Source organism: Vicia villosa, linkage group LG3 (assembly GCF_029867415.1).
Source record: "Vicia villosa cultivar HV-30 ecotype Madison, WI linkage group LG3, Vvil1.0, whole genome shotgun sequence".
In the NCBI taxonomy this organism is placed as follows: Eukaryota; Viridiplantae; Streptophyta; class Magnoliopsida; order Fabales; family Fabaceae; genus Vicia; species Vicia villosa.
The window spans coordinates 55,285,701-55,424,497 of NC_081182.1; the positions used below are offsets into that span (position 1 = coordinate 55,285,701).

Below are 138,797 nucleotides of genomic sequence, written 5' to 3' on the forward strand. Positions count from 1 at the left end.
TGTTGCCTTTACATGGGAATCATGCAGATACTCAAGAGTAAAGACGTTGTTGTGAGTGGAAGTTAGCTCCCGGAGCTATTTCTTTTAGTTCATTCGTTTTAACTTTGGTTATGCTCTAATATGTAACACTAGGGAGCGAATAATTTGTTTTATGTTGAGATTTTCTAAGAGACAATGTATGCTCTTGTATTTGCTTTATGTTTTGGTGTGATAGCACTTGGAGAAGGCTGTTAGTGCTTTAGATTTTGCTATGAAAACTATTATGAGATTTTGAATTGGTTTATTTTAATCATGATTCTACTGCGAAGATATCAGATGAGTTGGATGTCGTGTATACATACAGGTATAAATCAGATGAGTTAGATGACGTATAAACATCATAAGTATAAACGTATGCATTAAAATATTGTGCTGCATGTTGTTTAAATTAAGTATTACATGATCAGTAGGTGTGTGTTTGTATATGTGTTAGATCCTATGTGCAAATGTTTGTGAAAAATCTTTGATTTAATTATACTTATGCATATGGGAAATAGGGTGTTACACTTATTCCCAACTTAAAGACAAATTTTACCCCCTGGCTATGCTATCGAATCAAACAGAGATTTATGGTTGATCTCTTTAACCAAAACAAAACTTTTTCTGGCAAAGCTTAATAAACCAATATCAGAAATTTATGGTTGATCTCAAGAACCAAAACTCAATCTCTTAAAGGTATCGAACCCTTAAGAATAAAAACGACCAGCACGACCTTTTACAAAAATATTTTCCTCACAAATAAAGCTTCACTGAAGAATACTTAGGCAACTAGAAGTGAAATATGAATTTATTTAGAAAGAGGAAGAAAGATAAATTTCAAAAAAATATGAAATTGATGGAAAGTAACATGATTTGAAGGGAGGTAGACCTCCCTTTATATAGTAGTTGGAATCACCAAGAAATTAAATAATCTATGAGCCGAATTGATTATCTAATTGATTGGTCTAATCAATTATATTATTCAAATATAATCAATAATGATGTCGAAATAGGAAAATTTTGATATATAGTCATTTCAAGACTTAAATGTGATATCTTTGATGATTTCACAATCGTTTACCGGCCTTCTAATTGATTATGCAAGTGGCACAATCAATTAGATTTATGAAATCCTTGTTAATCGAGGGATACATTTACTTATTCGATTAGGCAAATTAAAAAAGGTTTGAGATAGCTTTTTAATCTCTTGTATTTGGCATAGAAAAGTCATTTTTAAGATAGAAAAAATTGTGTGTGTGTGTGTGTGTGTGTGTGTGTGTGTGTGTGTGTGTGTGTGTGTGTGTGAGTGAGTTGCATTAGTACTTTTAAGCTACTACCTTATATTTACAATACTCAGTTCACTCTGATTGACAAACAAACATGACTTGGTGAGCTTTCATACTTTTCATGAAGGAAGATTCAAGGCTTTGCTGGGTATTATCTTATTATAAAGGCACTTGGTCTTGAGTCCTTTTAAGATGTTATTGTTTAATATTAGTGTTGCAGTAGACTTGTCATCATGTGTTGTCTTCATAAAAACTCCAAATGATGATCTTTACTACCCATAACCACATAAATCCACATGCTTTCTAGCTCGAAGCTTTAAGAGAAATATCAATAGAGTTCTTCTAAGAAAGAGTATATTTCTAAGTATACAACATTTATGAAGTCTCTGATCCAAGGATGAACAATGATGGCAAATATCAATTGTTGTGATCAAAACAAATTGTTTGAGAATATCTCAAAGTTTATGATCTTTAGTGATCCGCTAAATGAACATGCCTTTAGTGGACTTGTTCATTTGTTTATATCAACTCTCGCATTCAACAATGTGTTGAGAAGGGTACACCATATTATATTAGGTGTTTCCCTTTAAGGGAAGTATTTATCAAGATTTCTTGATAAAAGAGGTCTACATTATTTTAAGGTTGAAATAATCTAAAAACTATGATTAAACCCTTAAAATAATGAATTTAATTTTTTGCTCATCTCTTTAAATTATTTCTCCAACTCAAAAGATGAGTATTCTAGTGTTTTATAGCAAATGAGTGCAAATAATGATAAATGAGGGTGCAAATAATGACAACTGATTAGAAGAGCTTGGCACACAAATTTTCAGATCAAAGTCAATATTGTGCCTCAAGCAAATCAAGTCCCAACATTAATAAAGATCACATAAAATTCTGAAAATTTTGGCTAGCTAATCGATTGGATCCCTTAGCCAATCGATTAGCATACTTAATCTGGAAAGATTTTGATTTGATTTTCAATCAGCACAATCTACATTAAATGCTTTCCATGAATACATGATCGAACCATCAGATGGAACACTGTAAATACGTATGATCCATCATTACTTCTTGCATCTCGAAACTCATCTGTCTAGCTTTCTTTTCTTGTGTGAGTTCTTTTTCTTGATATATGTATCATCATGGCTTCCTCAAGCCAAAAATCCAGAATACCACTAAGATCATAGAACCAAGGTTTATGGACGAAACCTTCATGAGAGTTTATAAACCGTATTCTCACATTTGTCAAACCTTATTAAGATCATTCTTAACAAAAGGACCCGACATAATCTTTTGAGATATCGTACAAGAATTCTACACAAACCTGAATGTTTTTGGAAGACCTCTGACATTATCACTAAAAATAGCAATCCACAAAGAATACTTTGGGACAATGTTTGAAATACCCTTCATATGAACATCCTACAAATATGAGAGACCCTTAGGACTCATAAACTTCAAACCAAATTTATCCTTAAACACTTTTGTCACTAACCACATGGAGAAAAGAATATTTCCTTTTAGAACAACCCTCTTAAAACTAAAAGTTCAAATCTTTTACTATCATATAACAAGAATCTTGCTCCCAAGAAATATCAATAACGACTATGTTATCAAACATGATATTATCCCTCTTTGGATTCTTACACAAAACATTCCAACTAACTGGGTAGATGAGACATATCACAACATGTCCCACTCAAAAGAAAAACCTTCAACAGATCTTCCATATGGAGAAACGATCACAAGAATCTTAAGCACCTTCAACATTGATACTCTAAGGGACAAATCGGTATCAGCCAACAATAAAATTGACTTTACCAGCCTCAGAAACATTAAGATCAACTTAAATTATGAAGAACTGAGGGACGACTGGACAATTGAAGAAGAAGATACAGAAGAAACATAAGACATAAATCTAAAACAAGTTTGTGAAATTTGCCAAATCATGGCAAAGGATATAAAGGAGATGAAGAAAATGATATCAAGAGAATGGTGATACTTATGGAAATAAACAGACTCACTTATGTGACCAACTGTGTTTTTATACTTTCTCATCTTGTCCTTCTTGCATTTTAAATTCCACAAACTTTCCCTTTGTAATTTGAATTCCTAAGTATTTTTTAAGTGAACGATGTTTTCCTTTATATGTCCTAATTACCTATGTTTGCATATTTATTTTTTGCAATGCATCTTTATCCACTGTTTGATTTCGACAAAGGGGAAGTAGAGTATACTCTATATTTAACTCAGGGGGAGTTTAATTACTCTAAACATATTTGTGTTTTTTCTTTTACCAAATCTCCTGAGAGATGTGTTGTCACCATCAAAAAGGGGGGAATGTGGAACCTTGTTTTACAGGTGATATGTTTTTAACAAGGACACCAACTTTTGATGATGACAACTAATCACTACTAGAAAATTTGCTTTTTGTGACCGAATTAGAGACCGAAAAAGCTTAAAAATCAGTCACTAAAATGTTTAGCGACCATTATTTTTGGGTTGAAAAAGTGCTAGTCGCCAAGCTTTTGCAACGAATTTAGTGATCGAAATTTAGTGACCGAACTTAGTGACTGATTTAGTAGTCTTTTTCATAAAATAAAAAGTTATAATACCTAAGAATCGAACCTGTAACCTCTGTGTATTTTAATAAGAACTTGCCACTACACCACTTAACATCTATTGTTATATTTTATATTTAAACATATATAAATATAGTTTTATATGAATATATTATATGTTAAAACCATTAAAAATATGAAAATTTTAGTAAAAATTAAAAATTGAAAGAGAATTAAATTCTTTTAAAAAATGGAAAGGAAATAGTAACATAGTAAAGAGGATTAAAAATAAAAAAAGAAAACAAAAAACATTAGTGACCGAAATATCGGTCTCTAATTTATATATGTAAATTAAATTGTATATACAAATATTTTTTGTGACTGATTTAGTGACCTCTTAAAATTGGCTTATGAATATCAAATTTTGGTGGCTAATACGATCACTACAATGACCGAAATTTCGGTCACAAAATTTTGGTCTCTAAATCGGTGACTGATTTATTTTAGTGGTCAATTTAGTGACCTCTTAAATTTTTCTCATGAATATCAAATTTTGGTGGCTAATTCGGCCACTAAATCGGTCATGAAAAGCGAATTTTCTAGTAGTGAATGGAAAGTCAAGCATGAGAGATTAAGTGGATAAAGATGCAAACTTAAGTATTAGGGTTTGATGGACTTGACTATTAGATGATGGAAATAAAATAGAATACAACTCAAGCCTCATCTCAAGAGAACTTAAGCAAGTGTCTATAAAAGAAACTATTCGACAAAGTCTTGAAGTGCAAAAAAGTCATACCTTAATTAGTCTGAGTGAATACTTTGTAAAGCATAAGGGGGTGCAATCTTAAAAGTGCATGGATAAACCACACACACATTAAAACATCTTTTCAAACTGATTTGCTCAAGAAAATATCTTCAAAAATGTCTTGAAGTTGTGTTAGATGAATTAGGAGCTGTTAGAATAGCTCTAGGAAAAGTTTAGCATGTGCTAATCGATTGACACATTAACCTAATCGATTGACTATGTTCAAAATTAAGATCTAAGTGATTAGGATAACATCTTAATGATGTGCAACAACTATATATATATTTTCTTTCCTATTTTGAATTTACAATCGACTTATTTAGGGTATCTAATCGTTTGACATTAAGTGTTAATTGATTAGGAAGTTTTAAAAAGCATTCAAATCAATTTCCTCTTTGAGCCAACCTCTAGTATATAAATAATGGTCCTTTCTCTTATTTCAAATCATACGGAATTGTGTTTTGACACTTCTCACTCTCACACACTCTCTCTAAACTTTTCTTTTACTTTGTGTCACTAATATTTTAGCCAAAGTGCTTATTCGAGAAAGTTCTTTTGTGAGTGAGGATAAGTTGTAATTCTGGAAGGGAAGGATTGTAAAATTCAACAAGGGAATTTTTGTTTACACCTTAGTTGAATATTATCCATTTATGGATCTTTTGTGGGTTCTAAGCTAAACCTGTAAAAAGCTTTGGTATGGAGATTATGTGATTCAGTCTCCGTTTATGTTCGAAAGTTCAACCTGTATAAAAGCTTCCATCATGTCTTGATTAGCCCGTGGTAAAACCAAGGTTAGGTTCAAGCTCAACCCAATGTTAAAAACTTGGTAGGTTCGATATTAGCTTGTGGTAAAATCTCCCAGGTTCTTGGATAGCCAATGGTAAAACCAAGGTTAGGTTTGTGAGTAAAGCCCGGTATTAAAAGCTCTACAAGATTCAAGATCAGCCCGTGGTAAAATCTCTATTTATTTATAAGCTTTTAGACTAATAGCTAAAAGGTTCTTGTTTGTGGAAATAGGACTAACAGGTTCAATCCACCTTTTAGGAGAAAAGACGTAAACGCTTAATTCCTTGTCTTATCATTTGGTTGGAAGTTAACCATAAACTTCATTTTCCCGGTATAAGGGGTTAGTGAGTATTACCTACTAAAAGCTCTCAAGTTTAGAAGATACTCTCAAGATCAAGTCTTGGAGAAAGGAGTAGTTCTTTTATTTATTTGATCAAACCTCTATAATTTCTGATGTTCTCTCTCTTTTATAAAACTCTTTAATTTTTGCACTTTATATTTTGAAATTTTATTTTTCCGCTGCTTAATTATAAAATTTTTATAAAATGTTTTTAAAATCTGATTTTAATTTGCAAATTTTTTCAAAATCACACAATTCACCCCACCCCCCTCTTGTGTGTGAAATCATGTGTCCGATAAAAAATACCATAAAACTCAAAGGATTTGAAGCTTACCAAAAATGGTTTTTTTCTCTTTCTGAGAGCGGGCTTTTATCAACAACTGGATGTCAATAAGACACTTTAAATGTTTCTTATCAACCTCAGTCACTGGGGTAGCTCCTCATATATATCCCATATTGTTGACAAACTTCACCAACCAGCCTTTTTAATATTGAGCCTCTTTAGAGAGATCCTTTTCAATATATACAAAAATGTTATTCCCTAGTAGAAAGTGACGCTCAATCCAATACTTGGAAAACAGGTTGGCACATCTGCCCCCCACTCCATCATTGACATCACAAATTACAACATGAGCTTCAGGGCTGACGGGGTTATGTAAAATAACTAGTCTTTAAAAGGAGGGAGCTCATAAGAGGTTCGAACTCATGAATATTTGAAGAGGCGAAAAAAGAGGAACACACAGGGTTTTCCTTTCACACACTCACACCAATACTGGTAGAATCTCGTATATATCCAAAATAAAGGGTGAAGTTGATAAGGTGTCGGGCTAGATGTTTCATAACCTCTATCTCTAAAGCCGTGAAAGGGAGATGGAGTCCGTGATGAAAAAATCCCATTCATAAAAATGAATGATGCAAGTACCATACTTGTCGCATATTCTTTCGCCCTCAGAAGGACTCACAGTTCCCTAGTCAAAAGATAAACCAACTTCTATAAAAGCATCGTCAATACCACCTGGTTTGGAAAAAAAAGTAGTGGAAAAATAAACAAGGTATGTCCAAGAACATGGAGTGTCCTTTTGAGACTTGCAAATACTTTTATGTGATTTCTTGTTAGTAGTGCACTAACTTTGTAGTTGTAGGAAATGAAATGTAGAAGAGCGAAATAGTTAAACTATTAAACTGGAAAAACAAATATTCTAAAAAGGGAAGAGGATAATTATACCCTTAAAAGAAAACCATGTTCAGGAAGGCAAAAAGGCTTCACCAAACACGTCTAATCACTCACACATAACACTCAAAGAGTTTCTGTTTCCAAAAACCGAAATGATGATATCTATGAAAAGACGTTTGAAGTATAGTGCATTAAATATTTGGTTTCATAAAGAACTAAAACAATTCTTATTCATATGTCTTAAAAATAATCAAAAGGTAGGTCGGCATCTGGGGTATTAATGTCAAGCCCTCGCCTACCTACACACCAACAAAGGCTTAAGGGATAACTATTCTGAGCCAACTAGATCGACCCCGAATGGATTTTGTTGAAAAAGAATTACAAGTGTGAGTAGCGTAGGAAAGTCCCACATTGGTTAGGAATGTGGACATTTGAGCATTTATAAGTGGAAGAACCCACACTCCTATATCGCCTTAAGGTTTTGGGTGAGTATGTGGTGTGTCTCTCACAAAGGTATATTACTCAAAAGGAAATTCCCCTAAGTGTATAAATGCTCCCTCATGTTGACTCCCTGAATTGCCCCAAAAAAATGGTATCATTAGCCTTTAGTTATAGTGAAGGGTCCGGCTTACTTGCATCGAAATGCTTGTAAGAGGTGTCCTGTTAAAAAGTGTCAACAAAGATACAAGTGTATATGGATAAACGAGCTTCCATTTGAGGGGGAACGTTGTGGATAGACTCACACTTGAGGGGGAGTGTTGAAAAAGAATTACAAGTGTGAGTAGTGTGGAGAAATCCCACATTGGTTAGGAATGTGGAGACTTGAACACTTATAAGTGGGAGAATCCTCACACCTATCACCTTAAGATTTTGGGTGAGGGTATGGTGTGTCTCTCACAAAAGTGTTTTGCTAAAAAAAATAGGCTTAATTTTGGTCCCTGTAAGTTGGCGTGTTTTTGGTTTTCGTCCTTGTATTTTATTTTTCTTGGAAATGATCCCTGAATGTTAAAATCCTTTTGGTTTTAGTCCCTAAAATTAAAATCTGTAGGAAAATCTGCAGGTTTCTTGCGGATTTTCCTTTAAAATTTCCTGTGGATTTTAATTTTAGAGACTAAAACCAAAAGGATTTTAACATTCAGGGATCATTTCCAAGAAAAATAGGATACAAGGACGAAAATAAAAAAACACGTCAACTTACAGGGACCAAAAGACTATTTAAGCCAAAAAATATATGCTCCAAAGTATTTAAATGCTCCCTCGTGTTGAGCCCTCGAGTTTCCCCAACAGATTTAAGCCGATCATAGTGATTCGGTTAATAGTCAAATAAAGATCCCACTCCTTATATCATCTTCCTAATACGTGAAGATTATCATTTTTGTGATCATAAAAGATCTCAACTGCAAACACATCCAACGACTCTCCACAATTCACTCCTAACTAATAGTTATTTTAAGTTGATTTTTTTTCAATACTTATCTTTGATTTTAAGTTTTTATCAAATATTTTAAGTATTTTAAGGATTTATATTGACAAAAAATGAATACTAAATTTATATTATAATAATGTATAATGAATTATAATTTTGACAATTATATGAATTAATCTCATATATAAAGATATATTTTAATGAAAAGGAAAATACATACTTATAAATTGAGGGTGACATATGTAATTTAACTTTGCAAACTTAAATAACTATGAAGTAATTTTTTATTTTGTTTTGATTATCTTGTTTTTTGAGTACTTATCTATTTTTAGTGTAAAAAAAAATTAAAAATTTATTTTAATTATTATCAAATATTTTTTTTTAATAATTTTATAAAATTTATGGTTATTTTATCAAACTTTAATTATCGCATGAACAAAAGACTGAAAATACTAGTTTCTATATTAACTAATTTTTTTATGTGTCAAACAAATGAAAAATATAATACTATGCTACAATTTTTTCGTCAAAACCGCACCGCAAACACTTTTAGTTTGGTCTAATTGCTAGACCAGATATGCTATTGAACCGATGAGAACCGGTTAAAATAAAAAATCGGTGAACCAATGGTTTTAGAAAATCAGTGGTTAAATGCATACTTTTTTTCCGCACAAAAACGACGTCGTTTTCATGATTTTTTTTTAAAAAAATATAATTACTTTATTTAAACCTTATTTGGAACAACTTTTTTCATGTTTGCAATTAGATTTGGTTTAAAATTTATTTAAATTTATATTTTGTATTATTTTGTTGTGAGTGATGATTATATTTAGAATTTGAGTGTAAAAAATAAACATGTGAAATTATGATACTTTAAAATTGTAAAATTTTGTAGGCGCTGTGATATTTTTTAGAGACCAAGTCATCTAATTTGATCGATTTAATAAATATATAATATTGCAATAGAGACCGTTTTATTCACCCAAATTTGTAGGCGTTTTTTTTAACTCAATGATTAAAAAAAAATCAATAACACATTATCTTCACCTGAATGTCACATTAAAAGAACGTGGTACATTACTATAGATAGTACTAGGAGACGTATATGCGCACTAGGCACACAAATCAGAGTGCTTGGCAAGAAAGTAGGCAGAAGCGAATGGGAATGAATAACCGCATTGCGAGGAACCAGCCATCCATGTTTGCTCCCCGGACCCTGTTATCAGGAATGTTTGCTGGTGTTCGTGGATGCAGCAGAGGTATGGTTACAAACCTACTATAAGTCTGATGTTATGCCACCCACTAGCATACTTGGATTACGCACTTTGCATGGAATATTTCAAATTCTAGAATTATGTTTTTGAATGAAAATAAAAAAGATTGTTATTACAAAAATAATAACCAATGTTTTTTTTAGTGTTCAATTATAATTTATAAACTGAAGTAAAAAAGAATTTGAATTAAAAAGTGGAGAATAAGATATCGTAAATTGGATAAACTACTTACCAAAAAAGAGAAAATTCAATCATCAGCCCTTCTCACTCTATTAGAGCATGGAGAGAAAAATGCAATCCTATTTTAAAAATTTACATTGAACTCACGATAGAGACTGATGTTCACCATTGGGCATTGAATGACATCCAACCATCTCCTACATTTATGTCAATATGGTAGAGAATATATATAATCGTTATATATATATAACGGTTGTTTATATTATTTCAAATCCATAACTTACTCTACTATTAGTTTCCTTAATGTTTAAATGCTAATTTTACACGTTCATCCCAAAATCGTCCATAACGGTTTTACCGAATCAAAGCACTATTTCACTATTTCATCAAATTTTCTAATTTCTATATCCAAAAACAAATTATAGTAAACAAGACCAACGTATATCCGATATGCACCAAATACTAATATTTAGGGTATTTTTGAATTAATATTTTAATAATTTGCTCTTATTTTTTTTAATTTAAAAAGAATATTTTATGGGATATTTATAAGATATTGCATGTGATATATCATAATAGGTGAGATAAGATTGAAAGAATTTCAAATAGATGTTAATTTTTGTTTAAATAGTTTCTTTATCAATAAATAAATTATATATAAAATAACGAATAAGTATTCATAAGATTAATATTTTTTTTTGAAATAAATGCATTGTCTCTTGATGAATACAATGTAAAATCATGTTATTTTAAATGATGATATGTTACGAGAGAGAACAGGTCATTTTGGTTTTAAACCCAATTTTAGATTCAATGTGTTAGAGTTCTTTTAATGGATTTCCTAGCATTCTAATAAAGGGATGAAAACTATATATATTTCATAATGTGTTTATATAAAATGTCCACACTGTTGTATTTTATGTTAATTTCTTTGTTTTTGGAAAAATAGACTTTAGTAGAACATTTGTTAATCAAACTTTAAAGTATTTTTAAATGCGTTTGATTTGTTAAAAAATAAGTGATTAAATAAAACATGTATCAAAACAAAAACAATTTTTGTCCATCTACAAATTAAGAGACAATTTTTTGTCCAAATATAAATTATTAAAAACTATTAAAATATCATCTATACTAAACATTCTTGTGCATGGATAAAGTTTACTAGAGGCCAAAGAGACAACTATACTAAACATTCATTATTTATAACAACTTTAACTTTTCTTATTATTATTATTATTATTATTATTATTATTATTATTATTATTATTATTATTATTATTATTATTATTATTATTATTATTATTATATAAAATATAGGCTTAAATGTAGTTTTGGTCCCCCAAATTTTTCAATTGTTTGATTTTGGTCCTTCATGTTTTAATTGCTTGATTTTGATCCCCAAGTTTTGTAATCACTTAATTTTGGTCCCCCGAGTTTCAATTATTTGATTTTGACCCCTCAAATTTGTTCTATTTTGCATTTGATAGTCCCCCTAATAATATATAGACTAAAATTTTTTTTGCTTTTTCTTTTTCTTTTTTAATTTTCTTCTCTGCAATTTTATTTTTCTTCTTTCTTAAATGTTAAACTTTGAATTTAATATTTAAAAAATCTGAAATATTTTATTCAACTTATGCGTAATGAAAAATTATTTTAACAAAATAAAATAGACCACTACCTAATTAAAATAATAAATTCTTTGGCCAATAACTTCCTCATAATTAAGCATAAAGTCCTAAAGTCTAGCAATCCTATTAGTCATATAGAATTTCAATGTTTTATAAGGCATATTGCATGCTTGTCCGTATATTCTAAGTTGAATGGAATATTTAAGATTTTCAAAATATTACATTCAAAACTTAACTATTAAAAAAAAGAAAAAAAATAGAATTGTAAAGAAAAGAATTATAAAAAAAAACAATAAAAAAGGTGAAATTTAGTCTACATATCATTAGGAGACTATCAAATATAAAAGGGACAAACTTGAAAGGGCCAAAATTAAACAATTAAAAAATTTGGGGATCATAATCAAGCAATTGAAATATGGGGGTGCTAAAATTAAACAATTGAGAAATTTGGGCGGTCAAAACTGCATTTAAGCCTAAAATATATTATAAAGTTTATAAATAAGAAAAAAATGTTAATTACAAATTTATGTAAATAAAAAAAATGCATTTGGTAATTTAAAAATGAATTTATATTTAAAAATAAAAATCTTGTTAAATGAAATTTTATACTTAGTTAGTGTATACTACTACTAGTTAGTGTATGATACTCCTAATAGTTATAAACATGATTAGAGATATAAGTTAGATTCTGTCTCGGGTATCATCAATGGTACTTGGAGAATGAGTGGTCGCGTGATACAGGACCACAAACCAAAATCATGTGTCTGTTGCTGTTGGTCACTGGCAATTGGCAAATGGTTTTGCCGTCTTCCCCTACGTGTTGACTAGGAAAGTAAGTAGATGTAGAACTATATAATTATGAATAAAATTTACTTATTGTACTTTACTACTTTAGGACCTTTCTTAAAAACTTTTATGGCTATGTCCAATTTTAATTTTTTATCAAAAGATATGCTTTTACACTCGTTCAGTTTCTAAAAACAACACTCCTATGAAATAATCTTACATGATCATTTGGCATTGTGGGTGTGAATTGTCCTCACCCTTGTTTTCACACTCTACCAATTTGATGATAAACTTTGACAACACGCTAATTGAAAATCCATCCGTCAATTGCAACGTCAATTTTCGAGGAACCACTTAAAAATGTTAGAAATTGGAACTATAAGGAAACTTTAAATGTAGACGGTAAGAGAGGATTAGAAAGAGATATACTTCGGGTAGGAATCAAAATTCATTTATTATTATTGGATAATAAGTATATCTTTAAGATATCTATACAAATGATTGTGTTACTAAAATGTCGGGTCTGTAACTGGTTACTCAAAACATAAGCATAAAAGTAAAATGTAACTGGTTACTCAAAACATAAGTATAAAAGTAAAATGTCGGGTCTGTAACTGGTTATTCAAAACCTGTAATAATTAGTTACAACTGCTAAAACTAAAACAATAATAAACATTGGTAGTCAGTTACACAAAACTTATAACCGATTACAATTTCTAAAACTAAAACAATAACTAGCGATAACTGATTACTGCGAATACATAATCGATTACGCCTGCAACTTATTTGACTTATTTTGATATTTGTAACCGATTACGCCTTCGTGTTAACAGGTTACAACACTTGAATTATTGTTTTTCACATAACACATCATCTTAATTCAAGTGCTCCAAGTTTTCCATATACATGTTCATCTTCAACCTTTTGAACACTTCTATTGTGCCCCCTTGGTCAGCAAACCAGCCACTTGGTCTTCACTTTTACAATATCTCAATCTCAACTTTCATTCACTAACAAGTTTCCTCAAGTAGTGAAACCTCATCTTAATATGCTTGTTTCTCCCATGTGGAATTGGGTTATTAGCAAGATTAATAGCAAAAACGTTATCAACCAAGAGCGTAACAGTCTCACCCCATTGTTGCACATCTACTTCAATAGATTCATCAGCCTTATGGCTTAGCACACACACAACGTAGCGACAATATACTCGGCCTTACAAGACAAGGGTGCTACCAACGGTTCTTTCTTCGAACACCATGAAATTGGTGTTCCACTTAACATAATGATGTATCCAGCTAAAGACTTATGATAATCTTTATCTCCGCACCATTTGGAATCGGTGAAACCGAACAAATTTTATTTTCTACAGCCAATAGAACCTTTGACATATCTTAGGATTCTTTTGGCTGCTGTCAAGTGAGACACCTTCAGTCTCTCCATGAATTTACTTGCAGTACCGACACTAAACACAAAGTCTGGTCACGTATTGCACAAATAGCGCAAGGATCCAATCAACCTTCTATATTGAGTTGGATCAACGTCCTGCTCCTCTTCATTCTTTGATAGTTGCAACATTGGTTCTGTTGGTGCAATGACATCATTACAATGCTCCATTTCACACTTCTTCAATATCTCAAGAGCATATCTCTGTGAGTGAACTTTCCCATTAAAAATATTTTGCATGATGTCAAAACTAAGACAACTTTAACATTTTTTTTATATTGGACGATATTCTCTAAGTTTGGATGTGCATCTTAGTATTAGGAAGCTTATAATGTGTTTAGAAAAGGTTTTATGCATTAAAAATAATATTTTATGTGAAAAACAGGTATATGTGTCGACACATACGTGCTATGAGTCGACACATGTGGATGCTTTTTAAAGCCTGTGGCTCATGTTTGCATGAGTCGACACATAAAACTTTTCAGGTTGACACATAGAAGAAGAAAAATTCTTCGATGAGTCGTCACATATATCGTATGAGTCGACACATACGAATGCATTTTAAAGCCTGTAGCTTCTATTTGCATCAGTCGTCACATACATCGTATGAGTCATCACATCCTGATGGTTTTTCAAGCTTGTGGATTATGTTTGCAAGATTCGACTTATAAGTCTCTTCAGGTCGACACATAGCAGAAAATTTCCTACTATGAGTTGACTCATGACTTACATGTGTCGACACATGTGTCAATTTTTTTGAAATTTTGCATTCTTTTCTAAACTTCTAGTTTTCTTTTTGCCTCCAACTTGCACACATATATATATACCTCATACATGCATCATTTCCAACTTGATGAAACCATAAACATACAAAGAAAGTTCTCTTCATCTTCAATCTCTCATCTATGTATACACACAACAATTACACATAATTATTCTTGTTGGCTGCCATCTAGATTCAGAGTTTATAACATCCAATTTAGGTTGTTGAATTGTAAATTGGGTTGAGAATCTTTGAGGGGTTTCATTGGAAAAAATCAGTTAGGGTTTGTCCTCCAAGATCAAAGTGTTGATTTGAGGGGTTTTGCACAAGATTTCGGAATTCAGATTCACCCAGGTGAAAGCTTCTAAGAAGGTGGTTCTGTCGAAGGAGTAACGGTAACCAGAGGATCGTTTAGAAATCTTGGGTCGCGATAATTTGCAATTGGATTCTGTCTAGTGAAAACTTTGAAGAACAATGGATGATTCAAAGAAGTAGTGGTAACTGGTGGATCAATTGGTATTATCGGGTTGCTTGATCGAGCTTAAGATCAAGGGAAGAAAAAGAATAAGAATCAACATCGAACATTGGGTTTGTAGGGTTGTATTGCTAATTTTCTCTTGTAAACAAACTTTTGCAAAGTAAGATTGATATCTCAATTCCATTTGGAATTGGGGGTAGACGTAGCCATAGCAAGGATGATTGGATAAGTGCCTAAACAAATCCTTGTGTCCTCTATCTCTCTATCTCTCTCATTTACTTTCAATTGCAAATTGTTAAATTCGCTGACTGTGCAATCGACACGTTTAGATAAACTTTTGTAAATTCAAAACTATTTTGTTGAGTTGATTACAATCCATAAGATTGTAATTGGTTTTGAAAGAAACAAAACAATAAGAAAAATCTGACCAACATTTTCTTCTTTGTGTTTGGTGTTTTATATTTCATTGAAAACACATTACTATTGTGATTACATTCAAACATATTGTTTATGGAAATATATTTTCTTTGTAGCTTATCATTATCATTGCATATAACATTGGTTTAACGCATATCCGAGCTTTTTGATAACAGTGTGGATTAGACGATAATTGATCTGGGTGTTTTCCGCTTGCCAAAACTCATAAATTTTTAAAAACATAATTTTTACAAGTTTATTTTAATTTGTGATCTATTCACGCCCCCTCTAGATAAGTTTCCTTGATCTAACAATCTCCTTTGATGCATAAGCAATCCCTTTTTGGACTTGTGGAACTCAATGCCAAGGAAATAAGTTAATAGACCAAGGTCTTCCATCTCGAGTTCTTTCATAAGTTCACTCTTGAATTTAGAAATACACTTTTCTTTTCTGCCAGTGATCAACAAATTGTCTACGTATAGACAAAGAATGATCACCCATTCACATGTATCCATCTTTACATAAACACCATATTCGAATACACACTTCTTGAAGCCAGTGTTCTTTAGAAAGCCAGTTATCCTTTTGTTTAAAGCTTTTGGAGCTTGCTTCTAACCATATACCATTTTTCTCAACTTGTAGAACCTTTCTTCATGGTTTTTCACAACAAAACCAGGGGGTTGTTCTTCATACACTTCCTTTTCAAGTGGTCCATTCAAAAACACAAATTTCACGTTCATTTGATAAATGGACCAATTGTTGTTATTCAGAATACCAACTACTAGCCTTATGGTTTCAATTAAAGCAAATGGTGCAAATACCTCTTCAAAGTATATGTCTTCTCTTTGCAAAAATTCCTTTACAACTATAGAGCCTTATGGATTAATAGAGCCAAATGGTGAAAATACCTCCTTCATAGCACAAATGCACTTTGTATTATTAAAGGCATCTTCCATATTAACGGATTTAGATTCAGTCATAAGTGCGAAATGGACAAAATCATCATCATCATTGACTTCATTGTATTAGAGCATCTCACAATCTTGGAGTCTTTGAGGCAAACCTTTTTTCCTTGTTGATTTTCTAACATTCTCTTCATTTGTAGATTTGATATGTGGCATTTATGCACTTCCCAGTTCTGCAGAATCTGAAATTTTGAAGGTGTAACCGCTTACATCATTTTTGGTAATCGGCTAAAGATTGCATGTAACTGATTAACGACTGTCTGTAACCCGTTACAGGCTGCTCCAATTGCTTAACTCATCAACAACTGCATCTCAATTGGTCACAATCCTCATGTTTGCAGCATCATACAATTTGTAACCTCTAGTGGAGTGATACCCAACAAGTATCATTAATTCACCCTTATCGTCCAACTTCTTTCTAAGCTATCTTGAAACATGTCGATATGCTAAGGAACCAGAAACTCTTAAATAGTTTAGATTAGGTTTGAATCCAGACCAAGTCTCTTCCAATGTTATCTTCTCAAACTTCTTTGTTGGACACCTATTCAACAAATATGCAGTTGTGGATATCATTTCTCCCCATAACTCTTTTGACAAGTTCTTCCCTTTCAACACGCTTCTCACCATGTTCATAGTTGATCGATTCTTCCTTTCGACAACACCATTTTGCAGAGGTATATAAGGTGGTACTACCTCATGTACGATTCCTTATTGATCACAAAACTTTCCAAAATCATTTGAGACATATTCACCCCCATCATTAGTTTTAAGAACTTTGAGCTTGTGACCCTTTGTCGCTCAACCATGGACTTGAACTTCTTAAACACTTTGAATACCTCATTATTTCTCTTGATTAGGGATGTCGATAGCTTTATACTATAATCGTCGATAAATGTGATAAAATATCTATTACCACCAATCAAATTGACTTGCATCGGCCCACACACATAGAAATACCTCCCTCAAGGTGATGCTTGGTTCTACAACCTACATCCTTGCTGAATTTATCCTTGTGTTGCTTCACTCGCACACACTCTTCACAAATTTCAGCCGGTATGTCGATGGATGGCAACCCGCTTACCATTTCGTTCTTTTGCAATGCACTGAGATCTCGAAAATTGAGATGCCCAAGACGGTAGTGCCATATCAACTCTTCTCGACTAGATGTTGTACCAAAAAACCTATGCTTCATAACCTAGAGCTCTACCTTGAAAGTTCTATTGGTAGCCATAGGAGCTTTAAGGATCAAAACCTTATTTGCATCCATAACGCGTAGCACCTTGTTTTCCATGTAAGTCTTGTAACCCTTCTCAAGAAATTGGCCAATAAATAGAAGGTTACATTTGATTCCAAGAATGAGTAATACATATTTGATCAAGGAATGTCCAACATCCCTCTTCGTGATCAAAACATCACTGGTACCATTGGTCGCTAAAGTGGTGTCATCCGTGAAATTCACTTTATTCTTCATGGATTGATTGATTTTGACATACTAATCCTTCCTCCACGTCATATAACTTGAACAAACTAAGTCCGAGTACCATTCGTTGTTGCTTTGAAATCCATATTTCGCACTCATCATAATGTTTTTTGCTGCCTGTAACTGATTGTTGCCTTTACAGAACCGATTGCGACACATTTCTACAGAGTTCCCGAAACTGTTGCTGCTGTCTTGTAGTCTACTATTGTTGCATTCCCCTTCCATGATCATGACCAAGAGTGTGTTATCATTATCAAAATCTTGTCTTGCAACATTGGATTCATCCGCTTGAGGTTCTTTCTTGTTCGCATTGCAATCTCTTGCATAATGACCGAACTTTTGACAATTGTAGCATTGCATCTTGCTATTATTAAACTTTCCCCTTTCACCTCTAAATTTGCCTTGGCCACACCCTTTTGACAAGTCAAGTTCTTTGAATTTTGAGATTCTCTTGCACCAAAATTCAAAAAATTATCTTTATTCTTCATGAGCCATTTTCCTTTCGAATTATTGTTCTTCTCATGGAGCCGAGCTTACAAAGCAATATCCGCCTTTGCCTTGTCGTTATTTCTCTCCTACATCATTTGATTATTACCTCAAGAGAGCATTTAAGCTCCTCTTTTCTCAACGTCGCAAAATATTTCGATTCCTCAATCGCCACTACAATGTTGTCAAATCTTGTCGTCAAAGAATGCAATAACTTTGATACAACATTATGCTCAGTAACAGTTTCTCCACATGCCTTAATTTGGTTCACCAGTCGAGTAATTCTCATCATGTAATTATTGATTATATCATTGTCCTCCATTGGAATCAATTCAAGTAGACGTTTGTGAGTTTTAACCTCACCACCTTTGCTTTGTCAGCTCCATCATACGCCTTTTCCATGATTTCCCATGCTTGCTTCGAAGATTCCCAATCACCAACCTTTTCGAAGTTGTCACCTTCCACACATTGACGGAGTAGGAACATCGCCCTGAAGTCTTTCTTCTTCTCTTCGTTATGTGTTGCTTGTTGTGCTTCTGTTGCATGTTTGACAAGGGGATTCACCCAATTCTTGATCACTTCAAGAACATCTTGGTAGCCAAACAATACCTTCATTTGCTTGCACTATTTGTTGTAGTTTTCACATCCAGGACATGTAGGTTTGTAGGGATTATTTCATTGGAGACAGAATTCATGTTGTACACTAGGTATTTGATAGATAGAACCAGACTCTTGATGCCAAATGTTAGAAATTGGAACTACAAGATTGGTAAGTAATGGAGGGAAACTTTGAATGTACATGATTAGATAGGGGGTTAGGTGAGGGTGGGAATCAAAATTTCATTCATTATTTGATGAGTATGCCTCCAAGGCATTTATACAAATGATTGAGATACAAAAAAAAAGTCACATAAGCATCAAAGCAAAATGTCGGGCCTGTAACCGGTTTCACAAAACCTGTAATCGGTCAGAGTGGCTAAAACTAAAACAATAACAAACAGAGGTAATTGGTTACTGCGAATGTGTAACTGATTACGCCAACTTCAAAATCACTTTTCTATAGCTTATTTGACTTATTTTGATACCTGTAACCGGTTACACCCCTGTCTTTACCGATCACAACAGTTGAATTATTGTTTTTCACATAAAAAATCATTTATAAATAATTAGAACTTATCCAGAAGCAGAAAAATTGCATGAGATAGACAGGCTGAAATGGTAAGAAGGAATACAATGTGGTGGGCTGATTAGAAGATGTTATGTCATCATAACCTAAAACCCTTGAGCACGGTCTCTCTAGATCCATAACCACATCGTGAAAAAGAGGGACATTTAACTGGTTATACAATTTCCTCACCATCACAAGCACCCTCAAGTAGTTCTACAAGTCTTGGGATAACTTGTCCATCAATACCTCAACAACAGACAAAGTGGGCAGCACCCATGTCATTATAAATGGGGCTCTCAAATCCCAGGAAAACAACATGCTACTATCTAAAAAGAAAGCTGGAGGAAATAATTACTTTAAGGGATGACCAATGGTCATAGTTTAATAAAATGAAAGACCCATTATGGAGATTATCAACGGGGTACCAAACCATCATGCCCCCTTAGTGGTGAAGTTCGTTATGTCAAGTTTCGAGGTCTTTCATGTCTTGGTAGACTAAATGAGTTTGTGTGAGATTATGTACATCGAGCTATTCAATACCATGTAAATCCCTCGATACCTATGACCCGCCATGGATGACACCTCTAGGGGTTTGACGACTCTAATGCTAAGCTTTGGGTGCGTAGAGCTATTGATCAAGCTCGAAAAACTTAAGACTGAAAACACTGTAAAAGTTGGATTTTTGGTAATCAACAACAAATCCCTATACAACTGCATAGTCGGATGGATTACACAAGCCCTTGGGACAAGTGACGTGTATAGTACTGTTATCTCCTATTATTCATATGAGAATCAGTCGTACCATAACTCCTTGGAAAATAGGTATTCAACACTCCCTTAGTCACGAGGGAGCGATTACTGCCTCTAAGAGCTTCGTAAACCCTAGACTCAAAAAACCCCAATATATGTTTCTCCCCTAACGGAAGAAAGGACAGACCATAACTTACATGCTTATATCTAAGCAATACGCTGATAAAATGAGTTTATCACCTCACGTGAGCAAGTCCTCCAAAATCACTGTAAAACCATTATACTGAGCTTCTTACCATCGTGGACAAGCCCTAACCATTATCAATTGTTATAAACCTACTAAGGCGTGTGAGTATCCCCTACCCATGTAGGGATACCATGCACACCCGTTATTTTTTACCACTACAGTGGCGCTTACCGTGGGGCTCTGATAAAACTAACCTAGACCACACATTTCTTCATCTCAATCACCATACTCATTGTCACCTTCTTCTCCTATACTTAGCCTTTCCCAACCAAGGTTAATAGGAGGACTTTATCCTTTACGCTGGAGGATACTAGTGATAGCGGTGATGCCAACGCCATGACCAAGAGGCGCGCCGCCATGGAAGAACTACGCCGTCAGAGTCAAACATTGGAGGACAATGTCCACAACATCAGACAACTCCAGCAAAAGTCAAATCCCATAAAAGAGATGGAAGTGCTAGATCCTTTAACCACATACGAGATATAGGAAACGTTTGTCCCTGAAGGATTCAAACATCCATATATAGCCAAGTTTGATGTGCACAATGATCCCTACAAACATATCGCCTCCATCAACACAAAGGTGGCCCTTATTAGAGCACCCAACTCGTTAAAATGCAAATTGTTGTGTGGAACCTTCAGGGCCGCCACCATGCGATCGTATATGGGTATACGTTGAGCCTCCAGCGCCAGCCATCAAGATTTGGTACAAAAACTTGTGCATCACTTTGCCTCCAACTCCCACAGGAAGATGTCCACCACCAATCTGTTCAACATACAACAAAGTCCATCAGAGTCACGAGGGATTATCTCGCCCGACTTAATGAAGCCACCATCAGATTGTTCCCCAACACTAAGAAATGTTTCTGAGGGCGTTCCAAAATGGATTCAGAGCGGGACACTTCAACGAGTCTCTCGCTCAAAATCCAGGCCTTAAGGGAAAGAGGAACATAGAACATATTTTGGCTTCCATCCCGACCTACACTTTGTTAGGTAAGAAGGAAAGGAGGAATAGTGAAGATATCAACATTGTCGCCCTTAAGCGCTTCGCCCTTTGGGGCCTCACGCTTTAGGGATTGTGTGCATCCCAAATATATGACGGTTAGGATGACAATACTCTTAAGCGCTTCGCCTCTTCAAGCCTCGCGCTTGGGGGTGTGTACATCTCGAATATTGTATCCCGAGTATTAGTGGTCAGATGACATTACCCTTAAATGCTTCACTCCTTCGAGCCTTATGCTAGATGGACTGTGAACATTCCATATATTATATCTCATATGTTGGTAGTTAAAAAGACATTACCCCAAGCGTTTCGCCCCTTCGGATCCCACGCTTGGAAGGCTATGTACGTCTTGAGTATGCATCTCGGATGTTGGCAGGATAGTGTAGGAATAGGTAACCTGATCTAGAAAAAGGATTAGGAGAAGTCATATAAGCCGCACAAGGTCGAGATACTCCAGACATGCCTTTATGAGCATTTATCGCATGATATCAATATGTCTAAACATATCTTTCGAGCCCCATAACGAACGAATATCTATGTTTTTTACCATTGATTAACATTCATATGTCTCAGCCTACCTTACTCCCTATCAGGCTAAGGGAATCACTATATAAGCGAATTCACTTCAAATTAGAAGAGACATCGAAATCATGCGAAATCAGTATGCAGAAAAGTCACTCGTTGTGACTCTCTTGTGCCTCTTCCTGGCCAACTTCAGTAGAAAAATCAAATTAATGTTCACAACATGAACATAAAAAAATGGTGCATTCAACTTTTAAATTTACTTTTAGATTCTCTCATTGTTCTCTCTGAATTTAATATACCACTCAATCTTTCAGGGAGGACAAACAGGTGATTGATTTGGTTTTCATCATTTCACATTTCTCCCACAAGTAACCTAATGTATCCTTTGCTTTAGAATGACTTGGTAAGAATTTTTCCCTCAGAGTTTTAGCTTAGTGCCCTGCAAGCTTCCCTCGGAATAAAATAAATAAATTGCTGGACAATAAAATGCAAAAAAAAAAAACAAAACTTGTAGACTATTTAAGCCCTGGAAATTGAAAATTTGAACTTCAATCATACTCTGCATAACATTGACACATTCCAAAATAAAAAAATTTAAAAAAAAACAAAACTGTATATTCCAAAAGAAAATACATTACTTGTGTACAAAAATAATTCAAATCATTCTTTTCTAATAATGATTGAGTCACTTTTTGAGCATGCCAAAATAATTTTTGTACCTCTGTGCTAACCCAAACATGCCCAACGTGCCTCCAGTGTGAAGCATCACCACTTCAGCTCCTTCTTCATCCTCTTTAGAGAGAAGCATTGCTCTTTCCCAAGCAGCTAATGTGTAAACAGGATCCACTAGAATCCCAGTTTGCTGCGCAATTTGCTGACATACAACCATTTCGCTGTCCAAAATATTACCAAATCTAGAATGCCAAACAGATAAGTGAAAGGGAATAAAACAAGAGTTAGAAACCAACTACAATGTTCCTTCCTATAGTTTCTTACAACTACTATGTTAATATAAAGAGGTTTCTTACTTTCTTGGACGATAACGTTCCACCCAATGCACAATCCCAGCATCTTCTTTGTTTACGTCGTGGTCACTAAACTCAACATTGAAATGCTTACTGAATTCAGAAATCAAGTGTTTTTCCTGTTTTCGGTACCCATCAATTTTATCTGCAAGCATAACCGCATGTACCTCCCACGGAAGTCTGCAAGGAAACAACAAATAGCATTAGCATTACTGAGATTTAATGTAGCCTTTCTATTATGATTCAAAAAGCAACGGGAATAGTTTCAAGAAAACAATTCGAAAATACTTTTAACTAAATTAGCATTAATCAAACCAGTCCGCACCCTAAAAAAATGGCTGCAAGTCCTATACCAATAGCCGTTGTGCCAGTACCAGCATCCACGACAAATTTCACGGCCTTTTGTTTTCCAAGTAAATGATTTTGTGATAAGTATTGCACTAACCGAATAATACCTATACAAAGAAACAACATTTTCATAAAGTTCTATCCACAACAAATCATTAAAGTTAAAGAATATGCATTGTTCAGAGAAAATGATCCCAAAAGATATATGGATTGTTGTTTTTCAAACTTCAACTTCGTATTACCTAGTAGAGCAACAGAATCACCAGCCCCTTCGTTGACAACTAAAATCTTTTGAGGAAGGTTTCCCTCACTTCTACTTGCGTCCATTTGCATAAAATTTGGAGAAGTAGACAATTCGGCTGTTGAGGAAGCTTGAATGATATCACTGAACCATAAGACAGAACCACTGTTTCCGGCCACTGACGTAGCATAGTTCTTTAGCATGTCTTCCCTGTTGGCGTAAATAGTTCTTGGAACATATGTGACATTTCCGTATATTGTAGACATCAAGTTATAGCCAGTCAAAATTTCAGGCTGTTCTCCTCGTAGAAGCAGATGTGACGTAATTCCTCTCTCAGCACACAGAACAGCTGCAAAATAAGCAAATAATGATATGGAAAGTAGCATTAATTATTAAGAATTGAACATGATATCCACCAAAAGTACACTTCCCTCCTGAAAAAAAACATAATGCTCAGCATAAACCAGAAAGTTACCTACCAATAGCAGCTGTGTGAGCACTCTGACAACCTCCACAGGTAACCTAGAAAATGTTGTTGAATGTTATTCGATCTTGGAAAACCTAAAATAGTTCATCGTGTAACAGAAAAAATCATAACGAGTATGATAAGGAACAAATTAAAAGACATTGGGTAGTAGTACCCCCTTCCCTTTGTGACTGCAGGAAACAAACATCTAATCAACATGCAGAGAAACATCCACAATCTGAGTTTGAGATATATAACCTTTAAACTTTAAGCTTCTACGATATGTATATATACATATTGTTCACTAACGGTAAAATCTGATATCATGATCAGTACAGTTATTTAAGGCAATATTTTTTCAAGTAAATTCTGAAGTTAGCAATGTATTGTATTGAGTAATGTAGTCTCCAATAAAAGTTTACTCTTTTTTATCGTTTAACCAGTGGACACCAATTAGCAGCAGAGTATTCATTTCCGGATAGCAGCGCGAAGCACCGCAAAAGTGGGATACCGGGATACCTTATAGCGGGATGACCACTCTATTTGATACTTTTTGGACAAATTACATATAATAATTATAAACATATATTTAATGTAAAATGAAACAAATAACTCAATTCATAAAATATTCATAAATCAAAGCACAAGTAACTCTTGAAGTGCATAAACGATTACGAAGGAAGGTTAAGGTTGAGTGTCAACTCAAATTTGATTGAAAAACCCACAATTACCATTAAAACATCATAAATTTAGGGGGTAATTTTGGTTTTTTAAGGGGAAAAGGATAATGGGCCAAGAACCGCTATCCCGTTATTTATTCTATTGCGGCCGCCGCTATAGTGTTTTGCACCGCCAAGACTCTTCCCATAATGGTCAGTCGGCCTCCACTCCGCTATAGCGGGATAGCGCTGCTATTGGCAGCTATTGACTATTGGTTAGCCAGAGTCAATATTTCTATATAATAGGAATTACTATAAGAAAGAAAACTTTGAAACCAAGATTCTGAGACTAATATTATGCTTGAAAGGAACCCTGATTTTACTGATAACCCTTTTGATTGATACAACAAATTCAAGGCTTGAATTTTGGGACCAAGGATATGAAATCAAGCAAGAAAATGTTACAAGCTAACATAGACCAGTAACCAAAGAAAGATTAAAAGAAAAACTAAACATTGTTGTAACGAATTGAAGGATAAGTTACCACATCAGTCACTGAATAATCTTGAAGCAAGGGAAGCAATCCATCCAATTTTCTTGCTTTATTTCCATTAATTAGCGGATGCAACAAATCATCCCGCACGACATAAAAGCTCTTCCTTTGTTTAACATTGCGGTCACCAAAATCGGGACTGGTGTTCAATTGGAAGAAATTAGTACCATCCAATCTATCTCTGTGAATTACTTGATGAATTTTAGTCTCAGGAGTTGACAATGTCCATCTTCTGTTGAGTAACTTTTTCATAGACTCCTCACATAGGAGTTTAGGTTTTGAAATTACCTATCAAAAGGAAAGGCTTTAATTCTAGATACAACACTCATTGTTACTTGGCATAGCATAGCAAGAAAAAAGAGAAATATAGAGAAACAATTTATGCATTTATGACCTAAGTAATCACATTGTAATCTGAACATGTAGTATGATTATTATGAATTGGAAATTGAAATGAGATGAAACTAAGGATAAAGGAAAATGTAAAAAAGTAGACCTGGAAAGTGTTTGAACAAATATTGTTTCTCATGTGAAACTAGTTGAAAACTTTTGCAAGTATGCTGTCTCATGTACCTCTCGTTTCACCGCCTTCAATTGAAGTGGGTTTATCTTATAGAGAAAAGAGACTCTCTTTTTCTTGGTGTATAATAAAGAGAACTTTAGAATTTGAATTCCGATATTAACTAGTACTTAAGTTTTTTTTAACGCAAAACTGCTTTAAGTTAAGAGTCATGTTTCACTTATGGCATCTTTATTGGGGTTGAATAATAAGAAATTAAATTAGGTTAGTTAAATTATTTTCTAGGATCAAATTGGGATTTAAAGAATTTTTAATTAATATAATTTATTTTTATTTAAATAATGATTGTTTATAAATAATTTAAATTTGATCCTACATATTTATATTTATTTATAATTAATATTAATGTAAATTATAGAGACATAATGAGATGATGTGATGTTATAAAACCGCACCACCTTCTGACCCATGCGGGGTTGTTGCTTTTAATTTCGCCGTCGATGGTGTGTTTCTTTTTATGATGATTTTTGCTCTCCAGTGACCGGGGTGTTCAAGGTTATGTCGTGGTAGCACGTTGATGATTATCTGAGACTTTCATCTTGTTTGATTTTGGTCTGTTAGGGTCGAAATGACTGTTATTGTTTACTTTTGTAGAGTAAGTTGTTGGTTAGTGGTTATGATTCCGTGTTGGTGGTCAGATTCATTCTCCGATTTCCAGGTGGTCAGATCGACTCCTTTGGTGAGTTGGTTCTCATTCAGTCTTATAATGGAATGTTGTTCTGTTTTCTAGATCAATTAGTTTGGAGTTGTTTTGTGTGATGGAGTCTTCTTCATCCTCAAATTTGTGTCTCGGTTTGATTGGTCATAAATGATTTGATTGCTTGTTGCAGCTACTTCCTCAGTAAGTTTTTTTGGCTAATGTATTTGTTATTGTGTTGGCAGTCAAGTTCATTAACCATTTCTACAGTTTGAAATTTAGTGCTAGTCAGCGCACACATTATATTTTTTGCAATTTAGTTTCGTTCTCGTATACTAATTTGTTGGATTGTGCACATCATGTATGTTTTCTATCTATCATTGGATTTAGATTTGTTTTATTTAAAATTTACTTTATTTTAGATTGTATTTGTTATGTATATTTTAGTTTTATTGGATTCGATCATATTTTTCCCCAATTTTCGATACTATTTTTGTACTTTATATATTTATGGCGTTGATTAAAAAAATTAATTAAAATTTAATATTAATTTAACTATTCTGATTAACATGTATAAAATTATTAATGATTAAAGTTGCACAAGAGTTATTTTAATATTATAAAACAATAATACATAAAAGTATATTTTAATTCAAAATAAAAAATAACACAAAGATTCTTTCAATATTTTTATGACCAAACTTCTCCAATCAAATATGTTCTACCATATCTTCTTGAAGTTGACGATAGTTTTGCAAAATAGTCTCACACTACTCATAAATCCCAATTGTTGATTTATTAAAATTATTTGATTTTTATTTTAATTCTTATTAAAGTAAGTAATCCATTTGAGTAAAGTGGATTAAGGAGGGAGACTCTAATAGCGGTTTTTTCCATAAGGTGATGAAACAAAGGAGAAGGATTAATCATTTAGGTCCTCTTGTCACTCCGGAGGGTTTGGTGGATTCGGTTGAAGATGTTAAAGAGGCGGTTTTCAATTTTTTTGAGAACAAATTCCTTGAAACCGAAGAGAGTAGGCCGGTGTTGGATGGAATTCAATTTAATTCCATCAATTCATTGGAAGCGGCGGATATGGAGAGGCCTTTCTTAGAAGCCGAAATTAAGGAGGCGGTGTGGGAGTGTGGGGGAGACAAAAGTCCGGGTCCGGATGGTTATTCTTTTCTTTTCATAAAGAATTGTTGGTCTTTTATTAAAGAAGATTTTTTTCGTTATTTCAAGTACTTTTTTGATGGAATCTCCATATCGAAAGCGATCACTTCTTCTTTTTTGACTTTGATTCCCAAGAAATCCAATCCGATAGTTTTGGGGGATTACCGACCCATTTGCTTGGTAGGTTGCATGTATAAAGTGGTTTCAAAGCTTTTGGCGGGGAGATTGAAAAAGGTGTTATCTTCGATTATTTCTAAGTGCCAAAGTGCTTTTGTTCCCGGTAGACAATTGTTGGACGGTGTCTTGGTGGCGAATGAGGTGGTCGATTATGCTAGAAAGGAAGGTAAAAATTGCATTCTTTTTAAAGTTGACTTTGAGAAAGCTTATGACAAAGTTAGTTGGAATTTCTTGAGATACATGATGAAAAGAATGGGATTTGGTCAAAGATGGTTGAAGTGGATGGAGCTATTGGTATTTAATAGCAATATATCGATTCTTGTCAATGGGAGTCCAACAAAAGAGTTTGCGGTTACTAGAGGTTTGAGACAAGGTGATCCTCTCTCACCTTTTCTTTTTGTTTTGGTTGCCGAAGGCTTATCGGCTTTGGTGAAAAGGTCTATGGAGAATGGGGATTATGCTAGATTTGACATTAAGAGATCGTGTGGGGTGGATATTCTTCAATTTGCGGATGATACTCTACTAGTGGGGGAAGGTAGTTGGAAGCAAATTAGGGCTATTAAGGTGGTGCTCCGTGCGTTTGAGGTGGTTTCGGGTCTCGGAATTAATTACCAAAAAAACAAGCTTATTGGAATTAATTCTAATCCCCATTTCTTGGATGCGGCCTCCCATGTCCTTTCTTGCAAAATGGAAGAGAGCAATTTTTACTTCCTCGGTATTCCTATCGGCTTTAATCCTAGGAAGGAAAATACTTGGAACCCGCTTGTGTTGAAGATGAAGAATCGCTTGGAAGGGTGGACGAACCGGTTTCTTAATTTGGGAGGTAGAATCACTCTTCTTAAATCTGTTCTTAGTTCTTTAGCCATTTTCACTATGTCCTTTTACAAAGTCCCTCCGAAAGTGATAAGAAAGCTTACCACCATTCAAAGTAATTTTCTATGGGGGGGAGTGGAGAATAAAAAGAAGATTCATTGGGTGAAGTGGGCGGATGTAAATCTCTCTTTTGATAAGGGAGGTTTGGGAGTTAAAAATATTGCTTTGTTTAATTTGGCCCTTTTTTTCAAATGGAGGTGGAAGATTCTTCAAGGCACCGATTCCCTTTGGTTCTCTATTTTGAAAGCTCGCTATGGTGATCTTTATTACAAGATGTTGAGTGGGGATAAGGGGTCGTCTCCTTCTTTGAGTAGTTCTTTTTGGTGGAGGGATCTCATTAATATTTCCCATGGTAGGTATTGTGACCCGATTGTAGAATGTTGTAGTTTTTCCATTAACAATGGTTTTAATACCCCTTTTTGGTTTGCTAAGTGGTGGGGAGGAGCTCCTTTGAAAGTCCTTTTTCCGGACCTATTCGAAGCATCTAAATTAAAAATTGTTTCCGTGGCGGCAATGGGAGGGTGGAGTTGTGACGGATGGAAATGGGGAGATTTCGGTTTAGAGGCGGATACTCATGGAGGGGAGGGGGCGGTTTTGAGGAGTTACTTGGACGGTGCGGAAGGCCGGAATGAGGGGAGAGATGAAGTGGAGTGGTGCAACAACGAGGATCTTGAGTTTTCGGTAGCTTCTTGTTATTCTTTTCTTTTGAAGAGTTTAACTCCTTTTGGCCCTCCTAGTAAAAGCTATGAAGCTTTTGGGATTTTGTGGAAGTTGGAAGTACCGTTCAAGATCAAGGCGTTCGGTTGGAGATTATTTCACAATAGACTTCCTACAAAGGATTTATTGTTGATTAGAGGTATCTCTCTCCCCTTAGATAATTTATTTTGTTCTTTTTGTGGTGTGGATGTAGAAAAGGCTAGGCATACTTTTTTTGTTTGTTGGGTGGTAAAAAGGATTTGGAATGACATAGCATTATGGGTTGGTATAGGAGATAGAATGGAGGATGAATGTTTACCTAGTTTTATGGAGTGGCATTCATTCTTTAAACTCATGAAAGTTAAGAAGTGTAAATTGGGAATGGTTTGGTTAGCGGTTACTTGGTGTCTTTGGATTGCTAGAAATGGCGTTTGTTTCCGGAATGATGGTTGGAGCGTAAATAATATTGTTTGGAATATAAAGCTTACGGTGTGGCGTTGGTCCTTTTGTGGGAATATTACTAATTCCAATTACAACTTCTACGATTTTTGTAAGGACCCTTTGGGCTTCCGTTCGTAAGTGTAATTGGCTTGTAATTTTCTTTTTGTCGGGTGTTCCCGTTGATCTATGTAATCGGGTTAAGAACCCCTAGTTCTCTTTTAATATAATCCCTTGCTTATGAAAAAAAAAAGTAATCCATTTGAATTGTGATGATGCACTCATGATGTAATTTTTTTTTACCTTTTTTACGCTGACAGTGTATACTAATTAATCTCTATAAACAAATATATTATGAATTATATTAGTTTTTTTAAATAACTAAAAATTTCATTAAAAGAAAAAGAAAATACAAGCAAAAGAGGAAATATATGGAGATGTAAACATGAAAATTCTTTGTGGAGGTAATATCCAAAAACACTCTTCTTCCTCTTTTTGGTGGCGTGATATTCTTAAGATTGGTTCTTTTTCTTCTTCTACATCTTCTTTAGATCCAATTGTTTCGAATTGTTGTTTTAAAATTGGCAATGGATTTAGTATACCTTTTTGAGAATTCTGTTGGTTGGATGGCAATATTTTGATGGATGATTTTCCGGAACTTTATTGCATTTCTTCATTGAAAAAAGTTTCGGTAGCGGGGATGGGCGGATGGAACGGAGGGGTTTGGAGATGGGGTGATTTGGGTATTTCGGATTTGGTGGTTGTGGAGGCGGGTTTGGAGACAAAGCTAGCGGTTTTACGAAACCGGTTAGTAGCGTTTGGGGGAGTGCATAATGCGAAGGATTCCGTCTTTTGGTCGCTTGATTTGGTGAAGGGGTATTCGGTTTCTCCGTGTTACTCTTGTTATGCCTCATCTCGTATTCCGTACGGTCCGCCTAATAAATTTGATGAGGCGTTGGAATTGATTTGGAGGTTGGAAATTCCTTTTAAGATAAAAGCTTTTGCTTGGAGGCTTTTCGTGAATAGGTTACCCACCAAAGATCTTTTGGTGTATAGAGGTATTAATTTAACTTCTACTAACTTAAATTGTGTTTTTTGTGACTTGCATTTCGAAGATAGTGACCATATTTTCTTCAAGTGCAAAGTAATTAAGATTATTTGGAAGGAAATTGCTTCGTGGGTGGGTTTCCCAGAAGGTACAACGGAAGGGTGTATTCCGTCCTTTATGGAATGGCATTCTTTGGGCCGTGTAAAAAGGATTAAGGTTGGTAAATTGGGGGTGTTTTGGTTAGCCACTTCTTGGATTATTTGGTTGACCAGGAATGGTTTTTGTTTTAGCCTAAAGGATTGGAATATTAACAATATGGTTTGGAATATCAAGATTTTGGTTTGGAGGTGGTCTTTTTTTGACGATATTGCACAATCCAATTGTAATTTTTACGAGTTTAGCAAAGACCCTTTGTCTTTTATGTCGTAATTTTAATTGGTCTGTAATACCGTAGGTTGGCGGCCTTGAACCGTTTGTTGTGTATCAAGGTTGGAGAACCCTTAGTTCTCCCGTTTATTAATATCTTGCTTACACAAAAAAAAAACCTAAGAGGAAATCAACCTAAGTTTGGAAAAACCAAACTTGTTGAACAAAAATTCCTCCCTAGCTTCTATGACAACATAGTTGTACCACTTGAAGTATCTAAAATTATACTCTAAGTTAGGAATGACATCCGCACAAAAATTTCCTTCCCTATAGATGTGAGTTAACAGAAATCCTATATGCCTGAAATTAAAGAGACATTGTTCCATCTGTTTCTAATACTCCAAGGAACCAAGTTAACATTGTGGACCGCCCTAGCAACGGCGGTCGAGTCAGTTTCAATCTAGAGATTCTGCCACTTCTTATCAATGGCTATCTCAATAGCCATGATCACACCCAAGAATTCTGCCAACAGAGCATTACATATACCAATAAAGTATGAGAATGATCCAACGTGATCTCCTAAAAAGTTTCTGAAAATGGCTCCACAAGTACAAGATTTTGGAGTTTCTGAAAATGGCTCCACAAGTACAAGATTTTGGATTGCCGATAGCTACACCATCTGTATTGGCCTTTATCCACCCAGGGAAAGGAGGATTTATTTATGTATTATTACTTTAATTCATATATATTTATTCATCTTTAATACATTACTTAAATATTAATTAATGTATGAAATATTAATAAATATTAATGTATTATGTATTATGAAATAATACTTATTTATGTATCATGAATTAATGTATTAAATAATATATTTGTTCATACTATTACCTTAATTCATATATATTTGTTTATATTATCATACTTATTATATTTATTCATATTATATATTTATTCATATTAATGTATAAAAATAATTTATGTATTATGAATTAATGAAATAAAAAATAAAAAATTAATTAATTAATAATATATTCATTCATATAATTACATTAATTCATATATATTTATTCATCTTATTATATTAATTCGTTTTTCTTTTATTTTTATCTTTTCTTATAATGAACTGAACAAATATATGGTGGTCAGTACACAAAGCTTTGTAATACACGTGTGATGAATGGAGGTAGCTTCCATAATACACATCTTATGCGTTTGTTTACGTTAACTTAACCTATAGAATTACTCTTCTATAGCTACAAAGAATCAGTGGCGGATCTTGCCTAAAATAGTAGGGGGTGCCGTCATAAATAAATAAAAAATATTATAATTAAAATTTATAAAAGTCATTTATAATTTATAATTATAATTTTATGTTTTATCTTTAAAAAATGACAACTATTAATAAAATTAAAATCTAAAATTTTATATCTTTTAGCCAACGCTAATAAAATTAATAAATAATTAATCATAATTAAACAAAATTTAAATTAATAAACTTCATTAATTTTATTGTGTTTAATCTCAAATATAGAGAAACCGAATTTTGTGCTGATTTTTTGGCTAATCCTAGTTTAATTTATAAGTCTTATAGTTTTTTAATTGATAAATATAGATATTATTTAAATTTAAAAATTAAAATAAACTATGAAGTTAACTTTTAGGATTAAAAAGAATATTACACTTATCATTTAATAATTAATATATTAAAAGACATAAAAAAAGAAAAATAGTAATTGTTTTCTAAAATATGAGAATGTACTTTAAATACAAAAAATTCGTATCAAAATTTAAATTAACCTTTTTACCCCTAATTCATTATTTAATTTGATTAACTAGATTAATTTATCTAACGTTTCATTTAAATTATTTTTAATAAGAAAATATTGTTCTCTCTCACACCTTTAAAACTTTCACATAATTTCTTCTTATCCTTTAACATCCACACTCTATAACTAATCATAATAGTGAACATGTTAACTTTTTATTTGTCACTATCTAAGTTTGTCGGTCCCACCACATTAAATTAAACTAAACAAAAGATCCAATTCATTTTTCAAAAAATATTCAATTTCCTCCAAAATTATTCTATACTCTCCACCGATACAAACTACCAATGTCCATCCTATTATCTTGACTTTACTTTTTCTCTCAGTATATTTTAAAAAATGAAAAAAATGAGGGGTGCCACTGCACCCTTGGGCTCCTCTAAAGATCCGCCACTGCAAAGAATAACTTCCGCATTATTCCAAGCTAGGGCCGAGTTTGTGGCTCGTCCCCAAACTATATAAAAGTATTCATTGATATAATTAAGGGCAAATCTTCACTCTTTTTAAAAACACAATACGGGTGGGTTTCAGAAAATGAAACAAAACATCATAGCATCTCATAAATAAATAATTATGTAAGCTAACTGTCACTTAACTGAAACAACAAAATACAGTGAACCAGGAAAGAAACGCGTGTTAAGAATAAAAATGACAACATAATAGCACACGAGTACCAAAACCTTTTTCACACTTTGTTATGTAAATACTATAAAAAGAGAAGAGTGTCAACCTGGAAACAATACTCGTAATACTGATTATCATCAAAAATCAACAAGTGAGAGTGAGTAAACAATCCATATAATATTTATTAGAATAAAACAGAAGGGAAATAACACATGGTTCTGAATTCAGAAAGAAAAGGGGGCAAAAAAAACTCAAAAGCAGCCAACACCTAGGTTGTTCTAGGGGCGGCCCATTCAAGTCTCAGAATGAGATTATCGTAGCCATATCCGTTGAGTTTGTTAATAGCCCTCTGAGCATCTTCCCTGCTGCGAAAGTTAACAAAGCCAAAGCCTCTACTCATGCCAGTCTTTTGATCTATAGCAACATAGACCCTGATCACATCACCAAAAGGCCTGAAAAGCTCAAACAAATCAGGCTCCCTTGTGTCCTCCGAGAGGTTGGTTACCCGAACAGAATTCTCATCGTTCCTCCGCCTCATGTTTGAATCAATAGTCCTGTCAATATCAGGTCTCAGGCGAGGAGGTACATATATATCCTTAGTCTCATCTGTTGGAGTTTTATCAACAACGCTTTCATCAGACTTATATGGACACCTTGCAGTCCAATGATCACCCTTCTTCCCACAAGTCCTGCATACCATAAGAACAGCACCTGGGTCACTATTCTTTGCATCCTCCTTGCTGGAACCTGTAAATATTAATTACATATATCATGAGATTGATACAAAAGTCTTCCAACATATATTAGGGTTTACAACACACCAATCATGGTTAAATATATTACTATTAGGGTTTACAACACATGAATCATGGTTCTCCTACATATATTAGGGTTTACAACACATGAATCATGGTTCTCCTACATATATTAGGGTTTACAACACATGAATCATGGTTCTCCTACATATATTAGGGTTTACAACACATGAATCATGGTTCTCCTCTCCTACATATATTAGGGTTTACAACACATCAATCATGGTTCTCCTCTCCTACATATATTAGGGTTTACAACACATCAATCATGGTTCCCCTACATATATTAGGGTTTACAACACATCAATCATGGTAAAATATGGCAGTACACAACATTAAAAACACAGATTAAACTGAAAGATTCAAATTAATAGTGAGGAGTTCGAGAAAAGAACCAAGAGATTTGGGGCGTTCGAGAACGATTTCTTCCGTGGAAACCATAGTGAGGCGTGCACCAACATCTTCACGAACGGCATCTCCAAACTTGGGCCACGAACGGCGTTCGACGGCGTATTTGTTTAGACGCGCGTTGGCGAGTTTTCGGATGCGAGTGGTTGTGGTGATCTTAACCTTATTATAATCATCATCGAACCGGTACTCAACAACCCTCTTGATTCCATTTTCGTCAGGACCTATGACCTGACGTGCAGGCAACAGAAGATAATCAAGATCTTCACCGTCGTCTTCTTCCAATTCTCCCCACCTTACATTCGCCATTTTTTCTGGTTTTATTTTTATTTTGTATAACCTAGTTCTCTTGCTTTGTTAACTAATAACGGTATTTTGGAAATGCTCTGCTACTAGGAAGATTGTGTATTTGGGCTTAATATCTGGCCCATTGTTACCTTATTAATAACTTAAGGGCTAACTAATTTTCCATACTGCCATTAAATATTTTATTTCTATGTTAAATCTAGACTTTATTATGTAAAGATATGAATGAGATTTGTATAGAAGAGTGAGTATTTACATTTATCAGGAAGTTCGGCTGGCCCCCCTTTCCTTATGTTCTCTCACCATCAATTTAATACCATTTAATATTTAATTAATATTTTCATCAATTATCTATCCGTTACAATTGAATATATGCAAACACCTTATAACACCTTATAATACCTTTTTGCATTTTTAAAAATATACATTAAAAATAATAATAATAATTAATTAAAGATATATTTATATCCACGTGGCCAATCATCATTACATTATCCTACATTAAATTTTGAAGATTTTCTTGATTTGATTAATATTTAAAAATCATCAATATTAACATTTGTTTAAAGTTTAAACAAATATATTCATTAAGTTATTAATGCTAAAATAATATATAAATATTAAAAATTTTATATTATATAATATGATTTTAAGAAAATATTTTAATAATATTTTAAAGAAATATTAATAAAAATAAGTGAATATAATATAAGAAAATATGAGGGTATGAAATTAAAATTATTTCATACAAAAAATATATATAATTATTTCATACAAAAATACATACAATTATTTATGAAAAATTACATTTGTTAAATAAAATATTACATATCACATATTTATAAGAAATATTTGTTAAAAATATATTATTTTCTTGATTTGGTAAATAATTGTTACACCTCCTCTCTCTTTTTGGTATACTAGATTTTCTCTCTTTTAAGATATGACATGCTTAAAATAATTTATATTTCATCTCTTTTATTTGAGTCTAAACTTACTTCACAAATAAGATAGAAGTCATTGGTTGACTCGATTCATTATTTTTGTGAAAGTCGCCACCGCGTTTGTTTCTAAAGAAAATGGGAAAAGAGCGAAGTAAACCCAAAAGAAGTTTTTGAAACAAAAACAACAAAAAGAGATCTTAGGTATGGGTGTTGATTATACAAGGGGTAGATTTTAAGCACCCCTCATATCTGTGGTACTCCACAAGAACCTTTTTGAAAATTTGTGTTTTATAAAAGATATTGTGTGCAATAAGAAAAAGTTTGTTTAATTTTTAAAATAAGCTCGGCAAGATATTATATCTTGTGCCTACATACCTCCTTGGTGCAATGGAGAAGTCAGAGTTAATGTAGTTCCACTTAAAAAGGAATATTTTTAAAAGGAATAAACACTTTATCATCATCGGAGAGAATAGTCAGCCATTGATCTTAAACAGGAGAACAGATGGATCATTTGCTTCACAAATGAAAGAAGGGCTCCAACTTGTATAAAATCAACAAGTATGCCACTAGCTCTCTCAAGTGGAAAAGATATCAATCAATATCAAGATCGTGGGGTATCACAATTCACCACAATAATTAATTGTTTCTAAACTTTGAAAGAAAAAGCCAACAAGGGTAAGAAATATTTTTAAATTAATTTGCAAACATAAGAAGATTTTGGAAAAAAAAGAGAGGAGATTTTGAAAATCTAAGAAGTGTGAGGAGATGAAGAGACTATCCTAGAGCGTAAAATAATAGTTAAGGGAAAGAACGATATGAACAAATAAGAAGCCAACGCTTGACATTAGGAGTCAAGGTAGATTTCTCATCCTTTGGATTACCAACACTAAACCAACACATTACCACTTGGGGCCCAGATAAACTTGACTATCTTTAGCACAACTTGCACTAAGTCTTTGAATCACATTACAAATTCCTAACGAAAATCGGGCAGAGTAACGGTTGTGTATAGGTGAATTCTCTATCATGACGCCTTGGAATTAACCATCAAGGGCTGAACAGATCTGTAAATAGAGTCTAAAATAAAACTGCAAGTGCACAACCTATCAAAGTAATATATAAGATTATCGAACCACAGAGACCAATCGTCAATCTATCAACTCTATTGTTAAGGTGCTTATCTAAGGCGGATGAGAATAGTTGATATGAGTGCAGTGCAAGAAAATAAAGGAATAAAGTAAATAACAGATAAAAGCAACAGGTTCGAATGTAATTCACGTATATCAGACAGCGTTCCAGTTACACATGGATAGAATTACTTACGAGGCAATATTTTCTACTTATAGAAAGAAACAATTTAACGGGAACTTGTCGCTTTCGTGTACTAAGAACCGGGTTTACTCTTTAAGTCTACCCATTCATTTGTCACATATGAACAGTGTGCATTGCGTTAAAGTAGTGAACCTATTTTTAAGAAATCAATTACTTGTCTTAGTAGAAAAGTGATTTTAACTTGGAAAATTTAACTTAAAGGGATTCTTGGCTTTTGGCCAAGAATCAGATTTCAAATCCATAAACGCGTCCGAAAATAGTTTCAAAATCGTTTTCTAAAAATGTGTCAAAGATCCCTAATTAACCAAACAAACTGCTTTCGCCCTTTTTATTTAGTTAAAAACTAATCAAGCTTGATCTTAAGTATGGACGGCTTTCGATCTTACCCATAAACATTTAAACACAGTAAACTTGAATTAAAGGTCAAAACATCCCTAGTAGTATTTCTATTAATATAACATTTGGAACACGATCGTGATAACGATCCTTGCATTCTAACCCTTATAAATTTAGCCAGACATGGAAATAAAAGCGAGCCTATAAAAACGTGTAGGCATGGTAAGAGCGAGAAATAAATAAAGTAAAATCAAGACAGTAAAATAAAGTAATTAGGCGAACCTATACAAACGTGTAGGCATGGTAAGAGAAAGAAGTAAATAAAGTAAAGCAAGACAATAAAATACTAGAATGGCAGCCCCCCATTCCACTCATGAATTGTAGTCAAATCCATAAAATACTAGAGGTATGTCACGTCCATGTAGGTTGCACTTTTGTCCCCAAAGAGGGACGTGCCAACCAAGAATATGAACCAACACCGCAAAGCACAATCGCGATGGTACTCAACAAAAACCTCATCACCCTCATCCTCGGTCCCAGCTACCGCCACCAAGTGGTGCTCATAAATCTCTTTCAGGGTGGAGAACATGACATGCGCCCCATTCGTTGTTTTACACTCATACTCGACCGCAAATGGATCCATACCCAGATAATCTATCATCCGCTCAATCGCCTCAACTCTTTGTATCCGGGAATGGTTGAGTAACCTCCCTCTGATAGGAAGGTGGAGCATACAAATCACGTCATAGAGGGTGATCGTCAACTCCCCAACAGGAAAGTGGAAAGATGACATCTCCTTGTGTCAGTTTTCGGCAAATGCCCCCTTGCATGTCGTGGCTTATGGTTACATAACCGGTACAACATAATCCTCCAAGTCCAGATCCAGCAACAACATCATTAAACCACTCACCCTGTAGTTTAAATAAATCAAAGATTTTCTGCGAATGGTTCACGGATTTAATGGGTAACTGTTCCTGTAACAAAAATAAATAGCAACCTCAATGTTAGTTGTTAAACCCATATTTGTAAGTAAATTGTTTAAATAAAAAAACGCAAAAAAAACCTTGACATCCCAAATATGTCGAGCGGCATGGTCATGATAGTATATCAAGAATGAAGTGTCAGACGGTCCCCCCGGGTAGCTTCGATTCGCCCCCTTCATTGTTGCGTCAAACCGGGCAGCATGTATCATGAACATCCTCCTGACCACCCTCGTCGTGCTCTGGGTGAACCTCCTCATCCCGAGCAAACTCAACATGCTCACGGGCAATAGAGGATGACGCCCGAGACAAGCAACTCTCCGGTGCAGATGAAGACCCTGTAGACGCATCCTCCTGGCGGACTCGACCGCGTCCCCAAGTCATTCCTTGTTGTGCGGCTCTTTCGCGCCGAGCAGGGGGTGTCTGGGTTGGCCTCCCTTGTCTTAGTCGATCGGTCGGTGCTTGGTTGTCAGCCGTTTTCCTGAAACAAGCAATTTAAAAAATTTGAAAATAGTTTTAAAAAAAATTCTGGGAAGATTTTGGAAGTGCATATCCGAAACTAGTTAGACGGGATTTCGGATATGCACTTTTGAAACCACATGCGAACAACCATATTCCATAGCTTCTACTTCTTGCCCTAACTCATCCAAAATCTATTTTTTTTAACATCCAAACACCAAAATTTTACTACTATAACATCAACCTATATAGTTTTATTGATTATAACTAACTTAAAATCAATTTTAGTAATGAAATGCGAATTTTAAAAACTTACACAATGTTGGAGTTTTGAAGGGGTTCTGAAGATGACTTGAAATGAGTTGAGGATTCTTCAAAGGAGCTTTTGTATCTTCAATCAGTGAAATATTACTTCAAATAAGGTAAAATGCAATTTTTTAGAAGAAATGCGCTTTTGGGTGTTTTTGAATACAAATGAAGAGTGGGAGAAGGGTCTGTTGGCGTTGGATTAAAAGGAGTGACATCGGAGATGCATCTCCGAAGTATAGGGATATTTTTGGGTTTTCACCAGAGGTCCCTAAGAAGGTGTATAGGTGCACAAAGAGATTCTCCAAGAGATTTAGACAAACTTCTGACTTTGGACTATGCGGGTGAAATGATGAAAATGCAAATGAATCAAAAAAATCAGGACGAAATCAGGGTGTGATAATATATCAATAAAAAATAATAATATCATGCTTTACAGGTTCTCGTTTTGTTTCTTCATCTTCAAGAATCACAAATAAAGCATCACAATTCTTTTTCAAGTCCCACAAAGTTCTGTGTCTTGAGTGTCATATAAATCTATCACTTTCTTTTCACAACTTGAACTTGTTGAGCCACATGTGATTTTCAATTTGAGAAGACTTGTTCCTAACATTGAAGGAGAGAGCAAGAATTCAGTATCTAATGTTCCCACAAGTCCTACATACCATAAGAATAACACCTTTATTGAAAGGAGCCGGTGGGTCACTAGTCTTTGCATCCTCCTTGCCGCAACCTGTAAATATTACATAAATCATAAGATTGATACATAAAGTAAGGAATTTCATGCAAATAATAGCATCAACAAAAGCAAATTTAAATGCAAAGTAAGACATTAAAATAATTCTTTTTATTGACAAGCCCAATGCAATCATTTTTGTGTGTTTGAATTAACTCCTGCTTTTGTTTACAACACATCAATCATGGTTAAATATGTTAGGGTTTACAAGACATCAATCATGGTTCTCCTACATATACTCGGGTTTACAACACTTCTATCATGGTTAAATATAGCATTACACATTAAAAACACATATTAAACTGAAAGATATGAAATCTCAAACTTTTCAAATTAATATTAGACTAAGAAATGGAAAGAGAAAAGAACCAAAAGGTTTGGGACATTCGAGAACGGTTTCTTCCGTGGAAACCATAGTGAGACATGCACCAACATCTTCTTGAACGGCATCTCCAAACTTCGACCACGAACAGTGTTTGATGGCGCATTTGTTGAGATGCGCATTGGCAAATTTTTCAGGTGAGTGGTTGTCATGATCTTAACCTCATTACCATCAACATCGAACTCTCCAAACTTCGACCACGAACAGTGTTCGATGGCGCATTGGCAAGTTTTTCAGGTGAGTGGTTGTCATGATCTTAACCTCATTACCATCAACATTGAACTCATACTTAATAACCCTCTTGCATTTGTTGAGATGCACATTGGCAAGTTTTTCAGGTGAGTGGTTGTCATGATCTTAACCTCATTACCATCAACATCGAACTCATACTTATTAACCCTCTTGATTCCATTTTCCAATCTTCGACCACGAACAGTGTTCGATGGCGCATTTGTTGAGATGCGCATTGGCAAGTTTTTCAGGTGAGTGGTTGTCATGATCTTAACCTCATTACCATCAACATCAACCTCATACTTAATAACCCTCTTGATTCCATTTTAGTCAGGACCTATGACCTTACGTGGAGGATATTTCGATCCAAAAAAAATTCATATAGATATATAAGGCTAATTGTAGGGATACAAAATAAAATTTTCTTATTTTTAAGTCAAAAATACACGAGCTAGACACATGATCTTTTATATTCATATGGGTTAATAGTAATTCACCCCCTGTACCCTGTAATGTTAGCGAATTTTGCTTTTTCCCCTTCCCTATCTTTTGGCAACGGTTTTTTCAAAAAAACTATCGCCAAAACCTGCCTTTAGCAACAGTGGAAAATAAATCAAAACACGCTCATATTACTGGGAAGGTAAACTACTATTAACCCTATTTATATAATGCTATGCGAAACAAGTTATATAAGAGATTCTATATGAATTAATCTCATAGACAATGCAAATATCTTTATATACCGTTGATCAATCATGACCCTTCAATTAAAATCATTCAATCGTTAAAATTTATTTATTTAATATTTAATTTAAAAGTCATGCAAAATGATATAAAATTTATTGATAGTATAAAAAGTTGAATATTGCATCAGAACTTCTTAGTGCGTAAAATCTTGTTGAAATCTATAAAATAAGAAATTATCAAATTATAAGAAACTTCTCTATCATTAAAATCTAGCTCAAAAATGTTGAATGGAGAGGTGCATTTTTAACGAGACATAAGTATGAAGAAATTGTAAATTCACATAGGTTGATTTCAATTCTTTCTCCAAAATTGCGAAAATTAGTGACAAATTGCCTAAATTGCGCAGCTAGAAGAAATTTCTAAGACGGAAACACTATCTGGAAAAATATTTTTATATAACTTACAACCTACATCCAAATTGACATATAGTAAAGGCCATAAAGGAAAACCAGAACTCAGTAGGATACAGTGTCTTCGGAACATGAAGGCAAATCACAACCTTGTCCAAATATATTAGGGATTTCATCCCAATTGTTTTTTTCTCTTGCCTCCCAATAACCACCCATGTATCGGTAAGAACCATCCTCATCCTTCTTAAACCATCTTGGCTGCCATCCTCTTTCTTGCATCTTTCTTGCCTGAGTTTTGAATATCAATCACCGATAAGTTACACTGATTTTCGATAAAGAAAAACATAATGCACAAAGTAGCATAATGCTTATTCTGAGAGCAGATTGCAGACAATAGTAAAGCAAATAAGCAAGCAGAAGGGTAAGAAATTGAATGAAAGCATGTCCAAACACATTAGATTTGAAGGATAGAACTGAGTTGTAGGTGAATTACCTGTCTCTGCAACTGTTCAAGCCTTAGTTTCTCGGCATTTGCAAATTCATAGTCTCCATTTTCTAAATGTCTTTGATCTGGTCTCAGCCTTGAGTCGGTTGGAGGCAACTTTTCCAATAAACCGGGCATTATTTCATTCAAGGAAATTGCAAAGGGAGAGAGGTTATATCTCGTCTTGGGGACATAGTTGTCCCTTTCCCACAATAATGCAGCTTCCGTCATTGGATCATAACCTTTGGGCTTTGTAGTTGGATCCCCAAGTACATAGTACATTGCTTCGTCCCACTTTCCAATTAGCATTGCTACCTTCTCTCCAGTTCTGTTGTCTTGAACAAACCCATGGACCTGAGGAGAGTAGATAGATTAACCTAAGTAACTTACCTCAGTTGTTAAGTTCATAACAATTGAGACGGGGCCAAACTAACAGGACTATAAAATAAGGTGTCATAAACTTCCATAATAAATGGATCAATCATAAGTAGCCTTACCTTACAAATACCATAAAAGGAATATAATTTCTAGCTATGAAATTTTTTTGAGATTTTCATTTCATGTTTTCATTGCATTCAAATATTGAAGCACGTGAAACAAAGGGAAAACATTGGGACAAGTCTGTGATTAATAATGAAAACAGAAAACAATTTTCAAAAAAACAAGCCCCGAGTGTTGTGCTACAGCTGATAGCTTACACGACACTACTTTATTTGCCACTTTGTTAAAACTAGAACATTGGTAGTCAACTTAGAGCCTGATTGGATAAACACCTTATTTAGAGCTTATAGGACAAGTGCTTATCAAAATAAGTTGATAAGCACTTATGAAAAAGCTTGCATAAGCTATTTTTTTTAACAAAAGATGAAATAAATTTAAATTACTTGTATATGTGCCATAAATTGTTTTCATAAGTTATCTTTGAGAACTTATAAAAAAATAAGCACAAAAAAGTTTATGAATAATACTATAAGCTGTTTTAATAAGCTCTTCCAAACAGTGTCACAAAACTTATGGCATAAGATAAGCTCAAATAATCCAATCCAAATAGACCTTTAGTTGGGAGATAAAGTAGGGGAGAAATAAAAGAAGAAAGATGTTTTGACAAAGATAATATAAACAGGAAAGAACAGTATATCTAATCAAAATAAAGTTTTTTATGATCAAAGGGATAGTGCAGTAATACACATATTCTACCTGATGTGGATTCCGGTCAATAATTGATTGCTCTTTAAACTTCAGTTTGCAAGAGTAGTTTCCGCTGCCCTTGATGTGCATCGTACCATAGTGGTCACAATAAATTTTACCCAGTATAATATTGTAAATGGAAGTGGTGACCTTGCTCCACTGAAATGTTTCACCGTCTTCAAACTGAAGAGTGAGAACACCCACAGGATCTAACTGGATAGAACGCCCCCAGAACTTTCCTTTTAAATTGGAGTCTGCCCAAAACTTCCACCCTCTTCCCTCACAGTGACAAGCAACAACCATTGGATGATGACTAACCTGCAGCAAGCTTCTTGTTAGATGATATCAGCAGCAGCATAAGATAGACATATTACAGCTATTTTCAGGTTCAATGGATAGTCAATAATGAAACACTACATTTATAACTTCCCTTGTTGCTATGTTTTCCTCTAAATTTGACTCATTCCCAAAAATCTAAGTTGAAGAAAAATTTGGTTACCTTCTCAGAAAAAAATTTAACTCCTTTATCAGGATAGTCAGCTTCGTAAGTCTCCCCAAGTAGCGGATTGAAGGGTTTACACTGTCGACCTTCAGTGGACGCATAGCCAGACACAGCAAATGCTGCAATATTTAGAATTCTCATCAATTCATTTCCCTGCACCATACAAAACCTGGATTAAAGTCATAACCTTCAAACAAGTTAAGCATATAAACATGAAACATATCAAGCATCTACTTTTATTTTCCTTCCTCAACTTTTACTTTTATAGGAAATCAAATATGCACTTTCTTTTGAAAAAGCATAAACCATGGTTCAAAAAGCATTCAAGTTGAAAACTATGCATGTTAATATAGTTTTTCATTTTTTTTTCCTCTCTTCTTTTTAAAGTAATTTTCCTCAAAGGCTAACCAAAATAGATATTTCCTTTTTCAGCATAAAAATCATTTTTTAACAAAATGATATTTGAGAAAAGCTTGCACACAAACACAACTAAAACATCAAAAATGATTCTTCAAAAATCTTAAACAAGTGGCCCCTAAATCATAAAGGCCCTAGCAAAAAAATACTACTTTATAAGGACTCACAATCCTATAAAAAGCAGTATAAGAGCCTATCTAGAACAACGTCTACTCAAGCCTCTAAAGAACGATGACGGACATCTATCTTAAGAAATATACTCATAGACATCTATCTTTAAAAAACTCAACTACAGTTAAGGCTTTGAGAGCGGTAAAAACTACAAAAATTTACAAAGTTAAATGTAGTATAAGAGCCTATCTAGAACAACGTCTACTCAAGCCTCTAAAGATCGATGACGGACATCTATCTTAAGAAATATACTCATAGACATCTATCTTTAAAAAACTCAACTACAATTAAGGCTTTGAGAGCGGTAAAAACTAAAAAAATTTACAAAGTTAAATGTACATCCTCTGTCCCACAATGGATGACTCTTATTTTGAGACAAATTTATCTTGCAAATCTGTCGCTCATTTTGGGACAGACGGAGTTATATTTTAGTCTATGGTTGAAATTTGTTGAAATTTTCCAAAGTGTCACTTCTAATTCCAGATTGACATTGATATTGAAAAAACTTGAATATTACATTCAATCCAGTCACTTTCAATCTGTTAGACCTTTAGTAAATATTACTAGGCAGTTATATGTTACTAGTGGTAGTAATTCATAATAACATGTTATTAGGAGATGTTATCTTAATTAGGTATGTGTATGTAACTATACATAGTTTGTTATTAGAATTAAGTATGAAATTTATTAGGCGGTACAGGTTGGTTAAGGGAGAGGGGTAGACTCTCAATTTCCTGTCAGGTTTGTTATTCGCTTATTGTGTAACTGCTTCTACCGAATTTGTTATTCACTTGTTGTGTAACTGCTTCTACAGAAACTGCTCATGTCAATTCCGTTCAAGGCAGATTGTTTATCAGTAATTGGGTAATCCTTTCATTGTTTCAAGAGTAATTCATCAATTAATACCATTATATTCTATTCATTTAGATACCAGTTCTAACACAATCCTATAGTAGAAATCAGGATAAATTCAAGATTTTTCAATTATAGTATCTATAAACTGGCAAATCTTGGCAATGGTATAGCAAATCCTTAGAGAGAGAAAGGAGGGAGAGAGGAAGATTTAGAAACACAAGAGACAAAAGTGGAAAATATTCAAAGAATAGTTTGGTAAAAATATAGCATAGATTTGATGAGCCTAAATAGTAAATTACCAGAACAATACATACAACATGTTCAACAACGGAAATTATCATGCTAAAATCTAAATGAAATACTGAAATTTTTTAAGATTTTTTTTAAATTTAACCAAACATATCATCTACCTTGACAAAATGAACCTAGGAGATCATGCTTTTAAAACAGCTTTGTGACAAAAGAAAGCACAGCTGAGGACCTGACCTGCTTTCCCCACTCACATGCTCTATCAACCAGGTTTGAGTACTCCAGGTCTTCAAAACATTTTTGCAATGAAGAGAGTGGTTCATTAAAATAAACAGGGAGACAAACTCCAGAAAGATCCTTCCCAATATTGTCTTTAATAATTGACCACAAGCCAACAGGTTTCTCTTTCTCTTTTGGTTCTGGCAGATTATCCCTTCTTTTGACACAAGGATAACTTATATCTTTGATTGGCCTCTCAAACCCATGCAAACTATCATGGTGAACATAATCTCTATCAGATATACTGGCATTTCCCGTACCTTCTCTACTTCGATAGGAAGCACTTCTTAAGGCATCTGAATATAAAATCTCATTTGTATCAAAATATGTTCCATCGTCATCGTCTGTTTCAGCATCTGCTCCATCTTGACTTTCATTATCAGCTACTGAATCTGTAGCACTGCCTTCCGACATAACAGAATAGAAATCTGATACATGAACCGTAAAAGCAAGGAATAAGATGACTGCCACCGACATAGAAATTTCAAAATACTCAGTTGGTAGCTTGAATTTATATAAATACATGGCCAGAATAAACATAACTATCTAAAATGGTGTTCATATTATATACTACGCAGGTAAAGATTTTAATGACAGTTCAAGGCGTAAAGATTTTAATGACAGTTCAAGGCAAAAGACATGTCAGAGAATATTAACACTATACTTACCACTAAATCTTCTATTCCCTTGTCCGCAATAAGACTCACGTTCCTTTGTTTCATCTACTACAGTAGTTTCCAGCTCTATTTTCTCCGTCTGCATTAATTTTTTAAGAGAAAATCAAAATCTTGGCTAATGATAATTCCATCATTTAACAAGGCACTGACAGCATATAGAGGATCAAAATGGATGTAAATTGAATAAACTCCATATCATATCATCATTATTTACTGATTCAGAAATGGCCACAAATCAAAGGGACATAAGGCAAGAGGGGGAAAAGTATTCAAGTTTGCATTATTATAGAGTGTAATTCAGTGCTCTATTACCCTTAGTAACAATAATAATATCAATACAGTGATTGACCTAGGGACAAGAAAAAACAGTACTAGTTCTGTCCCTATGATAGGATACGACCCTCTCAAGAAATTTGTCTCTTTTTATAGGATCCGCTTAAATTTTCTACTGCATTAATTGCTTCTTTGCCAAAATACTCATGAATAGAGTTAGGACTCTCTTCATTTCCTCTCTCAGTTACTACAGTTTTAAATGTTTTGGAGTGTATAAAAAATACATTTAGACTCAATTAATGCCAAACGTTTGTATTTATATTTTCAAAACTATAGTAAAGAAAGAGATGGAGAGGAACATGGCATTCTTAATTATTTTACATCTTTTTTTGAACCAATAAGTTGTAACTTGTAAGCAAACAATACCAATTATAAACAAATTTAATACTGCTACCAGCTTTCTCAATTATCATGCTTTAGTCAACAAAGTCCTATGAATACAGATGGAGGAGATAATCCAGATGAGGGATGAGCATATCCCACAGAAATATTACTTTTCACTATTTGGGGAGGGTTCCGACAATAAACTTGCAACATTCTTTTATGAAGCAAAGAATATCAATTTATCATAAACTACTTTAGCAATTTCAATTTCCTAAAACACTAGAAGGTTAATGTAGAGTTGAAAGTTGTGTAGAGGTGTAAGTTGTAACACCCTAAACCCCGAATCTTAATTTAAAAGAATTAAACGACAATTTAGGATGTCACTCGATAAAACATGCATACTTTTCAAACATTTTAAAATGACATCCTAAATTGTCGTTTAATTTTTTTAAATTAAATTTTGGGGTTTAGGGTGTTACATAAGCATCCCATGCTTCCAACATTAGGTTATTTATCAAAGTTATTTTTGAAATCTTAAGGCAGACAAGGCCACCTGCTGAGCTAGGGAAAATTAAACCAAACACAAAAAAAAACTGGTTCTGCATCCAGGTCGGAAAACCACTTTCTTGTTATACCCATCCCCAACAGAAAAGCAGATTATGAATCAGAATACAATGTTCCAAGTTGTGTTTAGAAAGCGAAGATCAATACCTCCAACTGTTTCAAGGTGTCCAACAACATAACATGTTTCTGCTGAAGAAACTTCAACTTGCCTTGTAGATATGAGACTTCAGAGAGCATAATGGATTCACAGTCATTGATGATTTCCTCACTTATGCCTTCCTGAGATAACTTTGATCGGAGTTTCTCTGTCGAAACCACGATATCTTCTGGAGTAGCAAGATCACTGCTTGTCAGAGCTCTAGGAAAAAGATCTTTTGCAGATTGCAAGGCTTCAATCCACATGGCTCTGTCTTCTCTCGATACACACCTCAAGTGGAGAGTTTTTGTCCCGGTAAATAAAGAAAGCCGCTTTTCATCAGACTTGCTGAAGCGAACTGAAGAAACCTGCGAGCAAGACTTAATTAGGTCCAGCACTAGCACGAATTGACAAGCAAGGAAAGTATACATTTAAAAACAAAGAAAAACACACCCCAGTGGTAGGTGGTAGATTTTATCCCCGATGCTATACAAGTGTAAGGATACTACTATAATCCTAATAACTATTCTGCAGATGTGGTTTCAGCAACAGTTGGTGAAAGACACTGAAAACTCCAATATTCTAAATACCCAAGTTTCAAACACAGGTATAAATAAACAAGTAAGGTTGGTTTAGTCCATATTTCAAATACATCACCGCCTGGTTGAGTGATCATCAAACCAGAGAGAATGCATATTGTAAGCATGTTCCGATATTGCGGGTTTTTCCACTATAACAGCGCCGCAATGCGGCCAGTATGGCGGAATTTGGGCTCTCCGCCATGGACCGCCATCGACAACACTGCCAGCAATACATCTCCTAGTTCTCTGATCTCACAGGCCTTGGCCCATTGCCCTTCATACATATATAACTTGCAGCATGTTTGGATAATAGTTTGATCCAACACTCAAAATCAAGCACTAAAGCGACTGGTTTTAAACTTGTATAAAGTTGAACCAAAAGTCAAAAGAAAATGACTGCGTCTAAACACCATAAATCATGGGGTAAAAACCCACTTCAATATTACAGACCAGAAAAGGGAAAAATTAAACACCATGTATTGGCCTCTGGATATCTAGTATTACACAAACCTTCAAATGAATCTCACCAAAGGGCTTGCATTGCTTAGTAGCACCTCCTGCCACTCCTCCATTAGCTCGATTCAGATTCCAATTCGCCTTTTTCACATACTTGGACGACTCCTCTCCGATCACCCTAACACTCCTATCTTTAGCAGGACTCACCAAGATCTTATCCGGTCCATGAATCTTATAATAAGAAAGCACACCATCTTCCAACACAAACCACCTAGACCTCCAACCTTTCCCATAATTCACCCACTTATACAGTATCCCCGCCACACTACCCGCCACACCACCGCCATTTCCACCACCACCACCACCACCAAACCCCTTAGAATCCCGAAGCTCATGAACCACATCCTCGTCATCATGATTCAAACCAGCCGAAGACGATTTAACCGAATCCGCAACAATCGACGAGTCATGAGTTGAAATACTCGATTTAGAAGCAGAGTTCACCGTTTTGATCGTCGAATCTAACCCTAACTGACACTGAGCAGTAGATTTCGACACCACCGGGTTACTCCGGTCCCGATCGATCGAAACCGGAGCAATGCAGCACAGAGGATTCATCGCTTAATCAAAACCAATACATGATCAAGCAGAAAAAAAAAACTCCGATTCGATTTAAACTGATCGGAAATTGAGATTTGAAAGATTTGAAATAATGATACTCCGGAAACGAAACGGTTGCGTTTTAATGAGATGAGTGATAAATAAAGGAGTAGTGTTAATTTAAGATGAGAAAGTGATGAGGGTGATATGGTAAAGATGGAAAGAGAGTAATGTACAGTTGTTGATGTTGTTATGGCAGGCTATAAAGAGCTGAACCACTGCAAAATTGAAATAAATTTAAGACACTACTCAATTCAATTCTCTCTCTTCCTCCATTAACCATTTTCTGTAGTCTAAGCTACATCTACTAGTACTAACTAGTAACTATGTCATCATGCATTTTTTAATAAATGCATTGTTATGGTTAGTTTTAGATTTTGATTTTGTTACATCTACAATATAAGAAAGATAGTTGTTCTGGAAAATCCAAAAATGCCCCTCTGCTCATTTGTGAAGCCACGTGGATGCTGTATTACAAAGTCTTGCTCTTTCTATGATGGAGTCCCCTAACTCATTTCTTGCAACAAAACCAAAAAAGCTGCGCTTCATCTTCTCCTCTTTCTACTTCCTTCTTCCCCTTTTCTCCATCCTCATTTTCACCAAACTGCGCTTCATCTTCATCTTTCCATTTTTCACCAAACTGCGCTTCATCTTCACCGTTTGGGGTCTAAATAATCCACATCTGCTGATTCAATGGTATGTTTGATAGTTATTGAGATTTCAATTTTAGGGTTTTCTTTCTTTTTGTATATTTGTTGGAAAAATTCAATATTTTTTGGATTTTGAATCATCGATTTTCTTTGTTTTGTTATATTCATTGGAAAAATGTAATCTTTATGGGTTTTGAATCTCACCTTCCTGCAGCCACCGTATCTACAATAGTTTCGAGCACTTTCATGTCTTAGGGTTTCCAGATCTGACACTTTCATGGCTTAGGATTTGCAGATCCGTCACTTTTTGTTTATGAAATTTCTTCGATTTGTATCGGTTTGTTTGTTGAGTAGTTAGACATTATTGTGTCTTTGGTTTTGTATGTATTTCTGATTTGTATCGGTTTTTATGTTTTGACATTCAGATCTGTAGCGGCATCAACGGGTTACCGACGATTAGTGTGGTGGTGGTGGAAATGGGTTTCCACACAGACAGCGGTAAGCGGGTTGCATATGATTGGAGTGTCGTGTTCATATCTCAGGGTAAATTTCTTTATTTGCTGTTAAATTTGATATGAGAAAGAGTTCTTTCTATGGCTTATTTTGCATTCAACTTCTATTCGTAGTATTAGGAGGACTCATGGCTGAAAGTGCAAAGAAATTGCAGGTATTTTCCTAATAAAAAGAATGGTTAATCTATCATATAAGGAGTAACAAACGCAGCTCGATCATTGATAGGGCTACAGGATCAACGAATTTGACTGACACGGTAAGTAGCTGAATTGATATCTATCAATAGGTTTAATAATTGTGATTTTTCTTAATACTATTTAGATTATTGAACTGGATTTCAGAAACCATATCTTATGAAGCTTAGCGAAGATCAAATGGGCCAACTTCTCTCTGCCTTTTGGATTTAGGCCAACCGAATGTTGAAGCTATAGCTCATTCATTTATATTGACACTAATTGTTTTGCGCATGAAGGTAGTTTATCGTTGCATATCCACACTGATTATTTTGATTATTTTAGTCATTAATTCTGAATATGTATTACTATGTATTGTATGACTCAGATAGAGTTATAAGGTTTAAGGCTTGCTATGGATTGTAGGCTTGCAGCAGAGTTTGATGGTTTATTGTGGGGGTGAGTTGGTGAAGGTATTATGTTATCCTGTTTCTTCTTTCTGCTTAGCAGTTTCTCTATTAAGTGTAACTTTTGGTGTTTTTTTTTTTTGTGATGCCTTGGTTGGATTTGTAGAGCAAGGGTTTATGTCAGGTTTCATGTAATTGCAATTTAGACCTTCTTCAAGGTATTAAATACATGACACTACAATATCATCTTTATTTATCTTTCTTCCATATTAGGAAGAGAGATGGAGATTGTTGTCAACCTTAGCAAATCAGGTGTATAATTACTACGCATAAAGTGATTCTCATGAATTCACTGGATGGTACTGTCGGTCGGTACATGTCACAGTTATGCAATTGGCTCAGGAAATAAAAGTCTGGTAAGGATTCTTCCTTTTTTGCTGTATAATTGTAAAGTTTTTCGATCGAGGTAATTATTGTATAGAATTGCTTACCGTGTTTCTGTTTTTGAATAGATGATCTTCACTTTGAATTTCGGGCACTGGAGTTGGCTCTGTAATTGACATGAATATCTTTAGATACACATGTATTAACTGACCAAAACTGTACTATTTTGGGGTAATTGTATGTTTTTATATTTCAGAATTCTGGTTTCACTGCTTCAAGGTATTGAATCTAACTCCATTGCTATTCCACATTCAACAACCAATTATAACAACAGCAGGATGCAAAACAGATCCAAAATGGAAGTTATAATATAAGCTAAACAGGTAGCCACTTTGTGTATGATTGTATTCATTTATTTGAGAAGCCAAAGTTATTCTTATGCACTTTTTAATTCAGTAGCAGTCTCATTATTCCACTTAGCCGTATCTCTCCTAAACTTTGTTCTATCTTATTTTCATGATAAACTTTTTGCTCATGCTTTAGTGGTTAAATGATTCTAGCAGCATTCGTGATTCTAGCAGCATTGTGTATGAAGTTCTCTATAGGTTTGAGGAATCATTTCCAGTCATTGATGCTCTGTTAGCAATTGCTTTCATAAGCTCAATATAACCTATTGTCATAAGCTCAAATAAACTTTTTCTAACCCCTCTTAGTATTTACCATAACTATTGAAGATGGCTGCAAGAATATATTCTTTCTGATCAAGCGATAGATCCGTGAGATCTCTGCTTTAAGAGTTTAGAGGTAACAAATTTCTGATCGAATCACACATGATAAGAAGGATGTGCTTCCTGCAAACGCAGAAGCGACTATTCTTCGTCTGGTTTTGCATTTATATAATGAAGATGTTATTGTCCGACTAGCCTGTCGAGTAATCATCATTCATCATCTTAGATTTTCCTTAAATTGGATATTCATAGAGAATAACACTGTAAATAATTTACAGTGGTACATACTTCCTGAAAAAATACCCTGAGACGAGTTTTCCCACTGATAGAAATTGAAGGATTTCTTTCCCGCTAAACACACCGATTTTCCTTCATTATCATCAGTACTGTTAAATAGATTTTTATAAATGGAATGTTTTTAATGATTGGCCTGTGATATAATATTGCATTTGTCTTGGTTTTTAAGAAGTGATGATGAGGACTTTCTATGAGACATTGTAAAGTAATTTACGCAACATCTTCTTTCCATAGTTGATACTTACATGGCATCAATAGTGCAGGTTATTTTTCTCCATATTGGGTTCAACACATGCCGATGTACTTCATAACTTAATAAACTCCATTCCAAGGTTATTGAAATCATTAATGACCATCAGTTTTTACTACCTTACTTATGTTATATCACACTTCTGTTATGTAGATTTGATTAGTGGTAATGTATTGTTTTCTGCAGTTGAATGAGGTTTTGGTTCCTAATCCATTCAATAGGCTTCGTGCTGTGTTTCTGTTGGAAGTGAATGGAATCAAAGGTTTCTGTCCTAGATGTTGACATTTAATATGATGGTTTCTTTTTCAATAGCATTTTGTTGTTGACATTTGAAAGGTATTAATCAAAGGTTCCTAATCCATTCAATAACATTCTATTGTTGACATATTAGTTCTTATTTCTCTTATTGTTTGATTATTGTTTATATTGACATATGAAAATTAGTTATTGACTTAAGAAGCTAATATGAGAATGTAGCTTAACTAAGAAATTAATTGTGTCCAAAACAGGAGTTCGTAGTTGCTATGATGAGGGGAAACATGTGGCTGAGGCTTTGATGTTTGATTATCAGAGACAACAAGGAATAAGTGATTCCCGGTCTTCCGTTCCTCTTAATTTCCTCTCATTCTCTGTTAGGTGTAGCCTGTCTCATGGCTGAAATTATGACATATAAGATGAGATTAATATGTATGATTACAATGTAAAATCACAAATCCTAACTTAAAGAGCTCAATCTTTCATTAGTTAGTTTTAATCATTGTAGAGTATTAAACGAGGGATACTTCTTGACTACCGCAGTGCTTTATCATGGGATGAAATATGAACATTATTTCATTCTTTATCATTTCAATGAACAAGGGATACTTCTTGACTACCGGAGTGCTTTACTTTCGACTTGCTTTTCTGTTCTTCCACATTAGTTGAAAGATAATAATTGGAGATTCCAGGCTCATGATATATTTTTAGTATATTTCTGTCTTGCTTCTGTTCTAAGTCAAGATAGGCAGGGGTAGATGTAAACTTCTGCGAAGTGTCTTTTTAGCTTGCAAAGTGTCTTTTTAGCTTGCTGTTTTTCTAGCATCCGTATGTCATATTCTGCTGGGAGTATCGGAGGGAGTTGATGACGATAGCCTATGGCAGTTGATATCGACGGTATGAGCTTTGGTCATAGTATTTCTGTGATATTTTATGCATATGCTTCTACTGTGTTCAGTATGTGTATTGTACAATTTATGGTGTTAAGCCTTTTTTGAATTAGTAAAAGACGGATTATGGTGTTAAAACTATAGATGTATTAAAAAGGACCGACTGTGTGTAGGCGTATTAGTGGCTTATGATGACATTGGTGGCATTGCCTGTCGACGACTTGGAGGTCCTCCTGAACGTTTCTCGTACGGGTAATTGACCTGATTTTAACCATGTTACATGTCGAATTCATACTCAATATCTCTTTTAACTCAAACATTTTTTGTACAGTTGGTTCTCAAGTTCCTCTATATGCAATGTTGATGCTGATATCCAGTCTGGCGTGATTGCGACAGAAAGAGTTTGTCATGATCTTCGATGTTCCGATGTTGTATTATATGAAAGCAAATAATGTTCAAACACTGTCCGTTTATTTATAGTAAAAGAGCAACAGGTATCTCTGACGAAGATTGGTAAAAGAAAACTTAAATTAAGTCTTTTTGCTTCTACTTAGTCTTTTTGCTCTCTGTATAGTTGGGCTCTCTGTATAGTTCATGCTTCTACTGAGTCTTTTTGCTTTTATAGTGCGTGCCAACCAAGTCGTCGTAAGCGTGATCACCGTCACGCTTTTATACTCTTAGATGAACAAAGGCGTAATATGATAGGGATGTAGGAAAATTAATGATGATTTCATTCCTTCCTATGCAGGAATGCTTCCATGCTTGTGTATATGACTGTGGTTACAAGATATGTTTGGTTTGGTACTGATCATTTTAGTTAACATGTCATATGCATACTACCCCTAAAAAACATATACGCACACAAAACCACCTTGGATGGATGAGGTTCTAAGAAAGGACTATTAGAAAGACAGGATGGAATTATGCTTTTTGAACTACTATATGTTTTCTTCAAAAGTCTACATATTTGTTTAAAAAGGGGAATGAAAGGAACCACATGATGATTATGATTATTTACTTCTGCTCATTGAAAATTCTTTGCATACATGTATGACTATCATGTGATTGTTTACTCAAGTATTTGTTTTTATGTTTATAGAAATCTACATAATAATGATAGTGCTTGTGACAAACTTTCTTACACTGCTTCTTCTTTCTTGTGATAGACTTACTGTTTGGCAATCTGCATGGAGTACATATTCGATTCTTGATAGTACTGTTAAGGCCAAACTTTCAAGTATTCTTTAATAAATTTCAAGAACACCTTTCCCTACATCCTGTCAGAATAGTAAGCACAAACAATAATACAATAATTAATTACAGGCTTCGGTTCGATAAAGACGTTGTCATGGCAACATTGTGACTGAAAAGCATCAAGGATCGAGATGTAAACATGACGTGAACTTACCGGTTTAATTGGATTTTGCTTATATCTAATAAAGATTGTGGAGGCCCTATAAATCTATGCTTAAAGAGAAGCAAAATGGTTTCTGCTCTCCCTTCAAGGAGTTCTCTTCAAGATGGTTCAAATATTTTGATATGTTATGACAAAGGTTCTATGACTTCCGTGAAACTGATTGTAGTTTTAAAAAATATTATACTCGTGTAGAAAAATAATAAAGATTCTATTGAGACTTCCATATTATATTTGAACTGAATTGGAATTGGTTAATCAATTAGTTTAGTAATCTTTGTATATTGGGAGTTTCATGCTACTTTAAAAGTTGTAAAGCTCAATTGCATAGTTAGTAATGATTTGTGCTTTCATTTTTAATTAGAAATATCACATGCAAAAACTATAACTTTGATTGGAATAGTTTCACCAAAGAAACATAGTAAAATTTATTGAGCTTTTGGTGGAGTTAGACCCTGCAGCATTCCCTTTGCTGTTGATCAATTTGATATTTGATATTAACACGGTTGAAGGAAGACATGGAAGTAGCAGTTTCTATAGTTTGTATTACATAACACAAACAATAATCATGTTCATAAACCAACCAAACTATTGAGGTTTATATTAAGGATTATGTTAGTTGGACTCTCGCTTATGCAATTTTCACACTCTATGTTAATTTCAATTATAGTTTTCTTTTTGTTGGTACTCTAGAGTTTATGCTTATGTACACCCTGAAGGAAACATATTATCTAGCATTGCTCAAGTGTTGGTTGCAGCTAGACACAAGAAACACAAGAAGCTTAGCAGCATAAACCTGTTCTAAATTTAACCTTTGACATTTGCTCAGCAATACTATTAAACTGAGACACTTGGTAATGCAATAACGTACAAAATTTACAAGAGTTTTTGTTAAATTTATAGGCCAATCCTATCCAAGATTTTAATATATTGAAAGAATTATAGACATCGATTTATTATATATTTTAAAAAATATATATTTTATTTTTATTATATTTTTGGAACAAATGAGCGTATCAATTTTCTTTCATATCTTCATATTTATTTTTTCATACAATTTTTATTTAACTATTTTATTCAATTTTCTATGTAAAATAAACCATTTAAAACAAATGAGCGTACCACACTGGTACCCGTGCGAATGCACGGGTATCCCGTTAATATTCAAAATATTGAATATTAACGGGAGCACGGAGTTATTGATTAAAATATTGAATATTAACGGGAGCACGAAGTTACTTATCAATTTTGAATATTATCGGAAACATTAAGTTACTTGATCCAAATTTTGAATATTAACGGGAACACGAAGTTACTGATCAAAATAATAAATATTAACGAGAACACGAAGTTATTGACAAAATATTAAATATTAACGAGAACACGAAGTTACTGATAATTTTTTGAATATTAACATAAACATTAAGTTACTTATAAATTTTTTGAATATTAACGGGAACAAATTTGAAATATTAACGTGAACACGAAGTTATTGATCAAAATAATGAATATTAACAGGAACGCGGAGTTATTGATCTAAATAATGAATATTAACGGGGATATGAAGTTACTGATCAAAATTTGGAATATTAACGGGAACAAATTTGGAATATTAACGGGAATACGAAATTACTGATCAAAATAATGAATATTAGCGGGAAAATGAAGTTACTGATCAAAATATTAAATATTAATGGGAATATGAAGTTAGTGATCAAAATATTAAATATTAACGGTAACCTAAAATTATTGATCAAAATATTAAATATTAACGGAAACATGAAGTTATTGATCAATGGATCAAAATATATTTTTTCTATAAAAAAATAAAATATTGAACAAAATAAGCGTGCCAGAACGGGTACCCGTGCGAATGCACGGGTATCACACTAGTTTGAAGCATGAAAATGAAAACTTAGAGATAAAAAGTTTAGAGTATTTTAGTTTCACTGTGACAAAGTGGCGAGGAGAGAGAGGGCATGATGATTGTGTAAGGAGACAGCTAACGTGCGCACTTGTGCACGGGTAGTGATTGAAGAGAGAGAGTGGGGAAGGTGTGTCCGTTGGGTGAGGGGGGAAATGTTTCTTTTTTTCTTTGGGCCAGGCCCATTTACAATGATGAGAAAAGAGACGTGTTGAATGACGTTTATGCACTTGTTTGTCTGCTTTTGATAGCGATGGGATTGAGGGTGTGTGGGTAATTTTGAGATTATGAAAGTGATTGTTGAACGATGTGTTTGGCGGTAGAGGAATCTGTTAGGGGGGATTTTGAGAGGGGAAAATTTGTTGGTTGTGAAAAAAATGATTGTGATCTGTGGGAGGGTGTGTTTGGTTTGTTCAGTGGGTAATGTGAGTGTCCATCATGGAGCATAGTGGTTCAGCTTTGTTTAGCGTTGACTATTAATCTGATTTTATAACTGTCGTTAGATTTAATGACTTTTTGGACCACCCGTGAATTTAATTGCTTGTTGCAACTATGAATAGCATAATTTAGTTTGGGTGGGGCCGCTAGTGAAAACAGGTGGTGAAAGTAGAAATATCAGTGATTGATAGGCATACGAAGGTAAACATCGGTTCAGGCCGATTCGGGTTCGGACTCAAAATCTCGATTCGGCTCAACTTTCGGGTGTTATCTGTTAGTCCAATTCTGACCAATTTAATTGTCGTTTTTTTAATTCGGATTGAATCGGGTTCGGTAACTGGACCGATTTATTTCAATTAACATTTATTGGGTCACTAATTATTTTTCTTTTTTTTAAATTTTTTAAAATTCTGATGTCAATGGGCCACTCAAATTTTCAGCTCAATTACACCTGATATAAGTTTCATTTAATAATTTGGCTTAAATGCAACTTTGGTCCCCCTATTATGTCTTTTTTCAATTTTGGTCCCCTCATTTCAAAAACCGGTTTAGATAGTCCCCTTATTTTGAATTTATTAGTAAAATGGTCCCACTTCCAATCTGAGAGTGTTTTTTAATGACGTGGCAGTGTCAATGGTGACGTGGCAGTGCCATATCAGCAACAAATTATTTCATTTTATTATATAATTATTTCAATTATATTTTAAAATATTTTTTAATATATTAATATATAATATAGTAATAAAACAATATAAATATAACATTTAACCCTAAATCTAATGTTTTGTTCATCTGGGTTCTTGGAGAAGAGAACAACGTAAACCATCTTATTCTTCAAGCCTCATCTTCTCGCAAATCTTCATCTTGTTCATCTCTTTGCTTTCGCCACCAACCAATCCATTATTTCATCTGTTTCTTGTTCGATGTCGTCAAGGGTCTCATTTGCATCTACAAATCAATCCGGGTTAAGAAGAAGAGGGAACAAATGTTGGTGTCAGGTTGAGTCTCCATTGATGACATCCTGGACCTACGAGAATCCCGGAAGAAGGTTCTATGGTTGTGGGAATTTTAACTTGTTGAGGAAAAAAGGGTGTAACTATTTTGAGTGGTATGATGAAGAGATGAACATCCGTGCAAAAGATGTGATTCGATCTTTGAAAAACAAAAATGACGAGCTTCTGGATTTAAGCAAGGAGAGCAAGAATCATGAAAATGTTCTGCAGTTGAAGATTAAGTATATGGGTTGGGGTTTAGGTTTGGCATTAGGGTTTGTAATGTCATTAGTTGTTGCATTAGTTGCAACAAACATTTTCAAGTAATGTAATATTCATCTAAGTTTGGTCTACTGTAATGTTCAATTCTACCTTTATAATGTGACCTCTAATTTTGTTGTTAATGGTTCAATTCTACTTGTAATGTGACCTATAATTCTGTTGTTAATGGTTCAATTCTACTTGTTAATGGTTCAATTCTACTGATGGTTCAATTCGATTTCTGTAATGTATTTGTCAATTCTGAATTTGCAAGTTACTGAACATTTCATAACTGACCTATAATTGACACAAAAATCACATTTTATAACAGCTATAGCAGTATTTCATTTTGCTGCATTTTATTCAAGAGCTGCATCTTATTCAAGATGTATAACAGCATATTGAGTAACACATTCAGAATGCAAATGCATAATGCATATTCAGTTGCATATTCAGAATGCAAACTCAGAATGCATATTCAGTTGCCTATTCAACTTGCAAATTCAGAATGCAAATTCAGAATGCATATTCAATTACATATTCAGAATGCAAATTCAGTATTCAATAACTTGCAAGTTCAGGCAGCATATGCAGTCACAAAATTCAGCTTGCATGCTTAACAATTGGATATTGAATTCAGCTTGCATACAAAATAGAGGCATACTTAACAATTGGATATTGAATTCAACTTGCATACAAAATAGAGGCATACTTAACAATTGCCTTACTTAACAAAATGAACACAGACCCTAAAATAACAGAGGCATAGATTCGTGTAGCCATAATTTGCTCAAAATAACAGAGTCACAGAATTACAAATGCCTTAATAGGCTCAAAACAAATTGCATATAAAAAAACAGAGTCACAGAATTATAGCTGCATACAAAAAACAGAACAAGCCTAATGTAACTATTCTTGAGTTGCTCTTGGTGCTTGCGACCCTTCTTCTATGATAGTTTGCCCAACATCCTTTTTTGCATTCTTCTTTGCCTTTTTATTGCCACCCTTAGGAATGGATCTCTCAGCCGCTCGTTTCCCTTTGCAAGTTCTTTTGTTATGTCCCATATTTCCACATTTTTTGCATTTCACAGTTTGAAGGAGTCTTGGCAATGTGTTTGTACTTCTAGGCTCATCATTAGCCTTGTTTCGATTCTTCTTTGGCCGTCCAATAGCTCTCCTCATAACAGGTGGGTTGATGGCTAGGTTTCCATCATTTGGCCATAACTGTGGCCCATTTGTTGGCAAGATGATGTGACTATATGTAGCAAGCACAGTAGTTGTCCTATATGCACACAAAATTATCTCATTAATATGGTAAAATGCAAAATGCAGAGCTGAAATCAAATGACAATTTAGATGTTTGATTTACCTATAATAGGATGAAACATAGTCTTCTGGTGCTTTTTTGTTATACCATATACAGGCAATAGCATGACAACAGGGTATCCCAGTTAAATTCCACCTTCTGCATGAGCATGTCTTTTGAAGCAAATTCACAACAAATGTTTCTCTACCATCTGACACACCAAAAATGGCAAGGTCATCATCACCATGCCAAGTTGCACTCCATCCACCAGCTTCATGTTTTGACTTTTCTATGACCTTTTGGATGTTGGGACTTATAACTCCTTTATGTTTACCTAGAGCATCTTTTTGCTTTGAAATCCTCAAAGTTAAATAGTGCTTGATTCCTTCAAGTAGTGTGATGATTGGTTTGTCTCGATACTCCAAAATTGCTCTATTGAAAGCTTCGCACATGTTATTGACTTGCAAATCACATTGAGTGCCCGTTTTAAAATGTGCTCTACTCCAACATGCAGCAGGGACTGCCTTCATATCTTTCCAAGCATTTGGCTCAAGTAATTTCATCTGTTCCATTGCCCTTTCCCATGCAGGTACTGTTGTTGCCCTAGCAGCCCTCCATAAAACTTCCTTCATCACTATCCCTGGATATTTCTTTTTCCAATTGCCATATAAATGTTTCACGCACAATCTATGTTCAACGTACTGGCTTGTCTCTAGAATAGCCGGTACCAATCCCTAAAAGAATGAGATAAACAAATATAAATGAAGTCTTCTAAATAGTTTACTACATAAAAAATTAGATAAACAAATTAATACCTTTTGCTGGTCTGAGATAAAGCCATATCTATTATGTTGGATGGCTTGCAAATCATCAAGTAACAATTTTAAGAACCATTGCCATGAGTCTTTGGTTTCGGCTTCCACAACTGCATATGCTATGGGCATAATCTTGTTATTTTCGTCCGTGCCAACTGCAGCCATCAACTGACCTCCAAAATCTCCCTTTAAAAAACATGCATCCAATCCAATTAAGGGCCTACATGTAGTTGCAAATGCAGCCTTACATGCTTCCAAGCATACATAAATTCTCTCAAATATAGGACCACCACTAGAAAGGACAACCATCCATGCATCTCACCACTACTCTCTTTTTATCATTCTTTCTTATGACAGTGCTTTTCTTTTGTTCCATTGCATATTCCTTAACAGCATCTCTAATTTGCATTTTGTCTTTGAACTTCATGCCTAACTCAAACTTAGTCGCCTCTTTAAAAACTGGAAAGCTTGGTTCCTCACCTTCAATATCACTTTCTGGAGGGGTGTGCAATTCATCAGAATCACAACCATCTTCATTTGAAATAACATCATGGATGGAAGAGCTTTCAGCTTGTTGCCCATTAGGAAAAATTGTTGACCAATCTGCAGTAACATCAGGCCCCTCATCATCAACAACTTCCTCACTTTCATCATCAACTTCCTCACTTTCACCATCACATTCATCACTTTCCTCATCAGACCCCTCATAATCTGGATCAGTTTCAGTATCAACCTCCTCCACATTCACATCAACACCCTCACTTTCCAAACCAGCACCCTTATTTCCCTCATTCTCCAGATTTTTATTCACACCAGCACCATCACTTTCCACTGGTTTACTCACATCAGCACCCTCACTTTCCACAGATTTACTCACATCAGCACCCTCACCCTCCAAGTTCACATTCACATCAGCACCCTCACCCTCCAAGTTCACATTCACATCAGCACCCTCACCCTCCAAGTTCACATTCACATCAACACCCTCATCACTCTCTATAACTTCGGGTATATCAACAACATGTTCAACATAAACATCAACAACCTTAAACCCTTTGACATCCTCAATAAACCTTAAAACATCTTGGTCATTATTCAACGGTCGAAGCCCACGCGAAAATGCAAACCTTGGGTGACAATACCACAGACACTTAAACTTCCCATAACCCACACCTTTTATCGTTTCTTCAAGATCCATATAGGACACATAGTCCACATCCCAGTCCCATTCCAACTCAGTTATCACTTCACCGACATACAATGTTATAGGATGAGTTATCAATTCCCCCTTATGATGTATTCTTAGTCTAACATGTTGAGCAGGTGCTGACCTACACAAGACGAAATGGACAATAAACAAACAGGGCCAGACGAAATGGACAATAAACAATTTGCACCACAGACATTAAACAAACAGCAAAAAACATGGTATGGGACCACATACAATAAACAAACAACAAAAAGCATAGTTTGGGACCACACACAATAAACAAACAGCAAACAAAAAGCATAGTTTGGGACCACAATACAGAAGCACTTACCTGAATACATAAAATGGAGTTGCCATTTTTTCAGAACTCACGAAGCAAACAACCCACAAAGCGCAGACTTCACGAAGCAAAGAACTCACGAAGCAAAGACGTCACGAATTCAAGAACTCACGAAACACTGACGTCCCGAAGCCCAGAACTCACGAAGCAATGGAATCGCGAAACGCAGACGTTTCTAGTGTTTCAATTTCTAGGGTTCGTGAATGGGGAAAATGACAACATCTCTCGTTTCAATTTCTAGGGTTCATGGTTTGGGAAATCTGAATGTTTTTTTTCTTTTTGAAATAACAAAATGGAATAAAATAATGAGTTTAAAATTTAAAAAAACATTTAGAATATAACAAAATAAATTGAATTTTATAAAAGCAATTTATTTATCCACATGGTTAATGACAAGTAGGCAGCATATATGCCACGTCATAAAAAAACACTCTCAGATTTGAAGTGGGACCATTTTACTAAGAAATTCAAAATAAGGGGATTATCTAAACCGGTTTTTGAAATGAGGGGACCAAAATTGGAAAAAAGGCATAATAGGGGGACCAAAGTTGCATTTAAGCCTAATAATTTTAAAAAGGCTTAAATGCACTTTTGGTCTTTGTAAGTTAACGAGTTTTTTATTTTCGTTCCTTTAAGTTTTTTTTGGTCTGAGTCCTTATATTTCACATTCGCATTAGTTTTAGTCCCTAAAATCTAAATCCGCAGGAAAATTTGCAGGAAAAACCGCAGGAAAGCTGCAGATTTTCCTGCAGATTTTGGCTTTAGGGACTAAACCGCAAGCAAAAAATAAGATATAGGGACTCAAACCAACAAAAACAACTTACAGGGTCGAAAACCAAAAACTCGCTAACTTACAGGGACCAAAAATGTATTTAAGCCTTTTAAAAATGACAAAATTAATTGATTTTTTATAAAAAAAAATTGATTATTGATTATTTGAATAAAATTGGAAGATCAAAACTAAAATACATTTTGTAATTCTCAATATTACAATTTATTCAACTTAATAATGGCAAACAAAATTGGAAGATCAAACCAAATTTTACATGGAAAAATACCGGTTATTCCACTATATCATCACAATTAAATTTAGGGTTAATACCTATTTTCACCCCTGCCATATAGGGTTGGTTTAAAAAATCCCCCTGCCAAAAAAAAATTGCAAGAATTCCCCTAACATTTGAAGATTCTCTCGTTTTAAACCTTGTAAAAAATTTGTTTTTAAAACCAACCTTGCCATTTGAATATTCGGTCATTTTAAACCCTATAATCTTGTAAATTATGTCATTTTAAACCCTCTGGAATATGACGGGCAAGGTTATTTTACTAAAAAAAAAAAATTTACAGGGTTCAAAATGATAGAGTCTTTCAAGTGGCAAGGTTGGTTTTAAAAATAAAAATTTTACAAGGTTTAAAACGAAAGAATCTTCAATTCTTGCAACTTTTTTTTGGCAAGGATTTTTGAAACCAACCCCATATGGCAGGAGTGAAAATAGGTATTAACCATTAAATTTAAAATAAATATCAATAAATTGCTTTAATTAAATATAGACCTAAATCAACAAAATTAAAATAACATAAATATCAATAAATGAGTTTAATCACTTAATCCATTTTTTCACCATTTAGTAATATAAATAAAAAAATTATATAAAATAAATCAATAAAATTCAGTTTCTAAGTCCTTACAAAAATTTAAAATCACATAAACATAAATACAAAGATCTTAAAATCTTTCATTGCTAAGTGCAACTCCTTCAATGTTTCCACCTGATTATAATTTATAAGTTTTCACTATTTCTACCTGATTATAAGATTATAAGTTCCATGTAAAAAAAGATAGAAAGTTAATATATCAAATCTAAAATTATATATATATATATATATATATATATATATATATATATATATATATATATATATATATATATATATATATATATATATATATATATATATATATATATATATATATACCTTTTAGATCACATCCAATATAAATCTGGAATTTTCTACAATATATTTGGATCAACAATTTCTTCATTATCCTTGAAACCATTTACACCAGAGCAGAAATAAGACTATTGCAACAATAACACCAATCTGCACAAAAACAAGACTACTGCTGCACAAAAACAAGACTACTTGCACAAAACTTTGAAGAGAAATAAAAAAAAAACTTAACAGGGTATGGTTGTCAAAGAATTAAAAACAAACTTCCATAACAACTTACAAAGCTCTTTCTCTAAAACGTACTCCATTTTTTCATTGCAGCAGCACCTTCAAAGAAGAACAATCAAGTCAATCTTTTGTAAAATTAAAAGAAAATCAAATATACTAAAATAATGCTACCCTGTTCATAAAAAGTTACATGACATTAAACAATACTCTTCTCATTTTCTAGAGGAAATATAGATACAGATCCAGCAAACTCATTAAAATAAATAAGAAAACAAAGAGTTAAAAAAAAATATAGATCTAGCTCCATTGTCAATAAACACTAACAAACATAGATCCAGCTCCATTTTCTAGACATAGATCCTATAAAAAATATAGGAGGTTAGAAACAGTAATAACATTTCAGAGTTTAAAATATGACACACATGATTTTTTATATAAACTCCCGTAACTTTTGATATTTTCTACTCAAAATTTGTTTATGAAACTTTATAAGAGCTCAGATACACATATTAAAAGTATATCTAGAGCATCAAAACTATTTGAGTCTTAAATTTATCTCATTTTGTCACATGAATAATTGTTTTCGTATATGGTGTTTAAATGTTTAATCTATATTTTATTATGCCTGTCAAATCGGATGTATATTTTTCCAATGGTTTTCTCCACAAATCCAAATGATGTTGGAAGAATATTTGGTGGCCATGACACATTCATCCCATACATCATGATACATCCACAAAATGAGCATCATTACCAACCATTTGAGGAAGAGAAAGGGACAATATTCTTATTGATTTCAAATACACAGTACTGTGGAAATTAAGCCATACCACAACGGTTGGAAAAAGGATACTATAACGCTTGACCAACTGTTGTGAGGTAAATTATGGTTGTATGTAAGACGCTTATCTCCATGGTCGCACAACCGTGGTAGAAATCTAGGTAGCGCTCTACCTATCACATTAGATGTATAATATTATCACTGTGATATATATTTAGGTCATGGATTTGAAACCTAGCAGTAGTAATTTATTTGGAATATAAATTAACATTTCACCAAGGTTAGAGAAGATAATCATTATAGAAAGTACCTTAAGTTTATTATAAAATATGTAGATTGCTTATTTTTTCCTACACCTCACTAAACATATACAACCATTAAAATTGATGTAGCAGATAATAATTTGAAAAATTAAATTATTCTTGAAAAACAATTTAAACGAACCACTGTTTTTCAAATTGCATTCAAATCATAATTCATCTCTTGATACTTAACATATAGTATTTGGTTAAATGCCTCGAGTTCTTCAAATCAATGATTCATTCCTAGTTTATTTTGTAAAGCATGAATATGTTGACTATTTCGAAATCATCATCATTATTTTAATCGATGATGATGATTATTATGATGACAACGATGAAGATGATTCAGAATTTCCGAACAAAGTTGATATTTTGCAATATAAACTAAAAGAGAATGAATATGTTGCTTTGAAGAATTTTGGGCAATAAACAAAGTTCTACATGTTAAAGAGCGATATATGAATTATGAGATGCTTGCAATTCAAAAAACATTGAATGATATAAGTTGCATTTCAAATATAACTTAATTTTCAAGTTATTATTTTCTAAAACACTTTAAATGAATACATGTTTAATGAAGGGTTAGTGAAACAAACAATCTATATACATTATAATAAACTCAACAACAACAACAACATACATCATCAACAACAACATTTATCAACTAAAACAACAATGTCAACTACATACATTTATCAATAACAACAACACAAACCATTTATGACTAACAACAACATACATCAACAACGACGAGGACACACCTCTAATTAAAAAGATTCTTGGAATGATTAGAAGTAGATTTGAACAAACCATTTGGGTCGCTATGAAGAAAAAATATAAGTCGGATGAAGCTGCTAAAATAGCTTCATACTTCCTATATTGCTTCTCCATAACAACAAAAATGTTAGCGACTTTCGATATAGAAACAGTTATTAGAATGTTAACTTGTTTTGAAAACATAAACTACCATTAACAACATCTTAACATAAACGGAAACATAATCCAAAAAGGCATTAACAACCTTCAAATAACTTATAGAAAAATGTAAGAAATCTAATGGAGAAGAATACTTTTTAGTTTGAAGAAAGAATTCATGACAGTTAAACTAAATTGTGATAACATGTAAGTACTATTCACGACGGCTTCTGGTGTTAACCGTGATGATAGGTATTTTTATTTTAATATATTTATAAGAGTATATTAACAACCTTTTTTTGTAACAAAAAATGAGGGGGCGTTTGTTTCATGGATTATAAATTTCTTCCCAAGAATGTAGGTTGGAATATTTTTCATTCCAATGTTTGTTTCAAGTTTTACTAAATTATACCCATGAACTTTTTATTCTCAGGAATTCATTTTGCACATAATGTTGTCACTTTTTATTCCCATGTAATAGGGTGGGAATCTTAAAATCCCATGGAATAAGAAATAACCATCCATAACTTCTCACTCCCATATATTTTAATTCATTTATTTTATATTTTATAATTTAAATTAAATATATTAAATAAATATTCCAAGGTAATTAAATCTTTTCAGCAAACACATAAAAGGGAATAAAGTTCCCAAGAATAATATTCCCAGGAATAGCATTCTTAGGACTATATTTTTAATCCATGAAACAAACACATCCTAAGTAAAAAATTGTTGGTGTTGGGAATCAAAGAAAGTAACCTTTAATATATCATAACAGTTGTTTTTTTGGATCCTGATAAAATGTATTATAATAAAATATTAAAAAATTAAGGCGAACGGATGTCAATTATTACTACACTTAACTAGGCGGGCGACAAAGTCGTCTCAAGCAATTTAGAGGTCTTGTTATAATTTTAAAATTTGGCCCTTGATAAAAATCTTATGGGTGGCAAAACGGACTCAGTTCGTTGAACATGCTTGTTTTACCTGTAATTTTTTACGAGGCAGATCATAGTTTTAGGCTCACACCCTTTAATATGTATGTCCCGTGTAACACCCTTTTTTAAACCCCCCATATATATATATATATATATATATATATATATATATATATATATATATATATATATATATATATATATATATATATATATATTCACAGAGTAAAACATAATGCATACAATAAAGGGTACCACATGTTGTTTCTAATACAATTGAAAATCGAACATAAACATACAATTAACATGCACCTGATCAAATTATAATACATATCGAACTTCATGTTTTCTCAAGTATGCATATCACAACGAAATTATAACTTCTCAAAACTATTTCAATGACTATATCCCATACTATAATCATCTACCAATATAATGACAATATCATATCATAAATGTGTTATATGAATTCAAACATAGACACCAAGGCCACTTAACATAATATATCCAGTACAATGTTAAAATAAGATAGATAGAACAATATCTCAAACATCCAAACATGAGTTCAAATACCCCCGTGTTACATGATCAGAGCATTGACTCAATACTTAACAAAACAAAAAATAACCAATACACTCCTCGACTAAATCCTCGTGCAAGCACACTACTCGTCGAAACATGCGCGATGTCGCATTTAACATCATTTAAACAGAAGGATGATAATTCACATCATAATGAATACATATAATATGTACAATGAATATAGTACACTACAATCCAGCAAATTCTTCACGCTTCATAATTTAATGAGTTCTACAATTATTGCACATAACACAGAATCTCCAATCGTCACATAATCACGCACTAATCCAAATATCACATAGCAAAATCAATGTGACTCCAAATGCAATTAATGCGACTCATGCATGTGGTACCTTGTGAACATCAAGCTCAGCGCTCCATATTCTATATTCAAGAATCAGAGTCGCGCTTCCGATCCGGACAAGACCAAAGCCCTCAAATATGAACATATAGTCCAGCGCTTCTGAGTCCACAAAGGAACAAAGCCACACTTCTATTTCCACACAAGGATCAAAGCCTAAATCGGAGTATCATCTCCCCATGAATGCATGTGTAACAAGACTCACAGTATATGCAATTAAAATCATCACAGAACCTTAATTATCCAAGCATATCACAATAATTTGCACAACTCGAATTATCCACCAAAATGTTGCACAACACACATTTATCATCAATAAGGCATACACATAGCATTTATTGATTACACATAACATATAGCACACAAGCTAATTCACGTTATTCACATAATTCACCCAAAGCATCATGTACATGTGTAAAACTCAAGTAACATGTACATAATCGTTTTCGATTCAAAACCTATCTAAACATCCTTGAATAAATTATTAAAACACATGGAAATCCATCTTAAATCATAAGCATACATGACCCCCAAGTTAAAGAATCAAAGATCACAAAATTACATAACAGGTCGCGCTATGCGTCCTCTTCCGCGCCACGCGCGCCAAGTCAGAAGTTCACGCGCTACGAGCGCTATGTCGACGCGACGCGCCCTCTGCATATTTTGAAAAAAAAACCCGATTTTGACAGCACACTCAAAACACGTTTTTAACCAACCAAAACTCAACCAAACAACAATTAATCACAAATAGGTGGTTCCTAATCATGTTTCTATTCATGGGTTAACATTATAACAACATAAAACATGATTAAATCTCAAATTTTCATGGATTCAACACAAACCCTAACATTTGAAATCTATGAAATAGAGAGATGAACAACATAAGCATACAATTACCTATTACATACATATATACCCACAATAATGAGGATTCTCCCCCTTACCTTAGGTTAAATATTCTTTTTCTAGGTTTCCTCCACTTTTCCCTCTTTCTCCTCTTTCTCATCTCTTGAGTTCTCTATTCTCTTCTTTCAAAATGAATGTTATGAGAGACAAAACCTAATTTTCCCTTACTATTTTCTTAAATCAATTGGGCTTAGCATCTCTCACACCCCTTTATTACTATTATTTCCAGTAATTAGGCCCAATAGCTAATATCTCATTATTCTACCAATAATTCTAATAACCCCAATTAGCATAATAACACACAATTAAATAATTATCACACCAGATAATAATTAAATAATTAAATAATTATACTAATAATAAAATAGCTATTAAATAAATAAAATAGAAAAATCGGCATGTTACATTCCATCCTATTTTTTTTTTGCGGCATGGGCATTAACATAAGCTTTTGCCATTTTTAGGCTAAAATTATGCAGAGCTTGCGGGCACTTTCCGCCCTCTTTTTACTGCGGGCTTTTACGGAGCTAACTTAAATGGGGCGAACATGTTTGTTTGCCACCCGTATACTACTAGTGACATATGTTAGTCTGACTCATCAATAGGAATAATCAAAAGAAAATTCTTAGCATGTGCTACTTGTAAACGCCCAAAATATGCCTCCAATTTTAAGGTCATATCAAACTTTATTTCCATGTCCCAAAACTTTTACTAGAAAGGACACTTGTAAAACATGTTCGACTTTAGGGAGGCGGTGTCATTGCTAGTAAAGCTGCTAAGATCAAAATTTAAAATGTACCACTAAGACCATCCAAAACTCTATCCCCAAAGAAGTGATATGTAAATATTTCAATAAAAATTTAACTCATACAAATTTGATTTTTGTAATTAGATCATCTACAACTATGTATGAATTCATACCGTTAGAAAAATATAAACATTCAAAATTTTATATTTTAAAAATATTATCAAAATTATGATACCCTCAAAATGTTGGGAAATTATGCTAAGGATCTTGAAATTTTATTATAATTAAAAATCAACTACTATACTAAGAAATCTAATGCCTCTATTATTTACATTTTAATCCCATGATAATCCCTTTATTAATGACATTTTTAGGATAAAACTGTCATTACGGGTTAATTGCATTTTTTCATTAATGTTTTAAGTTTTTAATTAATGTTTTATGTTTTTAATACTGCAAACACAATCATCACGTAAGCCTTTTCCAATACGCAACCATTTGTGCAATATCCCATGCGCCTATTCTCATTCTTTCCAACTTCCAAATTCAATTTTTAACAACTTCCAATGAATCCTTCTATCAGTTGCCCCTTCGGTTTCTTATACTTCCTCTATATCAATTGTACCATCAACAGAATATTTCATCTTCCATTGTCATCCGTAAAAACCATCCCCAAACCATTGCATGCTCCATCGTCAACCCTAAACATTAGGAAATTTACCTTCAGCTTCAATGTCTCGCAGAACCGATTTCGTTCGTGATGATGATTCCAAAGAAACATGGCGCCTTGCTGTTCGTATCAACGATCTCTAGAGTGTCGTAAATAGTAAAGGTGTCGAGCATCTTGAGATGGTGGTGATTTATTCAAAGGTTGAATTTTTTTAGGGTTCTTTGTGATATTAGGGGTTTAATATCTTTGTTATGTAGATCGTATTCAGGGTTTCAAATTTATTTTAGGGTTCTATGTATTTTTCATTTTCTCAACAGCTCCTATTCATCTTGTGTATATTTTATTTTCAAAAGCAGCTTATATAATATTATTCTGTTGGTTATTTTTTATTTAGGGAGATCGTATTCAAGTGTTGGTTCGTGGTGACCATACCTCAAAGTGGAAGCAGTTGCTGAAAGAGGATATGACTTGCATCATAAATAATGGAAATGTTTATGACAATGATTTCCAGTGGAAGCTGTGCGATCATCCTAAAAAAATTGTTTTTTTGAGCGGTACAACTGTGAAACCAGTTGACCTTAACAACATTCCCTCTGAGAAATATTTCTTTAAAGATTTCTCTGATATACTCACAGGAGAATGTAAGATGGACAGACTCCAAGGTATGCCAGAGATATTTTGAAGAATACATATTATGAATTGCTTAATACATATTAAATCTCTGTAATAATTTATCGTAAAATACTTTTCATTTTCAGATATCATAGGTGTGGTTGATGAGATTGAAAACTGCCAATCCAAGACTGGAGGAAAAAAGATTGTCATTTCTTTTAAATTGAAAGATTTGCGGTATATTTCGATAATATTTTCATATATTATTCTTATTTTTATGTCCTTTTGACATTTTGATGGCTATTTATATTTTGTAGTGGGAACATTGTAACTTGCACGTTGTGGGACACTTATGGAACCAGGTTTTTAAATTATTATAATGACGAATCAAACCATGGAGCAATAGTCATTGTTCTAACTCATGCAATCATTAAGGATTCCCAGGGTAAATAGAATATTCCATTTATAAGCAGAAATTTATGAACATTATTTTAATAACCTGATTCACTTTTAATTTTTTGCAGTCTCTAATGGCTGGAGTGGCTCAAAGCTGTTTATCAACGACGATATTGGTGTTATCAAGGAATTCATGTCTAAGTATATATTAAAATTGTATTTTGTGTTGTTTACAATTTTTAAGAAATTCAACTACAATATTTCTTAAGAAATCCAACTACAATGTTTGCTTCATAGAAATTGTGATATTTCGTAGGCTGTCTGAATCTCAGAGGAATGAAAAACCATCGCAATCCACTCAGACGATATCTTCTTGGTCTGGGTCAATCCAATACACATCTATTGATAAGTTTGTTTATAATGCCAAATGTATGTTGCTAACGGAAGTGGCAAAGTTAAAACAGGTAACGTACTGGTACATGAACTTTTATTTCTCCGAATCCATAAATTCCATATATGTCTTAATGAATAAAGTTTTTCTTAACAGGATATTGTATGTGTTACTGTGGCTACTACTTTGAAATTTGTGTTCCAAATATGGATGGTTCTACTATGGATGCACCGGCTGCACTTTGAAGGCTCCGAATCCAGATAATCCGTTTAAATGTGGATGTGGTGAAAATGTTGTGAAACCTGTACCAAGGTGTTCTAAACTTGATGTTTAAGTTTTTCTTCCTTATTTTTATTTTTCTATCGTAACTACTTATGGAATATATTGTTTGAAATAAATTTTTAGGTACAAGGTTGAGATTCATGTAATTGATGGAGATTCCAAGTTCCGTTTTGTATTTTGGGATATCGATTGTTTTAATATCATTGGAAAAACAGCCGACGATATGCGCAAATCCATGATAGAGGTTTTTAATTATGAATAAATATTTCCGTTATGGATTTATAATAAAAGTGTTGCTATTTCAATTTCCAATCTAATTCCGGCCTAATCCATTTTCCATGCTTTCTTTACAGAATGGTGAAGATGATCCTATGGTCTATCCAGATGAACTTGAAGTACTTTTGAAAAAGAGAATGGCTTTTAGAGTTAAAGTGCAGCCAAACTTCAATAAAGGTTCTGTTCAGAAGCTTTTAACAGATGCCTCTTCTGTTGATCAGATTTTAGAAAACTACATCAAACAGCAAGATGAGCAAACTACAGACATTGAAGTCAAAGAACCAAACACCCCAATAGATACCTTGGTAGTCACTGATATATTTTATCTAAGTTTTTCCAAATTTGTTCGTCTATTAATGAAATTAATTCCTAATTTCTCCATTTATTTTTCAGACTTTTAACATTAGTGGTAAGGATCCAAGAAAGGAAGATAATGTTGATTTTTCCGCTGTAAGTACATATCAAACTCCTCAATCATTTAGCTAAACATTGGATTCTTAGAGTTTAATACATTAATTATTTAACACGTTGTTAATTACATATAATACATTTTCATTATCCTGTAGCATTCACTTTCGGCATGTGGAGAAAATGACCCCGAAATTAACAGTATAGTCACCCCAACAAAGGCGAAGTCATCAAGTGCACCAGACGGTGATAATGAATGTGAGTTGGTCGGAGCTACATAGTACTCGGGTACCAAGCCACTAAAGAAAGTGAAGATAGAGGCAACCAAGTGATACGTCGATGATTTATAGAGCATTTTATTTATGCATGATGTTTTTCTTCAGCTTTATTGTTTAAATTTATGTTTAATATTAGGATATTTGGATTTTATTGTAAAACTCTGTTCCTTTTTTTTTTGCTATTCCCTAAGACCCCCCATTTTGGATAATATATGCTTTTCAAGATTTTATTATATTACTTCTATTATTTTTCAACTATGTGGTTATTTGGAAATGTTGTCTATAATATACAACCTAAAAAAATAATCAAAGCACGTTGGACAATATATTTATTAACACATGCATGTATAGAAAATAATAGGAGATTTTTAGTGCCTTCTTAATATAGTATAATTGTGTTACGAAATTATTGTCATGAATTAAAATTATAATCTCAAATAATAATGTTTGCATAAATGTTTTTAGGTTTAAAATAACAAGTCGCATATATAAAAATACACTAACAAATACCTTTAATTTATAATAAAATTATTCTAATATCATTATCATAGTTTATCAATTTTTAATAACACGTTTATGCAATTCAACAAATAATTTTTTTTTTCAAGTTACCTTTGTACGTAACTTTTCGTATTCATTTATATTTAAATGTGCCCTAACAGCATAATCAAAGGATAATTAGTAATATGTAGTGTATAATTTGTGCTATACGCAACTTTTGGTAGACCTGTGTAAGTAAAATGTCAAATAATATATATATATATATATATATATATATATATATATATATATATATATATATATTTAATTTTATAGGAGGTATACTACATATTAATACTATAATGTGTGCACCTTATTCATAACTATTGGTATTCCTGTGTTTTTAAATGTAGCAAAATAAATTAAATAGCTAACAGTGATGTCATTTAGGGTTAATTTCAATAACTGCACGCTATAATAAAGGGGTTATGTATTAATAATGACATTTAGTTCTTCCATGCTTGCTATTCATTGGTCGCGTGGCTATTTTGTTAAAGCATGCTCTTCCCCTTAATCATTTCGTTAACATTAAATAAATGTATCTTAACAACATGTCATCTATATATTACATGTAGAATACTGCAGATGCTCAAAAACATATTGAATAGCGTTTGGTAATCCATCAATGGAGTTTAATATGGATGATGAGAATTTGATTTTTTTACGTCAGATCAACAAAATGAAAACTGCTAAGGCAAGGTTTAATAGAATGAAGGTCCTCAGCCAGAAGAAGGCAAAGCGGTTGAAGACAGCAAACAAAGAGAATGGGTGTTTCTTCTCTCCATCTTCCGTCCAACAATCTTCGTCGTTCCGAACACTGTTATCAACCATAACTATGAATACCATCAACATTTCATCATCATATTCACCTAACCCCTTTCAACCATCTTCTTCAAGAACTCAACCTTCAACTATTGAGATGTTAAATTACCAGAAACCCACCAAATTTCCTTCAAACAGATTGGGTGTGAATTTGACAAACAAAGAGAATGAGTTTTTCTTCTCTCCATCTTCCGTCAAACAATCTTCGTCGTTCCGAACACCGTTATCAACCATAACAATGAATACCATCAACATTTTTGAGTCATCTTCACCTAACACCTTTCAACCATCTTCTTCAAGAACTCAACCTTCAACTATTGAGATGTTAAAATACCGGAAACCCACCATATTTCCTTCAAATGGATTGGGTTTGAATTTGACAAAAAAATTTGACAGCACCGTTAGAGGCTCAAATGATCATCCTGAGGTTTATGCATCTCCTGTCCCGGACACGGACAATAACAATTTATTTTCGGATTCAGATGACAATAGTACAAAAAGTATATGAATATTAAGTACTTTTTTCCTTCAGAACCCCTTATCATATTCTAATTATCAAATAACCAGCATTTTTTATTTTATGCTTCAGGTTTTGAAACGGACTCTGATATTGAATACTTGGATGAAGGTTATAACATCTCTACAGACTTGAATTCTGCAACGACTTCTTCAAATGGTAATCCATTCAACAGTGTTTTATTTTATTATTACATATCTGCGTTACTATACTATATAGTCGAATGTAATACTACAATATAAAAATATTTACTCAAACACTGTTTTTATAATAGGATACTACGATATAGGAGACGCTAATGTGGAATGCCAACAGTGCGGTGCGCAAATGTGGTATCTTGAAAGAAAGGAAAAGAATCGAAATAGAGCTATTCCTAAATTTTCAATGTGTTATCGAAATGGCAAGATTCAACTTCCATTTCTAAAGATGCCACCTAAATATTTGCAGCGTCTCTTATTTGACAGTGATACGGTTCAGTCTCGAAATATCCAGCAAAACATACGAATGTATAACATGATGTTTGCATTCACCTCTCATGGTACTAAGATGGATAACCGTTTTAACAATGGAAGCGTTCCTCCTACTTTCCGTATTCAAGGGCAGGCCTGTCATAGAATTGGTAGTATGTTACCCATGTCGGGACAGACTCCAAAATTTGCAAAACTCTATATTTACGACACTGAACATGAAATACAACACAGGATTAAGGGGATAAGGTATTTATTTGCCAATGATTTTTTGTTATGTTCATTTTGTGTTTGAGACTTTTTCATAATTTTTTGAACTAATGTTATGTAGAACAAAAACTGGCGTTGACATTGATATTGTTACAAAATTATCTCAAATGTTGTACGAACACAACGTTCATGCTCAGTCTTTCCAAATGGCGAGAGATATTTTGTCTCAAAGAGGTGCAACATATTTGAAACTGAGACTTATTTCAGACAGAAAAACTGATGGACGTATTTATAATCAGCCGACTGTTTCCGAGGTTGCTACTTTGATAGTTGGTGATGTCGATACAACTGAAAAAAGAGATATCATAATGCACAAACAGTCGGGCTCTCTTCAACGAATTGATGAGTATCATACTTCTTATCTTGGATATCAATATCCATTGCTTTTTCCATATGGTGAGGATGGATATAGGCCAAATGTGAAAAATCGGGATCACAGTCGCGTTGTAGGTTCCTCCGCACCAAACAGTCGTGCTGAATTAGAATTTGACGATGTTCCATGGGAAGAAGCTACGAAGAGAAACAGGTTAATACTAAGAGAATGGATGGCATTCTGAATACAATCAAGACATAACGAGGCACCCACATTGTTAAGAGCTCGAAGGCTATTCCAACAATTTTTAGTTGATGGTTATACAATGTTGGAATCGGAGAGACTTAGATGGCTTCGTAAAAATCAATCCAAATTAAGGGTTGGAAAGTATCACAATTTGAATGAGTTAAACTCGAACAGTGTGACACAAGGCTCAAGCACTAGAAAAAGAGTAGTTTTGCCGTCTTCATATGTTGGCAGTCGTAGATATATGGATCAACTATATTTTGACGGAATGGCAATATGCAGCTATGTTGGTTTTCCTGACCTATTTATTACATTTACATGTAATCCAAACTGGTCGGAGATACAACGTTATGTCAGACAACCAAACTTGAAATCGGCCGATCGTCCAGACATTATTTGTCGAGTATTTAAAATGAAGTTTGATGAGTTACTGTCCGATCTCACCAAGAAATCTGTGATGGGCAAGGTCCTTGCCTGTAAGTTTATTTGCTTTCCTTTATTCTTTCAAACTTAAATTTTTCCTTTTATATGTGTTGACTTATTTAAATGCTGCAATTTAATAATAAATATATGACATTTCATTAACAGACATGTATACCATTGAATTTCAAAAGAGGGGTTTGCCACATGCTCACATAATAATTTTTCTTCATCCGACTAGCAAGTATCCAAACGCAAATGATATTGATAAGATAATTTCAGCTGAAATACCTGACGAGAATTCTGATCATGAGCTCTATAACTTGGTAAAGTCACATATGATACACGGTCCATGCGGAAGTCTTAACCAAAATGCACCGTGTGCAAGGGATGGGAAATGTTCCAAGTATTTTCCAAAGGAATTCCGTCCTCAGACAATAGTTGATCAAGATGGCTTTCCTGTTTATCGAAGAAGAGATAATGGTCACACTGTGTTAAAGAATGGAATTCGGTTTGATAACCGTCACGTTGTACCATACAATTCAGGAGGATTGTTAAAGAAGTTTCAAGCTCGTATAAATATGGAGTGGTGCAATCAAAGTTCGTCGATAAAGTATTTATTTAAATACATCAACAAAGGTTACGACAGAATCACCGTTGCCGTTGTTAGGAATGATGAGGTGAACCAAAATGCCCAGAGAAATATCGATGAGATTAAACAATATCTTGGTTGTAGATATGTATCTCCTTGCGAAGCATGTTGGAGAATATTCTCTTTTCCCATACATGGAAGAAAACCCGTTGTTGAGAGGTTATTTTTTCACTGTGAAGGAGAGAATTCTGTGTTTTACAGAGACATGGATCGCTTAGATACCGTGTTGGAAAAACCAAGTGTCACGGAATCAATGTTTACTGCTTGGTTTGAGGCAAACAAAAAATATCATGAAGCCAAGGAGTTAACATACAGCAAATTTGTTGGAAAGTTTGTTATGTCAAGAAAACAAGGGAATGGAAACCGCGGAAAAAGGGTTATACAATTGGTAGATTGGTATGGGTTCCTCCAAGCTCGGGTGAGTTGTACTATCTCAAAATGATGTTAACGCATGTAAAAGGTCCACAGAGTTACCAAGACATAAAAATAGTTAATAATAAAAGATGTAATTCTTTCTGCGATGCTTGCTTTGCTATGGGATTTATTGGTGACGATAGGGAGTACATTGCTGCCATTGAAGAGGAAAGTCACTGGGGCTCTGGGCATTATTTGAGGTTACTTTTTGTTCATTTGTTGCTATTAAGCAGCTTGAATAGACCAGCACATGTTTGGCAAAAAACATGGCAATTATTATCGGACGGCATATTATATGAGCAACGTAGAATTGCAAACAATAGAGGTTAGTATGAATTCAAGTATATAAAAATAATATATAGTGCATGCAACCCTTAACGGTATTCAATTATTTTTTGCAGAGTTGATTTTGTCAAATGAAGAATTGGTCAATTTGACATTGGTAGAAGTTGGAAAATTACTCCAAAAGAACAGGAAGAGTTTATCCGATTTTGTTGGAATGCCACAGCCAAATGGATATGTTGTTCAACAATTAGGCAACAAGTTGATTTATGATGAACGTAACTATGACATCATAGAACAAAGTCAAGAATACAATGCATTATATCAACATCTCACAGGTATTTGTGCATTTCGATTGTTGGGTTTTATCTGTTACCATTTTTCGAATCTGATTTATTGAAAACCGTAACATATGATTTCTTACAATTATAATTAGATGAACAAAGAACTGTTTTTAACACTATTATCGGGGCTGTCAATAACGGAAGAGGAGGTGTCTTTTTTCTTTACGGGTACGGCGGCACGGGAAAGACGTACATCTGGAGGACATTGGCGTCTTGCATACGGTCGAGAAAACAGATTTGTTTGACGGTTGCTTCATCTGGTATAGCCTCTCTTTTGCTACCAGGAGGTAGAACAACCTATTCCATGTTCAAAATTCCAATCCCAACATTGGAGGAATCCATATGTGACATCGCAAAGAATACCGATCGAGCTGAGTTGCTTCGGTTAGCCAAATTAATTATATGGGACGAAGCTCCAATGGCTAACAAATATTGTTTTGAAGCACTCGATAAAACCCTTAAGGACCTTATGTCCGACACAAAGGCTTCCAAGTCTATTTTTGGTGGTAAAGTTGTTGTTCTCGACGGTGATTTTCGTCAAATCCTTCCCGTTATTCCAAGGGGCAGTCGTTCTGACATCATTCACGCGATCATCAACTCTTCATACATATGGGATCACTGCAAGGTTCTCAGACTAACAAAAAACATGCGTTTGTTGCAACCACCACACCTTCAAGTTCAAAAGAATTAGAAGAGTTCTCAAATTGGATTTTAGATGTTGGAGATGGAAAACTGGCTGAACCGAATGATGGATTTGCAGATATTGACATACCAAAGGACATGTTGATATCCAATTTCGAAAATCCGATAAAAGCAATTATTGATTCAACCTATCCTAACTTTCTCCAAAATTACAAAGATCCACAATACCTTCAATGTAGAGCAATATTGGCTGGAACTTTGGAGACAGTTGATGTCGTAATTCGTTATGCGCTAGATATGGTTCCAGGTAATTATAATGTACGTTGTTTGGAAATGTTTGTCAATTAATAAAATTACTGATAAATGATATTTTTAAAATCTGATACACTCATTTGCTTTGATTGAAATTATGCAGGAGATGAAAAGATTTTTTTGAGCTCCGACTCAGTTGACCAAATGGACACTGATGCTTGCGATTCGTTTGTTTCTTTGACAACGGAATTTTTGAATACACTGACAGCATCCGGTCTTCCACATCACAGCATTAGACTAAAAGTGGGGACCCCTATAATGCTTTTGAGAAACATCGATCAATCCGAAGGGTTATGCAACGGTACAAGACTCATTGTTACAAGATTGGCCGACCATGTTATAGAGGCAAGGATTATCTCCGGTAAAAATATCGGAACTTCATTTTACATTCCAAAAATGGATATCTCTCCAACGCAATCACCCTGGCCTTTTAAATTAACAAGAAGGCAATTTCCAATCATTGTGTCCTACGCAATGACGATTAACAAGTCGCAAGGTCAGTCGTTAGACTATGTTGGGTTGTATTTGCCAAGGAATGTCTTCAGCCATGGTCAATTGTATGTTGCAGTATCAAGAGTGAAAAGCAAAAACGGTCTCAAGATACTAATCCACGACAAAGACAATGAAGCGGCACACACTACCACCAACGTGGTATTCAAAGAAGTCTTTGAAAATGTGTAATTGTAAAACGTGAGTCATTTTTTATGATATGGGACATTCATTTTTTTCTAAGTTAACCATAATTGCAATCTGTTTATTTAGTATCATTTTGTCATGCAGTGTTGTTCAAATTGTCATGTGAATGATTGTTGTAGATTACAAATATCTGCAACAGTGCGACGTAAATTTTACCAATGGTATTAAATTACAACAACTGCACCTGTTGTATGCATCACCTGAGTTTTTTGAATACACGCTAAACCACAACCACACGGTTCCTTTCTTAGTTTAATAAAATTTCACATTCATATTAAAGTTACACAATTCAAAAAAGGGTTAACAACTTATATAATACTGAAAATCCAAAATAGAAGACTTCATAAATCACACACACCCAGAGAAATTCTAAAACAGACAGAACAACTTAACTATCCCTTAAGTAACAGATTAACAGGATCATCAAATTCTGTTTATTAATTCCACAAACATGACATCTGTAAAAGGAAGCATGGAGAATTCAAGGACGTCTCCAGATTGAAGGTTTTTTTCCTTTGCAAAAGCGTACCAGCCAAGACCAATATGTTTCTCATATGCATTCCTTCGAGCTCTGATAATTCCACAGTGATATCCCTTTCCATCCATCAGATCTACCATCCTTATCGAATTTTGTTCTTTGCGAAAACATGTCCTTGATATTTCCATTGGAATATTCTGTCGTTTGACACACGTCTCATCAATTTGAACAAAAACTAACTCACCATTAACATTAAGAAATACAAGTGCTTTATGTACTTACAAGGGCATTTTGTCCGTGCGTGTTTGATTCGGTTACATTCGACCTCCACTTTACTTCCACGCTATAATCAGCATTACGTTCGTCCTCGGTAAGAAACCCATCTTTTATGAGAGTCTCAAACATCTTATTTTTCTCTTCCTCAAACTCTTGGTGTATGTTACGTACCCATTCATGGCAGTCTCTCTCAGGATCACTGTAATAAAGCAGGCAAGAATAGTTCAGAATAACTCCAAGATCTGAAAAAAAAACATAACATTATATATGAACTCCAACTATATCTACCTACATAAACAATTGTTTTACTTAATGCATGAGAATCTGCTAACTTATACCTATTTATGCTTTCAAAACAGTATAGATTTGTGCATGCAGAATTTACTCACCTGCTGGTAGGAGAATGAACAAAGGGCACCCCCCTACTTCACCATCTCCAAAATTTAGATGATACTAAAGTAATTGTATTCATTATTAGAAGTCTTCCCATATATATAGACTTAACCCAAATGGGCCAGATAATAGTTATGGGCCAGTATTTCATAATATCCAACTAACCCAAATGGTGTTAATTTATTTGTATGCACGTAAATCCCATATTAGTAAACTTATGGGATATAATTATCAACTACTATGTTTATCAAAATTATTTCTCATACAATTTAATATTCACACGTAATTTTTTTTTTGTATATGAATATCAGGCTGAAGGATTATTATATTTTGAAGTGTTTTTAAAACCCTTGAAAAACACATTAAGAAGTTCTTAAATAATAAAACATAACCATGCAAAAGCAGTAAACAGTTTAATATAACAACCATATTATAAACCATTTCATACATCGGATATTGGCATCCAAAAGATCTTTAACAGAACCCATTGGATAAGCTAAATCAAAAAAACCCATTCAGAAGTTGTCAAATAAAATATCATATTAATTGAAACCCACCAAACAGTTAAATATTACTATCATAACCAAAAGCATTGGGTCTTAAAAGTTATACAACTAACATGTATCAAAAAGACACGACATGTTCTTAAACTTTTTATCATATCTTCCACCAAAAAAAAAAAAACTTCTAAAAATCGTCATTCCAAAAAAAATAACAAAAACACATCTTCATTCCCCTTATACGTTGCTCCTATCCATCATTTATGCTTCAATGCGACATACAAAAATGGATCAAACATAGGCATCTCGCATATCAACGTGTCTCCCTTTTTAAATCCTTTGGACTTGACAAAATCGTACCATCCTTCCGTCATGTATTTTCCATATGGACTCGGAACACCCTTGCAATTTGCAGTATTGATTCTACACTTGATTTCTTGAAATAAATCGACGTCTCTGATGGTACTAAATTGTTATAACAGTTTTGTCTCCAGATTTACTTATGCCAAAAATATTTATGCCAACTTATGCTAAAATATTTATACCAAACAAACATCACCATATAAATAACAACATTAAAAGTCTTTTAAAACTAATATATATATACATACATATATATACATACATATATATATATATATATATATATATATATATATATATATATATATCACCAACACGCATTTATATAATATTACTACTATAATTACCAATACCAAAGTACAAATACTATCATGTTTGGTTATCCATAAATATTTTACAACAAAATCAAATAAAACTCACTTAATGAGCCAACTAAAGTCACAGAATTCTAAAATAAAACACAAGTTATCAGCATCACATTCTTCACTAATTCCCACAGACAACACACACCAAAATTTCTTCAACAGGTGGGTACCTAATGGTGAAACGCAGAATATCACCTTTCTTGAACTTCCTACTTTTCCCAAACTCATACCACCCTCTGCAAAGAAACATTTCATTCTTATCATCTCTCTTCTTGAGGACACAATTGTAGGCCTTGCGTTTGTCCGTGTCATACAGCCCAATGATAGTCTTGCCTTCCAATTCACACCCAGTTATGACCTCAACAGGAATTTGCTACAATTCATTATAAATTACTCGCATTAGCACAAGGCATTAGTTTCGGTCACTTAAATTAAAATCATACAAAATTTATGTTTTACTTAAGAACTTACAAGAACTTGCGTGCCCATTCTTGGTGGGTTTGTAACCACCTTAGTCCAACTTTTTTCATTTTCAATTACAACAAACTCATCATCATGCCTGTATTTCAAATAAACATTTAAAACTATTATATTATTAACTCAAATCTAACACTAAAACGGAATATACATCTACAAATATGACACTTCTATTTAGGTTGTCAGAATTTTTTAGATTTCGCTTCTAAATCTATAACATAAATTAATATATTTACCCTTCCTTATCGGATGATATTGAAACGTGGTCATCTTCATCCTCTACCATAACTCCTTTTCCCTTCCTGTCCGAACTCCTTTCTTTGGCAATGTAACTTGGTCCTTCTTGGTTCTTTTTGCTCTTATTCGGCTTATTACATTCTTTGCCATCCCTCTCTTCCCTGCATCCAGAAGAAACACAATAAACCATTCTTTCTAACATTTTAACTATAATCACAACATTATTATCATTATTTATTACGTAATTGTTATCATCTTTATCTCACATGTATCAAATCTTTACCTGCTATCAGGGTACTACTGATAGGAAAATATTAAATACCAAACTAACAAATAATATGTCTATCTTTTACCTTTGTTTGGCAATGGAGGTTGATCCTTCCTGATTTTTTTTTCTCTTCTTTCGCTTATGACATTCTTTGCCATCCTTCTCTTCCCTGCATCCAGAAGAAGAATAGTAAACTATAATTTATAAATATTTTTACTATTATCACATAGCTTATATTATTATGTATTACCTACTTAATATCACCTTCATCTTACATGCATCCAAACATTAGCAGACATAACATTTCTAATAATAGACAAGCCAAGCCATTAATATCTAAGTAACATATATCATGTATAGGTTTTACCTTTCAGAATCTGAAGATAATACAATCACATGACGTTGTGCTTCTCTTCTCGACATTCTTTTCCTTTCCCCAACACCAACCACAACCTGTTCTTCAGCCTTGCCTTCAGTATTTCCAGAACGCTTTCCGCACACACCAGATTTGCTTGATTGCCATGCTGCCTTCCATTCTATTGAAGTGCGTCGTTTCTCAAGAGCTGCCATTATTACCCTAAAATGACTTTCGCGTTTCCAAAGGCATCCCTTCCACTTTCCGCGGTTACACCTCTCCCAAACTTTCCTCCATTCACCTACAACACTAACCAGCTCCATCACTCGGCGAATCTCAGCCTCCCTCTTCAGTCTTTCCCAATTGTTCTCCATTCCAAGTTGCTCGATCGTCCTAATATTGCAACAACAAAAAATTTACTTAAAAACGACAACAATGAACATGCAACTCATAAAAAACATATCTTATACATCTGTTCAGATTTCAACAACATCTACATATCTATTAGACGATCAAAACATTCAATCTACATGCAACTCACTGATCGGGAATGTTAAATGGCGAAGAGTACGTCATTGCACCGCGAAAGTTTCGTTTGCTCCGTCGACCAACTGCTCCTCACCAGTACGAAACTCTAACGTCGTTTTGGGAAGTAATGTTTCTTCCGTTAGGATCCCAACTTTTATACCTACTTCTTTTACATGTATATTTCTTGGGCCCATTACTACTATATTTATCCCAATGAGAGGAATGAAACGTAAATGAAAGGATAGTGGAATAGAAAAGTAATATCATTGGTTAAGATAGAAGGTCCAATTATACGCTTCCAATAAAATATAAATGCCTTTTTGGAGAAGTACAATTAATGATGCTTTGTATACCTATTACTACACGTTTCTTTAACTAAGTTGACAATACTTTTTTTTGGATACCTTAACAGTTTTTTTTTATATATAAATTAATAAACAACTTTTTCAGTTTTACTTTTTTATTTATTTATAAATAAATACTTTATAATGAACATTTTTCATAAATTGTATAAAGTTAATTTTCCCTGGGCCATTACTTTATGGGCCTTTGAAACTTTTGTGATATATTCTTCTTTCTCTCCGACCTTTAATAATATGATTCATAATAACTATTTAATCATTGTAATCTATATGAACGAAATACATGTTCAAATACTTTATTAATATGCAGGCCATATAATTAACGTTATTATAAAAATTAATTTATAATATGAGATTATTTAAAGCAAAATAATAGGAGTTCATAATATAGTTCACAAACACTATGATTGGAAATGTTCGTCAAACTTCGTGCAACGTTATAGTAAAGAGATTACAATATTCAAAAACCCATTAAAATTAAAATCAGACACAACTTTAGCTCAAAATAAATGACATCCTTCCTTGCCTCTTTGGTATGTTCTTTCTTTGTTGGTGTCATCATTCTTTCTTCAACGCCAAGTCAATTCTCTGAGAAAATCGAGCCATTTGACATATCAACATGTCTCCACTACTGACCCATTTGGAGAACAAAAAATCATACCACCCCGCAGTCATGTACATTTCATATCTCTTAACGATGTTTTTGCGTCTTAAGTAAACTGTAAATTCCCGTTGCTTTTATTACAAATATTCACGTAGAAAGAAATAAACTTATATATCAAGAAGCACAAGCAGTATAAATCTAAACTATTTCATTCAATTTATTAGATGTTATGTCAAATTTTTGATTATAGTTATAGAATGCTTGATATAAAGTTCAATAGTACTACATACAAATTACATTCATTTAATACATGTTTTTACAACTACAAAAACATTTAATTTCAATCATCGTAATTTATACTTGGTTTAAACAAAAATAAAATATATTTAGCTTTCAAATTTGCTTTATAGGAGTAAAATATCTCTAACAAAATCCATAAATCCAAGCATATAGAGACATTATTAGTCCAACCTGTATTTCCATAGATAAATTCAAAAGAAACAAAAATTGTTTCAAAAAGGCATTGCAAACATAAATTTAAACAATAATTACTACAATTTATATATTATCCAGCAGTATTTCCAAAACATCATTGTTTTCATAATAATTTAGCAGTACCGCAAAAGAAAAAAGAAAAAACAACCAAGTCATTTTCCTCTACGCCTTTCCACAATCAAACGCACATAAGGCGAAAAGCGCAACATGCTCCAAATTAAAGTATCGCCATTACAAAGTTTGATACTATTAGCTAATTCATACCAGCCCTGAGCCATGTACCTTTCATACGTGCTTGGGACTCCTTTCCTCCACGCCTTATGAAGGCTGCAGTTAAACACCTTTCGAGTCGCCACATCTACAACTTTAATTTCATCCTGATATACTCGGAGGCATTTCTTAGCTATTTCCTTTGGAAAATGCTGCATAAATACACAAGTATTTCAGTATACCATTTCATAATGTTTTTCTATGAAGAGAATACAAATCATATACAAAATTGTGATATTACCATAACATTTTTTGCATTTTTTTTCCCGTTTGTAATGCGACTTTTCCAAGTGAATTTCTTTGCCACATTCGACATCTCCTCTATAATTTCAGCCGACTGCCTCCCTTTCCCTTTCTTTGGCTGCTTTCCTTTTCTTAACACAGGATTCTGAACTGGTCCACGTGATGAACTTGCTCCTCCAAACTCTTTTCCCTTTTCTTTCATTCCTACACTTGGTTTCTTAACCTTCTTTTTCTTTGAAACCCGCCTTGGCTCCCCATCGACCCTCTCAATCGTTTGTTCCTCAGCCATTGCTTCCATCGGTTCCTCCTTTACATCATGAATCACAACATTGACATGACTTGAAGGTTAAGTAACTATCGTTGCGGATGTCGTAGCCATTTGATCAGCCCGATGTTTCTTCCCATGTTCTCTTACTCTTCTATTTGTTGTAGCAGTCCTATCATCGAAACGCACTTTCTTCGAAGCTTTCTTTGCCTTATCTGCATTGTACCCTGTTTCAGCAACTAATCCATCTATCACTCTCATTGCTCCTTCGTCGCTAACAACCAAAAAAATCATTACAATGATTAAATATTTGTCTTACAAACCCTAAAGAAATTTTTAAGCTACTTGAAAGACTCAATACAAATCAATCTGAATATGAATAAACACAATTTTTCTAAAACTTCACAAGAAATGAATATGAACAATAAAATCCGAATCTGAATATGAACAAACACAATTTTTCTAAAATACTCAATACAAACACAATTTGAATATGAACAAAAGATACCCCAACAATTGAAAAACGCAAGAATCATTAATACAAGTTGTTGTACTCTGTTTGTGTCAATCCTGAATTTCATTAACATAAACCCTAATCACTCTTAGTCCGTATTAAAGTAAACATATATACATATATTCATGTTCTATACAAATTCTTTCACAGGAAAACGCAACACAGTGTCAATCTTTCAATACCCATAAATCTATAATAGCCATAAGAGGGAAAATCAAAGCTAAATTTTAAAAAACTGACTTTAGAAAATTTGGTACTTCCAAATAAATATTCGCTTTTAGCGAACAAATGCATCTCAACCCTTTTCAAAAACAACAACACTTAAACTCAGAATCTTGAAAGAGTAACAATCAGACCTATAATCGTAAGGAAACGATGAAAGAATGTACCTGATTTCCATGTCGTCGTCGTCCGATATCCACCCGTGGCACGGTTTTCTTCCTTCGGTCATCTTCTTCTGCATGCAGCAAAGCCGAAGTGACGATACTGTTCAAATAACTCGTGCGTTTTGGTTTGACGATTCTGATTTTTTCTTTCAATAAAACATAACTTCATATACGGTCCCTTTACTTCCCCATAATGATGGGAACTTACACCTACTAATTAGCAATGGGCCAAAAGAATTGTTGGGTTCCATTGGGCTTGGATAATTATTCATTAACAGGGCTGTTCCAAATCTAACCCCTGCTGACCCAAAATATGTTGATTTTAAATTATTAAATTCAGCTAAATAATTTCTATAATGTTATCCCCAATAATCTTTTGTTATATTTCTTCTCTTAATATTGCCCCTATATATACATATATAAAATAATGTTATAATATCAATTATATATATAAAAAAAAATCCTACGAATTTATTTAATAAAATTGAATTTATATTGATAATGTCAAAAAAAATTGCTTCGGCGCGACCCGTGCGAACGCACGGGTCTCTTACTAGTTAGTTAAAAAAATTACAAAACCTTACAAATACTACCTTATACTAGGCTAATTCAAATCAGGTTATTCATATTTTTTTAAATATAATAATTTAATATATTTATTTTCTATTTTATTATGATAACTTAATAAAATATACTATCACTCTTCCTAATTTTTTAATATGTTATTATAAAATAAAATTTAAGATAAAATTATATTAATTTTTTTATCAAAATAATATTACATAAATTATTTCAAAAGAAAATAAAATACAAATTAATTTCAAGAGAAAATAATTATTTAATTAATATATAAACTAATAAAAATTTGTTCAAATGCAATAAATATTTGATTGATCTATGAAATAATAAAACTTAATTGAAATGAGATAAAAAAATTTTGAAGAAAAAATATTATATAGATTAAATAAAGCAAGTCATGGCATGAGATAAATATTTAGTTAAGATTTTTTTAGATATAATTTCTTATTTATGGTTCAAATACGTGTAATATATTGATGACGTCTAAATTGTTAATTAGCAAACATTTAACCATATAGGTTAGATATAGTTTCTAATTAGGAAACACGAGTAATAAAATTTAGTTAATCATTGAAATAACAAATTTTTTGTGCAAAACAATACCTCAAAAATTCAAACCCGCGTCACATTTTATAAAACAACGTTACTTAACCGTTGCGCTGCCGTGTTAGATGTTAATAAATCTAGACAAACCTCCTTTTCATTGTAAATGCATATCCATTCATACAAGATAAATTTAGTTGCACATTGTCTTTCTCCTTGGATTTTGGGCCTTTTCAATTATGCATTAACTTTAGGCAAAAAAATAAGACATACTCCCCTTTTGCTAGTTAATACACTATGATAGTACAATGCACATAGAAGACAACATGACCTTATGGCAGCTCCATCACAACTTCGAGGCGACTTTAGGGCACCGTTGTGTTGTGGCAGCTTTTGGAGATTTTTGGCATTTTATGCTCATCCTTATCCATTAATATTACAACTCAACCCCATTTAATCATTTTAGAACTTCTCCAAATTAGTTCCAGTTCACAAGTCATAATCATATGCAATTTCTCCTGGCTCAAAACCTGTAGGAAATTTGTATTGTCTAATATCTTGAGAATGCTAATCATATTTACTACTCATGCATACTAAAAGCAAAGTAAAACTAAAAGATGGAGCACCTCGCATGCTCGTTCGCAGACATCACAAAATTACTTAAGAACATATTTAAGATAAACCTAAGTACTTGAGACATAAGTGATGCATCCAATTGTTTTGACATTAAATAACTCAAATGAAGTTATCTGTTACCCAAATAATAGAGGTTGTCTTTAGTAAAAAATAGTCACTAGTTGAGGTAACTAAGATTCTTAAGGCTAGAAACCACTTTTCGACTTAAAACACATGATAGAAATACCACGACGTTACTCGAGTCATACAACCTATAATGTGTATGAGAAAATTTGATCTTATAATGCGTACAACCCAAAATTCAAAATTCCAACATTTCAAAAACTTGTTGTCTTATAGTAATCTTCTTCATCACTACAAATATGACATCAATTATCCCACTCTTCAAGTGATTTTACTTGTGAACCAAGGTTACCATTGTGGTGAATATTTGAAATATAAATCTAGATTATATGATCCTAGGTGATAGAGACATGTAAGAAATGGTAGTAGTAGAGTTTAAAAATAATTCAAATATTTAATTTGATGGTAAACCTTTTTGACATAACAATCTCAAAATTTAATAATATTATTCAAATTTTGTCAAACATAGATGTGAGAAACTCTTAGTAAGTTAGAGCTGCGAAAACCCATATTTGATTTTGTAAAATCTATTAAAACATATATTCAATGAAAAAAGAGATGATGCACTTACAATATAAATAATTTTTACACTATCAATCAATGACAACTATGTATCCGCCAAATCAGACTGTAAATTTTAAAACAACTATATAATTTGACACTTTAAAATAGTCTAATTAGTTGAATGTATAATAATTCTTTACACTAAATTTTTTACAGAGATTAAAATCAATTCTTTATCACCTTTTAAAATTAATTATATTATTATTATTATATTTTTTCGGTGGAGATCAATTATATTATTTTAAAAACGTACAAAATCACACATAGGGGGTGTGGGTGCCAAGTAAATTTAAGAAGGTGGCATGAAGATTCTTCCCTTAGCACAAAACTAAAAGCCCAGCCCATAAAGAAGTAGCCCAACTTCATCGGGCCTGTAATTGAAAAATCTCAGAAAAAGGTGGGAACCATAAGGAAGGAGTTAGAAGCATAGCAATAGCAACTTGAGAGTGTGTGTGTCATTGTTTAGGGTTCTACACTTCTTCTACCTCTCCCTTCTCATTTTCCGATCGCAGTTTTCTCTGACTGCGAACCATAGGGTTAGGGTTTACAATCTTATAGAACAAAATGGCGTTGGCTTTCGACGAGTTCGGAAGACCATTCATAATCCTCAGAGAGCAAGAAACGAAGAACCGGCTTCGAGGTCTCGATGCTCAGAAAGCTAACATCTCCGCCGGTAAAGCCGTCGCTCGTATCCTCCGAACATCTCTCGGTCCTAAAGGCATGGACAAGATGCTTCAGAGCCCCGACGGCGACGTCATCATCTGTATGTTTTTTCCATTTCTCTCTTCATTTCCATTTCATGAAACCCTAACATCTGGTATTCGTTGTTATTGCAAATTTAGAGTAACATTTTGTGTGTTTGTGTGCAGCGAATGATGGAGCAACGATATTGGAGCAGATGGATGTTGACAACCAGATTGCGAAGCTGATGGTGGAGTTGTCGAGGAGTCAAGACTATGAGATCGGTGATGGTACCACTGGTGTTGTTGTGTTGGCTGGATCTCTTCTTGAGCAAGCTGAGAGGCTTTTGGAACGGGGAATTCATCCTATTAGGATTGCTGAGGGATATGAAATGGCTTCCAGGATTGCTGTTGAAAATCTCGAACGAATTGCTAATAAGTTTGAGTTTGGAGAAACTATTTTGGAGCCTCTGATTCAGACTTGTATGACTACACTGTCATCCAAAATGTAAGTTAGGATGATAGTTAATACATGATCTGTATTGTATCTTTGTTTTGTGTGATTTATCAAGTGTTGTATATTTATGAGTTTATGAATATTTTGATTTTAATATTGCAGTGTGAATCGGTGTAAGCGTAGCTTGGCTGAGATTGCTGTAAAAGCTGTTCTTGCTGTTGCTGATTTAGAGAGGAAAGATGTTAACTTGGATCTAATTAAAGTAGAAGGTAAAGTTGGTGGGAAATTGGAAGATACTGAGTTGGTGTATGGAATCATTGTTGACAAGGATATGAGCCATCCTCAAATGCCAAAGCAAATTGTAGATGCTAACATTGCTATACTGACTTGCCCATTTGAGCCCCCGAAGCCAAAAACCAAGCATAAGGTTGATATCGACACAGTGGAGAAGTTTCAGACGTTAAGGAAACAAGAGCAGCAGTATTTTGATGACATGGTTAAACAATGCAAGGTTGGATAGTCTTGTTAATATTTCTACTAATGGCAATGTTTTTTTAACCTTCTATTTACATATATATTTTTTATCATATCAACTTTGTTATATGAGTGGATCACACTTCTCTTGCTTTTAGCTTGTGTATGAACTCTTTTGGATTTATGTTCAAATTGATATACTTATAATTATAAACTTATTTTTGCCTGCTTGAATGTGGTTGAACTTTATTGAAAATGATGATTTATATTGATTTGCATAATTTTTTCATATCAACTTTGTTATATGAGTGGAACATACTTCTCTTGCTTTTAGCTCGTGTGTGAACTATTTTGGATTTATGTTCAAATTGATTTATTTATAACTGATAAACTTTTTTTGCCTGCTTGAATGGGGTTGAACTTTATTGAAAAAGATGATTTATATTGATTTGTAGGATGTAGGTGCAACCCTTGTTATTTGCCAATGGGGTTTCGATGATGAAGCAAACCATCTCTTGATGCACAGGAACTTGCCAGCTGTTAGGTGGGTTGGTGGTGTCGAGTTGGAATTGATTGCCATAGCTACAGGTATGCTTCAATTAGGATTTGTTTTGATTTGAAAACTCAGAATATTCTTTTTATAACTGTGTAACTTGTGAGTATTGGGTATAGTTTATTTTAAGTTATTACTGATCCATATCTATTAACTAACAAAAATATTATCTATTTGTAAATGAAGGTGGAAGAATTGTTCCTAGGTTCCAGGAGTTAACTGCAGAAAAGTTAGGAAAGGTATCATTACAATCTTGATTTTATGTATGGATTACCACTTACCAGGACATTTCCTCTTTTGCAATGTAATATATAATTATATATATTTTTTAATTCACATACAAAAGTGGGGAAATTAATTTAATACATGTATGTGCTAGTATATTGACATCCCTGCCTGTTGATGGCTTGGCAGGGTGGCTGCCTTTTACCCAATGATTCTTTTGCTGTCTGTTTGTAGATTTGGCTGTAGTTAATATTAATGTTAATCTGTTATAGGCTGGTATCGTTAGAGAGAAAGCATTTGGAACAACTAAAGACCGGATGCTATACATCGAGCACTGTGCCAATTCCAGGGCTGTAACAATATTCATTCGTGGAGGTGAGGTGTACTTTTTGACATATTCGCCTTACTGGTCTGCACTGAATTTGATGTAATTAGTCATCTTATACGAGAGAGATGGTTTTCGATTTGTATTGTTGTTTGACACTGTATTTACTACTATACTACTTGAGAGTTGAGACTATGTAGTATTATCACTTTTTATGGAGCTTTATGGTGTACACTTTGAAGACTGATATGAGTATTCTTGACTAATTAACCTAGTCTGTCTTGTTTCATACTGGCAGGTAACAAAATGATCATTGAAGAGACCAAGCGTAGTATTCACGATGCACTTTGTGTGGCCAGGAATCTTATTCGCAATAACTCAATTGTGTATGGTGGTGGTTCAGCTGAGATTGCATGCTCTATTGCCGTCGAAGCAGCTGCTGACAAATATCCTGGAGTAGAACAGGTATGCAATTATTAACCCACAGTTTAATTTATTTGGGAGATCTGCTTCCAATCTTTCTAAACTTGAGGTATTTGTAAATTGGCATCTTCAAGGTTCACTTTCATCCCAATTTGTTCTTTAACTTTTATAATTGCTAATAGGCCCTTTTAACTTGGGGTTAATTTCTTATCTTGCAAACATTTATATCCTGTTTGTTTATTCTGAGTCCAAGCCAAAATATTTAAATTTAAAATATGAAATTAATCTAATTGTTAACTTTCAAATTTTAAAAAGAGGTGAAATAAAATAATGAAGTGTTATAGTTGTCTCAATCTCACTGAAAATCTTGTCCCTTATTTTGGCAAAGTATTAAGTTTAGTTTATATAGTCCAAACTAAACCATAGAAGAAAAATCTATAAATAGGATTTAAAATACCCAGAAACTGCATTCTGCAGCATATTAGCCTTACCTCAATAATAGGCTACATTGATCACGCAACACCATAAAGTTCTATCATATTTCTATCCTACTCACCAGTCTCTAGTTTCTAGGTCTTACCATGCCTCTAGTCCTTGGGGTTTAAGGTCTACATGTGCAAACCACCTAAGCCCTATGTTAGCAGCAATAATGGCGCTATATCACTATAGCTTCACAATACGCCATATAGTATACAATGTTGTCAACACTGTCCCGTTAAATAATATTAACCTTCTTACGTTCTAAGCATTTGGTACATCAACACTTTCTAACCCCACCAGACTATACATAATTATATATATATATATATATATATATATATATATATATATATATATATATATATTTCACATTATATAAATCTATGAATATGTGAATATTCTTCTCCTCAACTCATGTCAAGTATACGTTTCGTCTAGTCTTCACATATCTTCATTGTTGCCATAGTTAATTTATTCTGTGTTGATTCTTATGGAAACTTGTCATGTTTTCATTTTCTTAAATTGGCGTTTATTGATCATTTTAACTTGCTAATAAGGCTTTTATTTATCATTTCCTATTTGTAATAGTTTAAAAGAAGTGATTTTTTTCTTCATATTTTCAAAATTGATTTTTCATTATTTTTTATAAGTTAGTAAAGTTATTCAAATGCATTTTTCACTAATTAAAAGACTAATTTTGACACTTAGTAACATAAATATTCCTTATTGAAGATTAAAAACTTAGTCAAAATCCCTTAATTTATCAAAAAGATATATTTAAAAAATCCCATAGTTTATTTACAAGGATATTTTTTTTCATCTTCATTGTTTCTATAATATGCACACAATTGCCCCTTATTAGCAAGCAAAATTGACATAAGTTTTAGGAATTAACATTGAAAACCTCTTCACCTTATTTTTCTAAGAAAGACCATTTATTTGCTGTCTTTTGTTATGGATCAAATGTATTCTTATTAGTCATACTATTTGCTATTATTTGGCAATTCATTAATGCTCTGTTGATTGTGATTTTTTCTTTTCCTTGCAGTATGCCATTAGAGCATTTGGGGATGCTTTGGAATCTATCCCTATGGCCCTTGCTGAAAATAGCGGTCTCCAACCAATTGAAACATTATCTGCTGTGAAGTCTCAACAAATAAAGGTTATAATTGAACACTGTCTGCTAGCCTGGTTATTACTACGCAGGGTCAAATACGTTTTTTTTTTTGTCTGCTTGATTGCTAATTGATGTCTTTATAGTTTTCTGTTTGTCTTGACACTGACTTAAATTCTTTATTCAGGATAATAATCCTCACTTTGGCATTGATTGCAATGATGTTGGCACAAATGACATGCGGGAGCAAAATGTCTTTGAAACTTTGATCGGAAAGCAGCAACAGATATTGCTTGCTACTCAAGTTGTCAAGATGATATTGAAAATCGATGATGTTATTTCTCCATCTGAGTACTAGTATATCTATTTTTGAACTTATGTTGCATGTCATGGTTCAGAATTGCTGATGGTATTTTTGTTCGGCCTGTATGATTTTAGTCAGTTTGTATTTTAACTTGAAGTATATTTATGTTACGATTTTGGCATGTTTTTGTATTGGATTAAGGGCGACTGTTCTTTTGGTTGATGCATTTTTATATTTAGTTTGATTATTATGAACTCAACAGGATCGTGTCCTGGATTCTGAGGAAAGCCACCAAATTGCCCGATCTGGAGACAGACAATGTTTTAAGGAATTTTATATATTTAATACTGCATGTCTATCTAATTAAATCCTACAAATTCAAACCTATTTGTATGAGTATATTAGAATACGATACTGTAAGATAAAACAACATGGTTGGCTTTGTATTATTGTATATTTAACTAATTAGCCAAAGTTGCAATATCCATTATTTATCGCATGAACACAAGTTTATTTTTATTCTTTTTACCAAGTATTTGTTTCTCTTATCCAATTATAGGTATTGGCTGTTACATATGTTAAAAGTAGCCAATGTCTAAATGCTCAAATAATGACTACCCAACCAAATTAATCAGGATTGCATAGGAAATTATGGACACAATGTACCAAGTGAGACACCTTGATTTTATATCAAAAAAGAGATTGGAAATGCATCTTCAAAGAAGAGTTTGAAAATGATTATGGACATGATGAAAGGATGAAGTTGTAGATGCATTTCTGTAATAACTCTTGAAAAAGTGTTTATTCACTGAGCATGTTTATTTCACAATTTAGTGCCAATTTAAGAAATGCATTTTTTAGATTTGTGAAGCAAGAAATTTAAGAAAATGTCACTTTGCACTTTTCTCTATTATAAAAAAAAAGAGTACACTTTTCTCTTAAAACCCTTAAAAAATATTCTTCAATTTTCAATAAACTTTTGCACTCTAAAATATTATTATTGTATTTTATCATATCAAAAGGTGCAAAAGAAGGTAAAATTCAAGGTAATGTACATGTATCTCTCTCCTTATTGTTTGTTTTAATCTAATTTTGATGTAAAAAATTAACGTTGAGTCTAAAGATGCATTTCCAGTTTAGGTTACACGTGTTTCAAATACGCACTTCCGAATTATTTTAAAGTTGAATTTTAATATTAAATATGTTTTTCTGTTATGATTGAGCGTAGATATGGTGCACTATTATACTTTCTCCAAAGTTACCATGCATATGGATGTTAACCCAGGTGAAGTGGTGAATAGTGTTAAATCGGGTGATGTCGAAGATGATGTTAAACTAGTTTATGTCAAGTTAGACATTAGACGGTTGATGTCAAGGTAGATGTTCGTGAATAATTTACAAGTAAACATGAGTTTGCTGTTCATTAGCATATGTTCCAATGGTTCCGAATAGAGACCGTCAAACTGGGGTTCGACGTTGTAATCGGGAGGTCCGATAATGGTTCTAATAGAAGACATACTTTTGTAACAATAGTATGCAAAAGAAGTTTCAAGTATCAACAATCTATTCAGAAGTTGAAACGAGATGATACTAGAATGAGAAAATGTGGATGTCTTTTTAAGGTGCATGAATACCTTAAGGTGAATACTACATGTAAATTTAGTGTAGTTTATGATATACATAATCATGACTTACGTCACAAGTTAGTCGATCATCCTGTTGTATATTGCCTTAATCCTGAGGATAAGGATCTTGTTTCTGACATAACATTCAATATAGTGTCGCCCAAATATAAAAAAAATATACAATGTGCCGTAAACAACAAGGCGATAAGAGGATCAAGAACTGAAATGCGACAATTGTTGAAGCTTCTGGAAGATTACTATGTTTCTAGGTACAAAGTGAGTGGGGATGAAGTCACTATTCAAGATATATTTTGAACTCATTTCGATTCCATTAAGTTGTTCAACACATTTACCATTGTGCTCATAATTGATTCAACATACAAGACCAACAAGTATAAGTTTCCACTTTAGAAAATTGTTGGTGTTATTTCAACAAAGATGACTTTTTCAGTGGGTTTTGCATTTTTGAAAAGCGAAAAAGAGGACAATGTTACATGAGCTTTGGAAGTGTGCAAGACTATGTTGAAGGACCTAGAAAACTTGCCAAAGGTCATTGTAACCGATCACGATACCGCACTGATGAATTCAGTTGTAAAGGTGTTTCTTACATTCTATGCATTACTTTGTAGGCATCATTTAACAAAAAAAATGAGAAGAAAATTTAAACCTGTAGTAGGGACCAAACAAGTTTAGGGTGAAGATGGAAAAATGGTTAAAGGTGACGTGGTATTGGAAAGATTGGATTTTATTTATCAAGAAGTCAAACGATCAGAGAAAATAAAGACATATAGTTTGAAGTTTGATTGTAAATTTAGAAAGACATACGATCTTCTGTGTGCTAGTTTAGTTGCAAATAAAATGAAGCTTTCTAGATTGATACGTATAGGTGATATTTACCCTAAATGAAAAAGTGCTGGTTTGATGATGATGGTGTGGTCTGGGACGGTAAATTGAATATATCTATCTTGATCCAATGAGAAATGATTCAAGAGAGATTTTTGAAAGTCGATGACAACATAAAACTCCACATCAAAGAGCAACCAAAGAACATTGCCTATAAAGAAACCATCGCCGCAACCGATAAAAACAAAGAGTGCTCTTTAGAAAAAAGTCAAATCAACATCGAGTGACAATTCAACGATGCAATTTCCTTAGACACTTTTTCTAGATTCTTCAACTTTACACAAGGCAACACCCCCATGAAATATACAGAATAGTGGTCAAGAAAAATGAAAAGCAACGGAAATATAAGGCAATGCCTAGATGTTTTGTTTCAAATATTTGTAATTACTACCACTTTACAACACGCTTCTATCTTACATTACCCTTTATGGGAATGGATGTCACTTGTCCTAATTGATATTGCTATTCCTCATTTCATCAAGAAACCAAATTTTGCAACGCCCCTACTAAATATTCTAGAACTCTAGTAGCATTGGTAACCTTTTTTGCAACTAAGAACTCCAGCTCCTGCTGTCATTGAAGCCACAAGCATAGGTGGTCGTGCCGCCATGCTCGAGGCTTTGGCATAAGTCGAAGACGATGCTCCTGCCCCCGACGGTGTGAAGTAGGCACCATTCAACATTAGATCTCCTTCAGACCTCCAATTCCAGTTCTTCCATTCACCCTCTGATGAGTCAAAGTGCTTTGTAATCTGAAAATGACAAAGAATCAATTAACACATCATATTTTAGAACACATAGTGACATGTATTTGTTTGTCATATTTTGGAACACATAGTTACATTCATTAGTTAGCAACTAGTATAGTATATTCATATTGTTTTTAGTTTTTTTAAATATGTATCTTTTACCTCTTTGTGATCATCATCATCCGGAGCTAGAAATCTATTGCCTTGACTAAAAATAGTCGGGGACGAACTTCCACCTATTGCATACTGTTGCCAATGCGTGTAATCGTTGTTCACCACATGAAAGTATCCAAATCTGCACCTGCAAATATTCAAAATGTTATAAGATTAATCTCTCGAAATACGGAGACCTTGAGAAAAACATACGAACTATTAGGGGTTAATTAATTTGCGGTATAGAAAAATGAGCTAATTAAGCTACCTTGGCATTCTTCCTCCAAGACCTTCACCAAAATGATTAAAAGCAATAGTAGCTTGCATATTCTTATCCTCTTGATAAGAATCACTATGTCCAAAAAGCATAACTTTGTTATGATGTGTCATATAATTATTCGAAATAGTAACCCCCGTTGATCCATGAACAACATCAATCAAACCATCAAAACAATTCGACAAAGAACAATGATCCACCCAAATATGTTCCGAACCAAAGATCGTAATCCCATCACCATCCGACCGAGTTTTCATCACACGATGATTAGGCGAGTCACTCACGTAGCCACTCCCACCTCGTACACAATGATGAATATGTATACCATGAATTATGATGTTAGTCTTTTGTTGTATTCTAATACATGGTCCTTCTGCAATGTGTACATTTGCTCCTCTACCATCAATTGTTTTGTAGGAGTTTATGAGAAGATCCATTTTAAGATTAATCACCATGTCGTGTTTGAAAATGATCCACAATGGCTGTTGTTGGATAACAGCATGTCTTAATGTTCCTGGCTTGGGGTTTATCGGGTCATCAGATGAGTCAATGACCATATAGTATTTTCCATCTTTGCCTCCGATCGCATGTCTGCCGAATCCGATAGCACATTCGGCTAGACGTTTGCGATTTTTTTCCCAATTGGGGTCACATCTCCAACAATCATCAATTGGGTTGTTTGTGCCACAAGAATAATAACCCAATTTTCTTCTCTTCTCATTCTCAATAATGCTCCTACAGAAACAAACAAACAAAATTAACTCATGATTCATGTTCTATTTTTAAAGATAATTGGTCACATATATCTAAAAGGTTGTACTAGATAACATACTTTTGGACTTGTTGGACCACTGATTCAGGATCTTGAACTGAAGAAGAATGTATGAAAACTGGGACAAGAAGCAACAAATGGAACATTAGTGTGGTTGGAAGTGCCATACTTGAGAAGATTAGTAGTGACTTGTTCTTTAAGAGACATAAAATTGAGCTTATATATAGGTAGTAAACTGTGGAAGAGGATCATAAATTTTTGATTAAACAAAAAGGTTTGTCAAATGTGATTTGTGGATTTAGGGACCCTACAATTGTTTCACTATATATGAGGTATCTTTCTTCCAAGGTCAACTCATACTCAATTACTAATTGATTAATTAGTGACAAATTTTCCTTTTCAGGAGTTAGGAGGACATTATTAATAAGAAAATATACTAACAAAAATAATAGTTACTTTGAGTTATATATGAAATTTCTGTCTTATATAAGAAGTACTCTTGGAGATGACACCATCAGAATCTCCCATTTTGTTTTTATATCATTCATTTGTAATTGTGCTTCAAACTACATTGGTAGTTAAATGAGGTAAAATTATGTTTCTTAACTTATCATTAAAAAAGCACATGGTAACATTTTTTTAGGATTATAATTTGGCTCATATTCAATGGATACCTTAAAAAATGTCTACAATAATATTCTTGTGAAAAGCTTATGAAACAAGCAAGAAAAAAATACTATGGAAAGCTTGCAGCGAGTTGTAAATGACCCTTCCATATGACCTTAACATTTGGAAGCAATGTTTATCATTTGAAAGTTTTTGCATGCAATATGTATTTGAGATCGTGGAATATCATACACATTAATTTTTATTCCAATTAACTTTTTGTAACATGGATGATCTTACTCTTACTTGCACCATTTTTTCCATTGAGTTTTTGGTCATTGGAGGTTTTAACCAAAAAATCATATTTATTAATATTAATAAAGTTGTCGTTCAACAATGTTTCTATCAAAAATCATATATTTGTTGATTATATAATAAGTAGTTGTTGAAGTATGTAGTTATCGAAGGATTGTATTTTGACAGAGTTGAACTTATAAGTTGTTTTGTGTATTAACTGAGTTAGTTAGAGTTTGCTTGGTGAACAACTAAACTCAGCTATAAATAGAGAGGTACTCTACTGTTTTAAATAAGAAGGAGATCAAGGATGAATAAAATTTCTAGTTGAAAGCATAATGAAACTCTGCAGACTCTATTCCATCTTCTTCTCCTTACTCCCAAAACCCTAATTTTCACGTTTTCTCATTTTTCCTCTCAATTTATCTTCTCTCATAATCTTTACGCAGTTGAATCATCTTGCAATCCAGGAGTGATTGAAACACTCGAGTGGAGAGTGAAGAACGAGAGGCGTAATCAATTATAAAGATTGATTCTTGTTCATCAAGATTGATTCGGATTATCTCAGAGTTTGGAGTTGATTCCAACCAATCTTCCAATCCCAAAAGATAAGAATTATGAGAATTTGTGTAAGTAGATAAAGGTTGTCTTTTGCTATCAAGATCTTTGGGATCTTGTGAAGAACGAAGTAACACCAGTTGGAGAGAATGCCATAGATGAACAAAAGACTGCACATAAAGATTTGATAAAGAAAAATCATAAAGCTCTCTTTATAATTCATCAATGCGTTGATCCAAACAACTTTGAGAAAATTGGCGATGTAGACTTAGCGAAGGAAGCATGGGACATCTTGGAAAAATCGTTTGGAGGTGCAGAAAAGGTGAAAGAGGTGAGCTTACAAACTCATAGAAGAATATATGAGTTGCTTCAGATGGAAGAAACTAAAAGCGTGACTGATTTCATTACTAGGGTTACAAAAGTAATGAATCAAATTAAGACGTATGGAGAAATGTTGACATCAAGATCAGTAATTTCAAAGATCTTGAGGTCATTGAATCCAAAGTTCAATCACGTGGTAGTAGCCATAGAAGAATCAAAAGATTTGCCAAACTTGACAAAAGAAAAGCTTCAAAGGACGCTTGAATCTCGTGAACAAAGAATGGCTGAAATATTTGCAAGCAAAACGAAAGGTGATGTAGCCCTACAAGCACAATCAAGAAAAGAAAAGAAAGACAACGGAAGATGGAACAATAGCAGAGGTAGAGGAGGTTACATCAATTTGAATAATGAAGATAACCAACATGAAGGAAATTGGTCAAATCAGAGAAGACCGTCAAACCATAGAAATCACAAAGGTGGTGCTGCAGGTAAAGGAAGAAATGGTGGAAGAAAACCCGACAAAAGTCACATTCACTGTTACAATTGTCAGAAGCATGGTCACTATGCTAGTGATTGTCCTGAAAACAAAAGAAATAATCAAGAAAATGATGTAATGCTTGTAAAACATGAAGAAGAAGAGATGTTGCTGATGGTCACAACGAGAGAGGAAGAAAGACTCAAGGACCAATGGTACTTGGACTCAGGATGCTCATCACACATGGCTGGAAGGAAATATTGGTCTGTCAGAATGAGTCCCTAAATAAAGAACAAGGTGAAATTCGCAAATGATAATATCCTAGCTGGTGAAGGTATTGATGATGTTGTGATTATGAGAAAATATGGCAAAAGGTTAGTAATTTCTAATGTATTGTACACACCAGGCATAAAAAGTAATTTGCTCAACATAAAGCAAGTGACTGAGAAGAATTACAAAGTGCTGATTGAAGATAAAATGATGAGAGTTGTTGACTCAGGTAGTAGATTAATCTTGAAGGCACCTATGTCTCAGAACATAACCTTCAATATTGAATTTGATATGATGGAGCACAAGTGTCTAGCAACTGCAGATAGAAGGGGTGAATGTATATGGCACTATAGACTTGGGCATCTCAACTTCAAAGACATACGAGATCTAAAGAGAAGAAACATGGTTTCAGGTTTACCAGAAATCGACATTCCAAATGAAGTGTATGGAGAATGTGTTCAAGCAAAGCAAGACAAGAATAACTTTAGTAAATATGTAGGAAGCATGTCAAAAGGAATCCTTGAAGTGATATATTATGATGTGTGAGGTCCTATCTTGGTGGATTTTATTGAAGATAATAGATACATTGTTACATTCATAGATGATTTCAGTCGAAAACTATAGACATACCTAATCAAGAAGAAAAGTAATATGTTTGAGGTGTTCACAAATTTTAAATCTATGCTAGAGAGACAAAGTGGTCGAAAACTCAAGACTATGAGAACTAATAGTGGTGGAGAATATGTGTCGAAATATTTCACTGTATTGTGTAAGAAAATAGGGATTATGCATCTCGAAAAATTATTCTTATTTGATGAACTAGCTAGTGAAACGGACATAGGAATTCGACAAGAAGAAGTCATAGGTCAAGCAGGCACAAGAAAACCTCAAAGAATAAGAATAATGCTTGCAAGGTTGCAAGAATGTGATATTAAATTAGATAACATGGTAGTTGATGAAGGTTAGCTGGTACATTATGTTTTCTATGCAGATACTGAGCCAGTCAATGTAACTGAGGCATTTAAGGACTCAGAGTGGATGTAAGCATTGAATGAGGAACTGAAGTCGATAGAAGTTAACAACACCTGTTCACTAGTCGAATTTCCAAAAGATAAAAAGGCAATCAATGTGAAGCTGAATCCCAAAGGATAAGTAACCAGACACAAGGAAAGACTTGTAGCTAAAGGATTTCTTAAGAGTGAAGGAACCGACATCGACAAAGTTTTTGCACCAGTTTTTAGAATTGAAACAATCAAGTTATTTGTTGGTCTAGCAAACATGAACAACCGGTATATGTGTCAGATGGATATGAAATCTGCATTTATGAATGGCCCCTTAGATGAATAAGTTTATGTTGCACAACCAATTGATTTTGTGAAGCGAGACCAAGAAAGCAAGGTATACATGCTGCATAAAGCCCTGTGCAAACTTAAACAAACTCCAAGAGCTTGGAATAAGAAGATATATAGTTTCATAAGAGAAAAGAAATTTATGAAGTGAACAACTGAGCATGGAGTATATGACAGAAGAAGCGGGAGTGAACTGCTTATACCATGTCTCTATTTTGATGACCTGTTGATAACATGTAGCTGAAAGAAGGAGATCGAAGACTTCAAAGGTGATATGAGCAAGGGGTTTGAAATGTTTGACCTGGGAAACATTTCATATTCCTCGATATTGAATTCTATAAAGTAATAGAGGCCTGATGATGCATCATAAGTGATATGTAAATGAGATACTCAAAATATTTGAGATGGAATACTGCAATGCAACTTTGATGTTTACTGAACCAAGTTTGCAACTGTCGAACGACTCAGATGAAGAAGATATCGATCCATCTATTTATAAAAGACTTATTGGATTATTAAGTTGCCGTTGTCACACAACCTGATCTAGTATACGATGTAGGTATGGTGAGTAGATTCACGCATAAGCCAAAGGTATCACACATTGCAGCTCCGAAAAGGATACCAAGGTATCTCGAAGGAACTCTCGACTATGACATTTTTTTCCTGCAATAGATGAAAGAAAATAATGCAAACTAGTGGGTTACACCTACTCTTGTTGGTGTGGTGATGTAGATGATAGAAAATCCACAACTGGTTATGTGTGTTATGCTAGATGGTGCACCAGTTGGTTGGAGCTCAAGAAAAAAACCTGTAGTAGTGTTGTCATCATGTTAGGTTGAGTATATAGTTGTCTTTCTATGTGCATGTCAAAAAAGGTGGATGGTGAATTTGGTCGAAGAAATTACTGGGCAAAATCATAGAGCAATAACCATGAAGATCGACAACATGTCTGCTATCAATCTGGAACCTGATAGCACATGGAAATAGTAAACACATCGAGATGAGGTTCTATTATCTTTGAGAGAAAGTAGCAAAAAGGAAGCTACACTTGGAATACTGGAGAACCGAGAATCAGATTACATACATCACGGCGAAGGTTGTGCATGTCGAACTGTTCAAGAGATTGATAAATATGATAAATATAGATAACTTAGATACAAGGGATTATGTAGTGTGTTTAATGTGTAATTCTTTGTGCTAAGCAATATTCGACATAGTCTATATTAATTGTATTCGATAGAGAGTCGAATATATCAAGTAGTTGTTGAAGTATGTAGTTGCCGAACGAGTGTATTTTGACATAGTTGAACTTAGCAATTGTTTTGTGTATTAGTTGAGTTCGTTAGAGTTTGCTGGTGAACAAACAAACTTAGTTATAAATAGGGAGGTACTCTATTGTTGTAAATAAAAAGGAGAAAAATGCTGAACAAAATTTCTAGTTGAAAGCAGAGAGAAACTCTGCAGACTCTATTCCATCTTCTCCCCCTTTCTCCCAAAATCCTAATTTCTCTCTCAATTTATCTTCTCTCATATTCGTTACGCAGTTGAATCATCTTCCAATCAGGGAGTTATTGAGACACTCGAGTGAAGAGTGAAGACCAGGAGGCGTAATCAATCAGAAAGATTGATTTATATTATCTCCAAGTTTGGGGTTAACTCTAACATATGAAATCTAAAACACTGGCTGTGATCTTTGGAAAGCATAGCACGATGAATCATCCAAACGGACACTTTCCAGCAAATCTTCCAATCTTAAAAGATAAGAATTATGAAAATTGGTGTAAGCAGATAAAAGTTATCTTCTGCTATCAAGATCTTTGAGATCTTGTGAAGAATGAAGTAACACCAATTGAAAAGAATGCTACAAATGAACAAAAAACTGCACATAAAAATTTGAGGAAAAATATTATAAAGCTTTATTTATAATTCATCAACGTGTTGATCCAGATAACATTGAGAAATTTGATGATGTAGACTCGGCAAAAGAAGCATGGAACATCCTAAAAATTTCGTTTGGATATAGAATCAAACACGCGCCTCCACATATATTGGGTTTTAGGCGCTGCTACATGTATGGAGACAACTTCGATACAATTCTTTAAGTGTGATTTAAATTATTTTTCAATGAAAATATAACAAATATATAATTTCCTCTTATACATATGCAATTTTCTCATATTTTCACTAATTTAAGTGTACTTGTCATATTTTCTTTAGAAAATGGTATAAACCACAATTAAAAAATTGTAAATAAGTTTTCTACTACAATGTAATGTTTATCCGATATGATATCAAGTATCAACCATCACCTCCTTAAAGATAGCCGCAAACTAGTATTGACGTTGTTTTCACCACGTTATATTCTTCTCAAGAAATAATTTTATTTAATTTCTTGCACAGTTATGCCCTTAATTCTATATGAAAAGTCCTTATATATTTAGTATTCAACTGAAGTGAATGTGTATTGGACTTCATTCCTAGTTCACCAATCTAATCCCCACCTCCTCATATCACAATCTAACTGCTCTACTCAACTCCCAACGGTCTCTCTTTATTAAATTCATTTACACTTAACAAAATCACTTATTTATTCACTTTTATTTTTTGAAGCTAACTAAACAGCCGTCTAGTTTCTCTCCAAGAAATAAAAGATTGCCGAAAGCATATTTTTCTAAGTTGAGCTTGTGATGTAGATTGTTGAGCCATGTTCTATTATAATCTTGTTTATGCAATTTTTTGTAAGTAGAAAATATTTGATTAGAAGTACTAGCAATTTTATAGAGTGAATTCAACGTCTTTGAAAACTGTGAAAAGCCGGCCTTGCGTTGATTGATCGGAGTTCATAGATTCTTTGATAGTTTGATTCCTTGCCGCTAGCCTCCTGGTGCTCTTACTTCTTAGGTTCCTCCATGTTATAACTTGAAAGTGCATGCAAATGAATTTAAAAGATAAAAATGGTATAAAATTCAATTTTATTTCATATACTTAACTTTTTTTTTTACCATTTCGTATATTTCAAACAATGTTCTTTTTAATGGTCAATTTTTAATATATTCTATCTTATAGATAAAATCAAACTTGTTATTTTATTGTGATTCTTTATATATATATATATATATATATATATATATATATATATATATATATATATATATATATATATATATATATATATATATATATATATATATATATATATATATATATATATATATATATATATATATATATATGTATATATATATATATATATATATATATATATATATATATATATATATATATATATATATATATATATATATATATATATATACACACACACATTATTATAACTTGAATATCTAAAAATGATCTAAACTAAATGATATTTTTGAAATAAAACATATATTATCATTTCTCCATAATTAATTAGCTCTTTTCTTCTTGTAGTGATTTTTTTATTTAGATCTCCAACTTCTTCATCAGGCCACAAGTTGTTAGTTTTATGGTCTCTAATACCTTACACAACATTTTTGACTAGTGAGAGCAAAATCTTCGTCTTCGTGCAGAATCACTTCAGCTTGATCATCATTAACAATGACATTTAGGGATTTTATCATTGATTTTGTGCGCTTTTTAACCACCCATATGCCATGCTGTTAATGGAATACCCTATAAAGACGCCTTCATCACATCTTATGATCAAGCTTTCGTCTTTGTTCTTGTTTTGAACATGACAAACAATATTCATTGTTTTTGCTCAAAAATAGTATGAAATATTTTTAGCATGAATCATAACTCTAGCCATTTTTGCAAGGTGCGATTCTTCCTTTCAACAACATTATTCTGATGAGGTGTAATGGGAGCAGGAAACTCATGAGCATTTTCCTCAGTATTGCAGAAGGTAGAGAAGTTTGAGTTCTCAAATTTCCTGCCATGATCACTTCAAATACGAATGATCTTGATAATCTCCTCTCCTTTTTCACGTCATAGGCAATTACACAGTCCCTAAAAAACAACAAAGGTATCAAATTACTCATGAATGTATGTGACCCAGGTGTATATGGAGTAATCATCAATAAAGACAAAGACATACCTCTTTCCTCCAAGACTCTCAACTTGCATGGGTCCCATGAGATCCATATGAAGTAGGTCAAGCACACATGTAGTTGTAAGATGTTGAACCTTCTTATGTGACATCTTGGTTTGCTTTCATACCATGTAGTCACCACAAAATTTTACCTTCTTCGATCTTGAAATCAAGTAAGCCAACAATAGCCTTCTCACCAACAATTGTCCTCATACTTTAGAGGTTAAAGTGCCCAAGTTTTATGTGCCACAACTTAGTTTCTTCAATTTTGAAAATTAAACAAGATTGAGGTCAATTCTTATTAAAAGGTGACCACATGTAGCAGTTGTCTATAAATTTGGATCCCTTCATCAAATGAGTGTGTTGTTTATCTCTGAAAATTCATTCAACACTATTAAACTTGACACATAAATCTTGATTACATAGTTGACTGATGCTTATAAGATTAGTAGTAAGACCATCAATTGATAAAACATCATTAAGGCAAGGTAGACCATGATAGTCTAAATGTCCTTTTTCAATGACTTTTACTTTAGCACCATCACCAAAATTAACATAGCAGTTGGAATAAGGTTTGATGTCTTTGAGATAGTTTCTTTCATCCGTCGCATCTCTTGAGCAACCACTATCAAAGTACCTGTTGATGTCTAATGTATTACAAGAATGGTAAATTCGTTATATTTCCACGGCGAAATAACAAAGCCCCTATGCCCAATCCCTTGGTATATAGATCACTAATTCCTACTAGAGGTCTCCTATCCCTATTCAACCAGCGTAAGTGAAATTAGGCAATGTAACAATACATTAATTCCAAGTCCACTACTAGAGGTCTCATATCCTTATTCAACCGACATAAGTACAATAATATCCGTAGTTCAAACGCCTAGGCTAAGGGTCAGAATTCCCTATGCGTCCAAGATCATATTAATAGAGTATCTCAAATAACACATGTTAGGCAAAAGAGATAATTAAATATAAATATAACTTCAATTGTTAATGCAATAACAAATTAGACACGTGTCCCAATATGTTCAAAATAAGTTCATCGTACAAAACCTAACCTATGAGTGTTTAGCTACTCATACTGATACAAATATATAACCGAGGTTAAATGCATTTCGCGTCCGAGGTTAACTATATTTTTTATAGTAGTGGACACATCCCAAGCCAAGGGCCCGACCCTCCAAATCTACCAACCATCAAGCTACCCGATCAACATATCCGGGGTGGAGCGCTCGGTATACATTCAAGGCCGACTGTAATGTATTAATAGTGTATTTGTAATTTGATTATATAATAGTGAAATGAAATATATATATATATATATATATATATATATATATATATATAATATTCTTGCAGTTCTGCTTTTTGCCTTGCCCCCTCTTTAGGGCCCCAAAAACAGGAATGCACATAGTAGTGAACCAGGAAACTATCAAATGTAGTTGATACCCAACTTAAAGATTTTAGGGTGTTGTCAGAGACGCTTTGCACGTCCGACTACAACAATAAACCTCCCTGGAACTTTGCCTATGTGAAGATTCAGAGGTGCTATCAGACACACTTTGAGTGCCCGACCACAACAATCAATTCTCGACAGCACATCGTGCGTCTTTAGAATTCAGGGGTGCTATCAGAAACACTTAGTACGTCTAACTATACCAATAAATTCCCCACAATGTCTTGTGCAACTTCAAAATCCAGGGGTACTGTCAGACACGCTTTGAGCGCCCGACTACAACAATCCATCCCCACAATGCCTCGTGCATCTTCTGAATCCAGGGGTGTTGTTGGAAACGCTTAGTACGCCCGACTACAACAATCAATTCCCCCAGAGGTGCTATCGGAGATATTTTCAATGTAACACCCCTACTTTAGATAATTATTTTTTATTAATTTATTTGATTTAAATTGAGTGATTATATGTGTGTCTTGTTGAAATATTTCTATTTGAGCTATTTTGGTGTTTTGTGGGAATTAAAAAATTTAAATAATTTAATAAATAATAAGAATATAGAGTATTTGAGAGCGGAGAAATAAAAAAGTTATTTAATTTATTAGAAATAGTTAAATATTTTAATTATTTTGAAATAATTAATTGAATAAAATATAAAACAATTATTTTGTAATTATTATATAATTTACTCATCAATTAGCATTAAATTAAACTATTTAATAAATATAATTATGGATTTCTATAGTCTCACATTTCCCTAAAACTTTCAAACAACATCAATGGTGGGAAATACATGAACACAATAAAATTAAATTTTATTCATACATTGACACATGAAATTCAACACTCATAACAACACAAATCACATAGAATAATCAAATTCAAGATCATCAACAAAATCCACTAATCCTATTGGAGGTTAAAGACTCCTCTACCCTACCCTTCATGCATAAACCAATTTTATTATAAGCTATTCTACGCCCTTACCTTTGATTTCTCTTGCAAAATTCTTCCAAGCTTCTCTAATAATTGTTCCTCTCTCTCTCTCTCTCTCTCTCTCTCTCTCTCTCTCTCTCTCTCCTCTCTCTCTCTCTCTCTCTCTCTCTCTCTCTCTCTCTCTCTCTCTCTCTCTCTCTCTCTCTCTCTCTCTCTCTCTCTCTCTCTCTCTCTCTCTCTCTCTCTCTCTCTCTCTCTCTCTCTCTCTCTCTCTCTCTCTCTCTCTCTCTCTCTCTCTCTCTCTCTCTAAATCTCAATGTCACGTCCTGTCAACCCTCCACCCTCACTTTTCTCTCTTTTTAAACAAAACCTAATTCTCTCATTTAGCTTATCCCTATTTTATCCCCACTTATCTCTGTATTCTCCAAATTATCCTCAATATCTCTACTGACTCTTAATTTCTATTTATTTACTTATTCTATTTAAATAATAAAATCAAATTATTATTTTAATTAAATAAAATAATTCTAATTTATTCTATCTATCTCAAATTACTCTCCACACCCTACCATAAAGTCACACACCCTTCCTCTCACCCATATTTATTTAATTACCCACGTATAAACTAAATAAACACATAACATTATAATTAAATTAAAATAATTTACTAAAAATGGGGTGTTACAGCTGACGCCTATTATCGCTGCGCAGGATGTAGATTTTTTTTTTGCGTTTTCCATCGTTGGAGGCCTTCCAGACCTCCGATTTCGATTCTTTAAAAAACTCCGGTCTCAAAATTCGACATACAATAATTATCCAATAATTAAAACCACAAATTCACAATTTATCACAGATTAGCATCAACAAAATAATGTATTTTCACACTTTCACATTTACCCCAAAACACCCAAATGTTCAACAATGGTGAAATTTATACCAACAAAAACAGAATATTTCACACACATTTGCACATGAAAACCAACATCTAAAACAACAATTAACAAGATGTAACATCAAAACATAATCAAAATTTTAGATTTAAGCAAAAAATTCAAATGTCCTAATGCATGTTAAAGACTCCTCTACCCTACCCCCTCATGCATATACCTTTTATTAAAGTTATTCTCCCCCTTACCTTAAATCCTAGCAAAAATTCGGATGAGGTTCTTCTCCTTCAAGCTCTAGCTAACCCCTTGCCTCCCTTGTCTCTTTGTCTCTTTTCACTTTTTCTACGTACTGATGAAATTCTTTTCTCCTAACTACCTTTTTAAAATAAAAACCTAATTCCCTCATTAATATATTCCTACCTTACCCTCACCTTTTCCCTAATTTCCATCCTGTCCTCAATATCTCTACAAACTCTTGTTTTTCCTTTTATCTTATTATTTTTAAATAATAAAATTAAATAATTATTTTTATTAATAAAACAATTTTAAATAAAATATACCAACTTCTAATTACTCTTTACACTTTCTCTCAAGATCACACACTCCTACCACCCAAATTAATTTAATTATCACCACATAATAATTAAATAAACGCACAAAATTCATAAATAATCTAAATAAGTAAGATAATCTAAATTGGGGCGTTACACAATCTACGATGGAGTCTCAAATGATAGCATTAGTGCCTGCTAGTGAAGAAGCAATTTGATTAAGATACTTGTTAGCTGATATCCCTTTATGGGAAAAATCTATACCAGTTGTGTTGTTAAACTGCGATAGTACCACAACTATTGAAAAAATTGAGAACCGTTATTATAATGGTAAAAGACGTTAAATAAGAAGTAAACACAATATTGTTAGAGATTGTATCTCTGAAGGAGCTGTAAGAGTGGATCATGTACGCAATGATGAAAATTTAGCAGATCCTTCGACGAAAGGATTAGCTAGAGAGAAAGTCCAGAATACATCAAAAAATACGAGACTAATGCCTATATAGAAATGAGTTGCTCATAATGGTAACCCGACCTAAATGACTGGAGATCCCAAGAAATAAGTTCAATGGATAATAAAAAGTTGCGAGTAATATAAGATGATCATGCGAGTACAAATAAGTAAAGCATGAATCTGGAAGCAATGAGAGGATGAGATTAAGAAACTCTTAATGAGATCTATACTATGTATGAGGGAGTAACTAGGCTACATGAGTACTCTTGATAGACTCACCTCTGTGATTGTGGAACTTAGGCTGATTCCTATATATTTTTGAGGGGGAATTCCTAGAGTCTTCACTTAATTGGGATACACGTGCAGGGCCATTAAAGTACGTGCTATTAGAATACACCTTAAGAAAATTTTGTATGCGGGTTTAATGTATGATATAGAGTTCAAGACAATTTTGTCTCTCTTGTTGAATTAGAATCCTACTTGCTACCCAAATATTTAAGTCCTAGATACCTTTGTTTATGCATAATCTTAAAAACGTTTGACGTTACTTCTAAAATCACTTTTTTAAATTTAAGTGATGGATTGTTGAAACATGTCCATGTTCCAATATGATGAATATAAAAAATTCCTTAAGTCCCACATTGTTAGAATTTTTTGTGTGGTTGCGTGTTAATTGAAAAAAACTCTAAGTCCAACATTGCCTAGAATACATTCTTTGACTAGCTTGCTTCACTATATAAGGAGTGCACATGTTTCATTCTAAAACACACCAAAAACTTCTTTTGTTGAGTTTTTCCTTCCTCACTCTCATAACTCCGCGTCTTTCGAATTGTCGAAGCGTCAACTATTCTCTCTTTCTTTCTACTCGTTGAATTTTCCGAGTACTTTCTTGAATTCTCTTTAGAGAATTATGTTAATTTCTTCTCGTTTGAGTTGAGAAATTATCAAGTATAATCTTTGGATTCTCTTTAGAGAATTATTCAAATTTCTATTTGTTTGGGAAATCATTTTGAGTGGTCAAATGACTATTATTGAATTCTCTTTGGAGAATTATTGGAATTTTGTTTGGTTTGAGAAATTATTACGACTATCCGTATACCAGATACTACGGGTAGTATTTATACCATACTCAAATGGTATTTGTATCATCAGAGAGTATATTTCTAGACCGATTATCTACTGTGCAAGTAGTAATCGTATAGTATAGAACTTGGCTGTTTTATCCTGGAGGCGTTTTGATAGTTGGACTGTTTTGCATATAATTATAAAAACTCTTAAGTCCCACATTGCTTAGAATATATTCCTTGACTAGCTTACTTCATTATATAAGGAGTGCACATGTTTCATTCTAAAACACTCCAAAAACTCTTTTTGTTGAGTTTTTCCTTCCTCACTCTCATAACTCCGCGTCTTTAGAATTGTCAAAGCGTCAACTTCTCCCCCTTTCTTTCTACTTGTTGAATTTTCCGAGTACTTTCTTGAATTCTCTTTAGAGAATTATGTTAATGTCTCCTCGTTTGAGTTGAGAAATTATCAAATATAATCTTTAGATTCTCTTTAGAGAATTATTCAAATTTCTCTTTGTTTGAGAAATTATTTTGAGTGGTCAAATGACTATTATTGAATTCTCTTTAGAGAATTATTGAAATATCTTTTGGTTTAAGAAATTATTACGATCGGTCGATATACCAGATACTACGATTGATATTTATACCATATTCGAATGATCTTTGTACCATCAGAGAGTGTATTGTTAGACCGAATATCTACTGTGCAAGTAGTAATCATATTGTATAGAACTGAGCTGTTTTATCATGGGGGAGTCATGGTAGTAAGACTGCTTTGCTTATTTTTGGACAGTGCTGCGAAACGTCTTAAAGAGAGCGAACTGTTCCGCGACTCACCCTGGTAATTTTTCAGTGGCAAAATTTTCAAAACCGTTAAACAACACAATATTTTTTCGGTTGTTTTTACTAGGCGACGAGCTAATAGATCACACACTTTAGCAAGAACTTTAATATTTTTCCGGTAGTTTTTACTAGGCGACAAGCTAATAGATCACACACTTTAGCAAGAGCTTTTATCACTTATCCTCCTTGCAATGATATCCACTCTCCTCCAAATTGTACTCCGAATATATATTTTTTTTTTAATTTTCAGCATCAATATCCGGTCCATTGAACCAATTAATTCGATTTGGGTGTCAATTCTATTATAAAGTGGTTTTAACCTCCTCCCGATTACAGTTGCTGGAAAACGAACTGTAGTCCTCCCTACCAAATCCTGCGTCAATCACCACTAGATCAACCAATGAATGATAATTGTACTCCGAATATTATAACTTGGTCTTAGAGTAAACAAAATCAATAACTTTAATGTACTATTAAATAATCTAAGATAATTAAGAATTGTAACAATCAAATATAGGTCATGTGACTAAGATCCATCCTTGTTCCCGATCTAAATTAGTTAAATGAGACACATGACAAATCTATATCATCTTGAATGCCAAAAATTCCATTTTGCATTGCAAGATCAGCATAGTACTAAACTAGTAATAAACTTGGTGGTGACATTTATAACAACAGCATCTTTTCTGAGACACAAACTTCAATCATTGTCACTTTATAAAACACCATTAATTGATTTTCACAAAAGATCAATATTTGTTGCATTATTATCATCTCTCATTTGCTTTGAATGTCAGAGAAAAATTTAAAAATCAATCAATCGATCTAAATAATAGTAGATGCTACTGACACAAGTCATTAAAGATCATGCTTATGGGTCCCCTTCTATGATCTTCATGGTTACTGTTACCAATGAAGATAATTGAATCTCACTTCCACTTCATGTGATGTGTATCTATGCTCCACATGATCAAATCAAACACTTTTCATTCATAAAGAAAGAATCATGAAAAGAGACATTAGCAACAGAAAAATCAACATTTCTGGTTTTTTCATTAAACATATAATTATATCAACTCTATCACATGTGTCTATCAACCTAAGTGGATTGTTTCAGACACAAGCTAAGGTTGTAGTTACAAAGCAAAATGTCTATAAACTTCAATTTACAACAAATTGGCATATTCATGATCATTTCTTGCCTTTATTTCTAAAGTAATAGGCTTTTTAAATTCAGCAACGTGAACCCTTTTTGCAGTTTAATGTTCCAGCTGCTGCAGTGATGGAAGCAACTACAGAAGATGGTTTTGCTGCTAAACTTGATGCTCTTGCATAGCTTGATGATGAACCTGCTCCTGATGCCCTAAAGAATGCACCATTTAACATCAAATCTCCACTTGATCTCCAATTCCAATTCTTCCATTGGCTTTGTCCCGCATTCTCACGCTTCGTCACCTGAACATGGTCCAAAATTAGCCCGGTTAAACTGTGGTTAAATATGATTAAATAAGGTCTCTATTTGTTTTTCAGGATTAAACTGCGATTAACCTACACATGACCTCAGAAAACTCGAGACGATTCTAAAAAAAGACTATTAGTCCATGGATCTAACTAACCTCTTTGAAGGTATTGTCATTGGAAGCAAGAAATCTATTCCCTTGACTATTGATAGTTGGATTAGCACTTCCACCTATAGCATACATTCTCCAATGTGTATAATCATTGTTCACCACATGAAAATATCCATGTCTACATCTACAAATCCAACAAACATATTAAAAAAAAAAAGAGAAATTCAATCTAGTACTATAACATAATTCAAGAGAATATGTCATGTAATGTTATATTATGTTACCTTGGCATTCTCTGAACTAGTCCTTCACCAAAATGGTTAAAAGCAATAGTAACTTGCATATTCTTATCTCTAGTGAAACTATCACTATGACCCAAAAGCATAACCTTATTATGATGAGTCATAAAATTATTAGAAATAGTAATAGCAGTAGATCCATGAATAACATCAATCAATCCATCGCGACAATTCGAAAGAGAACAATGATCAACCCAGATATGACTCCCACCGAAAATCGAAATCCCATCCCCATCAGAAAGTGTTCTAAAACCATAATGTGTAGGTGAATCTCTCACATAAGTATTCCCACCTCTCTTACAATCATGCACATTGATCCCATGAACGATAATATTCGTCACGAATTGTATAGTTATACAAGGTCCACCAGCAATGTGCACATTTGTTCCTCTTCCATCAATGGTCTTGAACGAGTTCATCATTAGCTCTTGCTTAAGCTTAATCACCATGTCGCGTTTGAAGATTATCCATAACGGTTCTTCTTGAATAACGCCGTAGCGTAATGTTCCTGGCTTTGGTTTCACAGGGTGATCACCAGGGTCTGTTACTACATATATTTTACCATCTCTTCCTCCAATTGCATGTTTGCCAAAACCAATGGCACAATCTGCTAAACTTTTGCGATTCGTTTCCCAGTTTTTGTCACATCTCCAACAATCATCAATTGGATTGCCACTTCCACAAGAAAGAAATGCTAAGTTTCTCCTTGAATCATTAATACTCCTACAATAAAAACCAAAATGTAATATTAAAGAACATGCTATGCTATGTTAATTATTGAAAAATGTATATATATACTTACTTTTGTACTTGTTGGACTACTAATTCAGGATCTTGAATGGGAGAAGATTGAATGAAAGAAGGTACTAGAAGAAGTAGTAATAAGAGTAGAATGAATGTGAGTGGAATTGCCATAACTTCTTGAACTACCCTCAATCTGAAGAAACAGTGAAGGTAGAGTATGCTTTTGTTTATGAAGAAATGTTAAGACAGTTTATACTATATATAGGGAACAAAATGGAAATTTATGCCTCATTAAATAAATCACTATTTGGTTCACATGACCCAAGATTTGCATGATTTTAAGGTAATCATTATTGATAAGCAAATTATAAGTTTTACAGATATCAAAATTCAAAACCGTCTTTATTTTTTAATCACGATTTAACCATGACAAATCTGTAAGAAAGATTTATTTAACAACGATTTTACTGTGACAAAAATTTGACCTACCTGTATTGTAGTTGATCTTACATACCCTTATTCCATTCTTCTTAATTATGGTAATTATACATGTAAGTGTTTTAGAAATTATGGTAATTATGGTAATTACAAATAAACTGTGTACCGACACTTGAATATGTAGTGTGTATAGTGTTTGGGGTTTACAGAAAGTAGACCCTACCATAGTGAATTTGACCTCATTATTACTATAGTTTCTGCTATGGTCGTTGAGGTAGGTTTCTACTTTCACAAATATTACACTAACATCATTTATTATAGACCATAGCTTCACCAATATTTCTGTTCCATTTTCTTGTGGTGAAATTTATTTCCCTCTGCAATCCAACAGTTGCAACATAAAAAAAAATGCATTTTTGTTTAATTTTTCTTCTTCAGGAAGATGTAAATATATGGTGTGAAATTTGTAAAATGTAACAATTTGCATTAATTTTTGTGCGGTGATCCAAGAGTGAAAACTACATGAAAGATTAATGATGGAGTATCTAACATTACAATGTGATGGATGAGGGATAGTATGGGAATTAATTGTGAGAATTATAAAATTGTTTATGATAATTAATGTTGACAAAGAAGAAAAAAGATGTACACTAAATGGTCTGACGATAACACATGCATGAGCGTTAAGTGCGCAGGAAAATAAAATGAAATGTACTGTGATGGAATCTAGATGAGATGACTTCTTTCCCATCTTGTGTTTGAGGTTTCGTTTTTAATTTTATCTATGATTTTCTATTGATAATGGAGGAATAGACTCTATTCATAAAAAAATTTAATGGAGGAATAGACTCAAATATTTAAGCAATTTTTTTTAGAACAATTGCATCTACATAAATTGGGGATCAACTTATGAATTTACTTCAAGATTAATTTTTTTTAAACTTATTATAGCCTTTAAATTAAATCTAATATAATAATAGTTAATTAATATTTTTATTTAACTAACAATTAGATTAATTCAATTTAAAGTCTATGATTTGAAATAAGCTAAAAATATTTACCACGTGTTAATCTCAAATATAAACAAAATTTTAATACCGGACTAAGCTTGAACCTAATCTTAATTTTATCACACGTTGACCAAGAATCTGTGAAATTTTAACAATGAATTGATATCAAATCTAAACGGAGACTTGATCACATAAACCCTCAAACCAAAGCTTTTTGGGTTTAGCTTCGAACACAAACAAATAATCCCTAAGAGGATAAAATGTTCAACCAAGATAAAAATAAAACTTATTTGGTGTGCTTACAAAACTACCCTTCCAGAATAAAATATCCTCACTCACGAAAGAACTTTCTCGAAAAGCACAAAAAATGAAATGATTTTTAAGGCTTTTAAAGACTTGCTAATTGATTGATACTTATTTCCAATCGATTAGTTACCCTAAGTTAATCGATTATCCATCTCAAAAAGGAAATGAAAGATATTTATCCGTTACCCATCACTAAGATAATGTCCTAATCGCTTAGGGCTCAATTTTGAACTGAGCCAATCGATTAGGTTAATGTGTCAATTGATTGGGAAAGACAAAACTTTGCCAGAGCTTTTCAGACAACTCCCAACTCATTAGGAACGACTTCAAGGTATTTTTTCAAAAAAATTTCTTCAGAAAAATAAGTTTGAAAACAAGTTTATATGTGTGTATGTGATTTAGCCATGTACTTTTATGAGAATGCCCTTATACTTTACAATATGTTTACTCAGACGAATCGAGGCATGCTTTTACAACTTTCATATACTTCAAGACTTATTAAATGTTCCTTTCTTGTAGACACTTGCTTGAGTTTTCTTGAGATGAGACTTGGTTTATACTCAATTTGGTTGGCACCATCATATAGTCAAGTCCATTATCAAACCCTAATAGTTTTGTTTGCATATTTAGTTAATTTAACCGTTTATGCTGGACTTTAGTCATCATTAGACTTTTGATTGTCATCTTTGAACATTATTTGCCATCTCAAAATTTAATGTCCTCTTAAAGTTATATCACTTTAGGTTAAACTGCAAAACAAGGTTCCACATTCTCCTCCTTTTTAGTATAGTCTACTCTCTTTAAGAGTATAATTCTCCCACTTTGTCGAAATCAAAAAGGCGGGTAAAGAAGCATCACATGAGTTTAAATATACAAACATGGACAAACAAGCATTTATAGAGAAAGGGAAAACATCACTTGTTTTATTAATTTAAATTGATAAAAATTGAAAGTACAAAAGGGAAAGATGCTGAAAAAAGAATACAGAAAGTAAGAGTTAAAATTAAATGCACGTAGGAAACTAGGTGAGATTATTCGTAATCAAAATCATCATGTAAAAGATCTAGAGGTAGTTGTGTTTGTTCTGGAATGAAGTGTCAGTTTATGTAATCAAACTTGTCATTAATCATATTTATATTTCCAATTAAGACTTTGAACAGATCATTAGTTGTGGGAAGTTGTTGAGGTGTAGGAGTGAAGTAGCCAGAGTTGTATACTTCTATGGGCACTTCTTGACGAATTTCTTTTCTTTTCTTCTCACTCAAAGAGGATTTTTCAATCATTTTTCCATTGATGATTCGAAACCTCATTGTTGGTAGAATTGATTTGGCTATTTTAGGTACCTCTTCGTTGTATTCTTCCTTTCGAAAGATGTATCCGACATGTTCCTGAAATCCTGTGACCAGATTACCATATGGTAGGCATACTTCTTCTTTCCTGCTCCGCATCATGTTTTTGATTTATTTTTCGCCCAGTTCATTTTGATCTTGTTTACTAACCATACAACTTCTGTATCGAATTGAGTTATGAGGTTAAAATTTTTCTTTCTTGGGAATAGTACACGATTGATTACTTTGTGAATCATTCGGCTATGAAGGCAGATATATATAGCAGTGAATGGATTTTTTATGGAGGATATTTGGTCTTTCATAAAAGAGGATGCATCAACTTTAAGATTGAAGCGATATCCCTTATCTCCAGACTCGAGGATGATATCTTCATAAGGGAGATTCATAGTTTCTCCAAATTCTTTTACGGACAGAGATATTCCGTGCCTTTTTACCTCAGAATTTACTATACCATAAGTGAGGTTGAAATTTGAGAAGAATATCTTGACTAATGATGGATAAAATTTTCTTGAGGGGATGCATATGAAGGTGGTAGATAAAATTCTTCAATGGTTTTATAGAAGTCACAATTTCTCAAGGCTTCCGGGTGTAGGGTGTGAATCCTTAGAAGGTTTTGGTTGGGGAACTCTGGGAAAAATCTCGCTACTTGATTCTTGGTGGTGAAGAAATCATAGAAGGGACTAGTTGAAAAGTAAAACCTTTTAGGAGCCACAATGATTTTGAGAGAATAGTCTCACACTTACAAGATTTTGAAAGAGAATTATACAATGCAAAGAAGTGAGGGATGAATACCTATTTATAGTGCGCCTTCTAAAGGTTTGATTGTGTATTTTTGGCAAGGAATCACCAAGGACCGTGGTGATTAAAAATCAAATCAAAATCTTTTCAAATTGAGTGTGCCAATCGATTGGCTAAGGGCTCCAATCGATTGGTTCGCCAAAATTTTCATGATTTTGTACATTCATCAATAATGTTTGGATTTGATTTCCTTGAGGCACAATTTTGGCTTGGATTTGATCTGAAAATATGTTCGACAAGCTCTTCCAATCAATGCGATAGTGTGTCAATCGATTGGCTTACATAGTTCAGTCTCCTTGGTGCATGTTAAGCCTTGTGCTGGAATTGTTTCTTTTCTGTACCTCTATTAAGAATTATTTGTACCCTTTTACTATAAGACACTTGAATACTCATCCTTTAGTTTAGTTAAAGAATTTATTGAGACGCTAGTCAGGGCCCACGATCTTCTAGCCTATCTGACACCTGTCATGACGCTAATGGTCAGATTTTTTCGCCCCAAGCTTCATAAATTAGTTTTCAACCTCCACTAATTTCTCCACTACTTTAGCAAGTTTTGTATAACTCAAAGTACGAAATAAACACTATAAATAGGCCTTTAATTCACAATTTGAGGCATCCAAGTTTTGTCATAGCCATAAATTTACTTGTAAAAACATTTACGTCTTGAATTGAGGTGTTCTTGCAACCACAGTTTTAGATGCTTGAAGTATTATTTTTCTGCAAATTGTTGCTGCTACTTTTTATTACTGTTGTTGCTAAATTTATTGTTGTTGTTATTTTGCTGTTGGTGCTTTATTTATTTGTACCGAAATTAAAGTCTACGATTATAGCATTATATTTTATTCAAGTATTGCTTACTATTCCAGGATTCAATCTCTTTCATTTTACTTTACTTCTTTTACATGCTTTTTTTAATTCCAAGTATCATGTTTACTACTATAAAAATGCTTTATTTTTACCATTTTAAATATGAGTGAGTAATTCCGTTGAGTTCAAAATGTAAGATCTATCGTACCAACGATGCTCATATAAATTGCATGTGATATATTAATAATAAGAGTAATTTTTTGGATCTGAAAAATTTGATTTTAAAATCGCAATTAACTACGAAAGTAGGAATTCTGCAATATCGATTTCGACTCGAAATAGCCAAAACGGTATCTGACTGTAGAAAATTCAGAAATCAACTTTTAAATATAGTGAAAACATTGTAGTCAATTTAGAAGATCTATTTTTTAAAAAATTTTAAACTTATAAACTATACCACGTGAAAGTGGGCGTTTGTGAGCCTAAAATCCGATAATGGACAAGTAGAAGCTGACGTTATCTTTAACTTAGTTTTATACTATAAAAATTATTCTTTAGTCGAGAGACTATTTTCTTAAAAGGATTGCAAGCTGTAACTTGATTATCACGCAAAAGCGGTAGGTTATGGGATTGAAATCCACTACCAGACACGCGATAGCGAGCGATACCTCTAACTTGATTTTCTCTATGCAATCAAATAAATCTCTTATTATTATAAAGTTCTAAATTTGTATGAGTACTAGAGAATGATTTAAATTAAATTCCTGTCTCCGTTTATTTAATTAAGTTCAAAACCTCCACTTTTAGTCTACGCGCAAATCAAACTCTTAGTGCCGTCTTGGATAAACACTATAGTAGTAGAGAACAATACCTATCATTTGGTCAATGAGGGATTCAACATCTTTTATACTAAAACTGATAATTTGTGCATTTACAGGCTGTCATACCCCAATTTTTGACCCTAAGATCATACATCATTTGCATTCAATCATCAATCAAGAGCACCATTATGAAGCTTTATCTTTGATACTGTGATTATCTCTGAGGGGAATTATCGAGCATTTATAGCCTTTTATTTGTTTATACTAACCAAAAATCAAAAAATATATGTTTTGTCTCTTTTGTTTATATTTTACAGGTGAAAGATCGGGCAAAAATCAAAACAGTGCAAGAAAACAGTTTTTGAAAATTTGAAGGTGGAAATCGATTTACCCCTGTGGGAAATCGATTTCCTGTGCGCAAAATTCAAAAAAATATAAGGATGGAAGCTTGACATCATTTTGGCACCTTTTTATTTAATCATTTTATCAATTTTCCACCTCATCAAAATTAACTCATTCATTAAACCCACTTTAACCTCATTTTACCATTTTTACCATTTAATTGCCACTTTAATCACCAATTAAACACAAGTTAATCACCAAACACAAAAAGACCAATTTGCCACTACTCTTGCTCCAATTCTATAAATAGAGCCCTCTACTCTCTCATTTCTGAAGCTTTTGATAGCCAAAAAAGTTCTTGCAAATTCATTTCTCAAGCTTGGAGAGCCAAAAAATTGCTTGCAAATTCATTTCTCACCCTTTCCAAAACCCTCACCCAAAGTTCATTTTCATAAGATTAGTAAGGTTCACATTGAATCTTACTAATTTTGAACTAAGCCTCCTACATTTCACTCTTTTCTTTGATTGTTCATCTCCATACTTGAAGGATCTACACTTTGTGCTTGTTCTTGAAGCTACTTCAACACTTTAATTCAAGAATTGGTAAATTTCTCAATTCTAAGATGTAGATCTTTGTTGCTTGTGTTCAATGCATCTTTGATGCTATATTGGTGCTATTTGATGGTGATTTGATGGAAAATTCGTGCTCCAATGGATATGTGATCATAAGGTGTTTGTATGTTTGCTTAAGTCAAGTTTTATGCCTCCTAATGCTGATTTTTTGAATGCTGCGTGCAGGAAATCGATTTCCCTCTGTAGGAAATCGATTTCCACCTTATTTTCTTTCAAAAAATTGAACTCTGGACTCAGGAAATCGATTTTCTACAGAGGTAAATCGATTTCCTGCTGGCAGAATGTGTTTTTTTGCCTTTTTTATGCTTGTTTTGGCTTCCTACTTCCTCCATTTCATTAATATCATTGGATCTAGGATGTTGATAGGTTTGAAATGACCTAATCCATAATATTAGATGAATGATATTAATGATAGTATGAATTGATTATCCTTTGTGAATTTTATTCTTCTTCCTCCATTTCATTAATATCATTGGATCTAGGATGTTGATAGGTTTGAAAGAACCAAATCCATAATATTAGATGAATGATATTAATGATAGTGTGAGTTGATTATCTTTATGCATTTTATCTTCTCCTTCTCCTTTTTTTCTTTTGATCGATGAAAGTCTTAATACTTTGAGAATTATGGATTCTTAGTAAAGACTAGATCGTTACCTATTTTCTTTTCGTGCGGTATTGCTTTCGGAAGGCGATCTACATATCGTTCTTCTCGCATGCATTAGCACATAAAGTTTTGACCGGCCTCGTTGTAGGGTGATTTCTACATAAATCACTTGGCGATCTGCTTAACATAGCGCAATATTTCGTGTCCCGAATAAAAAAGATCAAATATGGAAGAGAATTGTATGCGGTTGATTTAAGACTTGTGGAGGTTTTTATCGTGTAGTCGCTATGATTCCATCAAGCTTCTGATAAACCCCATTGAATTTAAATCCGAGTACATCATTCACTCACCATAGATCTTCCTACTAACTTTGATAACATACTTGACAAGTTTCAAGATGGTTATCTTTAACACTTAACAACTAACTTTAATTTCCGCACCTTTACTATACCGCTCTTTATATTTCTCGCTTTATCGCTTTACTTTATCATTTCATCATATTTACTTTCCGTCATTTTCTCTTTGTCCACTTGGACATATGTTTATGCTTCTGTTATTTTTCTTTTGTCCACTTGGACCATACTTTATTTTTTCGCTAAAACACTAATAAATAACCAAAATCTAAAAAATACATAAGGTTCTCTTTGGACTATCGGTTACTATCCCTAGCGCTTTGGAGATTCGGACTTATGGACCTAGTACCTCTGGACTCATTCTATTACTATCCTGTGATTGTTCTGTCTGTCTGGCATTGTTCTGTTGTATGTTTATGTATGCAGGTATTTCCTTGAAAGCCCTTGATGGTTAATTCCAAGGCATTGATATAAGGATTTTACCCGAAAACAGCCGTTACTCTGCCCAATTTTCGTCAGAATATTAATGTGCTTAATGAAAAATGGTGCTAAGACAATAAGTTCATCTGGATCCCCAAGTGTTAATGTGTTGGTATTGATAAATCCAAAGGATGGGAAAACTACCTTGGCTCTTAATGTCAAGTGTTGGCTTCTTATTCGGTTAGACCGTTTCTTTCCTTAGCTTTTATTTTATGCATTAGGTTAGCCTCTTCATCTCCTCCCATTCTTAAATTTTCAAAATCTTCTCCCTTTTTCCAAAATATTCTTATGTTTGCAAATCTTTTCAAAACTTTTTTTCTTTTCTTAAAAATATCTTTCGCCCTTAGTGGCTTTTCTTCAAAAGTTTAGACACCGTTAATTGTCGAAACGAGTGGTTATACCCCACGATTTTGAAATTGATTGATAATAACGAGATCTTTTCCGCGTGAGAGAGCTAGTGGCATACTCGTTGATTTTATCCGAGTTGGCGCCCTTCTTTCATTTGCGATGCAAAGAACTTGTTTGTTCTCATGCTCAAGATCAATGGCTGAGTATTTCTCTCTAACGACAATAAAGTGTTTATTCGTTTTAAAAACGTTTTTCCCAAAAGCGGAACTACATTAGCTCTGACTTCTCCATTGCACCGAGGAGGTATGTAGGCCCAAAGCTTAACGCTTTGCCGAGCTTATTTTGAAAATAAAACAAACCGTTTTTTAGCACACACAACACAGATTTTCAAAAAGGTTCCCGTGGAGTACCACGGATATGAGGGGTGCTTTAAACCTTCCCCTCATATAATCAACACCCGAACCTGAGTTCTCTTTCTTGTTTTTTTTTAAAAACAAAACTTTGGGTTTTACGTTCTTTTCCCTTTTCCTTTGAAAAAATAAAGCGCGGTGGCGATTTCAAAACGGAATATTGATTCGAGTCAATCCCATGGCTTCGATGTCAGATTTTCCCCGCTACACAGGCCTACCAAGAACACCAATCATATTATGGTATATCCTTCTATGCACATCGTTGAATGCGAGAGTTGGTATAAACAACGAGATAAATAAGTCCATTCATATTCATTCAACTGATCACTAAGGATCATAACCCTTTAGATATTCTCAAAGTAGTTGCTTTGATCAACTTCAATCATAGTTCCAGAAGATCCAATGTTGTTGCCTTTAGATCTTTTTAATTCGTCAAAACAAAAAGTTATAAATGACCCACTCTTTTACAATGTGTGCATTTATAAACTGGACATTATTTTTCTTATGATTTGTACATTTACTAGGTTTTCTATGCTATTTAAATCCTAGTCCATTTTTTTAACGAAGGTCTTTGACTTGATAAGATCAAGTCAAGCTTTTCTTTCCCTTGGGTGAACTTTCTTAGGGTTTCATGTAATTCAGTTACTTCCTTTTTCAGAGAGATGTAACGTCTACATTCTTCTCTTGAGTTCCTGATCTTAGTTATTTCTATCTTTAATGATTCATTGATATCTTTAAGATATCTTAATTGCTTCTTAATACCTAAGTCGAGTTCTCTTTTTTATCATTTTCTTGAACTAACTGACCACTCATTCTAAAAAGTTGGTCATAAGATGGTTTAGTTATTTGAACAATATCTACCTCGTAGGTTGCCTTTTAGTAGACTTCATCTTATTTATTGGAAAAGGATTATGTTTCGGTTCTACCTAAGATTGATGTTTCTCCTCCTTTCCTTCTTTTGAAGCCTTGGGGGTAATTATTCTAGATCGACCAAAGGTTTAATGTACCAAAGCCCAATCCATCTAAGGCCCACTCTATTTGACATGAGTATAAAAACAGTTCACATGCGATGAGAAGGTACATATTCTTTGATCTCCTATTTCACTATACTCATCTTGAATCTTGATTTGACAATTCGGTGTTGGAGTGCTAACCATATGTGTCCAACCCACATTTCCGTAAAGGAGATCAGGGCCACTGTTCAATACCACTACTATCAAACTCTCTGCATTTATGGTTCCTTCGTGGAGTTAGATCATCCATTTCTGGTTCTTGAATAGAACACATACCTAAATTAATCCTACTCTTCATGCTTTATTTTTTACTGATTGATGACAAGGCGAACCAAAACTCTGTGTAATGTCCAATGTTGCCACACTTATTGATTTGGGATATACCTTTTTGATATGTGGCATACTTTCTGATTAATTTTCCTGAAGTTAATGACGATCTAACGACAGACTCCAATTTGATATTTTGTTATGGTTCGACGACGAGGGTGTACGTGCAAACACTCTAATAATGTAGTCAATTATTATCATACGTTTGAGATTTTTTGGTTAGAATTGTGAGTCTCTGAGACTAATTCTTGGTCTGTTTTTATAGTGGAGTCCTAAAATTTCTGGGGCCTACAAATTTAAGTTTGCTACACTTGTCTCGAAGGATAAGTCTAAAGGATCCTTTAAAGTAAGATTTATCAATCTGCAGGATCCTGTCAGCTCTAATCATGTATATTTCTATGATAGGTCCATTTCAGGACTATAGTGCGCCAAAACCTTCTTTATTGTTTCCTTTCTTTATAGGCTTCAATGTTGTGTCCAATTGTCTACCTAATCCAACAATCTGGGAGTTTCTAACTAACCTCGATCTAGTAAGATGCTAAAGTATAATCATTCTCTAAACCTGAAGTTATGAAATATTCTTAGTGTGTAGTGTTCATGATTGTCTTCTAAGATCAATGAATGAACCCGACGACTCATTTAGATGATCTAATGTGATAATGTAAGATTCAAGTGAGTTAGGTCTTGGACCAAATTGAAACACTTACAACTTTTTTTTTGTTGTCTTTTTTGTAAAAAACAGCAACAAACATGTGTAAGATGTTTTTATAGTATTTCAACATGGTTAATAAACTTTAACGAATGTGAAATTTGTATTTTTGTGATTAAATAGAGTTAATATATCAACCATAATCCTTAGGTGCTAGACATATTATTTTTCTTTGAGTCCAAATATTAACTTTTTTCTAGTTAAAGAAAATAGCACTAATGTACACATGGGAAAGCCGTACCATCCGTGAATGGGGTGACATATTAGATGAGATGAGAGTGCATGTTCACCCATGTGGCCATTGTTCCCTTTAAAGTGAGTTAAACTTCCCTAAGTGGGGCCTACATGTTCAGTTGATTAAATCTCAGCCCTTGATTTCCTTTGACCAATCTCAGTCTCAATGAGCTTGTTCATATTGGGCTAAACTAAACCACTTTAGAATTTGGGTGGATCACATTTTAATGTCAAAAGAGACCAATACAGAGAGATTCCAACTAGGTGTGTGGATAATAATGCTCAACATTAATGGCTACCTATCTTCAATTCTTCATGCATGGTCCTAACATGTTTGTTTATTTTAAGATCAAAATGCTATATTTATTCTTCTACTCCTCCACTTTTATACACTTCGATTTAAATGTGATATGAGATGAGTACCATGTGGCATGTCTTTTTTCAGCACAGGTCCTTGAGACTGAAAAGTTATTATGCGGTGAGATAAAAATGTCAGTTGACCACATTCAAATTGATGGTTTATTTCGGATTCTACATTTCAAATGATGTTTTGTTGGTTCGGATAATAGAATAATATAATTCATATTGGAATTAGACAAAAATTAGAAAAACAAGATCTTGAATAACAAAATATCATTCCATATATAAAAAATATATATAATCCATAATCATCTTTAATTGCCAAGGCCATGTACTTGTTATAAGTGCAATATATATGATGACGTTGATGAATATTTCAAGCTTTCTACAACCAAGTTTAGGTGCTTCGTAGTATTTAGATTCTTTGAGAGAAAATAGACATGCGGAAAAAGGTTATTGATGGAGAGATCGTCAATGACTAGGAGGAGATTGAAGAGGATGAGGTGTTTAAGGTCAGATTAACCGCAAAAAAAGTGATCCAAAAATGGATTTGACTTAAAGTTTCAGGGTATGTCCGACCAAAGATTTTACCCACCCAATAGTCAAATCTTGCAAAAAACGGCAACCATAGAAAGTACATAATGGAAATGTGCAACCACATAATACGTATCATGTAGAGTAATGTCTAGTCCTGAATTTGCCGGGACTATTCCAGTGAGTCCTCCTATGGTGAACAAAAAGATGTACTAGATATGCATATCAGTTTTACAGTCTTTTATGCCGTTAAGGATTTTGTACTTTGACTAGAACAATATTTTAATGGCTAGTAATTTATTTGTACTCTTTGCTTGATTTGTTGCACAACCTTCTACATTTTTCGTTTATTTATTGCTTATCCATTTGCGATTTTGTTTCATCGTCCGGATGCATATTGTCTACTTTGTTCTTTTTGTAGATATCATGTCTATCAAGAGTCTTATGAATAGGAAAAAGGCCAAGACAATGACTGCTGCACTTCAGACCCCTCCACCAATTCTAGTTCCCACTTCGACAGAGGCATCAACGAACAAGCTTGTTGTGACTGACCCACCTTTTGCAACTATAGAAGCATTGTGTATCACCAAAAACCAACCGTCTTCCACTTAACAGAGTAAGAGACAAAGTAAAAGGTCCAATGACCGACAATGTACGATAGACAGTGATAGTAACAAATGGGGTCGAGATAAGAACCCTGCCAAAAAAGAAGGGTCGGACAAAAGGTCTATATATTCTAGCTCTGGCACGTTAGGGATCACTTTTGCTACCCCGAAAATGACTCCTCCCTAATTTTCAACTAGTCTTCCTCCTCAAGTTCCTAAAACTTCTGAAGAGGCGGGGACCTGTTTCTCAGAGTAGGGGTCCGCATACATCCAAAGCCTATCTAATACTGACAAACATGAGTTGATCATAAAGATCCTCTATCATATGTTTGGCGGTGCTTTTTTGATGACTCTGGAAGCCACTAACCGAGGAGAAAAAAAATCTCTTTTTGTAACCCTTCCAAAGAGAAGAAGTTATGGAAAAGTAAATGCGAAAATGGTATCTGTGAGTATACTTCCCATCAACAAAAGGTGCCTAAGCTTTAAAAGGAGTTGGAGAAGTTCCATAAGGAGGCAAAAAAGTTGCAGAAGAAGGTATAAAGGCTGGTCGATCTTAAAAAGGAAGTGGATGCCCATGGCGTTCTGTCTGACTTGCTTGCCAAGGTGACCAGCTTGCAAGTGTCTTTAGAAGACAAATAGAGGGCCATATAGAAAGTGAAGTCTATCGAGGAGGAGTTGTCTTTCTAGGTTACTACAATCAAGGAGGCTCTGGAGAAGGAGAAAGAATCTCAAAGGGGGTAGGTGAATAAGGTGAAGAAGGAATATGATGACGCTGTTGATGAAGGTATCAAGGGAGTCTTGGATCCCTTCTAGAACACATGCGACCAAGTTGAGGTGCTTTATTTGGGTATTCAAATTCCTTGAGAGAAAATGGACCGGAGGAAGAAGGTTATTGATGAAGAGATCTTCAATGACTAGGAGGATACTAATGAGGACATGAAGCCTGATGGAGAGGCATAATAGTTTTATAGTCTTTGATGTCGTTAAGGATTTTGTACCTTGACTTGAACAATACTTTAATTTCTAGTAACTTATTTGTTCCTCTTTACTTGATTTTTTGCACTGTCTTTTAATACTGGTGAATACATAAAAAGAGTGTGCCAAACTTGACGCTCTTCTTCCATCTTTACAAATCTCGGCATAGCTTGGCTGCTTCAGCAATTATCTAGGGCTTGATATGTCTCCATTAGTGCACCAAGATGTTTTTTGTTTACTCGGATAATGTGAATCACTTCAAGAATCGATTTTCATGGTCACTACCCCCAATGAAGAAGCTCGCGCTAAGATATGCTCCATAGATTGTTGCCGCCTTACTAATCCTTTGACATATTATCGAAGTTCTAACGCTAAAGCCCCTTTTTGTCAGACTCTGAGTCTTATCTTTACATGATAGAAGATTTATCACAAGAATAATTTTTCCTAAAGAGACAGTTGGTATTGTTCTTCGAGGATCTAGGTTATGTTGGGGACATTGTCCCTCATATTGCGGTCTCGATGAAGCAACTGGAGAAGTTTATAACGCACCTCCTGGTAAGTGTTGGCTCGAAAGAGGTCAGGAAGGTTATCATTGTTAAGTACACAAAAATAGAGGGATTGTTCGTCAAGCGTACCGGGATGCTAGCACATAAGTTAAGGAGGTATAGTCCTACAGGTGTTTGCATCGATTCCGTCTAGGTTTCCTCCATCTCTTTTGGCTTTCCCTAGTCTAGAGAAGATGAGGGAGTTTGAGGCTTCTATCTCAAAAGAATATTTTATTTCTTAAACAAAGTGGAGGATGCTCGTCAAGAGGAATTATTAGATTTGGCTTATTATACGCGTCGAACATTGACCGTCTTGGCCTTTAGTGCTTTCTGGCAAGAAAAACTATTCTTGCCCAATAATCTTCGAAAAGAAAAAGAGGTACTCCAAGAGCATGTCAATGGTGTCACCATTGAACGAGATCGGTATTTGGATGAGCTCCAAGGAGCGTCTACCTTGTTTTTTAAGATATAAGATGTTATCGAAGCCTTTGGGTACCATAACTCGATGGCTATTGCATTGGCAGCAAAAGTAAGTTTTATAGTTACCCTATCCATAGAGACTGGTGGTTTCAAAGACCATTCAACAGTTTTTAAGGTCTTAACTAGAGAAGGATTTTATATTCGTTGTGATGCATAAAAGTCAATGACAGAAAATAAATGAAAAAAAGTAAAATGGAGATTTAGGTGTTAACAATAAGAAAACTTGCCAGGGGAAGATTTTGTCATTATGTATTTATCATACACATCCATAAGACAATAATATGCTCCTTTACTCATCTATTAATATTACCACTTGTTGCTTTAATTCGTATCTTTTTTTGGTCTCAACACTGTTGGATCAATGCATTACCCTATAGTTGATATATCAGTCTATTAACCAATGTAGAGCATTAAGTTCTAACATAATGGGCTCCTTGTTTGGGTTGAGCACACCTATGGCTAGGTAAAGCAAGCCTAGACTTCCATAGTTTTGCTCTGGCTTGATCTTTGCATGCTGAATCGCTGTTTTCCATTCCTTTTTACCTATTTTTAGTGAAGACACTAGAAAAGTCGAAACACGTGTTCTCTCACATTTTTGTATTGCTTCCTTATGAAATAAGATAATAAGAGCCTATGTATTTTACATATATTTGTAACTTATCAACTCTCCCCAACTTATATTTTTGTTTTTCCTTAAACAAAATCAGTCATACTTTTTAGAAATCTTTTGAATGTATGTTTCATTGACACGGTTGACTGACTCAGGTCAAGATTTTTGAATTTTTTTTATGGCATGGTATTATTTCAAAATGCAAGTTCATAATCAAGATCATGACAATACATAAACTATAACATACAGATGAATCACTTGCTTAACCAAATTTAGATTTTTAAAACATGTCGAAATCAACAGTTAGAAAATGCATGAACTATTGAAACACTTTACATTTCATCTAACTAGTGTCACAAGATATATCATCAGTCATGGGTCATTAAGGTCTTTCTTTAGATTGAAATGTGGTTGGGCTTACAAAAAATATTGATTTTTCTTTGGATTGAAAATCCTAAATATAAGAGAGTATAAGGTATTTATTTTCAAAAGTTTATTTTTCTCATTTCAACTTTCTTACAACCATTTTCTTTTGGTGCATTTTTAATGCTTGACATTTGATTTTTGACTTGTTTTTATCAAAGCATTTTTAAAAGAACATTTTTTCTATTGTACGAATCAAATGGGGTTATCAAAGGATTCACTCTCTCTCAAGGTAGCTTTTTAGGTCAAGTAGTTTTTGACTCAATAGCAAACATGAAGTTGTACACATCTCACTTGGGAAAGCTTATGATTCTTGACTTATGTCAATATGTTTTCTCTAGACAATAGAAAATTCAAACTTTGAATAAAGCACAAAATTCATAATCATGTTATAATTTATAAATAACTATACATTAATCATAAATGAAGTATTTAAAGAGAATAACACTTTTTTCATGCCATTTGTTCTTTGACCTTTTGTTTTCAACCTATCGTATATGATTCCTTGCATTTTGAGTGTCCAAATCACCGTCTGAATCATCTGCATACAAACTTCTTCTGGTAGTATTTTTTCAAAAAATATATAAAAATTGACACTTAACCATGAAAATAATTTAAAATTGAACAATAATAGGTTTATCCTTGATCATCTTTGCATTCCACCCCCATGCAGAAAACATTTGTCGGTCCTTAGGCAACAAAATAATGAATAGAATGTTGATGACCGTGCTTAGCCTCGTGTTCCTCGTTTGTGCATCAAACATCAATTTGAGGACATATATCTTAACATCATCTGCTGACAGATTACATATTTATCAACTAGAAACAAATGCCGAATGGTAAATAACACAGAGGAAATGTTAACCTAGTTTGGTGCAACATCACCTACTCAGGGGGCTACCGAGCCAGGAAGGAAGTCCACTATAGTATTAGTTCAAATCCTGAACAAGTACCATGCTTACAAATTTCCATCCTAATCACTACCTTGTGCTTCTTCTACCCAAGACCTTTCTAGATATGAGAAATCCCATCTCACATCCAGTCACCACAACGATGTCTAATAGTGCCAGTCCCATTTACTGTATCAACGACCTTTCACCTGACTGAAGATCACATTTCAAAAATCAAGTCACAGCCAGGTGACAAAGGAAGAATATACTTCCAATAAAATATACTTAGTCTTGCTTCACAACTTCAACTAAGGAAAACATCGTAATCAAGACACCACTTGATTAAGAACAAAGAACTTAGTTAAGGCATTCCTTAACGAAGAACAAATACTTGATCTTGCTTAAAAGCTTCGATCAAGAACAATACTCATCTCTATGCTTAAAAGCTTAAAAATGAGAACAATACTCAACTCATTACATAAAGGCTTATGAGTAAGAACAAATAGCTGGACAAACAATCAAATAACATACAGTCTGCCACATAGTATCAAATGATACGTGGGAGACTTGAAGCACAAGAGACTCTAAAAAAATCAACTGTAAGATTTCCCATAATTTTTAATTCTTCAGCTTGTTTTGCATTAGGCTAGAGTTCTCTTTAAATAGTCTTTAGGCAGTCCATGGACTTCGTAACCTTTGCCCTAATATTTACTTAATCCATACGCTAGAGACTCCACCAAATATGCAGAGCTCCCTTTTCAATCTTGGAACAAATATTTAAATTTCCTAATTAGTTCAATCAACCAATATTAGAAACTTTAATTTTGATGTGATTTGATTCTAAAGTTCCAGATTTAATGATTCTTAACCTGTAAATATTATTGAGATATATCTTAAAACAAATATCACAAAATCAAATTAAATCTGTCAAGATTTAACACAGCCTGTACTGATGTTCTGGTTCAGAATGTCATGACATTTGTTAGAACACCTGTCTTCAATATAAGCTCAATAATGTTGTATCAGTATTAGTCAAGATGTTACGACATCTTTCCCAGTATCTGTTAAAAATCATGTTTTAGAAAAATTGTTGCCAACCCTAAACCATGGAACTAACACTCTCTAATGGTCTTCATTCGTATTAGCTATAACCGAGACATAAGGTACTATGTTCGTGTGGACTGAGTAGAGACATTTCTATTCATTCAACGCTTTTGATCCTTCATCTGATTCTTCATCAAAGGTGTTAAACGACACAAGAGGTAATAGTTTCTATCACTAATTATGATCATTCGTAAATACAGACCTAAAGGGGGGGGGATTTCCGATGCGTTTATATCGCAATTTCCCTTTAGAGGGTTATTGCAAAGAGCTTACACTTTACAATTCTATGGGAATGATAGTAGTCCAACCTATTATTGATGTGCTCTACATGTTTGTTAGGGTCTCTACTCCTGTCGTAGTTGGGCTGTTTCATTTATTTCTCCAAGGACCTAGGAACTCTGCTATTAAAGATATGTGCATACATATGGTTCCTTTTTTGTTATGTAGTAATAGCATCTACGTTGTACCTTTCTTTCCTTTGGGAATGGTGCGTCGGTGATCAACGATGGCTACAAGCCTCGAGTGGAATATGGATTCCTACCCTTCCCTTTGAACCAATAGAAGGAGTCTGGTGTCTCCTACTTTGGTGACGACTTGGGGATCATGGAGCAAATTAATGTGGTATGGCCTCTTTGGTGGGGATTGACTCTAGTATCACGGGGGAGGGGGTGCTGTGCGAAGCTGCTTCTCATATGTTACTATCCATCGAAGGGGCATATTGTAAGTTTTCTTCAATCCTCAGGACCTTGTCTACTAGAAATTGGGAGTTTTTTTGGTGCACCAAGTTGTACACGCTGCTCAATAGGTCAATGGCTACATGCATGCCTAATTTGGCTTACACTAGTTAGAGGTTGAGACGCATCTCTTGTCCCGCTACCATAGGTTGCAAGGGAGGTCTCTTTGAAGGTTCACCTTGATATGCCCGAGGCAAAGGTTAAGAGGTTGGAAAAGCTTGGAATGTTCAATGGTTGACTCTTGGAGGAGTCAAATCTTGCGATGTTGGAATAAAAGTGAAGGTCACTAAGACTTGATCATCTATCCCCAATGAAAGAGGTTGAGTGTTGCCAACCTTAGCAGTTGCAACAATGATTTTCAAATTGAGTGACTTTCAAATTCACCATAACTTTGGTAGTTAGGTATTAGATTGTTCGGGAAATGATCAATGTTTGCGAGGAGAGGATCAGAGATCTGGATCTGTGATGAAGAAATAACGACTTTTGTGGATTCTAGCCACTACAACATTTAGGCTCTCAAGCAACAATTAGAAAATGTTGCCTGAACTTTGGAAAGCGTTGCGTAAAGGAATATGGGATATTTTCTAGGCATATCCTGTATGAGTGTTTTTTAGGCAACAATTTTTAAATGTTACCTAAAAAGTGTTGCTAGAGACAACAAATGTTGTAGTGTAGGGAATCTGAAGTCGATTCTCACATATGGCGCTATTGTTCTTGAGCACAACCAATAAGAAGAGAGTAATTTTTTAATTTATTTTAATATTAATTGGCCGTGGGTGGTTGAGATTATAAAGGAGAGAGAAAATTCAGTATTTATTTTTTAATTAATTAAAATTTTGTGATTAGTTGTGTGTAAAACAATTTCTTTGGTCTGTGTTCACCTAAGAATTTTCCTTGATTTGTTCGGAAGGCGGAACCATCTTAAGAGAAGGATAGAATGAAGTACCATCTATTCTATGCGCTCTTTACTTGATGTTGCTCTTGGACTTTTTGCTATGGACCTTGCGAACGATCCAAATCATAATCAATCGTGGGATGAAAATTTTATGGAAAATAAAAGCAAATTTGGTTAAAAAACAACTTCTTTCACGTTAACAGAAAAACCACGTAATTGACTTAAGAAGGAAAGACAATTAGTTGATTTGTTTTGTAAAGTTGTTGACATCATATATATTTATGAAGTGCACAATGACAAGAATAATACGAAATGGTTATCTCTAATCATACGCCAAATTCACCAAACTATGAGAATGCATATTTTAGTCAAATCAAGAAATAACGTACGTGATTAACTTGCATAACAGAATATTCAAGAGAATGTATTTTGAATTACGTCTAATAGTTAGATGATGTCTGTCTTAACTTCTAATGAAAGAAACTAATGCATATCTTATTAAATTTTTGTGACCATACCTTAATACCTTAATCTCATTGTCATTGTTTGCGTATCACTATTCCTAACTAAGGAAAAACAATTTTAATTAGCTAGGGTTCCTCAAAGTCTTTGTTACATACATAGGGCATGTGAAGGTGTTTTTGAATTTTTGATCACATGGCTAATTGTGCTTTGGAAGCATGTGATAGTTGAAAACATGAATTAAGAAAGGGAAGAAATTGGTAATAGTATTCGATTCAAATGATTGTAAGGGGGTCGTATTCGTATACCACCGTACATGAAATGTGCATGTGATTATGGCATTATTTGTTTTGGATTAGGATAGCGCATTTTGCTTATCATGAGCACACCATGTGCGGCACTAGCTACGTTTCCCATGATGCTACCAAATTCTATATTCCACTCTAATTAATTAATACCACAACAATTAGCTATATTACTATTAGATATAAATTGACTATAAACTTAGTTGGTTATAATGGTTACTTGTTTTTATTGACTATGTAACTTCTGTATTGTTCAAACTTTCGATATGGGGTCTTGCAAGAGAACTTGAAACAATGAAAAAGATGATAAAGAATGCATTTAGAGTACGGTGGCAAATAGGGCCGTGGCCCGCCGGGCCGGCCCACACACCCGCCAAGAAATGACGTGTTGGGTTGAGATTTTAGGCCCGCCGCTCGTCAAAACCCGCCCCGTCAAAATCCGCCGTCCGCCAATATCTGCTGCCCGCCAAAACACGCCCCTCTTTCAAAATTTTCTCTTTTTTAATTAATTTTAGTAATTTTAATTCTTGATGGTTTATTTTATATATTTATTTGTAAATATATGTAATATTTTTTTAAGTAAAATTTGTTAAAAAGTTGGTTTTATAAAAAATTGTGTTAAAAAATAAGTGAAAAATTTAATTAAAAGGTAAAAAAAATCTATTAATCTATAAAAAAATATAAATAAAAATTGGCGGGCAAGACCGCCGCCCGGCAACCCGCCATCTTAGCGGGACGGACATGATTTTTATGCCCATTTCACTTGACGGACATGCTCGCCCCGCTCGTTTTTTGGCGGGCTTAAGACGGAGTGGACGGCAGACAGAGCGGACGACTCGTTTTGCCACCCCTAATTTAGAGAACTTCAAAGTGTGTGTTTTCACATTAATTTTTAGGTTTCATTTGCTCCCACCATTTTGTGGATATATGATGCAAATAAAATAAACAACGAATATCCTCTTGATACTTTGAAGACCTTGTCTTGATTTGTACAAAACAACAAACTTATTTTTTTGACAAAAAATTAGAGGAAAAATAATTTCTATAGTTTACTCATGTACTGCAAAAATATAGAATGAAGTAAATATGATATCAAGGCTGACCTAAGACCAAGATGAGCAGGAATTAACTTGCCCTCACTTATATCCGACACTCTAATTCAATGAAAGGATAATAATGTGAAACTTTCATCCATTTTTTAAAATTTACTCAGAATTTGCACAAATTTAAAAATCTTCAGGACAATACCATAAATTTCACAATTTTATAAAATTTTGTGAAAAGTAAGTTTTTTACCGATAATTTTAGAATTTCTAGTATTTTTACATTCGTTTATACCGTGAATTTCAATATTTCTGGTATTTATTCATAGCATCATTCTGAGAATTTCAGAATTTTCAGTAGTTTAAAAAATTGAAATTTTATTGGAAATTGCAGAATTCTTGGTAGTTAAATTTTGAATACCCTCCAGTAATTTGTAAGAAATTTCTAAATATGTAAGAATTTCCAGTAAAATGTAGTACATTGGTTTTTTGCATTTTTTTAATTTGCAGTGAAGATTAGGGGAAATGGCGACACCATTGGTGGCAGGACCACTGATAGAGCCGCAACCCAAGATAGGGCTGCAGAGGCAGAATCTTCCCAGCTACGGGTTGTCGAG

At 33.7% G+C, this 138,797-nt stretch overlaps 9 protein-coding genes, 2 long non-coding RNA genes and 1 pseudogene across 18 annotated transcripts; 7 read left to right on the plus strand and 5 right to left on the minus strand.

Moving 5' to 3' along the window:
- Positions 1-22,232: 22,232 nt before the first annotated feature.
- Positions 22,233-25,915, minus strand: LOC131655786 (D-cysteine desulfhydrase 2, mitochondrial-like). 2 transcript variants are annotated; one of them, XM_058925594.1, is made up of 7 exons: positions 25,780-25,915; positions 25,275-25,571; positions 24,085-24,127; positions 23,607-23,954; positions 23,342-23,471; positions 23,020-23,196; positions 22,233-22,905 (listed from the first exon to the last, which is right to left on the minus strand). In XM_058925594.1, the coding sequence occupies exons 1-7, from the start codon at positions 25,810-25,812 to the stop codon at positions 22,677-22,679; spliced, it is 1,257 nt and encodes a 418-aa protein (XP_058781577.1). In that variant the 5' UTR covers positions 25,813-25,915; the 3' UTR covers positions 22,233-22,676. The 2 variants fall into 2 exon arrangements, with proteins under 2 accessions (XP_058781577.1, XP_058781578.1); XM_058925595.1 differs by lacking the exon at positions 25,780-25,915 and having other exon boundaries at positions 24,081-24,127; positions 25,275-25,413.
- A 4,579-nt stretch (positions 25,916-30,494) lies between these two features.
- LOC131658085 (uncharacterized) lies at positions 30,495-31,370 on the plus strand. The gene is made up of 2 exons (XM_058927420.1): positions 30,495-30,912; positions 31,357-31,370. The coding sequence occupies exons 1-2, from the start codon at positions 30,495-30,497 to the stop codon at positions 31,368-31,370; spliced, it is 432 nt and encodes a 143-aa protein (XP_058783403.1).
- A 2,536-nt stretch (positions 31,371-33,906) lies between these two features.
- LOC131655787 (uncharacterized) lies at positions 33,907-35,217 on the minus strand (annotated as a pseudogene).
- Positions 35,218-41,957: 6,740 nt separating this feature from the next.
- Positions 41,958-50,309, minus strand: LOC131661488 (oxysterol-binding protein-related protein 1D-like). 2 transcript variants are annotated; one of them, XM_058931045.1, is made up of 8 exons: positions 49,324-50,309; positions 48,244-48,600; positions 46,867-46,954; positions 46,157-46,626; positions 44,225-44,380; positions 43,735-44,043; positions 42,547-42,891; positions 41,958-42,341 (listed from the first exon to the last, which is right to left on the minus strand). In XM_058931045.1, the coding sequence occupies exons 1-8, from the start codon at positions 49,885-49,887 to the stop codon at positions 42,159-42,161; spliced, it is 2,472 nt and encodes an 823-aa protein (XP_058787028.1). In that variant the 5' UTR covers positions 49,888-50,309; the 3' UTR covers positions 41,958-42,158. The 2 variants fall into 2 exon arrangements, with proteins under 2 accessions (XP_058787028.1, XP_058787029.1); XM_058931046.1 differs by having other exon boundaries at positions 49,341-49,534.
- A 92-nt stretch (positions 50,310-50,401) lies between these two features.
- On the plus strand, positions 50,402-54,436 carry LOC131655788 (uncharacterized). Of its 6 annotated transcripts, none has more exons than XR_009299879.1 (8): positions 50,402-50,625; positions 51,005-51,348; positions 51,434-51,564; positions 51,654-52,224; positions 52,313-52,439; positions 53,345-53,413; positions 53,518-53,667; positions 53,841-54,436. It is a non-coding gene; the product is annotated as an uncharacterized LOC131655788 (long non-coding RNA). The 6 variants fall into 6 exon arrangements; XR_009299880.1 differs by having other exon boundaries at positions 51,654-52,088; XR_009299877.1 differs by having other exon boundaries at positions 51,654-52,439.
- Positions 54,437-54,676: 240 nt separating this feature from the next.
- LOC131655789 (uncharacterized) lies at positions 54,677-56,104 on the plus strand. The gene is made up of 3 exons (XR_009299882.1): positions 54,677-54,728; positions 54,808-54,970; positions 55,643-56,104. It is a non-coding gene; the product is annotated as an uncharacterized LOC131655789 (long non-coding RNA).
- Positions 56,105-71,622: 15,518 nt separating this feature from the next.
- Positions 71,623-74,206, plus strand: LOC131658086 (uncharacterized). The gene is made up of 12 exons (XM_058927421.1): positions 71,623-71,682; positions 71,955-72,222; positions 72,319-72,409; positions 72,490-72,617; positions 72,697-72,769; positions 72,885-73,032; positions 73,116-73,121; positions 73,207-73,271; positions 73,365-73,485; positions 73,595-73,822; positions 73,911-73,967; positions 74,084-74,206. Exons 1-12 carry the CDS (start codon positions 71,623-71,625, stop codon positions 74,204-74,206), a joined length of 1,368 nt encoding a protein of 455 aa, XP_058783404.1.
- A 1,087-nt stretch (positions 74,207-75,293) lies between these two features.
- LOC131655790 (uncharacterized) lies at positions 75,294-76,874 on the plus strand. The gene is made up of 3 exons (XM_058925597.1): positions 75,294-76,065; positions 76,155-76,241; positions 76,357-76,874. The coding sequence occupies exons 1-3, from the start codon at positions 75,369-75,371 to the stop codon at positions 76,842-76,844; spliced, it is 1,272 nt and encodes a 423-aa protein (XP_058781580.1). The 5' UTR covers positions 75,294-75,368; the 3' UTR covers positions 76,845-76,874.
- Positions 76,875-77,457: 583 nt separating this feature from the next.
- On the plus strand, positions 77,458-81,125 carry LOC131658087 (uncharacterized). The gene is made up of 7 exons (XM_058927422.1): positions 77,458-77,854; positions 77,967-78,868; positions 78,919-79,189; positions 79,266-79,484; positions 79,583-80,017; positions 80,116-80,439; positions 80,548-81,125. Exons 1-7 carry the CDS (start codon positions 77,458-77,460, stop codon positions 81,123-81,125), a joined length of 3,126 nt encoding a protein of 1,041 aa, XP_058783405.1.
- Positions 81,126-91,385: 10,260 nt separating this feature from the next.
- On the plus strand, positions 91,386-96,180 carry LOC131661489 (T-complex protein 1 subunit epsilon). Its single transcript, XM_058931047.1, has 9 exons — positions 91,386-91,727; positions 91,834-92,152; positions 92,264-92,612; positions 93,031-93,163; positions 93,315-93,367; positions 93,626-93,728; positions 93,977-94,143; positions 95,630-95,743; positions 95,883-96,180. Exons 1-9 carry the CDS (start codon positions 91,529-91,531, stop codon positions 96,051-96,053), a joined length of 1,608 nt encoding a protein of 535 aa, XP_058787030.1. The 5' UTR covers positions 91,386-91,528; the 3' UTR covers positions 96,054-96,180.
- A 2,577-nt stretch (positions 96,181-98,757) lies between these two features.
- On the minus strand, positions 98,758-100,660 carry LOC131655791 (probable pectate lyase 5). The gene is made up of 4 exons (XM_058925598.1): positions 100,538-100,660; positions 99,697-100,440; positions 99,438-99,576; positions 98,758-99,278 (listed from the first exon to the last, which is right to left on the minus strand). Exons 1-4 carry the CDS (start codon positions 100,642-100,644, stop codon positions 99,051-99,053), a joined length of 1,218 nt encoding a protein of 405 aa, XP_058781581.1. The 5' UTR covers positions 100,645-100,660; the 3' UTR covers positions 98,758-99,050.
- A 14,978-nt stretch (positions 100,661-115,638) lies between these two features.
- LOC131655792 (probable pectate lyase 5) lies at positions 115,639-117,453 on the minus strand. The gene is made up of 4 exons (XM_058925599.1): positions 117,289-117,453; positions 116,472-117,209; positions 116,233-116,371; positions 115,639-116,071 (listed from the first exon to the last, which is right to left on the minus strand). The coding sequence occupies exons 1-4, from the start codon at positions 117,399-117,401 to the stop codon at positions 115,850-115,852; spliced, it is 1,212 nt and encodes a 403-aa protein (XP_058781582.1). The 5' UTR covers positions 117,402-117,453; the 3' UTR covers positions 115,639-115,849.
- Positions 117,454-138,797: the final 21,344 nt, after the last annotated feature.

Coding starts and splice junctions, on each gene's coding strand:
- LOC131655786 (XM_058925594.1), bottom strand. CDS start 25,812: ATGAGAAACAATATTTGTTCAAACACTTTCCAG. Junction 25,572..25,779: donor TTTGTTCAAACACTTTCCAG/GTCTACTTTTTT, acceptor TCCTTTTGATAG/GTAATTTCAAAACCTAAACT. Junction 23,955..24,084: donor TGCTCACACAGCTGCTATTG/GTAGGTAACTTT, acceptor CTTATTTTGCAG/CTGTTCTGTGTGCTGAGAGA.
- LOC131658085 (XM_058927420.1), top strand. CDS start 30,495: ATGGATGATTTTCCGGAACTTTATTGCATTTCTTCATTGAAAAAAGTT.
- LOC131661488 (XM_058931045.1), bottom strand. CDS start 49,887: ATGAATCCTCTGTGCTGCATTGCTCCGGTTTCGATCGATCGGGACCGG. Junction 46,955..48,243: donor ACACCTTGAAACAGTTGGAG/GTATTGATCTTC, acceptor AAATTAATGCAG/ACGGAGAAAATAGAGCTGGA. Junction 44,381..46,156: donor CATGTGAGTGGGGAAAGCAG/GTCAGGTCCTCA, acceptor TGTATGGTGCAG/GGAAATGAATTGATGAGAAT.
- LOC131658086 (XM_058927421.1), top strand. CDS start 71,623: ATGTCTCGCAGAACCGATTTCGTTCGTGATGATGATTCCAAAGAAACA. Junction 71,683..71,954: donor AAGAAACATGGCGCCTTGCT/GTTCGTATCAAC, acceptor TTTTTTATTTAG/GGAGATCGTATTCAAGTGTT. Junction 73,968..74,083: donor ATAATGTTGATTTTTCCGCT/GTAAGTACATAT, acceptor ATTATCCTGTAG/CATTCACTTTCGGCATGTGG.
- LOC131655790 (XM_058925597.1), top strand. CDS start 75,369: ATGGAGTTTAATATGGATGATGAGAATTTGATTTTTTTACGTCAGATC. Junction 76,066..76,154: donor AGATGACAATAGTACAAAAA/GTATATGAATAT, acceptor TTTATGCTTCAG/GTTTTGAAACGGACTCTGAT. Junction 76,242..76,356: donor TGCAACGACTTCTTCAAATG/GTAATCCATTCA, acceptor TTTTTATAATAG/GATACTACGATATAGGAGAC.
- LOC131658087 (XM_058927422.1), top strand. CDS start 77,458: ATGTTGGAATCGGAGAGACTTAGATGGCTTCGTAAAAATCAATCCAAA. Junction 78,869..78,918: donor ATGGGTTCCTCCAAGCTCGG/GTGAGTTGTACT, acceptor AAAGGTCCACAG/AGTTACCAAGACATAAAAAT. Junction 79,485..79,582: donor ATTATATCAACATCTCACAG/GTATTTGTGCAT, acceptor AATTATAATTAG/ATGAACAAAGAACTGTTTTT.
- LOC131661489 (XM_058931047.1), top strand. CDS start 91,529: ATGGCGTTGGCTTTCGACGAGTTCGGAAGACCATTCATAATCCTCAGA. Junction 93,164..93,314: donor ATTGATTGCCATAGCTACAG/GTATGCTTCAAT, acceptor TTGTAAATGAAG/GTGGAAGAATTGTTCCTAGG. Junction 93,729..93,976: donor AACAATATTCATTCGTGGAG/GTGAGGTGTACT, acceptor TCATACTGGCAG/GTAACAAAATGATCATTGAA.
- LOC131655791 (XM_058925598.1), bottom strand. CDS start 100,644: ATGGCACTTCCAACCACACTAATGTTCCATTTGTTGCTTCTTGTCCCA. Junction 100,441..100,537: donor GTGGTCCAACAAGTCCAAAA/GTATGTTATCTA, acceptor TTGTTTCTGTAG/GAGCATTATTGAGAATGAGA. Junction 99,279..99,437: donor ATGATGATGATCACAAAGAG/GTAAAAGATACA, acceptor TGTCATTTTCAG/ATTACAAAGCACTTTGACTC.
- LOC131655792 (XM_058925599.1), bottom strand. CDS start 117,401: ATGGCAATTCCACTCACATTCATTCTACTCTTATTACTACTTCTTCTA. Junction 117,210..117,288: donor GTAGTCCAACAAGTACAAAA/GTAAGTATATAT, acceptor TTTTTATTGTAG/GAGTATTAATGATTCAAGGA. Junction 116,372..116,471: donor CTAGTTCAGAGAATGCCAAG/GTAACATAATAT, acceptor TTGGATTTGTAG/ATGTAGACATGGATATTTTC.